The 142948-nt window shown below is 26.3% G+C and overlaps 1 protein-coding gene across 4 annotated transcripts; it reads left to right on the top strand.

Moving 5' to 3' along the window:
- Positions 1–45458: 45458 nt before the first annotated feature.
- Positions 45459–123339, top strand: LOC122858997 (lachesin-like). 4 transcript variants are annotated; one of them, XM_044162306.1, is made up of 11 exons: positions 45459–45560; positions 106215–106304; positions 111452–111561; positions 111692–111899; positions 112432–112587; positions 116501–116629; positions 118205–118342; positions 118679–118849; positions 120166–120231; positions 120345–120413; positions 121332–123339. In XM_044162306.1, exons 1-11 carry the CDS (start codon positions 45500–45502, stop codon positions 121466–121468), a joined length of 1335 nt encoding a protein of 444 aa, XP_044018241.1. In that variant the 5' UTR covers positions 45459–45499; the 3' UTR covers positions 121469–123339. The 4 variants fall into 4 exon arrangements, with proteins under 4 accessions (XP_044018241.1, XP_044018240.1, XP_044018242.1 ...); XM_044162305.1 differs by lacking the exon at positions 45459–45560 and adding an exon at positions 87685–87822 and having other exon boundaries at positions 111458–111561; XM_044162307.1 differs by lacking the exon at positions 45459–45560 and adding an exon at positions 87685–87822 and having other exon boundaries at positions 118700–118849.
- Positions 123340–142948: the final 19609 nt, after the last annotated feature.

The following is a 142948-nucleotide window of genomic DNA, read 5'->3' as shown; positions in this document are numbered from 1 at the left end:
TTGCATTTTTACAAAACAATTTATTTTTTCTCTTTTTTTATATAAATTTTGGTAAGCAGTTTACAAAGTCACCTCTGCAACGCGAGACGCCACATCCGTTGAAGTTGCTAAATTATTATTTATTAAATGTTTAAACAATCTGAAAATGCTGACTACCATGGGAACCCTTAAATCTGATTGGTTCAACTATGGTACCACTTTTCATCCCTACCTAATAATTAAATTTTTATGGGAATAATTTTATTTTTAATATTAAGGAGCGTCACTCTTGCGACAACTTTCGTTCTATTCAAATCATTGAAACTAAATTAAAAATTTAAAATTAAAATTAAAATTAAATCAATTACATCTGATAAAAATTAAATAAAATCAATTGAACTTTTACGTTTTAAATAAATAACATTTTTCGAGTGAATTTAAAATTAATTAATATTTGTGATAAATTATTATTTCCTGTGTTATTTAACCTTCCCTAATCCTATATAAAAATTATTGACTGTGACATTTCTCCGGGGTGTTGTTTTCTGTGCTTCGAGTTTATTTTACCGTTTGGATTATTCGAGACTACAAACATCAACAGGCGACCATCCAGATTGACACGCTCTCAACAATTGTTTCGGATTATTCTTACATCAAGGTACATCTACAATCATACACATTCCCTCCTAACCCGTTACCCTGTAGGGAATAACAAAATAAGAGGATTTTTAATTTTAACGTGAAATACCAAGTTGATTTATTATAATTATTCTATGATTATTTACTTATTAAATTTTGGCTTTAAACATTCTTTCTTTTTTTTGTTATTTCATAGTTAAATTTTAATTTTTCAACTTGGTACGTAACAAAATTGGTGTCAGAAGTGGGATTTTAGTAATGTGTAACGTAGATTTTTAAACTCAGTGCGGATTAAATTTTTTTTTGAGGTATCAAATATTTTGGGGTACACTATACACTTACATAATTTTTTTTTACATAAAGAAAATAAAAATATTCATATATATGTCTATAAATTTTATTAAATTTTTTTTTACTTCGTCGCAGGAGTCACTATTTTTTTTTATCAATATAAATATGTCTCTTTTATATTTTTACTTTTTACATGAACAAACAAACTTGAATTTTATATTAAATTGCGTCAAATTTTATATGCATTAATTTTAAAAAAAAAAATATATTTTATCGAATTGAATTTTTTTCTATCATTTCTTTTGTCCGTCGGAAATAATTCTTAGCGAAAAATGTCATCATATCGGTCGGGGGCGGGATCGCCTTTCTCTCATATTTATGAAGAAATAGACCTACACGCTGAAGCAATCCTGGGGAGAAAAGTAGATGCGGAAAATATAAAAACGTTAATTACTGAATTACAAATATGTGCAAATGATTTTGTTCAAATTATTCCTACCCTTGGGGAGGTCGATTTAGAAAAAAATATTGATGGGATCGAATATTCAAATACTAAAGAAACTATTGAAAAATTAAAACAACATGTAGAATGTGGAGATCAAATGGTGAATATAACTGGTAAATTGAAAGTCGCGTCTGATCGTTTAATTTCTAATAATGATATTTTATATAAGGAAAATTTAAATTTAACAAAGAAATGGTGTGTGGAAAAAAAGAGAGTGATTGAATTAATTCAGGAAAATAAAATTTTAAAAGATAGAAACAGTACTTTGAATGAGGAAAAGAATGAGTGTCGTCAGCAAATAGAGAGATTAGAGAATGACCGTGAAACATTTAATTTTTATATGTCAAGTGAGAGAGAGAATGTTTTGAGTGAGACAATTAATCAGCTGCAACGTGAGAACGAGACCTTGAAAAAAGAATTACAAATTAAAAATGACTGTCTTATTTCATTTACGGAAAATTTTAATCAAAAAAGTGGAGACAATTTTATTCCAGATTTTATTAATAATAATCGTGTAAATTCTAATTTAAAAATTGAACGCCCAAATTCAAAATTAAATGGACCAATACATTCTGTAATAAATCATAACAATCAAACAGTGAAAATATTAGAGCCAGTTGAAACAAATATAGTCGGTAAATGTTCTTTACGGGATGCTCTTGACGTAATTCCTAATTATGACGGAAAAACAAATTCTATTCGCGGATTTATTAATAGTTGTCGATCAGCCTTGAAACTTCTAGATCCACAATGGACACAAGCTTTTATGCTTTCTATCAAAAATAAAATTACAGATCCTAAAATTAGTCTAATTGCTAACACAGAATTTTCGTCTCTTGATGAGCTAGAAATATTGCTCCGTACAGTTACGTACACGGGAAAAAGTTTTGAGTCACTTTGGAATGATTTATCTATTGTATTGATGAATGGTAACGAAAATGTTGATGAATATGGAAGTAGAGTACTAAAATTATATAATGATTTAATTGATTGTAATGAGGGTAACAATGATGGTTTTGGAACAATGAGTAAATCTAATATTGAGGAAAAAACTATACGTCAATTTATTAAAGGGTTATTGCCTGAGGTATGTTTGAGAGTTGAATGTAAAAATATAGACACTACAGATTTTTTGAAAGTGTGGAATATTACTAAAAAAATTTATAATGAATATATTGACAGTTTAAAGCTTAGAAAATTAAAAGAAATTAAAACCGTGCAAACAAATAAAATCGAGAACCCGTCGGAAGTAGTCGTTGAATCAAATAATAATTTTTCGTGTAATTTTTCAAATCAAAGATACCATAATAATTTTTCAAAAAATAATAATAATAATTTTAATAACAATTTTAGTAATTATGAAGTAAACGAACCCATCGTTTCAAGTCAGAATATTAATTTAAATACGCAAAAAAATTCAAATGTAAATCCACCCGAGATCTTTAGTTCGAATCCAGTCGAAAACAATAATAATAATATTAATAATTCATACTATAATTCATATGAAAATTCAACAAATGATTATTTACAAAATTCCTACAATGATAATTATGATTTTTATAATTTTAATAATTCTTATGCGCCAATAAATGATTCAATTGATAATAAAAATTTAAATAAAAATGTTTATAATGATAATGGCTTTATGTCATATGATAGTAGTCAAGATGAAAAAGATTATAATAAAACAAATAATAATTTAGTTTGTGGTTTTTGCCAAAGACCAAATCATGATATGAATCATTGTTTTAAATTACAAAATGCTCAGAGAAAATGTCTTGAACGCCAAGCTCAAAAAAACGGGGATGGGCCGGTGGACCTAGAGGGAGGAAAACAAAAATGGCCAATACCTCAATCAAATCAAATAATACAGTCAAATTAATTTTAAAATCAGACATAAATGAAATATATAATTCTATTACTGAAACTGAAAATAAATTAAATAAATTTGAAAATAATAATAATATAATTAATCCAATTCCATCAACGTCGAAAGATACTGTTGATAGTTATTATGAACCTATCGTGCGAACTGAAAAAGTAAAATTTAATACTAAACTTGATAATAATGGAAATAAAAATGATAATATTAATGAAATAAAAAGGGTAAATTTTATAGATGAAATATCTGTATCGGAAGACTCATCGAATAATAATAATAAAATTGAAATAAATGAAAATAAAGATTTAAATATTGCTACGCGAAATATAAATATTACTATTGCAAAAGAAGTTAACGAAAAAATTAAATTTATTGAAGAAACTAATAATGAACGTAATCAAACAAAGATTTTCCGCGATAATGACGAAATATTTTTGTTTAATAATTTAAGTGATAATAAAAATAATGATGATTTAAATGATGAATATAATAATGAGTCTGATATTGACAAAGATTTTATTGATGATAATTTTAATGACGATTTTGTGTCGAAAAATAATGAAACTAGATGTTTAAGTAATAATGAAATAAATGACGAAGTTACTGTCAAAAATAATAAAAATATATGCGTACACGCGAATAAAATCGAGAAAAATGTTAATAATGATTACGTTGATAAAAAGTTTAAATAATGATAAAAATAATTTTGAAGTTAATGATGAAAAATAAATTGCAAAGATGTTAATAATAATATTGAACGTGTAATAAAGATAATTAAAGTTCATAAACCGTATGGAAAAACCGATGATGTATTAAATGAAATTGATTTAAATAAAATTAATGAAAATAATAAAAAGAATAAAATGAAAAATAATATGAGTCTGAAGAAATTAGATATTAAAGCGAATGAGTCCCAAGATGACCTAATAAAAACATATGATGAAAAATTAAAGTCGGATATGATGAAGTTTAAAAATAAAGTATTTGACAAAGGTAAATTAGAAATTAATATTGTAGAAAAATTTAAGGGGGAACGTAGACCGGATAGGGCGAGATTAAAATCGAATCTAAAATATTATAAACCTGGTAAAAATTTGTTGAAAGAAAAATTGCTAATAATTAATACACGAAAAAAATATAGATAAAAAAAATATAAATAAAATAAAAAGAACAATTAACAAAAAATTTTATAAACAAAAAAATTACTAATAATCGGGAAAAATATTCCTAAAAAAATTGAAAATAAATTATATACATATATATATGGATTGATATTTTTTTTTTACACAAAAACAAATACACAAATAACAAATTGAACATAAACAAAAAAATATTTTGGGAAATACTATAAAAAACAAAAGATAAATCAAATTTTTTTGAATAATAAAATTTTTAATTATGGTTAAGTAAAATAAATTGAAATCGAAAGTTAATTTTATAAATTTAAATTTTATATTGAAATTTTTTATATAAAATAATATTTTAAAAGGGTAACAATCCTGATCCTTATTTTTCCTAAATCTAAAATAAACTAATAAAGTGCAGTTCATGGGGACCGGAAGATTTTATTGTGTTATAAAATGGCAACGCCGCAATATTGCATTAAAGTCAATGGTAGCTGTCAAGAAAATTAAAGAGCAGTGAAGAAGAAAGAACAATATCAAGTCATCAACATGTAAATGAAAATTGAGGGGAGTTCATCAAGCAAGCTGCGACGATGGAAGCCGGAGAGGAGAGACAATGCAAGCAGAGGTAACAGATTACAATTCAAGGACATCGTGGAGTACATCGAAGAAGAGGAATAAAATAAGTTATATTTTATAATTTTATTTTTTTGAATCTTTTACATTTTTTAATTGTTTATTTTAAATAATATAAATTTTTTATTATGGGAAAATTAATTAATTTTTGAACTTAGTTTTTTTTGGGGAAATTAAATAAATTTTTTTTTACTTTTTGAAAAATGATAACAATATTAAAATTAAATCTAATTTTAACATTACATTTTACTACAAAATAACATAAATTTACTGCAAAAAAATATTAAATTTCACTAAAAAGAATAGTAGAATTTTACAAAAAAATTATGAAATTTTATAAAATACAAAATTTTTTAAGAAAAAATTATACAAAAAAAATAATATAAAAATTCGTAAAAACGAAAAAATTATGAAATTTTACTTTGAAATTCTAATTGCAATTTAAATATTTTGAAAAGGGGAATATTCAATAATTAATCAAAAATACAATATTTTAATAAATAATATTAATTAAATATTCAAACAAAAAAGTAAACAAAATATAAAAAAAATAAATAAAAAAATTGATATGAAATTTTACAAAAAAAACTTATAAAAAAAATACAAAAAACAAACAAAAATAAAATAATAATAAAATTTTTAGCTTAGAAATTTGTAAGGGATTTTTTATGCACGCGTCGGTGGTTAATTAATTCCGTGTGGGCAGCTGATTTACCAATAAATAATTCAATTTAAAATCAAAATAAAAATCAAAAAAATAATAATAATAATCAATATAACAAAAAAAAAAATCAAAAAAAAATAACAATAAAATTCATTCTACATCGCTGAAAAACCTTAGATAAGAAAAATATTAATAATCAATAAATTCTCAATAATTAAAAATAAAAACAATATTCTTTTTGAACAAAAAACAAAAAAAAAATAATAAATTTAATATTAAATAATGTTCAAGGTAAGATAAAAGAATGAACGAATCAACAATATCACACGGAAATGAAACTTGAATAAAATAAAAAGTAGGTCACGCTCGACTCGCACGGAGTAATTCTAGCCGTCGATCGTCCGTAAATGAGGTCTCGAATAGAAGTAGAAAATTTTTGGATTAATTAAATTTTTTTTTGGGATTTAATATTTGGAATTTAGTAAACAAAATGTAACAACGATTGATAAATTTTTCTTTTAATTTCGCTGCTGTCGTTTTGCAGACAGACAGACCTTTGGGGAATTGTTTTCTTGGTATATTTATGTAATTAATAATCCAAATAATCAAATTTAATAAATTCAATAGATTGGAACAAGCAATAAAAATTTTTCTTTTTTATTTTTTTTTTTTATTTTTCACACGGAATTAAATTTAAATTTTGCATTTTTTATAAAACAATTTATTTTTCTTTTATATAAATTTGGTGAAGCAGTTTACAAAGTCACCTCTGCAACGCGAGACGCCACATCCGTTGAAGTTTCTAAATTATTATTTATTAAATGTTTAAACAATCTGAAAATGCTGACTACCATGGGAACCCTAAATCCGATTGGTTCAACTATTTTTCAATTTTCATCCCTACCCTAATAATTAAATTTTGTAAAATAATTTTATTTTTAATATTAAGGAGCGTCACTCTTGCGACAACTTTCGTTCTATTCAAATCATTGAAACTAAATTAAAAATTTTAAAATTAAATTAAAATTAAATCAATTACATCTAGATAAAATTAAATAAAATCAATTGTTTTACGTTTTAAATAAATAACATTTTCGAGTGAATTTAAAATTAATTAATATTTGTGATAAATTATTATTTCCTGTGTTATTTAACCTTCCCTAATCCTATAAAAGTACTTGACTGTGACATTTCTCCGGGGTGTTGTTTTCTGTGCTTCGAGTTTATTTTACCGTTTGGATTATTCGAGACTACAAACATCAACAGGCGACCATCCAGATTGACACGCTCTCAACAATTGTTTCGGATTATTCTTACATCAAGGTACATCTACAATCATACACATTCCCTCCTAACCCGTTACCCTGTAGGGAATAACAAAATAAGAGGATTTTTAATTTTAACGTGAAATACCAAGTTGATTTATTATAATTATTCTATGATTATTTACTTATTAAATTTTGGCTTTAAACATTCTTTCTTTTTTTTGTTATTTCATAGTTAAATTTTAATTTTTCAACTTGGTACGTAACAATATGTAAAACGAAAATACATTCATAGAGAATTGTTCGAAAAATAATAATTTTTTTTTTGACCTGACATTGTGTGATTCACAAAGATCTCATTTTTATATACTCGTTACTATTCTATTGACGCAAAAAGTACTCCTGGCTTTTCTCTTGTCGCACACATTTTCGACAGTGAAAAAATATATTGTATATACTGTTATAATAATTTTAGATAACGAAAAAAGTCAAGTGCTTCAGTCACAGTGAGTGAAGCCAGTTGAATACAAAGAAAGTTTTTGAAAAATACACTCGTTAACTTTTACTGGAGTTTTTAATAAATATATATTCAAATTTATAAATATTTATTCTGTTTTTCAATTTATATTCTTTTTAATCATATACTGTAACCACGAGTAAGTCGTTGGTAAAATAGTGGTTGTCTTGTTTCATTTTGTGACCAAATCGATCAATTCTTCCAATCACAGTAGTCGAGTGATTTAATTTTGACAATGGTTATTCATGACGAATGGTAATAAAGAAAGAGTTGAAATGAATGTGGTTAAATCGTTGAGAGAAGGGATGAAAAATAAAAAAATATAATAAAAAATGTATATCCACGTTGAATTCTGATCGATCAATTTTACTCCAGTATGACACTCGAGTTTCTATTCCTCGAGGGATTTGGTACGGTACTTTGATGACTTTGCATGCGGTAGGTCTGCAGAATAGTAAAAAAAAAAATGCAAGGGATTCGGGTGGTTCAGTGAGTTGAGAATGAGAACATCATATCAGCGTCACTGAAAACTGGTTTGAATCAAGATTGAAATTGTTTTTCATCTGAAAGCTTTTTCACAAATATTTTTCTCTTTTTTTTTTTAATAATAATAAAAACTCGAGTTGTATAATATCGGTAACATCTGTATAGTTAGTACAGTTAGATGTATCAATTTTTGTTTTACAAATGATAAGTTTCAGAAGGACAGATTCCATTTATTTATCTGGGGATATCATGCTTAACTTTAGTAAATTATTTTCTTCTCTAACTTTGTTGTTGTTGGTAGTGTTTTCTATCTATTATTTTTTTTTTTCTACAAATTCAATTTGTTTCAGTTCTCATTTGTTTTAACATTCTTTAATATTACATTAAGAATTTGTACTAATAACGTTATGGCTTTTAAAACTTTTACACTAGAAAATTAAAAATTAAAAATTATAAACACATAATAATAAAAACTAAAAGCTCTGTTTTTATTTTATTTTTTAATACAGAAAGATTTTAAATAAATCTAGTAAATATAAAATCAAAATATAAATATGAAAAAGAAATGTTTTTTTTTTTTTTTTTTCAATAAACGATATATAAAGATTTTTATAAAATTGATCTATCGAGTTTGTGATTCTGGTAATGCCACCAGATTGTGGATACGTAGACACCGGTTCATTACTACAGAATTCTGGACCATTGATTCTCTTGGTGACGTTATTCTTCATGTTGTAAAACTTCTGACGAACTATTGTATATATATTCCCATGGCTGTAGTTTGCACAATGCGACGGCCTCACTCATCTTCAGTGTATCCTCACTTTTCGTCTTTATAAAAATGTTGGTAAATTTAATTTTTATCTCGTATATTCCATTGGGGCTTATACATATGTACATTAACCTTTTCATTCGTATGTAAGTGAATTAAGCTTGTAGGATATATATACATCTATACATTGAATTCACCGGAAATGTGGTGGTGGACGAACGGATGTACTTTTAGTGACTACATATTTTTCAATACTTTCTTCAACTTTTTCTTCACTATACGTCTTTTTTTTATATTTTTTCTTCATTTTCATCTTTTATTATTTTATTATATAGTAAAAAGTAAAAACAAAAAAATTCTGCGACCAGTATAAAGAACAGACTTACTTATTGAATATCAAAAGTTTTAAGAAAAAATTCGTACGGTGCCAGAGAAGTTCTCTCGAAAACATAACTTTATGAGTAAGTTCAAAATGGGTGTATTCACATGTTTGTGTGTATGGAATTTCAAATGTTAAGTTTACAGTTGAGGCTGATATCTATATTGCATTAACCAACAGCAATGTTATTTTTATTTTCGCGGATTGGTCAGTAACGCCAAAGAGTAGAAAAAGAAAAACAAAATATGTTTTAAATAAAAAAAAAAACAAAAAGTTAATACGGTCAGAAACGGAGAGAGACATGGACTACTGCGTCCACTCATTCGTTTGCACTCATGTACGGAAGTTGGACCATGCGAAGAGAACAAACTTTGGTATGTCTCCAAGACCGTTAAAAGGAAAAGAGTATATCGGAAAAATATATAACAAAACTCACCCAATCTTCCGGCGTTTTTTTCTTGTTTTTTTTTTTTTTTTTTCTAAGGACAAAAACCTTTGGCCGAGTGGAAAGACCATCAAGCCAAAGGAAGGATATGACCACCGTATGTTTAAGAAAAAATTTAGTTTAGATGTTTCGGAGTAGAGATTCTTGTTGTCCGCTACAAACGAACTTCTTGAGACAACAATGAATCACTAGACGATGACTTTTGTCCGGAAGAAATTGGAGTGGTACAAAAATGATTTCAACATCTCAATTCAAAATCAACACAGATATATAGCCAACAATGAAAACAAAAATACATACCCCGCAGTTGTTTTTATATTTTTATTATTTTGCAATAACAATTTTTCCTATTAAAAAATTTTAAAAAATAAATAATAATAATAATAATGGAAACAAATTTACCACGAATCTAAAAAAAAAAAAAAAAAGATTTTTTTTTTTAAAACTGATTGGAAAGACATAGGGGTATGGCGTAATTGGTGAAACCTAAACGAGTCTGATGGCTTCGATGTCGAACCACTCTGCAACTCATTTGGTTTGTGTATCGATTGGTCTTTTATATGTTGGCATACAGCTACCATTGATAATAACGAGCCATCGTTGACCGAGCTTAATTTTTGTTGGTCATTCGATTTTGTTATATATTAATTGATGACTATGATCGTTATATCATGAATTAAAAAATAATCTATAAAATGACAGTGTATGGTAAAATTCACATTAACTGATCACAACGATATCCATTTGGTTGTATCATAAATCAAATCATCATAAATTAATAATAATTGACGAACATCAGCTGAGCTAGGTTTTAAACAATATATCATTTGTCTGCATCTTTTATTTCTTTTGTTTTTTAATTTTATTGTATAAAAATATTGCGAAGAATATAGAGACACTTGTAAACATGAATTTTCCAATATAAATATACATATAAAAGAGCCAGTTAACACAAACTTGGGCTCTTCTGACACCAAGCAAATTCAATTTCTCTGTTCTTTCTTTTCATGTTGTCTCTCTTGTACCATCTATACTATTCAATGCCGTTTGTCGTCACTATATCGAAGTACAACTAGACCAGTTACGTGCACCATTGCCATTTGAATCAATACCTACTTGTTTACTGGACCGTTGCCAGATTTCAACAAGAATAGTATATAATTCTCTATTCCTAATTAATTTTACCTTTTGTGCTGAAAAACGATATGCTAAAATTAAACCAATTATCAAACACTTGAAGGATAAAATTAAAAAAAATATCAGTACCAAATATATATATATCTATAGATTATAAAATAAATTAGGAATTTTTTTTTGAATTATAAAATGTCAATTTAAAAAAAATTTACTAATTAATTTATGGTTTTTAAAAGTTTGACAATTTGTCTGTCTTTATTCTTGACCAACATCAATAAAATCAATCAGCTACTCGTGATTTTGATAATGCTTTGTTGTGGTTGATTAAACGATAGCTATTGATGTGAGAGTAAACGCATTCATTGACCCGTAAAGTGACGAATTTTATCACTCAATTGGAAATCGTCCGGTGGCGTTGATCTCCGGTACAAAAAGAAGAAGTTAGTATATACAGTTATGTCTGTATAGACCAAGATCTTTCCAACTGACCAAGTGCACAATTGTGAACGTTGATAAAAAATTAATCGTTTCGTATAATCCATATCCTGAGTAAGTATAATGTCGAACAATGATGGGTTTTTTTATTTATTTATTATACTTTTTCTTCAAATATATAAACTATTTTTTTTTTTTTTTTTTATAAATTTATTATTGAAAATTTCTATTTGAAATTTATTGAATGGAAGTAAAATAAAATTAATTATTTGAAAATTATTATTCAAAAAGATAAGCAGCAGACATTTTATTGTTTTATTGTTTTTAAATATTGAAATTAATTTTTTTTGATTATTATCATCTTCTTATGTATAAAACGATTTGCAGTTATGACAATTGAAATCTTAAAATTAAATTTTAATAGCAGAAAGAAAAAAAAATAAATAAAAATTGAAATAATTCGTTGGTTTTATTTTTTATTCTTCGAATGAAAATATTTATGACTTCATTCAAGTGTAGATACTTTGTGCACTTTATATTGATCTACTCGAAATTCCAGCTGAGTTATCATTTTACATACAGAAAAGTTTAAATTATCGAGGTAAATTTAAACAGAACGATTCTTGATTCCTTTTTATGTATGTGTACACTTTAACATATAAAATATATATCAAGATAGGCCAACTTGAATTTACCAATGTACATGTACCAATGTGAATTACGAGCTGTTTTTATGACGCGTATATCGGCAATTTCCGGTTCACTGAAGTTCCTTGAAATAATAGATTTAAACATGATTTTTTTCTATATTTCTAAAACACCATGATAATAATTGTTTTAAATAAAAATAAATAAATAAAAAATTGAAAATTACCTGTCAAGAATTGCGTCGATAAATATTATTTTTCATAATAATTTATGAACAAATTTAAAATATAAATAAATACCTGAAAAAGTATCTGATAATCTTGTGATTAAATCCAAGTAAAATATATACTCAGTAAATAATAAAATTTTACAGCAAATTTTTATCAATATATCTTTTTTTCTTTCTCGAGCTCTAACGTTTATGAGCTTGTGACGTGACTCTGTGTGAACATAATCTGCTGATAGGTAATCGATTTTCATTAATGGCTGGTTACTTGCCTAACTTAAAATGTTCTTGGATAGGTAACTTACTTGATATCCTAATATAAAAAGGACAAACATCATCGGTCTTCCGGACATTTGATTGGTCATTGTTTTTTTCTCACTTATTCTCATACAAATTTCTTTATGTTTGCCTTTTTCTATTATTTTTTTATTTATTTCGTTAGCAACGAAAAAACAACAAAAAAAAGCGAGTAAACAAAATTTTTTTTGATATTTTTTATATTTTTTTTTTTAAAATTGACATATTAAGCTAGCACAACTTTCTCAATAATCATCAGATCCCGATGCAATTGGGCTTGAAATTTTGTGCGAATTGTGTGTTTTTTATGTGTGAAGTAATAAATTTAAAAAAAAATTTTTTTTTTATTTTTTACATTTTTTAAAAAAATTCAAATATTAAGCTAGCACAACTTTCTCAATAATCATCGGATCTCGATGCAATTGGGCTTAAAATTTTGTGCGAATTATGTGTTTTTTATGTGTGGAGAAATAAATTTGAAAGAAAATTTTTTTTTTATTTTTTAAATTTTTTTAAAAAATTCAAATATTAAGCTAGCACAACTTTCTCAATAATCATCGGATCTCAATGCAATTGGGCTTAAAATTTTGTGCGAATTATGTGTTTTTTATGTATGAAGAAATAAATTTGAAAGAAAATTTTTTTTTTATTTTTTAAAAATTCAAATATTAAATAGCACAACTTTCTCAATCATCGGATCTCGATGCAATTGGGCAATTTTTGTTCGAATTGTGTGTTTTTATGTGTGAAGAAATAAATTTGAAAGAAAATTTTTTTTTTATTTTTTACATTTTTTTTGAAAATTCAAATATTAAGCTAGCACAACTTTCTCAATAATCATCGGATCTCGATGCAATTGGGCTTAAAATTTTGTGCGAATTATGTGTTTTTTATGTGTGAAGAAATAAATTTGAAAGAAAATTTTTTTAAATATTTTCTATATTTTTTTTAAAAATTGACATATTAAGCTAGCACAACTTTTTTAATAATCATCGGATCTCGATGCAATTGGGCTTAAAATTTTGTGCGAATTATGTGTTTTTTATGTGTGAAGAAATAAATTCGAAAGAAAATTTTTTAAAATATTTTCCTATTTTTAAAATTGACATATTAAGCTAGCACAACTTTCTCAATAATCATCGGATCCGATGCAATTGGGCTTATTATTGTGCGAATTATGTGTTTTATGTATGAAGAAATAAATTTGAAAATTTTTTTTTATTTTTAAATTTTTAAAATTTAAATATTAAGCTAGCACAACTTTTCAATAATCATCGGATCTCGATGCAATTGGGCTGAAATTTTATTGCGAATTATGTGTTTTTTATGTGTGAAGAAATAAATTTAAAAGAAAATTTTTCAAATATTTTCTATATTTTTTTTAAAAATTGACATATTAAGCTAGCACAACTTTTTTAATAATCATCGGATCTCGATGCAATTGGGCTTAAATTTTTATGCGAATTATATGTTTTTATGTGAAGCACTTTGCAAAACTGCGCCTTTGGTTATAGGCACTGTTCCATTGATTCATGGAGCACATTTTATTGAGCGCTGCTCAATGATATTCAAGAACACCGATATCGGTCCAGTTGCTCTGTTAATTCAAAGGTACTGTTCAACTGTATTCGTTGAGCAGCTAGGCCGTCCTGAATTAAGAAAGAGACGCATACACATTAACATAACCTCTATATCAGTAACTATTAAACAATTAACATATATATGAATGCATTATGTTAAATATTCGATAAATTTAATAACTAAGATATAGAATATTTATAATAATTTATAAATGAATATTTATGATGTAAATATCATGACATGACAGATATAAAAGTACAAATAGAGAAAAAATATAAATAGTTGTGTTTGCGCATATCTCGAAGCCGAAATCTGCTAACAAATATATAGGTACAGGACCAAGAAATCAAAGGAACAACTTTAGCGGAGCAGTGCTCCATGAATCCAATGGAACAGTGCCTATAATCCAAAGGCGCAGTTTTTGCAGTGTGAAGAAATAAATTTGAAAGAAAATTTTTTTTTTTGATGTCAAAAAAATATAACAATGTGATTCTCATTATCAATACCGATCATTAAAAATTAAAAATATTCATCATTTTGGCAGGAGATTATTATACATGATATTACAACAAATAATGAATTTTTTTTTTCTATTTTTATTGTTGCTTCCATCAAATGTTCCCTCAATTTTAAAAACTCAATACGACTGTTATCAATATTTCCAAAAATTAAATATAATTACTATGAATATCACCGTTTTCCATTTTAATTTATACAAAAGTTTTGAATTTTACAGGTTTCAATAAATTTCAATTACTTCAGTGTGTTAATGATACTGTTAGACATAAAAATTTACAAATAAAAAAAATAAAAAAAATGAACATCAATTTTAATGAGGATGCTGACGTATGTGTATAAATGTTCATATTTATACATACAGTCCAGCAAAACAATAATAATAATATTTATAAAGAAAAAAAAATAAAAAAAAAAAAATTGTATGACACAGTTGAGTAAGTATGCTCGTTATGTAAGTTTCATTTGTAGCTCTTTTTATGATAAAGCATAGAAACTATGTCGTCATGTACTACGCGGTGACCATCCTAGATTCACTAATTGGTAGAAGCGAACTCAATTTTCAGTTTAGTCCGCTTTTCCCGAGGTTTCTCTCTATACTCGAATCCCAACATCCCTCTCCATAGCATTTGTGGTTTGGTCCTTTTGCCTTGTTCGACAACCCCTTTTTCTCTGCCTAGATATATAAACATTTTCCTCGATTGTCTCCCTTTTTGCATACATCATTTGAAACTTTATTTTGGTTGACTCTCTCATTTTCTCGTATATAATGATGCTTACCAAAGTTACCAGAGTTTTCATTTATCCTTTGTGTCACATTTGTACATGAGTTGATGCTCAGTTGCTTTATGATTGTCATATAATTGTCACAATTGAATTTATTCATGTTGAGTAATTGCAAAATATATTTTTGTACATTTTTTAAAATGACATTTTCTATGAAAGTTATGTGATAATTACAAAAACAAAAAAAAAAACAAATTAAAAATTGACGTTGTTGTTGTTGATGAGCTATTAGCATTTTGACAACATTATATTGTTCACCAATAATCAGGAAATTGAAGCTTAATGCGTATTCAGTCATGTAGGATGTCCCAATATCCAATAGGTACATGAGCTAATCTAGAATTTAGATAATTGTCACGTTCAGTTCGTTTGTGTTGGATCAGCACCTTAGACAGTGACTCACCAAATCTAATCAGGATACGATTTGATATAAATCAATTTGTATGGTAAACTTGTTGAGCTTACTAAAATTGCCAATTGCCTGACAGATGATTCGATGATCAATCTTAAAATATATATACTCGCATAATTTTAATTATTATCAAAAGAAAAAAAAAAACATTTAATAACTCAATTAAATATTAGCTGATATATGTTGCCATTATTTTATTGTTCATTTTGTTGTTATAAAAAAGTAATAAAACTATTATGTTGTCAGTGTACAAGGATAAATGAAAACAACCATTATCACAAAATATATTGAATCTAATCTGACAGTTGAATTCAATGGTAAGTTTTCATGTGGAATTTACAACACTTAGAGTAAACAGACCACTTTCATGTTCAAGCAAGTGAATCGTACAAACTTAAAGAGAAGACTCTATTCTCTGTGTATATTTATGTATGTCTAAAACTTTTGGCGCTCGTTCATTTGCCTGGCTACTTTTTTATAAACACTTGTATTCTACAAAATGTTTTTCTCAACGTTATATACAACATTGTCACCACATTCTACGCTTGAATATAAAAAGAAAAAAAATTACAGCTAATTCTTTAAATGTCTAATCATTTGAAATTAATATGTCAATTTTTTTTAATTAAATAAATTTATTTTATGTCAATTATTAAAAAAATTGATTAATTTATTAATTTAGAAAATTATTAAACAGATAAACAAGTTGTACTTGACAGCAGGTCAATTTTAACAATAAGCATCTTCATTGCGATTTCAAAAAAAAATTACTTTTCTATGTCAAGAGTCTCGTTAACCACCCTCTGAGCTTCAGTGTAGTTGTCAAGTACTTAAACATGAGAACTGTCTTTTTTTTTTTTTTCTTTTTTTTCAAATTATCTAAATTATAGTTACTTGTTGTTAAAATAAATAATGAATATAAATTCAGAAAATTTAGCTATATACTTTTTTTTCGAATTGAAATAATTATTATTTTTTTCAAGTTGAAAATTTTTCAACAAATAGTTTGTTGTTTTATAAAAAAAAATTACTATTATTAATATAACAAATATATACATATAAAATAAATGTTGATAAAAGTCTTGAATTTAATAGTATTTGAATGACATTTCATTATACCAAAAGGATTACTGTCTAAACTATAGAAAACTAAGAAGTACTGTCAGAGAAAATATTATTCAAAATCTAGAAGACGTGCATATACTTTTCATAGCTTTTGTGCCTTTTCTCCCTTGAGTCCTATGCCAAACCAATTCAGTCACCTTACCCTCTGGCTTTACTCTCTCGTCTTCTAGCTTCGTTGAGTTGTCGTGCTAACTTCATTTAAGTTCTGATCCTTTTACAACGTATTCTACCTCAACTTTCAGCGCAGAGCATTCAAGAAAAACACTTTTAAATCTGAAATGTTATAGCACCATTAAACTCGTTGGGCGTGGTTGAATAATATTTTATTTTTAGTATTTTTTATTATACAATCAATGGACCACAACATTAGCGGTAAATCAAATTTTCTCATTCATTATATTGATTGAACATAAAAAAAAATAAAAATAAAATAAAACAATAATACAATTTTTATTCGCAGTAAATTATTTTCTTGTAAGTTACATTAAATATTTATCAACAATGATGTAAGAGCTTTAATCAATTTTTCATTGAGAGAAGTTGATGCTTCATTTCTCAGTGCTGATTACCAGTTTTCAGAATACAATGAGAATAATAGAAAACGCTATCATCATGGTAACAATGAAATAAAAGATGACGAGAAATGAGGCTTTTGCTTGTTGAAGAAAATGAAATTGGTATAGTCATATCTTTCAATGTTTATACACAAAGACTTTTGTTAATTAATTTTCATCATTTATTTGTGATTTTCATATACTAGATATTTTAGGGTATATTATTTATAAATAAAAAAAGACAAATAAAATTAATAAACTTTATGAGCTTTTTTATATACATTAATAAATATTTGTTGAAATAATCTATTATCAATTTTATATCAATTAATAATGTTAACTTATCATAAGTTTGAAAAATATTTTTAGTTTTTTTTGTTTGTATCCAGTTATATATTTTTTTTCATTACGTTTTTCCCAATGGAACACGACTGATTAACTGTTGTCTCCTGGAGCGTGACATACGTTCGTATTTCACACTCTCACAGTCACAATAAACAAGTTGGATATTTTTTTTATGTCACGCTCGGAAAATCTGAGGGCAAAAGTTTAGCTTTTTTCTTTTTTTTTTTGACCACCGAGAAAATGAAATTCTATATATGCGCCTATAGCCAACATGATGAAATCGTGTGGAGTCGAGTGAGGAGATGGATCCTGAACCACAAAATTAGAGTGTCTGAATAACAAGAGAAAAAAAATAAATAAATAAGATGAGGGAAAAAAACAAGGTCACTCAAGGGTTAACCTTGAATTTTATAGATAAAATATTCTAATGTTATTCTATTGATATTGATTTACAAATGAAATATATATTTCACATTTTTATATTCAACTAGTTTCACGTATTTTTTGTTTAAATATTTTTTATAGATTTTTCTGGATGGTGTTTATGATGTTCACTGTTGAAAAAAAGAGTATAATATTTTTTTTACCTAAAGGTATTTTTTTGGGAGGTATATTTACGCACCTTGAAATATTAAGCATACTCAAAAATTTTCAAAAGCCCACTGTATACATGATGATGTATTTTAATTTTATCTGGTGAAATATTTTTTTTCTCTCTTAAATACTGCATCATAATACAGTTATATATTTTTATTTTTATTTCATTAAAGTAAAATAAAATAAGTAAACAGCTGTGGCTATGTATGGTACTTTTCAAAAGTTATCAACCAAGTCACTCAATCTTGAAAACAAAAAAAAAAAAAAAACCATGAGCTTTTATCTTGATTAAATTGCATCAACATATGCATTGCTCAATATACTGTTAACATTTACTCATATAAACTCAGGATATTAAATTATAACTACATTTACTATAGTTTAGTTTTATTTATTAATGATTATTATTATTATTACTATTTTTTTTTTTATTGTTTTTTAAAACAATCAATCTCTCAACAACAAATTCTAAATTTGTCACTCGATTTTGTATGATGACAGCGTATTCTTTGCAGAGTTTCCACGTAAGAAATTTATTTTTATTATTTTTATTTTTTTTTTCGAGTAAAAGTTCAGGCAATATGGAACCAGTGGAAAAACTTGAACGCGACTTGCTTGGAAAGTTACATACATATATATATATAAAAGTTTTTTGAAAAAGACCGAGTGCATTTAAAGTTTTTAGGCAATCTTGATATTGATATATCGTTGTACTGCGTCAGCACCCAAAATCTTATATTGCTTCCAATAACGATGGTCTTGATAAATAGATGTTTTAAAAATTTAAAAAAAAAAAAAAAACTACTCGAAACAAAGTATAATTTATTTTTTTTCTTTAAATTGATAAAGTTTTTTTTAATTTTATTGTATCTTCAATTCGTCATGTGGTAAATGCAATATTGAAAGAAAAATAACACATGATGATAGTATAAAAACAAATAGATACAAGTCACAAAAATATCTGGCACGCGACATATTGTAAATTTGTTGGCTATACAATGGAAAAAGGTTCTGGATAAAAAAAAAGCTTCAGTACAAGTTGTCGCAACACGAGGATTCGTCGGAAAGAACGTGTCGAGTCACTCGTTTTCACAGTTTGAAAATACTAAAATTCTTTGGTTTTTCTCAAATCTTTATTTACAAATAGCCAATATATTTTTCTATTTTAAAATTCAAAATATTTTTTAAATCACATCACACATATTTTATATTTTATATATAAACAGATATTTATATATTTATTTTTAAATATCAATATTGACATTTATTATTATTGACGCATTCAATAGAGAGTAATATATATTTATAATTTATTATTTGACATATAAAATTACTATTGATTTATAAAGTAAATTTCAATATTGATGACACACAAATATTCAAGAACGGATGTGCATCCTCTTTGGCAGCAATTTCAACTGAGAATAAGACGTTTCCTGTTGGCTCTTTTGATCGTATAAATTAAATAGCTATAAAACTTGGACTCAACTACTTTTCGCTCGGTTAAACAATGACGTTTTCTCTTCTACGTTATATGTACCGTTGCTTTATCTCATACAAATTTATAGTTGAGCTTTGAAAATTACGAAAAATAATCAATTTTAAATTACCAACAAACTTTTCAAAACAATTTTTGGTATTTTCTTTATCTTTAATATAATACTGATGTAGCTTGTTTTAAATTTCATAATCAATTAATATTGTACTGTTTTCATGAAAATTAATCTATAAATTCATATAAAATTGAATTAATATTTTTTTTTAAACTTTATTTATTTATTTAGTTTTTTTTTTTCATTATCGCAAATGAAAAAACATCAAAGTAGACTTTGATTTGATAAAGAAAAAAAGATGATCTTCATGAAAAAAATAGTTATCACACAGCGTAAAATCTTGTAAAAGTTGAAAGTTGGAATAAAGTATTTCGCAGCAAAACTAGACTGTGCTTTTACAGTACATCCCTTTACCGGAAGACTAGTCCGAGCATAAAGCCGTCTGTTTTTCATCCTCTGGTGCTCTATATTTTTATGTACGACAAGTACAAGAAGAAAATAAAGAAAAAAAAATAAATAAAATACATACATATATATATAAAAGATCCAAATATCTGAAAAAGTCTTCACGAATGATGAAACTTGAAAAAAATGAGGATTTACAAAATACAAGGTGATTTTATATGTGAATTTTTTTTTTCTTTTATCATTTTTTTATTATTTTATTTTTTATTTATTTTTTTTGTCATATATTTAATATATAAAAGAAAATTTATGATATTCAGAGAATATTGATAAAATTTGATGATAAAAGAATAAAACAATACAGGATAAAATAAATGGGCGCGTGTATAACATATATAACATACATATATACATGAAAGAGGTGGAAGTACCAGTTGGTTTGAATCCGGTAGGTTTGTGCAGGAAAAACGATTTATGCGAGCTAAGAGGGTGGCAGGCCACTGGCGCCATATAACCATCATTCATTTTGTCAATAGAACGCCTCCCTCTTCCTTTATATTTCAAACCCCTCTATCCTCTCTCCACAACCAAAGCATCAGTCCTTCTCCTCTCTTCATCTCTCTTCTACTGGCATTCGCTTATCCGACAATGGATTTTGTGTTACATATCAAGAATGTAACGACTCAATTCCCCCTGCCACAACCAACTAACTTGGTATTTTTATGCTAGACACGTTGAGCAAAGATCAGCAACACTTTTATTCTTATATATATATTTTTGTCTCTTTTACTGTTATTTTTTATTATTTTTTTACTATTTATATATTATATTACCAAGTTATTATGTTTATCATATGTCCATCATATTATTGAGCAAAACAAATTGCTCAATTTGACAATTGGCTATCAATCATCACATCAGACAACATCGAGAATACAATGAATGATAATAAAGTTTGATTATATCACAAATTGAATTACTATAATTTGTCTCATTTCATTGTCACATATTTATGATAGCTGAGGGGTTTATATACCTATATACCATTCAATATATTGATAAAGTTCAAAATATAATATATATTATTACATTCAAATATATAGTACACAAATTAGATTGTATTTTATTTTCTATACACTGAAGCCATGAAACAATTTGACGGCGTAAATTCAATATGAATGACAAGGCTCGTATAATTACAGCACCAATTACTCAAATGCCATTATCAGGCGAGTGAGCTTGATAATTTATGCTTGTCTATTTAATTGGTAATATAAAAAAAATTTAACTTCTTGTTATTTTAATAATTGTTAATTGTCTTTACGATAATTTATGAAGAATGCAATTATTATCATTTAAATAATCTTTATATATTTTTTCAATGATATTGGTATTTTAGCAATAATTGGTATTATGACATTCATGTGACTCTCGTGAGTTTTATATGAAAAATTATTTTATAATTACAATTTTTTTCTCTGGAAAAAAATATGATCAAAGAGAAAATATATTCAATAGATTGAAATGATTCTCGTGACGTTCTGCAGGTTCTCGTGAACCATGGTTACTTTGAACTGGCCGACTGTTAGTCATGATGATGAGAGCGTATCTTCATGTTGCCCTTTCATCCCCTTGTCACTCACGCGTATTAGTTTGATCCATAAACTTTCACGTATATATATGACACGAAACAGAATATCCTGTGCCACGCAATATTCTGGATGTTTACTTTTTCTCTCTCTCTCTTGCAAATTATTTACAGTTGACTTTAAAATATATATGTATATGATTATTATGCGTATGTATATTGGTAGTCGATATGACGGGTTGAATATTGTGCTGGGTTTTGAACGAGTTACACTATATAGTTCACTGTAAATTGCATATCAATGAATAATTGATGAACAATAGATTCTAGAATATTTTAGGCAAAGTCGCAAATATAGCCAACAATGAAATTTAATGGTAAGCTTTGTTGAGCCGTTAATTATACTGCATAGTAAATTGGTCAGTTTAGGGCTGACTATTCGTTGACTCTTCAGTATTTATTATTCTATTTTTTCATCTTTTCTTATTTTAAAGGTGTTTACTTTACAGAATTATATAATTATTATGAGAATAATTTAAACTTTTGTTTTATGGTAGCTTTGGAAAATTTATGTTAAGCTCAAAATCATAATAACAATGTTTGTTTATTTCTTAATTAAATTATATAATTTTTTTTTTTTTTTATAAACTGTAATTTCTATATTTTATTGTATATTTTTTTTTTTAGCTTTTATCTATTTTTTAATCAGTTGACAACTCGAAGAAAAAAAAAGAGCAAAAAATTAAGGAAAAATATTTTTCCTCTATTATAAATTATAATGGTATATTCGTGATGGTAGCAAAAATTCTAAAGTAATTTAAAACTACGTTGAACAAGCTTGATAAAGTTTATATTAATAAAACAAAATTTTATTTTTCTGTTTTTCATTTAATTTTTTTTTTTTTTCTTTCTTTAATCTTATTATTTTTATTCTCTTATATACTAAAGTAAAATGTAATAATGATACAATAGTATAAAACCTAGTTTATGTTTACTCAATTTTATTCGTAAAAAAAAACACTATTACATAATTAGTTTGTATCTAAAAACTATTTCGAAAAGTATACTGTAACATACTAACATAGAAAAGAAAATAATTTATATGTATAAAATAACAACTAGAAAGAAGGAAAACGATGAGGACAATCAGCCAGTTGGACTATGTAGACAGACAATTTTCACCCATCACTAATTAGCCTTTTGTCAATCACTAAAATTAGTCGACTGATTTGTAACGTTGTCTCGTCGTTTCTCGACACTTCGTCAAATACACTGGCAAACGTTCGTACGTACAGTTTGTTTTGTCCTTTTTGAATGTCCTCTTGTACATCACTAGCCGGAAGTTACGTGTTTCGGGTCGAAGCATACAAAACCTCTCTACCATACACTCACCAATTTTTTTATTCTCTCTATTTTCGTATAGTATTTTTATTTTTATACTTTTTATTCTCATTGCTTTTTGTTTTTTTTTTTTTTATTTTTCATTTTCTTTTCTATATATAGGTATTTCCGTGTTTCTAACAGACTTTTTTTTTTTTTCATTCTGTTTTTAGTTTTTTGTTACCACGCGCAACGTAACGGCATTGTTTCCGACCTCGATGACAACGAAGAAAATTGATTATACTGTTGGTCCTTCCCTCTTGCACAGCATCCCAGTTCTCTCATCCTTAACTAGACTATATATATATACAAGTAAACGAGCAGTTAAAACGTTAAAATATTATTCCGTTGTCGTTGAGTGCACGATATACACATGGAATGTTCCTTGCTAGAGAAATTAAGCGAATTGCCCTTTTGCGACAAACGTTAAGATCGTAAATCCGGCTAATGTTTTTTGTTCACTTATTTTTTAAGAATTTTTACAACAGCTAATTGCTTTACAACTTTGAATATAACACCAAGTTAAGTTGATATCAACACTTGACATTTAAAAATTTATAATTCACATTGACTTTATTATTTTTAATTTTTTTTTTCATCATGAAACATTGTCTTTGATAAAATAATGCTATTAATTAAATTTAAATTAATCTTCATTTATAACTTTTTATTAAATTAAAATATTATATTATTAATTATTTGAATTATTAAAATAAAAATAATTAAATTGTTTTATAATATTTTAATTATAAAATTTTAAATTTATCAAAAGAAAAAAAAAAACGTTATTAACACATTTAATTTAATTCACCAAAAATTTTGTGTATATAAAAAATTTTTTTCTGACTTAAAGTTTCTTGACGATGGTAAAAATGAAAAAATATCATTTGAAAATTTATGATGATGATATAAATTTTAAATACGATGACCAGAACCAAATGTATTTGCAGTAAAATATTTTATATCACTTTATCTATATAAATTCATGTGTACGTCAACGTAAAGTGAATTTTTTTTATTTCCATTTATTCATTTATTCATTTATTTTTTTATATAAAGTATCGTCAAGTTTACAGTATTGTATATTTCATGATGGAATGAATTCAATCAGCTCTACAGATTATTGACAAGAAAATAAAAATCTATATTCTATATTCAATATACATCATACATCAATAACAAACTCTGATGAAAATAAAATTGACATAATAATAATGATAACAACAATTGAAACATAAAATAAAATGGAAAAAAAAAATAACAGAAGGAATAAATATAGTGAAGAGTTGAATTTAAATCAACGATCCGTGTTGAAAACTAAAAACTAAAGAATAACTAAAAAGTTAAATAATCATTGGACCATTCCAGGACTATATTGATGTACATACACAGAGACTGATAGACAGTTTGAAAAAATAAAATATATATAGAAAAAGAAGGATGATGTTGAGATCGAGTATCAGTCGAGCGTGAGGCTGTGGTCGAGCTGCCGAAATGAAATATCGACTTTCAATCTGGCATAGTTTAACGCCTAGTTGATTTCGAACAGAATAGCTTGACCGAGGCGGGTTTTGGTCCATCGAATTTCAGTCGTCACAAGTCAGCCGATGCATATACACATATTGACGCAGTTGATAGATATTGTATGAACGTTGTTGCAATATCATAGTGAACTTTCATATCGTGTTTGAAAAATATAAAAAAATGATATTATAAAATAAAATAATTGAAAAAAAAAAAGCAACATTCACAAAGAGTCAATTTTCTACACATAGAGGAATACTTTTTTTTTTTTCAAAAATTATTCGTTTGTTTTTTTAATTAATTCATTAGTTTAAAAAATGTCGTGTCAATTTTTTTTATTTACATCTATAACCACATGTTAAATAAAAACAATAAAAATTAAAATTAAAAGTTTCTTGTATTTAAAACTAAGGCCAATTAGTTATTCCACGTATTTTACTAAACGTGGTTATGAATTAATGAGGTGACTTACTGGATGAACATATAATCCACTTGACGAAAATTATAGAACTCTGTATTTGTATATGCACATAATCTTAAAATCTTCTTATTTAGTAGAAAAATAAAAACATTATTTTTCAACATAATAACTTGTTTTGATGAATTATTTAATTATTTTTAAGCTTGAATAAACACATAATTTTAACAGTACTCTTTTTTTAAATATTTTATTTTAAAATTATTCATATAAATTTTCTATTGTTTTTTTAATTTGAAAAATCAATAAAGATTTTCTTTTCATTTTTTATATAAAGAGAAAAATGATGAATAATATTGTTCAAATAAAAAAAATTTTATTTTTCAATATATTCTTTTATTTCTCACACACTTGATGGTTGCTGAATGAATAATTTTTTTTTTCATATTGCTCGTTTTCGTAGTAATCAGAATTGCCGGAATTTGCAAGCTTTCAAATTTTAGAAAGAATTGAACGAACAATGAGAACACGCCTCGAATATGCGTTCGATGACTCATATATCAACAATTCACGAACGATAAAATTCTTTTTAATGTCGATCACGTTTCTGGGGTAGTTTATTATTATTTTTTTTTTTTTTTCAAATTCTGTTTTTATAGAATTTATCGTATGAGCAAGCAGTGTTTATATATGATGCAAAAAAAAAAATCAAAATAATAAAGAAAATTATATTATATTGCTTTTTCAAAGTGGATTATGCATTTTATTTTTTAAAACACTTTTCAAAAATAATTTTCATAAATAGCATCTTAAATATCGTAGTTTAAAAAAAAAAAAAATTCCTGTTATAGCTTATTCAATTAACAAGTTGAATATAGTTTTCAGTAATTCCTTGATACTCAACCTCAAGTACCTTCACTTGGAATTTCCTCTCGTATACCATAATTAAACAAAACTAATTAAGATCATGTTTAAATTTCTTAGCCAATACTATTCAAGATAATTGGTACAAACTAAAACTATATGAATTAATTCGTTGAACTGTTTTTGTTTACGTACGAAAACTTTGGTCTTTTTACATTTTAAATAATAATTATGATAATAAAAAATAATACAATGGAATTTTTTCAGCTCATTGAATTTACCAAATATAATTGAATATCAATGTTAAGTATAAAGAAAAATAAATGGAAATATCGTGCTAAATAAATTACATACAATGAATAATTTAAAAGGCTTATGTAGTAACAAAAACAATTAATTATAGTCTTAACTAAAATGTGCTTTATTGTTTTCAATTCAATGGTGATAATTTATTTTGACTGGTTATTTTTTATTTCATTAATCAAAATGCATCATATGCAATAAAATTAAATTCATATATTCAATTGAATTTTCAGTACATAAAGATTTTTTTAATATTGTTATTTTTCATTAAGAAAATACTCAGTTAAATTATTTGCCATTTTTTACTGCATGAAAACAAACAATGTAATATCATAAATAAAACTGTGAAATTTTCACTCTATACAATACAAATATTTTCATGTTTTGACGCAATATATTTATATATATATACAAGATACATATGTATATTTTATAAAATCATAACGACACGTTTTTCTCGCTTCATTGTGAGTCGGTATACACTAACTCTGCGTCAACGGTGCCGAGTTCACAATCCACTGGGATACAAGGAAAATTGAAACTTTCCTAGTGCCTTGTACCGCAGTGGGACCTTATAACGCGCGCGTTGCTCGGATAAAATTTCCATGCTGAACTAGTACCATTGAAATGTAAAAAAATCTTCAAATAAGAAAAAAAATTTTTTGTTTATTATAGAATATCGTGGAAAATAAAATAAAAAAAATTTATATATGATCTCTGGTTTTGAATATAAAAATATTCGATAAATAAAATATAACAATTTTTTAATTATCTTATTTTTCAAATATTTTTTTAGTTCGTATATATCCGAGATGTCTGAACGGGCGATCTGTTTTTTAAATGATGAAAAAACATGTATCTATTGAGTAAAACAATGTTCTTTTCAATTTGTTTTTTGTTTATTTTTATTTATTTATTTTTTTATTAACTATTGATTGTGTATGACGGTTATTAAGTTGTAATTTATTTATTTATTTTTTTAGTGGCTACCATAAATGGAAAGAGCAACACAACGAATTCAAATCAAATGGCTAGCATAACAGAGGTGGAACGAGGTGCAAATAGAATGGGTAATTGGAAAAATTGCAAGCTCAAGTTAACTGAGGTCATGGTGTGTATGTATTTGTGTTGGTGTACGATTCAAGTAACCTCACGTACTGCATCAGCGATTTCTACTCGGCAATGTCTGATTGGTGACTGTATACCAAAGTGACGGAAAGAAGCTTGGACGTTGTCCACTTGGCAGCAAATAAAGATAAAAATTTCAAGACAGAAGCTCCAATTGGCTTTTCCCTATGCTTTGTTTTTTCAATACTTTTTTTTTTTTTTTACAAATAGAATTTTTTTGTGAAAAATTTATGAATTTTTCATAGGTTAATTTTCCATTTATAATTTATTGAATACATATGGCTCAATGGCAATCATTGATATGTGCAAATATCGATAAATTTCAAAAAAAAAAATAAAGAATGAAAACAAAAAGCCCTGCGATCAAATTCAACTCGCATTCAATTGATATACTTCATTTTTCTAGAATTAAACGAGTTAGAATTACATGGAAATTTGATAATAAACACTTTAAATAAAATTAATTTAAAAATTTAATATCATTTGTTATTGGAAAAAAATAATTATAATTATAATCAAGTATAAAAATAAAAGAATCAATTGATTTGTTATTTTTTAAGATTTTTAAATTTACCACTTCAATCTGCTGACATTGTTTTTTTTTCAATATGTAAATAAAATATCAATGATGCTTTTGCTATTTATCGAGAATAAAAAAAAAAAATAATCAAGATTTTATTTTACATTGGCCCTGCTAATATGTCATTTTTTTGGATAGTTGCCCGTTGAATTCACATCCGGCATCTGGCCAGGTCTCCAATATTTTTGTACTCGACTAAATCACCTACATTTATTTACGAATATATTTACATTATTGACCGATTAGTTTTTTATAAATTGTAACTAATGAAATGAGCAATTTAACTGTGAAAATATATTTGATAAACTGTAAATTATTTCGGCATGTGTACAAGGTAAAAAGAAAGATAAAAAAAAAAGTTTAATAGATAAAAAGCGGAAAGAAATTAAACAGAAAAGTGATAGTAATAAAAAAATATATTTTGATGACTAATGTGTATGATAATATATACGATTCATTGGCCTAATATTGATATTAAAATGTGAAAAATTGGACACCCGTCGATAACACCCGGTGTTGATATGCTCGAAGTAAAGCTCCTCAGTGAAGATATCGACCAAACTTTTCTTCTTAGTTAAAGAATAAATATTTTTTTCAATGGCACATCTTCCATCTACTGATTCAAACTATTACTTTACTTTTTCTACTTTATTTTTTTTTTTTTTTTTACTCATATCAAGTTTCCTTCAAACTATTGAATTTTTTATTATTTTTCTTCTTATGCTTCAATGCGACCTTTTATAGAGTAATCTCAAATATCATTTTTATAATAACAAATTCTAATAGTTTAATAATAATAATAAGTTTTTTAAAATATAAATTATTACTTTTGATAATCATAATCATTTAGAGTGTTAATTAAATTTAGGTTGTTGTATTATTATATTTTTATTTATTAAATTTTTCGTTCATTATTTGAATGACACAGGACATCTGTTGTCTACATATATTGCAGACAATATCAAAGACGTTCGTTTACTGTTGTTTTTGAACTAAAAATATAAGATTTTTTTTGCTGTAATATAGCAAAAAAAAAATATATATATCTGCCATTAACTAGTTGAAGAAAAGAGTTGGCGTGAAAATAGTCACTCGCAAAGTTATAAAATTACATAGCAGCAGTCACGAAAACTTTTGCGTACCAATAGCATACAAGTCAATAAGCAAAAAACGTAATTTTATTTCACGGTATTAGTTGTGTTTTTTCAAAAATGTTGCAAGGTATATTTTTTTTTTTTGTCTGTTAATTTATTTTGATGAAAACGAGATATAAAAACGCTAAAAAAAAAAAAACTCTGACTCATTCAAATTGATTGAATTCCATCATATTGATAATTTAAAATGCAAAATTTGACCTGCTTTAAAGTTTTTATGAATTCTTTTTTATTTGTGAAAATTTATTAAACAATTCATAAAATTATAGTTGCATTATTTAAAATTTTTATCATAATTGAAATGTAAAATATCAATGTAGTAATATTTGATATTTTATTAAACAGAATTTAAATATAATTCAACTTCAAAAAATGTTTTACGTGCTCAGTGGAATTTTAAATATTAATACTATAAAATATATTTAAAAAAAGATAGGTATTTTCAAATTTGATCAATTCTATAATTCCAGAAAATTCAAAATCAAACAAAGTGCTTCATTTAATGTGAAAAAAAAAAAAATAAATAATTTTAATTTTGATCAATATATGCGAATAACGTTTGACAATATTAATAAAATAAATTAAAACGTTATTTCAAAAATTACAATCTCCGATATCAATAAACTCGAGTTCAAAAAAATATCCAATTAAAAAGATTATAAAAACAGTGTTTCAATTTTATAAATAATTTTAAAATAAACCATATTGATTATGAAAATTAATTATTACTTCAAAAAATTATTAACATGATAATAATAAAATGTTATAATATTATAATATTTATAATGTATCTTCATTATCCATGTGTCTTGAGAAATAAATTTGAATAATAAATTTGCTTTTATATTGCTCTAAATTAAAATAAATTAAACTTTGGATCAACAAATTATTATAATTACATCTTGATATTTTTGTGTACATACAATTTTGTCTACTGTAATATCTGTATCATCAAGTAACCATAAGTTATATATATTTGAAGCATTTAGAAATGATTATAAATACATAAAATGAATGTTTTAAGGGATAAATTGTGTTGAAAAGTAAGGTCTATTTGGTGGTCAGAGTCGTTGATGAATATACGGTACGGTCGAACAGATGAATATTAATTTACCGTTGACCAAAATAGAGATAGCACTATACCAAAGAGACAGCCTCGTTAAAAGCTTCATAGTTACTATAAGTGCTGGGAAAGTGCCGATGGAGTATAACACATATTTCAAGGATCCAGGTTTGAGTTGAGCAAATATTGACTAACTCCAGGGACCGTAATGTTGTCGATAATCACATGCTTTAAATTGCATGTTACACTGGTTGCATATTATTAAAATATTATAGTTTTGTTGAACCAAGTCAATCACTCCAACTAACTAAAATTAAAAAATAATAAAATAATTTAATTTTAATAAATTTCAAGAAAATTAAATTCATATTTTTAAATATATTTTATAAAAAAGTAAATATATAATAATAAATAACTAATAAACGTATAAGATCTATGTAGTAATTTTATTTTTATTTTTTTCTCTTTTCTTTAGCGTCATTGATTAATGTCACTTATGTGGCTGGTGGTTACACTTCTGTACGTATATATGCATATTGAAAGCACAAAGCCACCATGAAAGCTTGTGCATCTTTTTCTAAGGACATTATATCTTTCTCACTTTCTCTCTCTCGTTTGTTTAACGAGGTAATTAATAAATGCTTCAGCGTCATTAGCGAAAAATTTGAAATAATATTTGATTTCAAGATTTTTCAGGACTTGCTACAGTATATAATTTTTTTTTCATTATAAAAAATTATATTTTTCATTTTAAATAATTTATGTGTAATGAAAACATTGAAAATTAAATATTGTTGGCTTGAATTTTTTTTAAATTTTATTTGCTGATATGGTATTTCAATCTATCTACATACACTGAGAGAAATTCATTTGGGAATTCAGCAAGTTTTTCTTTTTGCTCAATTTTTTATAAAATATAAAAATATACATGTTTTGAAAATTTGAGAAAAAAAACTTATTCAATTCACGAATGATATTTTTATTATTTTTTTTTTTCAGTGTATATGAAACATAAAAAGTATGTATGTATAAAAGTAAATAGAGGTAACTGTAGGCGTGTCAGTTAATCTCACCCAGTTGTTATTTATTTTGCCCAAGTGAGTGTAATTTTTCAGAAGTTGCATGGTCCACACACACTCACATTTTTTTTTTTCTAACTTACTCTCACAACTTTTCACTCATCTCAACACCACTGTATTTTCTAGACAAGTCGTCTTTCTATAACGCAACACCACCTTGTGGCAGCATCGAAAATTTTGCAAGGCTGTTTTTGACGTCAAGAGAAATACGGCGACAAAAATTTTCCACACTCTAGTTTACGAGTCACGCCGCTGACCAAGCCAGAACTATTCAGCAAATAAATATAATAAAATATCAACTTTTCATTTTTCTTCGTCTTATTTTTTTCTTTCTATCTAAATTTAAGAAATAAAAATTATTATTATTTTTCATAAAATAATTTTTTTTTTTGAAATATTATATTAAATCTATATAAAAAAAACAAGTCGTTTTAAAATTAAATTATACATAGTGTGAAGTACCTATAATAAAAATTATGAAACATGTCAGACAAATATAGTTAAAACTATTTTATAAATTTTATTGAGTTGTATGATGATGTCCGTTGAATTATATCTATCTAAATATTTGAATTTTCACTCACAAAAATTGTCATATATACGTCGAATTTATTGACTTACGAATTGATTAAATAGATTCGTTATAACCTATTTGTATTTATGCATACAAATAGTGTATTTCATTGTATCTTTGTTATTTTTTTTTTATTCATTCATTCATTTATTTTATTCAATTTTTTTTTTTTCATCATTTTTGAATTATTACAAGCTTCGTTTGTTTTTACATGTTTGATTTAATTTCGTGTCAGATATCGTGTGTACATGGTATAAACACGCACATCGAATACACAAAATATCGCGTTTACTAAAGTGTCAGTATTGATTGTAATACATGCACCAAATATTCGATTTTTTGACTAATAGTGTTGGTACATCGTTACACGTTGCTATATATGAATATTAACGCAACATGTTTAATAGATTACAGATACATTTTATGAAACTTACTGTGTCAATATTAATAATATACATATAAAATTTTATTTTTCCAAAAAAATATTTATCGACTATCCACGACGTAAATTTAAAAAATTTCAAATATGTCAATTATGAAATATAAATGTTCATAAAAAATATATAATAATCAGCTGAAAAAAAAATTTAATTTGAATGAATCAATATCCAAAAAATTTATGATATAAAAATTGAAATAAAATGTATTCATCACACACAGCCAGTCTAACAGCTTCTGAATTTTTCTGAGTGCAATGACATAAATGCACGAATGAATTTTTCTTTTTGACATACCTAAGTGCATGTTAAGCACATGTCTATCGAGAAAATATTTTAAAATCTTTCAACTTTAAATTTTCTATGATTTTTTATTTACATTTTATTATTTTTATATTTTTTCTGATATATTCTAACGATAAAAATAATGATAAAAACAATTCTTACAATTTAAAATATAAATGGAAATAAAAAATTTAATTCATCATGTTTTTTTTTTTTGTTGTATAGTTTGGAATATCTTTTAATAGTTTCACGTATATTTTACTTAAAAAGACGGTAGAATATAAATCAATCGACGACGACATGGTACTCAAGCATTCGACTCTCGACATTTTCGTGCTTAGTGAGCCTCCAGTCATGAATCTTGAACAAGAGGAAACTACGTTGATCACATCAATCGAAGGTCAACATATGTCACCGTATTTTCTTTGTTAAATTTTAACATACTGTTTACCAGCTTAACAATGTTAATTATTTCACATCAACGACGACGATGCTCATATTATAATTTCAATAATAATTATAATATCATAATTATTATAATTAATAATTTCGGATGATGAATTTGTAAGTTTAAATTTAGATAAGTGAAATACAAAAATTATTATTTCAAGAATAATGTTCAAGGTCAATCTCATATCTCATGACTATAAGAAAAGAAAAGAAAGAAATGTTTGAAATAAAATATAAAGATAATAAAAAAAACAAGGGGATTTTAGTGAGAGCTAATGAAAATAATGGAAGTTGCTTGGAACAAAGTTACGGAGGTCGACGGTACTCTAGAAATTTTTTTCTCACAGTAAACATTCATTAAGAGTTGCAGAAACTCGATTTTACCTTTTTATTTAAAAAGTAATTTCTTTTGACGAACTGTTTTTTGTTAGGTATATATTTTTTTGTATATACGAAAAATAGAAATTTTTATATGTAAATTTTTCTTTAGCAAAGTATTTACTTTTAGTACCATTCATTTAGGTTGCGATTATTCATCTAATTCACTTTGGATAACTTATCATTTTTAATATATATGAAAAACGTGCTTTATCATCTTAATAATTTATATGCAAAGACTTTTTTATCTACATCAGTGAATCTGTCTATCAATACAATGTAGATACTCTAATAAATGGCTCTTTGAAATTTGCTATTATCATCATGAAACACCTGATCATTGCTCGCAAAAATAAAAAAATTATCTAATAGTAAATTATGATTTTATTGATTCAAAAACTACTACATATATTTATGTATTAAATTGAATTTTTTATATCAAAGTTCCAAATGAAAATATTATAAATTTATACCCAACAGTTTTCAATTGAGATTTAAGGTTAATCGTAAATCCAAGGAGTGAATTTCAGATCATAATTTAGCGGCTTGGCAATAGTCACTGCATGGTGTCCGCAAATTCTATTTTTGTGGCTTTGTATTTCGAATAATTCTTCATAGGTATTGAGAGACAAAACAATGACAAAAAATAAATGATATCAAAAATATACATACATAAAAAATTCAATGATAAATATAAAGATAAAAAAATTTAATATATTTTTGTATCGGTTGCTTTTGTTCCAACATTAGCAGGCATTCGATAAGCTTTTCAAATTCTCATTATCACTTTTCTCCTAACCCTCTTATCGTTTTATAATTGGATGTCGACAAAAAAGTGATTTAAAATTAATTACCAGTATTCAACTAAGAAAAATTTCAATGTAATCTTTATATAATTTTAAAAAAAAACCCAAGCATGCTCATTTCGTTCTATTTTTTTTCCCCAAAAGCGATGTGGTTTTTTGTTTAAATATTTGATTTAAAAATCCGGCGAAAAGTGAGCCTCCCATCATCATAAAAAGGAAATCTTCTCCGTGTGTAGGTAAATTTATTATCTTGATTTTTGTATCATCACTGGTGGAAATTTTTCTCCGTCTATTATGCACTTTTTTCCGAAAATGATCCATGGTGCAGAAATGACGGATAAATTTCTCCGATCTTTCTCCGTATTGAATATTACTATTTTAACTACTATTCCGACATGAAAAAATGAAAATAATTTTGAAAATTTTGTTGTTTGAGCAGGTCTCATTTGTATTAGTATTAGTAAAAAAATATTTGCCACTATTCAAACAATGACGAACAGTTGAATTATTCGTAGCTATGAAACTATTCGAAAATTTATTTACTTTTAATTAGTTAATTATAATTTTATCGCAAACTCATCATTTTTTAACTCGAAAAATTATAGTTTTATTTTATTATAATATGTAAAATTTGTAATGAATATATTTTTATAATTATATTTGTGAAATAGTGGATGTTTGAATGAGTAAATTTTTAAGTTCTTTGACATTCTATGTATGCAATTTAATGTTGCGGATGCAACTGCAAACAGCTAGCTCATCGTCAGGTCTCTCTTCCATCTCCTTCAATCCCTCAACCACTATGCACTGTATGCAGCTCAACTATGGCATACACTTGATTCCCGCCACGAATCTTCTTTACCTTCAGGCTATTAAAATTCCCATTCTTATATATACTCTTTCGATCTTTTCTATATACATCTACCCTCACAAATTTATGCAGGTCAACCTATTCTTCAATTTTACATACACGCGACCATTATCATGAAAGTTTAGTAAGATACTCTCCACACACAGTGTTTAAATTCCATCAATTTTGATTTTACATTCTTGGTTGTTTTTATTTTTTTATAAAAAATTTAAAAAAATTACATATTAAATTTGAATTTCAAAAATTTAAATACAGAAAAATTAATAGAAATAAGAGAAATTATTCGAGCCATCGTAGGATAAAGACCATCGGGAGTCTAACCAATGTCCCAATGGACTCTCAAGTTGGCTCAAAGTTCAAGTCTCAACGTCGCCTTCTAAAATCATTTAACCAAGTAAAATCCTTCCAGCTTAATAAGTTTTTGTGAATGAGGTCAAGCAAAAGTGTAAAACAATTTTACAGTTTACGTGAAAACGACATACTAAGATATTTGACCCAAGAAAAAGTCTTAGTGTGATGAAGCAAACGGACTTTAAATTTACTTTAATTAGATTTTTCTTTTCGTATACCTCAATTCGTTTCTTCATCAAGATGGGCGTTAAGAATATTGAGAAAATGAATTTATCGAAAAAAGCTTCTGATGAGCTTCCGTCGACATTCGTTATTGTCAAGCAAAAAAAAAAAATTAAAACGCAAAAAAAAAACTGACGAAATATATAGCAATGAAATTACAGAGATACATTTCGAAATATATGTATATAAAAATAGTATTAAGTTTCGAAAATTTATCTGATAGCAATTTGCAAAGTCATCAGGCAATTTTTTGAAATGTTTAACTCAACTTGTTCAGTTCCTCGTCCTTGGATGATGGATTATAGTAGTTATAAAAAGTTTTTTTCCATATCTATGCACTTGAATAAAAATAAGAAATAAAATAATAATAGTAAAATAAAAAAATGATAATGATAAAACGAAAAAAAAAAAAAAAACAAAACAAAATTGAACAAAAGAATAAAAAAAAGAAATATATAAAAATGAATTCTTATGAAGGTAAGATTGTAGAGTGACAAGTAGAATGAAAAGCACTCTGGGTAAATTCTTCAGTTCGTGAAAAATGAGATGAAGAAGAATGATAGAAATCGTGAAATCTGAGACCATTAATGGTGTCATTAATTTATCGGATAAAATTCAGTTTATATAGTTGGTGTGAGTGACAACATAAAACTATATGAAAAGTCATTCAAACTAAAATAATTGATATATTGAAATTATTTCAATAGACGAATATACATGAAAACATAATTGACATTGTATAAGTGAATGATAATAAGAAGTTTATTTATCACCGTAATCGCCAAATAATTTGACTGATTAATTGCACATATTTTTTTTCATACATTCAGCCAGATAAATGGACATTACTTTTTTTACTTTGATGATCATGAATTTAAACCACAAAATAAAAGCAACAAAAATCAATAATGTTGATGGAATTCAGCTTGTTTTTTTTTTTTTTGCAGGTACCTATGGAACGTATTTATTTTTTAAAAAGAGAAAAATTTAGATACTTTTAACGAACGAGAGAATTACTAGAGAGGGCTAGGGCAAATCAATACATAGTTCAACAAAACACTCATGAAATTTCAATTCAACTAGTCTTCCAATTTTATTTCTACATTATATCATTTATTTATTTTTTTTTTTGCATATCTGCATTTACTTTTTTTGTCATTTATATTTTCTACCCTTCTTCAACACCATAACACTGAACTTGGTCGGCCTATTGTATGGAGGGTCCCTCGAGCAATGTTTAAGCATATAAAATTGGAAAATATTGTAATCAAATACAAGCCATAATTGAATTACAATTTTTTTTTTGACTTCATCAGCCTGTTGATTTATTTTACGTTTTATTTTAGAAAACGTAATTTTATCATCTCGTCACTGGAGAATTTCCAATGGTAGAGAATGTATTTAAATGCAGAAGGTATTTCATGAAGCTTTTCCATGGTTATGCTTGTATACAACTATTCGTATTCAACAATAAATGGATTATAAAAAATTGCATTAAGTTAGCCTTGTCGTTAAGTGCTTGTGCGAAGGCAAGCTTTTGTGACGATTGAATTGTTAGGGTATTGCATATCGTTTATTGCTTGAGTACCATTTAAATCAGCATTTTATATGCATTAAACAAAAAAAATAATAACAATAAGTATATATTTATTGGTACATGTAATATATATGTAAAATTTACAATTATATTTATGCAAATACATATGTGTGTGCACTTGTATAACATCTATATAACTGCATATATTATTTATAATACTTTAACGTAAAAAAATAATTGTTAATCTTGTTGGATGCCACGAATTTGTGTGCTGCAAATATATTCAAGTTTGTTAAGTTCCATTGGAATTATGCAAGCAATTTGCATTTGTGGTGACCACATGAGCGTGTCACTGCGTAAGTGTGCCTGAAAGTTTTGTAGACATAATAAAAGATACAGTGTATTTAATTTAAATAACGAAAAAAAAAAATAAATGGAAATTGAAAATTGTTACTTTTATATTTTTACCGCAAAAGCCATTTGATTGATTTTTAAAATTTAATAAAAAAATCTAGGCCATTATTGAAACAAAAAAAAAAAAAAAAATGTGACAAGAGAAGATTTACGTTGTTTGATATGTTTTTTTTATATATTTTTAAAACTAAAACGAGATAAAAACGAGGCACACGACATGTCCGGACGCATTAAATGCTTTTTTCTTTTTTTTTTATTTTTATATTTCTATTTTTTATGTTTTTTTTTTTTTTATATGATTGTGTATTATCGTGAGAATGATGAGTTTTTACGCAAAATTAAAAATAACGGTACGACATACATTGGACAGTGTGACAGTTTGTTGAAGCTAAGACAATAAATTATTCTAAAAGCCATTTGTAATAGGGTGCTTTGTTAAAAATAGTTTTTTATTTTTCAATGGTAACTATAAATTTTTAAAAACAATTAATTGTTTGCTATGCTCATCACTAGAATTTTTTTTTTTATAAAAAAAAAAAAATTTTATTATTTTAATTATTATTTTTATAGTTACAAAAAAAAAAAAAACGTTATGAATATAAATTGATGTGTATTTTTGCAGGTATATTTTCATTTCATATTTGTACAAAAAAAGTTAATGAATTTGATATTTATCTGAATGATAATTAAATAAAAATATAAAAGAGAAACTATTTTAAAAAATATTTTTACTTCAGTAATTAAGCTAGATAATATCTCTGAGTTAATTTATTAATTTTTGTCAATTATAAAGTTATCATTTGACATTTCAGTGACAGAATGTGTAGGAATTTTATTTAAATTATCAAAAAATTTCTCACGACCATTTCTAGAAAATGGAACATAACTACAGTTACTCATCACGATATTTTTTTAATGATAAATGGTGAAGCTTTTAAAGCTTTCTACGTTACCAAGAAAAGCTTCATACTCAAGTTGATAATATTCCAAAGAGTCCCGTTTTTACCGGCGCAGCTTGTTGCCAGTGACTGGCAAAGTGTCTGACCAAGTTAATGGCTACTCCACTGCTACATGCTCTCTGCAAATCTCTATATATATTTTTTTTTCTATCGAGAGATGGCCGTAGACAAAAAACTACTGTTCTTTTTTGTCTAATAAATGATAATATTCTACAGCTTTTTTTATTTTATTATTTTATTATCATTTATCACCTTTAACTTTTCATCTACACATTAAAGTTCTCTAGCTGTTTCTGATAACATATAAATTTTGCTCACATTTATATATATTTGGTAAAATAATTTCAAGACATGTCGTATATTTAAAAGACATTTTCAATATGCATTGAATAACTATAGACATGAGAAAGTGGACATTTCAATATCGAATTGAAAAGCGTATCATTGGTAACACTTTGAAACGACAGAGTTTAAATGAAAACAAGAATGAAAAAGTGAAATAAAACGACCAATGAAAAATACTATATGAATCCTCCAAAGATATAGAAATAAATTTGATATAATAAAGAAAGAGAGAGAAAAAAAAATAGTGAATATAAATAGTAGCTAGTAAGAAAGGTGAACAATCATGAAAAGACTGACGCAACTGTTAAGGGAGGTGCAATATTCTTGGCTCGCATTTTACGTGTCTCATAAGTTGGCAGAAAAGCTTCCTTCCAGCGACAGCTTGACAGAACATACGCCATCCCCTCTGCTTTATATATTTTCACTTCTCTTTTTGTTATATCTATATACATATTCTTTGTCACTCACTTCTTATACATCCTGCTACAACTATATACGCAATGATCTAGCATCTGTGCAAAGAATAAGGGCACACACGTCCCAGTGACAAGCAACCTTTTATATTGATAAAAAATTTATAGATAATATAAAGGCTTGTATTGATATACTTGAATGAGAATGAAGATAAAAAGAAAAACATTTATAATATAAGAATTTAAAATGTTCAGATGAGGAAAAAAAAATAAATAAATAAATAAAGGTGAAAGAATACGTGTCAAGTCACATGGAAAAGTGGCCACACCATCACTTGTAAAAATAAGTTTTTATGTTTTTGATTTGAGACACGTATAAAGATCCACATTGAAATTGTATATAAGGGTGAAAAAAAAAACAGGACAAAAAGGCTGAAGCAACAACATTCAATCGCTAAACGGTCTTGCTTCACAACAGAAATATTTACAGAAAGTTGATAGTCAAAAAAAAAAATAATAATAACACGTTAAAAAAATAAATAACAAATGAAATTTAAATAAATCAATAGACAGTATTTATTTTTCTATTTTCTCAAAAGTTATTTGTATTGTAATTTTTTAGAGTCTTAAAAATATAAAATAAAATATATAACTGTTTTAAGGTTTCATATAGATTCAAGTGGTTATTATAAATATAGGATTACTATATGAATTATAGTTGGTTTTATATTTGAAAAATATTGATTATAGAAAAAATTATAATTTGTCATCCATAGAGGATGGTGATGAGAGTTGTGGGGATATTTAGAGATGCATTCAATGAGATTAAATAGGGAATATTGGAAGCAGCACATGAATTGAAATATAATCCTCGGTATGGACGACAGTAATAATAAGTCGACCACTCGTAGTAATCGGATAAAAATTCAGCCATTTTCTCTATAATTTTTGCAGAATATTCTTGTAATGCTTAACGAATACTTTTGATATAAATAAATAAATAAATGAATACCAACTGGAAAAAAATAATGATGGCTAGTAACGTTCAAGATACTTGAAAATAGTTTGGAAAAGAATTAAAAATAAAATTTGAATCATTTTCCAAATGTCAACTCATTAAGTCTCCAGTGAATGATAATCACTTATTTATTACACATTATTGGCTAGACCAGATAACTCATTCATAAATTAAAATTCATTAAATTAAAATAAAACTTGAAATTATAATTTTTCTAATTTATAAATATCTATTCTGATTTTCCGGAAATTTTAGATTATTCTTGGATAATAATTTTCATAGAAATGTAAAATTTATCATTACTCCGTACTCAATAATTATATTATCTGTTGGATTTTTTGAATTTTTATTTTTAGACAAAATCGTAGCGAGGGAAGTAAAAAAATATACCTGATGAAAAATTGCATTTTTGTTGACACAATTAAAGCCACTTTGTTTAACCACAAACATCCAATTCTGGCAATTTTCGCTTCAATGACATTTTATAATTTGAACGATATTTTTTTATCACCTCGTAGCCCCTTCAGTCTTTGAGATGATGGGTGGTGAAGCTTTTTCCCGTCGTTGCTTCTTCAGAATGTGTGTATACAGCATACAACATTTTGTCCTTCCAATTTTCTATCTCTCTTGTCCATTTTCTATATACATAGAAAATATATATATGAAAGTGAGGATGCCACGTTATAACCCCTTCGTCATATTCTCACCCTCAGTCGTGGCAACAGCGTCATGAGTCGCACCATATTTCAAATGTCATATTAACGAAAACCATGCGTCTTCCATGAGTAAAATGTCCATGTTACCGACAGGCTTTACTTCCACTATATCACCTGACATGAAGAGGTTACAGAGATGCACCCAACAATTTATTTTTTTTAATTTCATTTGTTTTTACTTTTTTTATTTATTTCTTAGAGAGACGATTCACATTAGACGTTATAAGGAAACATACAAAATTACATATACATTCCAACATGTATGACTATAAACATATCGTTTAATCTCGCAGACTCACCACCAATTACAAATTAATGTGGCATCGCGTTATCCCAGATATTTTCACCTCAGGGAATACTACTCTACTGGTTTATACTTGCAGTCAATTAACCTACTTTCGATGGGGATTTTAGTATGTCCTCAAGTGCCAACTTGGACTCAAAGCTAGATATCCAAAGACATTCACCAATATGATCATGATGACGGGCTTAAACAACTGTTACAGTGAATAACGACATGATGAAGAGTAACACTAAACGACCCCCTTGAGTCATAATATTACCGCTGGTGTTATACCATAATTATTATACTATATACATATTTCCTTTATGCAAAGTAAATTATGGTGATCAGTCTAATTGTCATGTATATTTATATGTTTTTTTTATTTTTTAAAAATATACAAATTTAAACATTCAGATAATTGATATTGACATTTTATTATCCATATAATTATTTATTCATGGATTTTTATCGGTAGATATTGAAATTTTAATAATTAATTTATTATTTAATGTTTTTCAAAATTATATACCCTATTGTTTTGTATACACGGAAGTTTTCACACCCTGTTATTATCAAAAAATAACAATAGAATTTATTTTTTAAATTGATCTTTTTATTTGATATGTATAAAATAATATTATAATAATACATTATGTGACCTTCTTCCTTGTTTATTTTTCTATATATTTTTTATTTTGTATATGTTTATTTATGTTATTAAATTTTTCTTTTGTTTATATATTTTTGTTTATTTATTATTTAATTTTTTAAAAGTATGTAATCATATTTGTATAGACATGAAGGTTAATATTTTTTTTTTTTGATATCGAAAGTTATCGTTATCGATCTGTTTGGCCGTAAATATTGTAACATCTGGCTAGGTATTTTTTAGCCTTCAAGTCACGATGTAACAGAGACTATTCACTTCATTTTTCTTCGATGTTATTTTTTTTTTTTTTTATTATTTCTTTTCTAACGGTATTATAGATACTGAAAGATCATTCAAACTTTATCACTTGTTTTAGATTTTTATCAAAAGTTTTATGTTACAATTTATATCAAGTTGATTTATATCAGTCTGAAGTTGATGTTTTTTTTTATTTACATAATATTATTAACATTATTATTTTCAATAAACGTAAAACTCTTTTTTTGTTTTCACAAAAATACACACAATTTAAATACCTTAAAAAAAAAATGTTTAAATAAAAAATTTTGCCTCATATTTTATTTTAATTTTAACTAAAAAAAAAAAAAGAGTTTTTAAATATTTGAAAAAAAATTTTTTGATCAATTTTTATGATGGTGTATATTGTAGATTTATTTTCTAACCAATCACAATATTGTCATGTCATCATAAAATTGCAATGCCCAACCAGAAATGTCAAAATATTTTTTCCCTTTATATTATTTTTTTAAAAACCAACTACATCCTATTTTCAAATGCGATTTACAGTATTTCATTTATTTATTTATATATTTATTATTATTTTTTTTTTGTTTATAGGTTGTACCTGATCGATTATCTGTCGGACGATAAGCTGTAATTTTACTTGAACTGTTCGATTTTATATGCCCGAGACGTCTTTTCAGTGTACGGTAAAAAAGATCGTACCAGGTGGTTTTACCCCCCTTGAGATATACGCGAGCATCTTGTACGTAATTTTATTGTGCTATTTCATTGATACATTGTTATTGATCTGTGAATTCTATTTTATATTTTGATTTCTTTTATATTAAATTTTTCTACCATGAATTTTAAAAAATATCTGTAATCATATTCCACTGAATCATAGAAAATTATTGTTAAAACACGATTTAAAATATATTTTTAAAGTGTACTAAAAATTTGTTGCATTTCATATTTTCAGATTCGTTGAAAATATAATTTTTTTTTTTTTTTTTATTCATTTATTTTATTTTTTTTTATTTTGTCACTCAAATTTGTATTGCAGGTGTGGCTATGTATCACCGTCAGAGGTACACATGCGTCATTCTGGCACATATATATATTTTTTTTATATATTTTTTAGTTTTATTCTCCACTGACCACGTATTTTTTTTTTATTTTTATTCATTTCTCATATTTTTATTTCACGTTTCAGAGCATCAAAATTTACGCATAAATGTTTGATGAGTTGCACCATGTGTCTATATATAGTTGCCAAAGTTTTGATTAAACTGCATTGAGAATATTTCATCTTTTTGACTCTTGTGATTTTTATTCATTCAACCTTTCATTAAGTCAATTTGATCAGTTTTTTTTTACATCAAAAAAAAATCTATGATAATAATTATGAATAAATAAAACTCATAGGAAACTGTAATATAATTTTTTTCTAGATAATATTCAACTTGTTCAATTGAGTAATTAAGACTCCTTGAAGATATGGATGTGAAGCTTATATACTTATGAGATAAATTTATACTCTTACCAGATTAAAACTCAACCAAGATATATGAGTAGAGCTTTTCCCCTTTACCCCTTCCACAACTGAAGTTTAATATCTCCATATTTTTCAAGAGTTTTGTTAATATATTTTAGTAAATTTAAATTTATTTGATACTGATAATTTAAAAAGGTATATTTTTAATTATTAAATGTAATCGATAATCGACTAAATTGTGATTTGATTGAATTGAAAATATTGAAATGAATTATTTTTTTTAAACTTTTCTATTGATTTTTAATTATCAGTTATAAAAATATGATTGGGTTTTTTTAAAGTAAACCATATGTGTAAAAATATATAATGGAAAAAAAATAAAATATTAAATTAATGAAATATTATAATATATTAAATTTGTTGTATGTTTTTTATTAGTATTGCTGTTTGCAGCTTTTGCATAGTGTAATATGTGTAGAAGCCTGACATATGAAGATAATTTTAGTTCTTCATGATTTTCAAGGAATATGAGTATAAACTTGAAATACACAAGCTGAAATCATCTGCCAACCTTGTTTCTTAAACACAATATTTAACTCACACACACACATATAGATAAATACATTAACTATGAATTATTCCGTGGATATATTTCGTGTATATTAAAAAAATATTCTTATTTTATTTACAATAATATATTCTTTTAGATGAATTGAAAATATAAAACAATTGAAGTAATAATATTAAATTAATTCAAAATTTTCATTCTTCAACAGAAATGATACTTATTATAATTTTGAATTGAAATTATTGAATAAATAATAACTTTAATGATATCATTAAAGTCGAGTGTTAAAATTATTCTTAATTTATTCAACCAATAGAATATCATTCATTTTTTAAGTGTCTGGTTTATAACTTGCTAGACAAAAAAATGAATTATTTAAATCAATTAATTATCCAAAATCCAATGGTTTTCGTTTTGTAAAATATATCGAATATCGCTAGATTCAGCTGTAACAGTGAACTTAAAAATAAAATTGGCTTGAATTAATTTTTTCAGTGTATTGATTAAATTATAAATTGAATTTAATAGTTGAATATTAAAAAAAAAAAAAAAGTAATAATAAAATAATTAAATATGAAATTTCTAAATAATATTGGTGCTGTGTAAAATTAAATTAAAATTAAATTCAAATGATTTAATGACTCAATTGGTGGCGTCATGAAACTTTTTGATTAATATTAAGGATAGTTTGAATTGAGGTAGGTTTATGAGATATATATTGGTAGGGTGTGTAATACTCGATCAATTGAAGAAGAAACAAAAACAAAAAGATGAAAGGGTATATACTAATATTACTCGTCTATGACAGAAACACACCGTCAAGTTTCGAAATAGAACAACTTTTACTAACTTAGCCAAAGTGAGACAGAAAAATCAGTGTAGATAGACACGTGTTTTAAATCTACGCATGCGTTGCATGTTGCTCCTGCAGGACTCTGTTTTAGTTGCCAGTCAGCATCTGGACTCCGGGATGTGAGCAAATAAAAATTTTTTTTTTATATTATATGAAAATTAAGTTAGTTTAATACAAAAAAAAAGGAAAAAAATTGTGAAAATTTGGTGAAAAAATAATTAAAAAAAAAAAAAAAAAGTGTTATATTAAAGTCAGTTTATTGACTTATTTTCTGTTTATTATTATCAATAATTACTAAATAAAGTTTAAAGTTTAAATTGTTTTATTTTAAATATAAAAAATACAGCATGACAATTGTGAAATTTCTTGGTATTGGCTTGATCATCGCCTTTGTATTTTGCGCTGAAGGTATGTTATATACGAAGTCAATTTATATTATATAATTATTTGCATTATGTGTTAATTATTATTCTTAATTACATTGTTACCATATAATTACGAGGTAAAACGTGACACGTAGTCACGTGAATTTTCTACCTATTGTAGATGTAGATTATTCGGTTACAATGAGTTTTATTTATATTTAGACATATACTATAGTATTATTTACCGATGACCAATGCCGATTGGATGAGTGTCTGTAGGGTCACAACGACAACAGCCCCAGTGGTTGTATTTAAAATTTTAGTGCAACGTGACCATACACGTGCTTTCACGATCAAAGATATGATCTGAAAATTTTGATAAGCATTTAAACGACGAAAATCATTAACACCACTAAAACTTATAATTAAAAATAACAACTATGAATATTCAATATAAAATAAATACCTCGTGAAAATTGTTAAATTAAATTATAAAAAAAAAGTTAAAAATAAGTTTTAAATTTGATTAATTATAGCAAGTTGAATGTAAAAATTTAAATTCAAATAAAAATAAATATTATATTTTATTTTTATTTGAAAGTTATTTTAGTTTCGGGCATTTCTAGCAACGCATCTGTTAAAATTATTATCAATGAACACAGCTCGCGGCAGTGAACTGAGCAACGTAAAATCGAACGATCGTTAAAGTTCAATTGGGTAACTAATTAATTTTCACGTAGATACTCTAGCGAGTTCCCTAGAGCTTTTTCCCATCTACTCTGTAGCTAACTATCTGCAGCATCGTTGTTTTTTTTTTCACTGTTGTGTGGCTATTGTTATTATTATATAAAATTTTTTTAGTTAGCAAGTAAATCTATTATCCTGTCAATTAAAATAAAAAAGAAAATCATTTTATTAGAGTATTAAATATTTTTATCAATATGTATTTGAATTTCTACGTAAATGCAGACAATGTCTATTGTAATATTCATAATAAACGATATTTTAAACATGATAAAAAATAAATCAATTTAAAAAACTGACATTTATGTATTTTAAACAAAATTTCATGATAATGATAATTTAATGATGTAAATTTCAAGAGAATTTTATTAAAACTAATTGGGTAGTTTTCGAATTTTTTTTTTTCATAAATTGTTCTTTGAAAATAGATGAGTAAAATAATATTAACAATAATTTTGTATACAACGTCAGCTGGTTGTTACTGTTATGTATATAGATACAGTAAAATTTAAAGCTCCATAGCCAGCCAGCATTGTGACAATTTTTTTAAAAATTCGATTTTTTTTATTTTTATTCGTTCACACTTCTCGTTATAGAGAAATATGTTTTTTCAATGAGCTACAATCCACGAGGATTTTATAGAAAATACAACGTATTAATAATAATAATAATAATTTTAATATGATGATGATGATAATAATAATAATAATAATAATAATAATAATAATAATAATAATAATAATAATAATATATTATACACTTTTGACAGATTCATTAAAAACTTGCTATTTGAATTTCATAAAAAACAATGAATGGTTAGGATCTACGATGATTTTATGAGCTGATATAATCAAAAATGATTATTATTAAAAGTTTCAAGTTAACTTTACACTTAAAATATACTTTTCATACACCAATTTTACTTGGTGTAAGAATATTTATAATTATTTACTCCAGAAATTATCTCAGTTCTCGCATCAAAATAACAGAATACATCTTTACTTGCTGAAATAAAAAAAAATAAAATAAAAACACTTAGCCATGTTAATTCTTCATTGCCATATGAACAAAACAATTATAAATCAAATTATTGTTAAACTAAATAATTCAATTGAATTAAGTTTAAGAAGTTTTGATATTTTTTTTTCTTTATTTTCAAATTGAAATGTGAAAATATACTGTTGTTTCAGTAAAAAGAATAAACAAAGCATTTATATAAAAAATAAAAATATAAATTCATCATGATTTAATTTTTTTTTTACTAGTTTATTCATACAGTACAAAAGAAAAAGGTATTAAAAATTTTTTTTTTAACTTTAAACAAAAATAAAAAATAAAAAATAAACTTTAGTGATCCTCTAAAAACCCAAGATTGTCTCAATGACAATGTAAAGAGCGAGAAAAAGCTCGTACAAGCTTTGTCCATGACCAGTTGAAAAAAGGATCTTATAGTCTTTGAAAGTTGAAAAATAGAATAAAAATAGACAACCTAAAGATTCAGGCTATTTTTTTTATATATGTGTTTGTATTTTAAAATGGCATAAGGTAAAATAAAATAAGTAAATGAAATAAAATAAATACACAATATATAGAAAAAAAAAAAGCAAATGAAAATAAAAATTTTTCTTTTGGAACATCAACATCCAATGTCTTCTGGTCAGTCCTTTCGTTTGATCCGGATGTATATATTCTTCACTCGGTACTCTGTTCTGTGTGCAACCTTATCCGTTAATATTTTTTTATTTATTTATTTTTATTTACGGTCCACTCTATTTTATTCGTATTTTTATTCTTCTTTACCCTCCTGCTTAGACAGAATTGAGCGTATAAATCTATTACATTTTCTATCGAAGAATAGAAGAGTTGTAGAGTTGTAAAATCTATAATAAAAAAAAAAGAGATAAGAATAAAAATATCTTGGTCAAAAAGACTGGTAGAATTAAGACTTGAAGGTTTTTTTTACATGTTGGCTGTTGTTCAACTTGTCTACAATGACAATAAAATGTCATACACGAATGCCATTATAAAAATCTTTTTTACTTTTGTATAATATTTCAGATATGAATTATTGCAATAGGTCAATGTTGTGAAATTAAAAAAAAACAAGCGAAGATCAATGAATATATAAAAAAAAAAAAAGACAATAATAATAACAAACAACATAATTTATTTATTTTTTATTATGGACTTAAAATATATTTTTTTATTTATTTATTTTTGTATTTTATTATTTTAACGTCAATTTATGTCTCTCCTTTGCTTTGTCAAAGTATTCTTTTGGTTTTTCTTGGCTTCATGAAGGCAAAAAAAAAAAATATATAAAATAAATAAGAAGTAAACGAAGAAGAAAAAGAATAGCAAGAATACTCTTCTTAGAGAAAGTACGAATCGAGCAAAAAATGTGTTTGTATTTGGAGCCAGGCCAGATAATCTGTGGCAATAAATTTCTGTGTGTACAGCGCCGTGTGATTGGTTTTATCTCTTGGCGTGTAGACGTAACCCCTTGTGCTGCGGGCATTGCTCGAGCAACACTAGTGATAGAGACTTGGTGAAACAAAAAAAAAAATTGAAAATTAAATAATAAAAATAAATAAAAATAAATGAATTGTCGATATACATGTATAGCTTTCTTTTTTTTTTCAAGAGAGATCAAGGCATTCGACTGGAAAGCTCCACCGATCGAAGTGTTTATATATACCAAACTACCCTCAGAAAATTTACTTCATCTAATTCTTCCAATTGGAAAATCCATTACTATCATGAACACAACGAAAATTTAAAATACACTTTAAATAATTTAAACCACAAATATTTTTTTTATTTAAATTCGTTTTTTTCATTCTCTTTTTTTAATAATTTTTTTTAATATTTTTAAAATACTTCCATCAATTTTTTATATTGCATACTTTGTTCAAGATTTTATAATATTACAAATGTAATGTGGTTTCTAATTTACTTTTTTTTTTTTGCAAACTCAACTTATCACCGTGGTAGTTGCATATAGCTTCACGTACAAAACCGCACACATTGAGCCGTGGCTACGGAAAAGGATTTACTCAAAATGATACCCTTAAGCTCTCAAATATGGCCGGACGTACATGGCTTTAGAGTTGGTCACATATGCCTAGATCATCCATGTGAATTAAGCTGATTTTTATTTTTTTTTTCTACTTTTTTCCGTATGTGAAAATCACTCTGAATGTTTTTATATTTGAAAAAATATTTTTCAATTATTTCATTTTTTTTTTCTTTCTCATGTTCATTAAAATTGTTATCTTTCTATATTACAAATTATATTTATATCTTGGATTTTAGATTTTATTTAAATGAGGAAAAATTAATATCAAACTTATAGATATCATTTCAATTAAAATTTTAATGACGTATCATAAATTTCATACGATTTCAATATAATGATAAAGATTTTTTTTTTTTTATTACATACTTAACATCGAAAGTTCGGTAATAAAATTGGGGCGAGCATTTTTCTGTCATTTGTTGACAAAAATGTATATCCTCAAAGTCTTTTACCACAAAATTTTTAGTGTGTCTCATATCGTCTTTTTAGTCAACGCAATTCCCTCATGTATTTAGCCTTTTACCCTCGACATTTTATACATTTATATATATACACACACATAAAAACACTTCTTTTTTTTCCCCTATACTGCACATACGGCTTTTTCACTGTATAGTATGAGCAGACACTCAAATTCGTTGGCGACCATCCAGTCCAGGATATGGGCCTAGAAAAAGATAGAATTACTAAAAGAGGGGTGTTCCCTAGGATTTAACGTTTTCATTGCGCCCGTTTCTGCCCGTTGGGTATCACAAAAAGATAAAGATATTTGAGCAAAAAGTATGACGCAACAGTTCTAGATCGTCGAGTCTGGCACACACGCCCGGATGGTTTTGTTCGTCGAAGCGGCAGGGAGCAACAAACAGAAAAAATAAAATGAGAGAAATGTAGCTAAGGAAAAAAGACAAACATATTAAAACGATATGAAATTTAAAAAAAAGGAAGAATAAAAAAGAATTTATTGAGTTTTATTTATGTGATCGAGTCTGGTAAAATAAAGAAGGGATAAAATTTTAAGATAGATATATATTTTATAGCTCTAAATGACAATTAATAGCACACGTCATTGTAAGTAACATAATCGATGGTTCGTTAATGTATATATGCTATGTGTGTGTGGTTATCAGAAGACAAACGGCACCCTCGGTAAAATCGACCACCATTTACCCCAAAAGATTCATTTCCTCGAGAAAGACATTCAAAGACCTAGCATAAGGAGAGCCAAATGAGTGGTTTAATCGACACTCTAATTTAAGGTGCGGCAAAATCAACCTATACTACATCAACGAATAAAACGATACAGTCATTATTACCAACGATAAAATACAAATCCAATGAACTTTTATACAAGCCAGTGATCTTAATTAAACCCTTGTTTCACTTCTATCACATCTAAGTTGCTTTGAAAAACACAATAAACGTTTTTTCAAGAATATAAATAAAAGAATAAATTACACAAATTTACGGGCATCTTTTTTATCCATATAATGAGACATCGTATATTATTTTAAATTCAATGGCCAATGTGAATTATTTTTCAATGAAATAATAAAAAATAAAGAACCTGAGCATTATCATTGAATCGTAAATTAATTTATACGATACCAATGCCACTCACATTGGAATTTCAAGTGGATAAATGAGAAAATAAAATACATTAAAATTGTTCTCGGTACTATCGGGTATAGAACCAGTCGCTTCGAATTTTTCAATCATTCATCATACCATGTTAGTCTTCTTGGTAAAAAAAAAAACGTACTTAATATCTTGTTTGTTCAATGTTTATGCCATTCAAGCTCTCAGGAAGCCAGACGCACTAATAACTCTTTCGCAAAAAAGCTCTTCAAATACAAAAACTCTATGTACTTGTAAAACGAATATAAATATAGCTAGAACTTGAGAATTATGAGTTGAGAGGGGGCAAGGAGGTGAAAAATAAATTGATATTATTCAAGATACAATATGTAATGATATAGATAAATAATTTTCATAGTCAAATTTTATTAAAATTCTTTCTAGAAAAAATTTTAGTTTCTTCGAAGTCAAGTTAATATTATTAAAAAAAAAAATTCCCAATAAAAATTCTTGATAAAATTTTACTAGGAATTATTTAAAATATCAGTAGTATAACAACTGAATAGTCAGCCAATTTAAAACCAGATATTTATTTCATTTTAGATTTATAATTTCAATATCTTTAAAGTTTCTTTATGGTTTCAAAATATATTTTCATTTTTTAAATTCATAATCAAATTTAATTTCGATTGACATATTCAAAATATGAATTTTTTAAATTATAAAATTGCTATGCTTGTTACTGATGCTTATCAAAAAGAAAGAACAAATTACAGAAATGTTTTGGTAAATAAAAAAATTTTATGACGTCTTACATATTTTTTTTTTCATATAAAAAAAAATAGTAGCCAATGAAAATAAAAAGTATTGATGTTTATAGGGATGTATGGAAAAGATTCCGTTTAATTTTTTATTATAGGAGTTAATCTCACAATCTGGATAGAGTGGCCATGATAGAGTTCATGAATTACTCATGAGCAATGTCTATGTATACATATATATTTATTTGACTCCCATAGGGACATTTGCGTATAATTCAGCTACTTCATTTGTCCTCATTATTATGCCCGATCGTTACATAGACTATGATTTAGAACAGCCCCTCCTTTTCTCTCCACCAATTCGTCTGTCATTTCTATGTGTGCGTCTGTGTGTGTCGATGTACTGATTCAACGCATAGATGTCAAACGACCTTTGAATATTGCACTAGGATCACGTCTCAATTTCGACATCTCCATTGCAATACGTATCAACTGCACCAAATATTATCAAAGCTCAATATACTCTGTAGATATTAATCATATACATTGCATGATTATTATTTTATATTTTTTTATTATTAAAAAAAATATATTTAAAAAATTTATGTATTCATTCATAGAATTTTTAAATTAGATATTTTTTTTTCCTTTGTGAATTGATAAATGTGTTTTTTATTTTTTTTGTTGTAAATTAATTAAAACTTAATAAATAAAAGCAACTTTATGTTTTATCATTTTATACAAAAATTGAATTTTATAAATTTTATTGTAAATTGTTTTTAGTACTAATAATAATATACTTTTCATTGTATTTCCTTGCAATTTTAACAGTACAATGAATGTTCAACGTTTGTAAAACCGCAAGACCATACAAATATCATGTGCGTAATACCTATTGTTACTCAACCACATTCTAATTTCATTTCCAGTGTTCAACAATGTTTTATATATATAGGTGTGTCATATTTAATGTATGTGTGTAACGTGCCTTTTATAAAATTCTTCAACGTTAATGGAATTTACGAGTAAATGTAGAAGAGTGCAGCCGCTTGTGAAAGCTCTGACATACGGTTCTTCGGTGCTTGGTTCAAATATAACCTTGCTACCAATCCCACCAACTTTTGTTTCTCTCTTTTTTTTTTTTTTTTCTACCACTGCCAGCTGTAATTCACAATTTCTCGGCCTGTCTTGATTGAAAAACCTATTTTTTTTTTTCTATTTTTTTGTTGAGTCTTCTTTTACATTTAGTTATTTTATTTTTTTTATTATTATTTTTTTCTCTTCATTTTCATTTCTTTTGAAGCAGAAAAAATGAGCATAAAAAAATTACTGAAAAAGCTCTTAATCACTCTTAGCAAAATTCTAGAACCATCATGTTTTTAAAGACGAAAGTGTAAAAAAACAAATTCGGCAACCCATGTATTCCAAGAAAATTTTATTAATTTTTTTCCAATATAATTCTATAAAGTTATTACTTTTTTTAAATATATTAAATATATTCATTTAATTAATTTACAACGGATAAATGATATATTTAACATTTGAAATAATAGTGAGAAAAACTACAAGAAATAATTTGATAAAATCTTAAATAAAGACAGAGAAGTGTAGTGATAGTAAAAAGTTGATGAGGGTAAAAACAAGTGATGAAGCGATGCTTTTTACTTTTAAGTATTAACGGTAGAAGATACTGACCGACAACGTGATCGGTCCAATACTAAATTCAAGAGTCTGAATACATTATTCAAAAGCATATGGACGGTAGCACGATGAAAGTGGATGAAGGTAGATCAATTCTATAGGCCAACGATCTGATCGACGTGGTACAGTGAGCCGTGAACACGAGGCATTTCTATTTAGTTGAAGAAGAAAAAAATTACATTTGACTGGTGGTGATCGATTACTCTGTACTATCGAACTGACGGAACTAACTCCATTAGTGATCGCTCTTCACCACAACAGCGCCTCACGAATACTGGCAACAGATGATTCTTCAATACTACCACAAATTTTTTTTTTTATTTTTGCCTATCACTATATCATCCCTCTTGATACCTTTTGTATCAACAAATAATATGACTATAATCTGCACATTTAATAAATCAAAATTATTTATTCCATTTAATTTTTCATCTGTCATGTGAAACTCATCATTAATAATTTTGTAAATACAATCATTAAATACCAACAGCAATATACATTGCTTATTGTTAAATAATTATTTAGTTATCATTAAAATAACAAAAAATAATGTTTTGAATTAATATTTGCTGTGTAAAATAATATCAATTTCATTAAAACATATTTTCATTTAGACCATTTATTTATTTTGACGAAAATGAAAATTATAATAATATTTATTATTCAAATGAAAATTTAATAATTTTAATTAAAATTAAAGTAATTAAAATTTTATAATAATTAAATCAAATACAAAAATATTTATAAATAAATATTGATATGATGTTTAAACGTAAAGTTTTTGAATTGTAAAAAAAAAGAAATATTTTTTTATTTAAATAGTAAAAGCCTCTTTACCTCTGGCCACTTCTTCATTCGCTTGTTGGGCTCAAAGGCAATTTTATAACATGGCTCTAGATATGATTGGATCATTGCCCACAGACTCGATATAAATTCAATATTTTTTTTTTTTCTATTTATTATTTTTATTCTATTTTTTTCAGCATCACCTTATCAATATAACACCATTCTCATCACAATGTGAAGTACCCAATTATCTGTATACACTATTGCCACAATTGAATTTGATAATATTTTTTTTCTATTTATTTATTATTTATATATACATGTATATTTTTTTTTTTCTTCTCATTTTTCTTTTTAATCAACGTATGATTATTCTTATTATAGATTGCTTTATATTTTATGACATTATACGAGCTTGGAGTTTCAGAGTCTGAATAGATATCAACGTTGTGGGTTTATGTATTTACCTCAAGGCATATACATCATCACTATGTGGCACTAACGAAGCCATCGAATACGCCACAGACATTTGACACGAGGGAATAGCAGTGCCAATTTGTCCGATATATTTATATATTTATTTTTTATTATTTTTCATTTTATTTATCATTGCATTAAATTACATGTATATATTTTTAATAAATAAATCAAATTTCATATTATTTTTAATTCAATCATATTTTATTAATGATGTGCAGTTACAATTTTTTTAAATATATAAATAATTATTTATCACTATCTATTCATGAACTTTGATATAATTTACCATGCGAAATCGTTTCGTTGTCTAGAGTCGTACTAAAACACACACAGTTGTATGCTAATGGAGTTTTGAAACTCTACATCTGACTGATTCTAAATAGTTTTCATAGTTTTTTTGTCTCGTCTGTACTAAGTCGTGCAAATTCGTGAACAGGATATTTGCAATAAATGTGTGTTTGTATATATATATACAAAAAAATAGTAAAAAAAAAAAAGCAACCCTTATTTCTTTTTAGTTCCTTTCAGTCTCGTCGTCTTCACGGCGCGCCACTTGGGTAGACAAAAACGCGTATAACCGTCGACAGTTATTGTTTGTCATTTTATGACTGTGCTAATCTTATTTTACCACCAACATTTATCGCCCTCGTAACAATCACAATGCAAGTTCATTTCTCTGCTCTCAACAATATACATCTATTTTTTTTTTTTCATTTTTTAATAAATATTATTTGTTATAAAAAAAAAAGTGTATTAATCTAATAATTTATTAATGACTTGATAATAAATTTTTTATTATGGAAATAATAATAATATAAATTTCATAATAATAATATTAATAATATGCATTTTAAAAGTATTTAATAAATGCTTTTAAAATACTGGCAAACAAGTTTTGAGATTGAAAACTTTGAGAATGATTAATAATGTTTTATTTTCATAAAATTCTCGCTTTTTTTATTTTTTGTTTATTTAATATATCATAAGTTTTATGATATCAGAGTGGGGAAAAAACAACAGCGATGATGTATATATATGTATGAAGATGACATAGGATGGTTTTAACGTTTATACACACAAAAAATTTTTCTTGAATCGATTTTTAGAATAAAATATAAGGAAAATAAATAGGGTTGATTTTTTTTCTTTTTTTATCTAACATGTGGTACTTTCTGTGTTATTTGCCATCTCAAGATGGTAGCTTCACGATGTGTGAATCTTTCATATCAGTTACACTTGAACAGAGGTCGACATTTTCATTCAATCAAATCATCCAGTTATTCGTCAGACGGATTATTAAAATTTTCATTTCAAGTTAAAAATAAATAATAAAATCATAAATGAAAAAAATAATAATAAACTAATTAATACAAATAGCTTTATAAAAATAAAAATATGATAAATAAATAAAACGTAAATTTAAATGATAAATATTTGCATTTTTGTTGATGTTTTCAACTGTGAATAATTTATTAGATGACTAAGTTGAGTCGTTGACATTTTTTTACCATAAAATACGACGTTGTGATTTACTTAAAAATATTTTGTTTTTTTTTTTTTCTTGTAGAATTTTTAAGGCATGTTTTGAATAGTATGATAATAGAAAAAATAAAAATAAGGAAAAGAAGAAAATGAAAAAAATTAAGAAAAATAAAAAAAAATATACTTATAAAATTTAATAATAAAAATAATTGAGTTACTTATCCTATTATCATAGAACAATGCTAAATAGTATAATTAACTTAACTTAATATGCTATCATTTATATATATGCATATAGTTCTGTGGTTCTTGGATGAAGAGTATTACTTTTTCACTTTGCTTTCATAACTGAATCGTTGAATATTAATGACATTCTGTCGCGATATACCACCCTTCTTTCACTTACACCCACATTTTGTTCTTCTTTCTTTCGTCGAGTTTATTCTTATTATTATTTTTTTTTTTCTTCAATTTATTTTTGTACTTTTTATTTGAATGTTTTTTTTTTATTTTTTCATTTTCTTAGAGCTTTATAACGGGACGATCGTCCTGCGGCAAAATGGAAATAGGAAAATTATAAGAGTCACTGTGTAAACTGTTCTTGCAAAAAAAACCATTATTGATATCGTTGGCCAAGTCACGCGCGTAACCAATTGAATTAATATCATTGAACTTTTTACTGTATTATTTTACTCAATTTATTCTTTCTTAGATTTTTTATAGATATGATGTACTAACATATTTATTTATTTTTTTAATATTTTCTTATTCAATTTTCTAAGATTGTTTATTTAATATTTTCATAATATTTTCTATGAAAATAATCGTAATTAAGTTATATATATATTTTTTTTTTTCGAATAGCTACTGTTTTAAAAAAACTATTAAAAAATTCAAACTTTATGTATTTTTCATTTTATATTCTCGTGATTTTTTTATTTTATTTTTTATCTTAGCTCAATTCTACTTTAAAAATAAAGTGAAAATTCAATGCAAAGCCGTCCGTCGATGGATTTAGAGGTCGTCAGGTATGAGAAAAAGGAAGCGGATTGTCGAGCTCTCGTTATCCAAGGCAGCCAACTTTTCCATGCGCACTTCCGTTAGCCGGGATGAGTGAACAAAAAAAGAAAAAAAAAAAAAATGATGAAAAAAAAATAAACCAACAAAAAAAAGTAAGAAGATGGAAGATACTGTAAGCGGACAACGGGTTGAAGACATTTGAAAAACGCCTCAGCCGTCTTTCTATCCCTAAAAAAAAATTATTTTTTTATTACTTGGATAAAGTCCATTCTCTTTTACCGGCTAACCTAGTATACCAATCCATAGTTCTCTCATAGCTCGAGGCAACGTAAACCACATTTAATGTACGCCACATTGTAAATTTATCTAGTGGTAATCAATCGTACTTGAAGAATGAGTGTGGTCTTACCAAAGTCACGTTATTTATCATTTCAAAATGCTTCATTACATTATAACAATGACATCCTGAATATATATTTACCTAATGACATAAAAAAACAACAATAAAAAATTTAAAAGAATAAAATAATACTCAAAAGTTAGAAAGTGTTTGAATTTTTTTAAATTCTTTATAAGAGTCAACTATAAAGAACTCGTGAATAATTCAGCAACTTTACAAAAACAACACTCTCAATAAATACCATGTATTTCTACTACAATGCCAATAAAATTTTATTATTATTTACATTATTTATTTATAGTTTTTAAATGTTTTGTTAATTTTAATTTATATTATATTGGATTTTTTAATTTATTGTTCATCAATTTTACGAATAATTATTTTGCAAATAACGACCTACGATAAAATTAATATTAAAACTTTTTTTTATTCAATCAAAAAAAACGTGTGGGTGTTAAATTAAATAACTGGAATTATAAATAAATAAAAATTATTTAAATGAATAATAAAGATTTATTACATAACAAATTTTTCAAAATGTTTATTATTCATTTTAAGATTTAGTTGTCATTTATTTTTTATCCTGGTTTTATGAGAATAATGATAGTTGAAATTTTTATTTACAATCAATATTTGGTTATTAATATTTTCATTACAAAAAAGAAAATAAATAAAATGAATAGTGTATGGAGAAGATGATATTAACCATGCATCTTCATTGGCACAAACAGCTTTCCTATAAAGCAGATTACGGTGTTTATGGAATTACGATAGTCGTTGGGAGGTCGTTATCAGAATATCTATCCTCTTGTTACCTATACTTTGGAGGCTGTTATTAAGATACATGGTGCTTTGAAGACCCCATACCATACTCTATTTTACTGCTTCGACAACAAACTGCAGTATAGATGACACGTTTATTTAAATTATTTCTCTAGACGAATAAACAAACAGTATTCTGAATAATAATCATTTATTGTTGAATAAAAAAAAATATAAAATGAATTATAGATTGTTCAATCTTTTAATATGACAAGATAATTATTGAATACACAAGACTGACCACAGAAAATTGCTAGATAAATAAGTTTAAAAGGGAAAAAAAAAAATAATAAAAGAGCTACTTGAAGGCCAACTTATCACAAAATAACTGGTGGTTCTTTGGGGGGATTGTCCTCAATGACTCTTACCCAATGGCATAAGTGGCAATTGAAGGAACGTTGACAAAAAAAAAAAAAACTAAAAATAAAAATATAAAAAAAAATATCGAGGGTAAGAATGGAAACGCCATGCGTCAGAAAATAGCTTGGACCTTCATTAAATCTATCTTGAGTTATCTTATCGCTGAGACTCTGCTTGGCCAAGACGACATCTCAACCTATCGAGCCAAGACACTTTTTTTATTTTTATTTATTTTTTTTTTCCTTCAACATTCTTCACTTCTTTTGTCTTTTTTATGTATCATTCCTTCCTGCAGTTTACTCTCCGGTCTTTTTCTTTTTTATTTTTATTTTATCATTCTTATTTTTATTGTTTGTTGGCAAATCTTCTCGAGCCACCTATGCCAGCCACATAGTGAGAACAGTGCCACAAACCCACTTGTCCACACACGGTTGTGAGATAACAAGGGTTCGAAGGACCAAACACTTATTCGAAGGCTTTTTTGGTCATTATAACTGTAACGACATACAATATATACAACAAAACTCGTCACAGTGTACCAAAAGCTCTTACACTCATTCTATACTTATATATTTCTCATTCCCTGTCAATTTTGACCAACTCTTAACTTCTTCAAATTCTTTATCATCAAAACTCTCCAACAATATAACTCACTATTTTTATTTTTATTGTCCTAAAAATAAAATTATATTTTATTTTCTTTCTCTTATTATTGTTACAAAAAAATTCAATCAATATATATAATCAATTTTTAACTAAAGTGAATGAAATTTCGTGAAAATTGTTTGGATTCTTTTCTTTCATTGATATACAGTAATATGAGTAGGTATGTGAAATACTTGAAAATTCTACTCGTGTTTCATAGAATAGTTTCTTCGTGTAATAAAGTATTCTAAAAATGTAAAAAATATGTGAAAAAATATAGTAAAAAAAGTATAAGAATCAAGAAGATTGTAGGAAGATGGTAAAAATAGTGGTCTCTATTGCAAAATACTATACTTACTGTCCCAACTTTGCCATCTAGTTTGCCAGGATAATCTTTCTTTATACATATTACATAGCTATATATAGAAATAACGAGAATCGATAATAATCGCTACTTTCTATATATATACACAGGTAAAGAAGGATACCAAAATGTTAAGAGAAAAGTGAAGAGAGAAAGAGAGATTAAAAAAAAAAGAAGAAGACACAAGTAAAGGCGGGAAAACCAACTGGTATAGTGTAGACCTTCTCCTGTTGGATGTGCTCAAAATGTGAATTGGCTTAAACAGCTATAGTTGAGTCAGCGTTTTCCATTTTCAAGCTTTTCACGTATACTAAAATTTCATATATCGCATTAATACGTGGATTATACGTAGACGGAGTTATAACAAAATGATTCGATGAGTATGCCATCATATCACCCCTCACATCATACTTACTTGTAACCTTACTTTATTTATCTTTCAACTATTTTTTTTCGAAAAATATTCATATGATTCGTTAAGAAATATACGTGACTATTTGTGAGCCATTGAAAATTTAGTGATAACATGCCAAAACTTGTCTCATATGAACATTTGTAAAATTGGCATCCTTTCAATCCTCTCAACTTTGTGCCTGACCACAATCAATTTACTCCACTTGAATATCTTTTTGTACGTGACGTAAAAATATCTGTTGATAAAATCCAAGACAAGTATGTAATCATCATGTTAATGGAGGATTTATTAATTTTAAAAATAATATTTTTATCTGTAGAAATTAAATTAAATATATTTATTAAATCTAAAATTAGTCAACTAAATAAAATTAACAAATGTATAGATGTATATATGGAAAAAAAAAGTTGATCTTAATAAAATTTTATGAGTCATATTGAAGTTTTAAAAAACAAACTTATACTATTTATTACAATGGTGCAGAGGTCGTTATTTTAAATAGAAATACGTCGTTTAAGTGGCCTTGAGATCGCAGTGGGACTTTTTCATTGCAAATTATCCTTGATTTCACTGTCACTTGAGAGTCATGAACTTTCCAATGTTTGAATACATAAAAATTCTTTTTTATTTTTTTTTTTTTATTAAGAAAAAAAAACAGTTACGTTTAATTTTACTATTTATATTAAATCATCATCATTAATTTGTTTTATTATTTTTTCATTCACTCTTTGATCCAACTGTTGAACATTATTGTTTATTTTTTTTTTTTTACTACTTTGAAATTTTATTGATTTACATTTTAACAATTAAAAAAAAAATTGCAAACCTGATATTATTGACAAATTTAATGTTGTATAAAAGTAGGTCATTGATAAAATTGATCTGATAAAAACAATTGTTTCAAGATGAATTAAAAAAATATTAATTGAAAAAAAATTAAAAAGAAGACGCAGTACGTGCAAGGTGTAAAGATATTTATTAAAATTGAAAAAATGAATATATAAAAAAAAAAAATGAGTAAAATAGTTTTATACAGGTAGTTGGGTATGGCATTGTATGCAAATTTGAGAATGCCACGGTGAAGGGTGGTTCAAAGCGGTACGGTGACTAGAATCGCGTGACTGCACTATCGTTGAAGTCTTAAGCCCACCCCCGTCACTCTTGGTATTTCTTCACCTCATGGCCCCCTTGTGTTAAACTCTATTCACAGTCTGTCTTTTGCTTTTCCTTCCCTATATATATATATCTTTTTGACTTGGCTTTTGTTTTTTTATTTTTCGTTTACTTTATGTCAACTTATCCTTGTTCTCTCTAAGGCTGTTGTAAAATCCAAGTTCCTGTATACTATTATGTTCAAACCCTTTGTCGAGTTGCATGTTTATTTTTGAATATTTATGTCATCGGTATGTGACGTGCGGTTCCATCCACTTCTCTGCGTTTATTAGCTAAACTCACGCAATTTTCTGCGCTTCGTATGTGTCATGTTTAAAATAGGATAATAAAAGACAATGCGTTATACAAATAAGACTACAATAATTTAAAAAAATGTATAAATAATATAATAATATTAATAAAGAAGAAAAAACTCCGTCAAATCGATTAAATGTCATATAGATTTTTTTTTTTTGTTTATTTATTTTGCAGAGAGAGGTTAATGACATTCTTCGACTTTCAGGATGACAGCTGACAACATTGCCTGAAATCATGAATTATATATTTATATATATCTATAGATGCTACATAAATTTAACGAAAGTAAAATGAGGGTCGTAAAACTTCAAGGTGTGGTTTATTCACTAACAATTATAAACGTCTTGTGGTATAAGTTCATGCTGTGCTATATTTTATACATAGATCAACATAAGTGAGTTCCAACCAACAGGGGAGTGGCTTGAAAAGATCTTCACTTGTGTGGCATTGGAAAAATTTTTACTCGATATATATATACTTAACATCTATATAGCACTTTTATCGTAACCCTTTTATTTTTTATTTAGTTTTCTTTTTTTTTTTTTTTTTGTTATTTTTGTCTTTCATTCTTTTTTTTCTTTATTTCCTACTTCGATTGCTAAGGAAACATCGATCTCGCTTAATTGAACCGGCAGCCTGAAGGGATATCGATTTCAAGCTCACTCTCGCGTGACCACCACAGTCTCGTCTCTCTTATTTTAGATTTCTTTTATTTTGTCCCTTCTTTTTATCTTTTTTTTTTTTTTATTCTTTTCTTTTTTGCTTGTTTTAATTGAGTATTTTTTTTTCATTTCTTTTTTGTTTTATTTTATTCCAAATTCGTGGAGGAAAAAAAAAGTGAAGATGAATTTTATACCTGTCCCGTTGGGCAATAGTCTCGTATTGTGAAATTAGTGAAACGTGAAACGAACTAAACGTATCAAATGACCGCGAACTGAATATTCTTTCGGTCGATGAACCATCGATGCAAAAATAAAAAAAAATAATAATGTTTTTCTATATGTTTTTAGCATTAATTTCATGCTGAATTTTCTTTTTTATAATTATTTTTATTGGAAAAAAAAACAAACAAACAAACAAACAAACAGACAAACAAAAATAATAAGAGAATAATTTAATTGAATTTTTTAAAATGGCAGAGAAGAAGAAGACTGATAATAATAGAAGAATAAAATGTAATATAAAAAGGCATCTTGGTGAAAAGTTAGATGAGAGAGTGAAGACATAAAGAGTTATTTGAAACGATAGAGAAAGCAATGAAAAATCAAGAAAAAAAAACAAGATTTTTCTTATAAGAACGTAGTCCTTTCCATCAAGTGACAGGGGCTATGGCTTAGACAGGATATATATATATTTGTTTCACTCCGGGAATTCAACAACTACCACGTTTCATGGCTGGAAGCTTCGCGAAGCGTTGCAATTTTTATCTGTCTGTAACACAATAGTGTTTTACTCGCATCTTTTCGTCTCTTGTCCAGCCAAACCCACTCACAATTTTTCTATTTTCCTACACCTATTTTCCTACAACACGAGAAAATGTAATAACTATGTTGCTTCAGAGAACAACTAAATTTCAAAACTCATCTCTCTTTCTTTTATTTATTTACAGTGTTCAAATAGTTTATAGTGCTTCTGGCCGAATGAAACCATTTTCATTTACCATTTTAAAACAAAGGAAAAAAAATAAATAAAACAATAAATAAATATTATAATAATAATAAATAAAAGAAAGACTCAATTTCACTTTTAACAGATGTTGACTTTTACGGTTTTAACATTTCAACATTTCAACATTTTAACATTTCAACTTTCAAAGAAATTGTATATTTAATTAAAGAATCATAAATTCAGATATTAAATTGAAACTCGAACAGAAATTACATTTTTTAAAAAAAATGGTAGTTTTTTTTTAATTTAACTAAAATGTGTATTATAAAATATTTTAGTTTTAAAAACAAATATTAATTGTCTTGCTCATATATATTTTTCATTAACATTGAAAAAAAAAAAAATTAAAAATCTGAAATTATCAATTTTTATTGAGCTTTTTGATTTAAAAAAATAAAAAACAATTATAATATTAATTAAAAAAAATGTTTTATCTAAATATCATTGTTGATTATTAGTTTACTAAAAAATAATCAAATAACTCGCAGTAAATTCAAGTTCATTCATTTGTTTTTGTTGGATGTCGAGCATGATGCAAGGCTCATTAGACGTTCCAATTCCATTACTTTGCCTACAGTGAAATGACCGTAGGTTACAATAGAAAACGATTGCGCACTTTGTAAACTAAGGCATAACCATGTTATATATATATTCAAACCACTTGGCACGTGCCAAAGTAAGTGAACGTATACATTATTACTGCTACTACATTAACTGTATATCTCTCTTCCAACTCGACAAACTTTTGTTTGTGTATATAGCAAAGAAGCACGTTTCAATTTGTCTATCTATATATTGTATAGAGTATAGACTGAGTCCACATATAAAATAAAAATAAATTAAATATGTACGTTTTTATTTACTGTGAAAAAGTGAATAGTTATATTTAATTTAAACACAACTAATTGCTTCAATGTCCATGAACATTTGATATTTAGTCAAGAAAAATATATAATATAAATGGCTGGATATAATACATATTATCTTATAATATATTCATATGTATTACCACACGTAATATTATGATACTATGTTGATCGATAATTTTACTTTTTAGCCTAACTAATGATTAGCAGTCACGTACGCAACAAACACGATTTTAGTGGATGTGGTGTCTTTTTTTTTTTTTTTTTTATAGCAACAGAAGTAATGTTTGTCTTTACAAGCTTCAAATAAACTTGCTTGTTTTTTTTTTACACATAAAATTGTGCATATATGTTCAAAAAATAAAAATATTTATACAGGAAAAATTAGATAATTAATTTAATATTATTTTATGTATTTTTTTTTTAAATTTATCAGAGTTTTTTTTTCTTTTTTTTCAAGCATAATAATTGGGGAATATTAATAATGTTCTCAGACATTTGAAAAATTATTAAAGTCATCTATTTTAAGAATAAATTTTTCAACTTTCCGACTCTATTTTTTATTTGTGAATTATATAGTTTTTTTATTTTACAATTTTGTTTTTACTTTTTATTCAATTTTTAATGTTTGTTTTTTTTTTTTTTCGCCAATGGTTGGGCATTAACGAAAGAGTTACCAAAGTCCCGGAGGGTTTGCGGTCTTTTTCTTAAGCTGGTTAATGTTCTTACTTAGCTGAATGTTCGTTAAGGGAGACGATGAAAAGAAACAGAAGAACAGACTGCTCGTGGATGACGCCGAAGGCCTTCCCTTGACTTGCGAAACACGAACTTTCTTTCTCCCTCTGGTATTTCTTATTTTTATTTTTCAAATATTTTTTCTTTTTTGGTATTTCTTTTCTGTTGTTAATTTATTTTTCACTTTATTATTTATCACTGTCTTCTTTTCTTGTGCAATTACAGTATGACAGCTTATTTATAAATCACAGATAAGATTTCACAAAATAGAGTAAATGGCTTTCTTATTTTTTAATATTTATTTCATGAAAAATTAAACTAAATAAAGCAAAACAAAATATGTTTATTATGATTTTTTTATATACTGTGGCTTTCAGTTGCTCATGGCTAGCTAGACAATGATTTGTAAATTCATGTAGCCTAGGCACTTTGTGTCTGGCATACAATGATAACTATATGGGTTTTGTCGGTGAAGAAAATTTCAATGGTAAAAAGAAAAAATAAATTCCCTTGTTGAGACAGAAAAATCAGGTATAAAAGAACTTCATGCATTATAGATACATCCATTCGGGGCTTTTGATTATAGATAGAACCAAGACACCAACTACTATATACATATACACCCTGCTCTCTTGGCATTCTCAAAAAAGAAAAAAATAAAAATAAAGTGTAAAAGATGTACTGATGAGATGTTTATAAAAAAAACAAAAGATAAAAAAAAATCTACGTAAGAAACAAAAAAAAAAGTTAGCAATGAAGTAACATGTATAGAAGTGTTGGATTTCAAGATAAAAATAAAAAATAAAAGTGTTGATAGCAGGTGTAAAAATTCTGACACAAGGGTAAAAAAAAAAAAAAAAAGTGGCAGATGAAAAAAGAAACAAAGAAAAAATATATGTATTTATATGTATATATAAAAAATCGAAAAAGAGAGTTTGTCGAAGAAGGATGAATGGCTAAGCTGTATAGCTGCGGGGAAACAAAGAAACGAAAAATAAAAAAAAAGCAAATGGTATGAGGGATGGTGGCTAAAAGGTGGTTGAAAGTGATGGCGGATAGGGTTTAGAAACAAAAAAGTAAAAATACCAGAGAAAAGTGATAGAAAATAGTCCGATGGAGGTAAAAGCTCGGGTGTAAGGTAGAAAACGGGTATGTCTTATGTATAGATATATAGGGTGTGTAGGGGTTTCGAATGATTTAGTCCTACTGTAGGGGTTAGATCCGCAATTTCGTTTGGAACATTCATGAGAAATATTCTTCTTACCCGAGTGCTTTTACACTACAGATATACTCTGACATAATTCTAGGTTACTATTTTTTTTTTTCCATAAAACTCAGTATTTTTTTCAGTCGCATATGAATTTTTGATTTTTTTTTTCTGTCATTTGTGAGTGGCTGAAGAAAATAAACAATGTTAAATATAAAAAAGAAATTATATGAAGAGTAAAATACAGAGAGAAAAAAAAGAAAATAAATATTTAATAGAGTCAATTTAAGAAAAAAAGTTGAAAAAAAACTTTCAAGATAAGACTGATGGAATACGTCGATTGATCGTTTTACGTTAGGATCTCAATGGTTATTCGTGACTTTGAAATTGAGAGAAGGACTCTGGATATGTATGTATAACTTCATGCAGAATACATTGAATTGTATACATGTGTATGTTACGACTCGTCTATTGCAAGCACGAGTTAGGCAGATACATTACTTTTGGATTTTCACTGAATAACGACATCGTGAGAATTCATTTCTCTAACCTTACCCCATGAGAATGGCATTGGACGATAAAAAAAATTCATTGAAACGAGTTTGAGAATGTGCTTAGTGTGCCAAACTCGTGCATGCGTTTCTTCATTCAATTATCGGTCCATCCAGGTGAGCCAGAAAAGCCTCTGATACGAAACGACATGATTTCTAAAATTCATCTGATTTCAATTTATCACTTGTTTTTTTTTTTTTCATAAAATAAAACAAAAATGAACATTCGTGTAATTAATCATTCATATATTTAAATTTAAAATAAAAATAGTAATAAAAGTTTCATATAAAATATATAAATTAAATTTTTTTTTTCTTTTTTTTATGTTGTAATATAAAAATATAATAAAAATTTTCCATTACCCATTCTTATAACAGTTAAACAATAAACAACTTAAATTGCAGATTTTTCTGTTTATTACATTTATTACACATTTTTCAATATGAATTTTATTGCAGTAACTTTTTGCTGACGCTTTGGCAACTCGATGGTACAACAGTAATTGTTATGGAAGAGGCTTTTTAAGCAAAGCAATAAAGTTTTTTAAGAGCTATATGTTTGATAAAAAAAAAAATAAATAAAAGTTAAAAAAAAAAAAGTTGGAAAAATTTAGTATATATTTTATTAAATTAAATTTTAAACTATTTTTATTATATTTTTATATTTACGTGTATTTCAATTGAATGGTTTTTTTTAAAAAAAAGAATATATTGATTTATTTTTTCGTTTCAAATTGTCTGATTTGATTATTATTGGTCGAACAGAGAGAAAAAATAATCAACAAGCATGCCAAATTTCATTGTAGATATTAAATTTGCATGTGATCAATGAATATGCACATATGGAAATTTCAATGTGCCATTGTTCAATCTACAATACAGTGAGTGAATTTTTTATATATTCATTTATTCCTTTTTTTTTTTCTTTAATAAGATTTAATATAATATTTTGTATGTACACAAATATAAATTTAAAGTTTCAAGAAATAAAAGATAAACTATATAATATTTTAAATACCTCTGGTGTATATTGTCTCGTATTTTTAATTTAACAGTTTCTATATAAGGTAGAAAGGAGGATTACAGAGAATGAGACATACTGTCTACCAGCTTTGTGACCATTAACTAATTGGACGTTGCTAATTACTGTTAAGTCCCTTTTGTCTTCACTTGAATTTGCATAGCGTCAAATTCACTATTTTAATACAATAAAAACTGATATTCACCCGAAAAAAAAAACAGCAATTATAATAATAAATAATTCTTTTTTGAAACTACAAAATATTTATTTATAAATAAAATAAATTTATATTTAAAAAATACTCAACTTTTTTTTGCGTCTCTTTAAATTATATTTCACCTTTTTTTTTTATTTTTTATTTGTTTTATATCACTGTTATTATTTTTCATATTTTATTTATTTTTTTTCATTTTTTCCTGATTATCAGGGACTGCATGATTGTCCCTGTCTTCATTGTTCACACTTTTTTTAAACCCTCATTCATATCGTCGACGACCGGATGAATCTTTTTCGTTGCCGCGGGCTTTGCTTTATCCTCCCACGACATCCAGGAGGGAATTAAAGCTTACTTGAATCCTACACTTCCTACATAGCAGTCTGTGCTCAACAATTTCCCCGTTTTTACATTTACTTTTTACTTATTTTTTGTTTTTTTTTAATCACGTGTAGAAATGGTATATATGACAAAGTTACCTACCTTAAATTTTTTTCACCCTAACTCAAAGAAAAAAAAAATAAAAATAAATGCCAGAGTGTAAGAATGATAAATTTTAAAAAATTATAAATTTTTATATTATTTTTTTATTTATTTTTTCAACGAAGGACCACATTGGTTGGACTTACATGATTTAAATGTACCACTAGACCGTAGTTGAAAAACCATAAAACTTTTCACTATACCGTTATAATATGAAAATGTTCACTTTGCTAATTACCAGCAGCAAGTCCTTGAGTAAGTCTATGGCTCGTTCATTCATTCGTGACTTTGGTTCGTCGGCTTTTGGGTGCACCATCGTAAACACATTTCGCTATTCTATAAATGAAAGAAGGATAAAAACCAGAAATACAGATAAAAACCGCAGACCATGGATTTTTTATTTTAATTTGTTTCATTTATTTATTTATTTTTTCTTTCACCACAAGTAAAAATACATACATATTTTATTACGTTAAATGAAAAATAATTTAACAAAAAAAAAAAAAAAAAAAACACTTTAACTGCGATGATAAATTTCAATAAAAAATATTAAACATATGAAAATTTTCAATGGTGGAAGAAAAAGAAAAATAAAACATAAAAAAAAAAAAAAAAAACAAGAAAATGAATAATAAAAAATAAAAATACAACTATGCTAGAGCTCCATATGTAACCAGAATAAAAAATAAGTGATTGATAAAAAATTATAATAAAACTTGACAGATTTATATGAGTCTCGAAAAAAACATAAATTCGATACCACCAAAATCATGACTTAAACCTAAACTTGAAATCCTTTTGAGTCAAAACCAAGTTATATTTAATGCATTGGGAATCACGTATAGCTATATATCTATAAATTCCCAGGTGATATCTACAGACAGGGAATTGGGAAAGAGAAAGAGGTAAGCTTTAAACACGAGTGTGAAATATGTCCCATCAAGTGGAAAAACGTCTAGTTGAAGTGCACACACGAAGATCTTCCAATGTTGGGTGGTCAGGTGGTCTCGTACTCGTGGGAGCTAAACTTTTGCTGAAACGTTTTCCTGAATAAATCTTGTTTACTGATGGCCATACTCAAGCAATGGCTAACTATACCTTTACCACCCTTGAGTATCTACTTAGTAATATTACCACAAACCTATTTTATAAAATAAAATTTTCAAGAGAAAAACTTCAACTTTATAAATGCAAATTTGATATGTCATTGAGAGTTCAGTTGGGTAAAAACAAAATAAATGAGAAAGAATTTTTATATAAATAAAATACTTGAGTTGATGTAATGGCTTTTTTAAAAAAACGACAATAATAACATTAAATTAATGCTTGATTATAACAATAGCCAGTTGCTTAAAATTTTCATTACGAGATTTCCGAAAATCAGTGAAATATTTGAATCTGATGAAACAGAAATGGCTGTTGACGATAAGTGAGGTCCCTGAGGATAACAATATTCCTATTTATTCCTCTATCTCTTGTTGTTTATTTATTCTATTTTTTTTTCATGGTTCTACTTCAATCTTGTATTTACAAATGTTATGTGGACCTCAGATTTTCTCAAGGGATTGAAACCATGACACTGTACTCACGTCATCACTGAGCTCTCGGTGAATCAATAAACATAATATATTTCACAAGTCGTTTCTAACTACTGCAGTTAAATAATTCAAATCAGAAAAAAAAATATATATGTCAAGTGGTATATGGATCCAAGAATAACATGTTATTATCCATTCATTATTATTATCATTATTAAAGTAAAATTAATTTGAAAAAAAACTGTAGTTCTTGATATAAGCTTCATATAATTTAATATTTTTTAACAATAAAATAATAATAATAATAAAAATAATAATGACCAAAAGTAAAATGGTTTGTTGAGAAATACTAAGAAGGATATCTTTAAATTTGCAATGTCAGCAATTTTCCACCGAGTGTCTACGAATAACGACTTCGTTATGATCCTCATCAGATGTAAGTGGCACATTTGATTCAAGTCTGAAAACGCCCCTTGTTCCTTGTGTCATCTCCGTAACTATCTTCCTTTTTTTTTTGTCCTCCTTTTGATTTGTTTTGTTTTGTATATGACATATAGAAAAAATGAAGCAACAAAAAAAAAACACGGCATTGCGCAAATCTTGTTGAAATTCAAGTATTATAAACAGAGATATATTTTGAAAAAAGATCTTTAAAACTTTTTTTTTATTTTTGTTAAACACAGGCTAATAGGTTTTTTGATGTCTTCTTTGATTGATTGATAATTTTGCTTGACCAGCTGTCAACTTACTGTCAGTTGAATCATATTACTCACTTGTTTTTTTGTTTCTCATTCTTGTTTTCTTCTCTTTTTTCAATCTCCTCACTTTTTATTTGTGATTGATTCCTACCCCGCAGCTACTCTAGTCAAAGCCCCTTTCCATCTGTACAAATAAACTGCACTTCACAAAAATGGGTAATTACTTTTTCAGTTGACCCTCTTTTTTATATTTTATTTTACTATCAGCTCTTCATCCAGTAAAAATTCTCATCCGTTTCAATTCAACGAATTGGTCACGAATTGCATTGGTTGACACATATATACATTTTTCGTTCCTGGGACATAGATATCTATTCGACAAGTTGAAAACGAGCTACACACATTGTGGAATACAACAGACTTCAATGGAAACGATGCGAATAAAAAAATATAAAAAATATATATTAAAAAAAATGCTGAATGTATGGTAATCCCGAGGTGACTTTGAAAACGCAGAGTAAATTCGATCTGTTGACGAGATATTTCTAGTAGTCCAGGTTCGTTCAGCAACGAGTATTTTTTTTTCATTCCTATGTCATGACCGAACAATAGAAAAGTGGAGATAAAAAAAGGGATGAAAAGAAAAAAAAAAAAACAAATAGATGCAACATATGAAAAGTTCTCTCTCGCGGCATGCATACAGAAAAAGTATGGAATCTTCGTTTTCTATTCTCGCGTTTTGTTATTATTATTATTATTTTTATTATTATTTTTCTTTCTTCTATGTTTTTTTCCAGGAAATTTCATTTACCCTGTCTCACTTTCAGCCCCGGATTCAAGCGTTGTCATATTTATTTTCACATATGCCAGGGAATACTTATGCCACATTTCTATTATTCGTCTCTATATTCCACCTGCAATTCTGTGGTGTTAGTAAACGATGGTCTTTATATGTATTTTTATTTTTCACTACCATCATCCAATTCTACAATCCAGCAGTCTCAAAGTCTTTGTTATTTCAAATGAAAATAATAATTTTCAACTGCTCTGGACAAGAGTATAAAGTCGTCAAATCGCTATTCTTTTTCTCCATTTCAATTTGTAACAGATGATAAAACAATGAAAATATTGAAACAAAAAGTATAATAGTAAAAATAAAATAAAAGAAATTTATATACATTTTTATATAGAGCATTGGAAGACTAAAATGAAATAAAAAATATTGGCATGTATTTTTTAGAGGTTTAAAAAATTCGATAAAATTTCATCAGTTGCAGTAATAGTTTTGTATTACAAATGCATAGCGGGATATTACATATTTCACGTGATGATACTAACGGGATTCAATCGGTTTAGCATGTTGCACCGATTTGCAATTTTACCCAATATATGCTGGATTCATTTTCCGGAGATATACCCGAACGTTTACGGGACGATGACGACGTCCCATCAATTTCCTTCATGCATGATCCTTTAGCTGTGTTTTTTTTTTTTATTGTCTACTGATGCAATAATGCCATTGAAAATAAAAGCCTCAATGAATAATAAAAAATTAAGTCAATTATCAAAAATATTGACTGGATTATTCCGGTGTTTTTATTTTTAGTACCTGATATTTTTTTGAGTGACAGTCTTCAAAGTTTTTAGTACAAATGTTGAATAATCAATTGATCAGTTTCGAAATCCGTAATTGAATATCCTTTTTTTTTTTTTTTTTTTAATGCCAATATTCGATTAATATTTATCATGTGTTTAATTATATGTAGTGTGGTTTGAAAATACTTGAACTGTGACCCTCAGGCCTGTCAGTCATATCATTTTAGAACAGATGAAATAGAATGGAATCATGTACCATTCATTGTGTACAGACTACTTTTATTGAAAATCGTTTTTCATTGAAAAGCATATAGAGAGACATTTCAATGGTCATTTCTCAAACACACAGCATTTCACAATATAGATATGCCAACACCTAGATAACCCATTGTGTTGGCTTATCACGTTAATAATTTTTATTCAGATTGAAAAAAAAAATAATAAATATAATCCTCATAATTAAAATAATTCCTCAGCCATTGGTGAGTGCTTATCATTAATTATTGATACTTAAAAATATAAATAAAAACTTGAATTATATATTGCCAATTTACAAACGTCAAAAATAAAAAGTATAAATAAATTTTATTAATATATTTATTTATTTTTTCAACTTATCCTTGATGAATTATGTTTTATTTATTACAGGTTCTCCTGTTGTAAAACGAATACCTAAAGTTTATGTATATTTATAATATTTAAATAAAATTTAAATATATGGATTTTGAGATTTCTACGTGTGTGATATAGATCTTTAAAATCAGGATAAGACAAAATAGATACGTGTTTTTGGGTGGCATTTGTATACCCTTTTTTTTTTTTTTTTCTTATTAAATCGAATGCCAAGCTGTTCTCATGCATGCCAATTTTTCTTCGAGTGTTTTCAAGGCACAAGATTTATGCTTTTGACTTGAATACCCGTTGACTATTACCTGACCTTTTTTTATGCTGACTCATGCAAATTTATCCACCTGAAAAATAAAAAAATAGTTTTCTTTTTTTTTTTTAAATGAATGAATTTAAATAAACAATATATTTTTTTTTTTAAATAAATTTAATCTAAGATAAAGAAAAAATCATCTATATATTTATGAATTACAATATTGTTTTGAAAATATATTCTTCCAATAGTTGAGTTTTATTGATGAGAAAAATTTTCTACTTAGACAGATGATCATTGAATTTTTTATGAGACAAAAATCTGTAACAAGAACTCTCAATTTGATGGGATACATCAAGTACATGTGAATTTCTGTGACTTTGTTTTTAACGAGTTCAATTTATTTTTTCATTTTTAAAAAAAAATTTTTTCAATGATTTATTTTTCTTTTACTTTATTTCATTGAGCTTTATTATTCATTTTTAATTTTTAGAGTATTTTTAGAACAAAAAAAAAAGTTTTTAATTCAATCAGTTTTATTTTTTTCAACTCATTCAATTAAATAAATAAAAAAAATGTAAAAAAAATATGTTCAACGAATGTAACAATAAAATTATTACTTACTTTTATTTAATTTAATTTTTTTTTTTGCTAAAAATTTGATGCAATTTTTTCACAAATGTACCTCGCACTTTATGACAATGTGAAATAATAATGGCTGAGTTGGATGAAGAAAAATAAAATATAAATAAATCAGAGAGAAAAAAAAAAAATTCATATATGATAATAAAATAAAAAACTGAATATAAAATAGAGAATTTTAATCGGTGTGGTTCTGAACTCTTGATAAATTTAAGTCACGTATAAAATCTATTGAATTGACACGTATTGGGAATCCGAACAAACTAGAAAAAAAGGTTGAGTACATTCTCGTGACAAAGGAAAAAATAATAATTCAATACTTGTTAATACGATTTATAATTATAAAATTATTCACAAAGACGAAAAATAAAATTAACAAATTGTAATTATTAATTAAAAAAGAAATACTAGAATGTATATTTTTTTAAAAATATCAAATTATTCAAAACACTGCATATCTCGTTATGTAAATTTTCAATATACGATATGATAATTCAAAAAAAAAAAAAACAGATATTCAAAGTTATTCCGATGATGAGCTCAATTGAGAATGCAGAAAATAGTCGATTCCGGATTCACCAAGTGATTGGGCTTCTCAATAGCATATCGACCAGCACAAGATGCTGTCATCAGTGATTATAGAATTTGAAAAAAAAAATAAAAAAGCAAAAGATAAAAATTGAAGTAAAGAAATATGGAATAACCAAGACAGTCCAATCTGAATGTCATTCAATTTTTCATTTTTTTTTTCTTTCTTTTCAAGAGCTATATTCTCGATATTTTTTATATTAAAAAAAAAACAAGTAGGAAAAGCTTATCAGTGTTATCACTTTCATAAAAATTTCAACAATCTATGACATAATTTTTTTTACATTCATCGATTTTAAAAAAGTAAAAACAAAAATATCAAGTTTATTATTATATTCATCATCTTTAATGAATGACATGAATCTCCTCAAATTTATCCCATTTTGAAGTTTATAATAATTATGATTTCCATCTGACAAAATCAACTCCAAATATAGAAAATCAAATATATAAATTTTATCATTATCATAATTATTTTGGGATTATTGATGGAAAAAAAAAAACGAATTTTAAATTTCATTTTTTGTCGAGGAGTTTTTACGTTGATGTTTTAATGACCAATTCAATTTGTTTTCGACAAAAAAAAATAATTTTTATAATATTTAAAAAAAAAATATGATATTTATACACGTTATGTTATTATTATTATAATTGTATAAAAAAAAAAAAATTATGTATAACGATGAGAGGTTTTTATAGAGCACGATATTTGCACTTTGAGGCAATATCAATCCACGAAGCAAGCGAAGTGGATCTCAGTGATCCCCGAGGATTTCAAAGTTTCGTTATAATTTCGATCTTTCAAATCGCTGCCCCTTTATCTTTTTCTATATATTCGCCATAATACTTGCCTTCTGGTTGTTATAATGCTGACTCATCCAGACGCTGAGTTTAATGATGGCGTGAACCCAGGAGTTTTATCTGTATTCGTCGAGGCGAAAAGCACGTCACGATTCCATAATTTCATTTTATTCAATTTTTCTATTTTTTTTTTTATTTTTTACATTTATTCTCTACTCTTGAAAAACTTATGAAACAAGAAAAAAAAAAGAAAAATTGGTGAACAAGAAAAAAAGAGAACGGGATTTAAAAAAAAAAAAAATTATAACGATGATCATAAAAATATGATAATAGTGTAATATCTCTTGACTGAGATGAGCATGATGGTGGAGTTATGATATAGTTATCTTATACACGATCGATTCGATTCAGTTTACCACAGGCAAAATCATATCTCACTGGCTTGTAAAATTTTGTTGTATCACGTTATTTATCATTTAAATATAGTCAATAAATCCTATGACCGTGTACAATAACATTTGACTTTAGTCGTTTTTATTTAACAGTCACGTACATAAATAAAATATTTAATGTAAATAATATATATTTTGAAACAAAACAATCAACATATATAAAATTAAAGGTAATCTTGTTACAGACTATAATGTATTCTAATATATTTTATTGATTATTTATTCCCATCCTCAAAATTATAAAACTGTCCAATTAAATTTTCAAAGGATGATGTTTGAGTAAAAAATTCATTTTATAAATATTTAAAATATTTAAGATATCACGACAGTGAAAAAATGCATAGTTGGATTATCAATTTATCTTTTGCAAAATTAATACAAATTTTTAATTTTACTTATGTTCACCTATATTTTTTTATCAATAAAATATTTTTCGTATTGATTTTAAGTATGACTAATTTAAAAAGTTTTTCTTTAATTTTTTATGCATTTTTTAAGTTCAATAGGCTGTCTTTGCGTGGTTTAAATTTATGTACCATTGCTCATTTTTTATAAATGTTTATTTTTATTTTATAAATAAATATATAAAAAATAAATATTAATAGTATTGGTGTGTCTATCAAAGAACCAATAGTACCAGTCTATATATTGACAGTTTTTTTTTTTAGTTCACCCACGAAATCTTTGATCCTTATGTATATAAGTATATAGATATATATGTTAGATTTCATTTACGAGTGTAGTTTCAGGGGATAAAACTCGTGAATGAAATTTCACAAACAGCCTGAAAACCAGTTTGAGTTTGATCCGCTTCTTAGACAAACCAAAAACCGTATCACCGTTTTTCTTGACTGTTTAGTACTTTTCATTGAACGTGATTTTTCTTTGCCTCAAGCTAAGTCGATTTACATATATTCCCAACAGCTGCTCACCCTTGTGAATACTATATACCCTTTTCACCTTTGAGCTTGTTTTTTTCAAGCTCAAAAAATAATACAAAAAATTTACCTCTTTAGCCAATGTTTGCATCGCTTTTCTATCATTTTATTACATTTTTTTTTTATTCCATATATGAATTTTTTTTTCATAAATATTTTTTTTTTTATTTCAAACGATTACACCCTCTCATTTTTCGATTGTATTTGTTTGATCATGACGAGTTCGTATTCATAAAATTTATTTATAAATCGAATAAAAAATTTGTCTAAAAATTAAAAATTCTAAAACAAATATTCAAACATAAAAAGTAATATAATATTTGGTTGCCACCGGAAATATTTAATATTTATATATCCGAATGATTTTGAGTAGTTTAAAATAATTTAAATAATAAAAGTCATATTCAAAGAAATATTCATAAATAATTAAATACAATGAAATATTAAGTTTATAATATTTCATATGAAAATTTGAATTTCTCACATAAATAATGGCTTAAAATGGCTTTTGCGATATAAAGTCGCGGTTTTCAAGCTAGTGGTTGTTCACCCGCATTGCGGGACATAGTCCAGAGACTTGGAAAAGTCCTTGTAATACCACATACTATGCAACAACAAAGTATTATATATATATATCTTAAACTTGTATATGTTCTCTATCTCTATCTCACTGTGAGCCTCGAATAACCACCGAAATCTCGGAATTAGGTTCACCGCTTTTTGTTGTATTCGCACAACCCTCTACACCAACATTATTATTTTTATTATTATTATTTTTAAATCTTTTTTTTCATGTTTACTAATTTATTTATCTCATGTAACCATATTTTTAAATTTAATATATTATTTTTAATTAAAATTTTTTTTTTTAAATAATCATTTATTATATTAAAAAATAATTTTAATTTTTGCAATGATAAAAAGATACTCGTTTATCTCATTTGTATGGAAAAAGGAAAAAAAAAAAAATTGAATTATATTAAAATGAACGATGAAATATTTCAACTCCAGTAAATTTACAAATAAATGCTATGTACCGAAATATGTATAGTGTATATACAGAAATTCTATATAAACTCTCTGTGAGTAAATTCATCTTTTGATCTCGAGTATTTTAGTTTTTTTTTTCTTTACAGACAAAAAAAAAGCAAATTAGTGTATAAATAATAAAAAAATATTTGTATGAAAAATAAAGTAAAGTATATAATTCAATGACCAAGAGATGAAAGTCTGGAGTTTATGGATGTTTACGCAAATATTAAAGATGTTTTATGAGATTTTGTTTGTAAAAATATTTATTCAAGGATTAATTGCCCACTCGAGTTATCTCATTCAACCACGCGCAAACCTGTCTATCACAGTCCTCCAGGTGGTCATGTAGTAATTTGCAAAGCGACATTCACCGTATCAACTGTTACATCTGTCAGCTTAATGGACTGGGATTCAGACAATCGCCGTAGTATCATCTATCTATGATGCTTCTAATCGATAAATCACTTTAACTCAACATCTCAATTTTATTCTTTTTTTTTTTTATCATATTATTTTTAAATTATATTTTTCATCAGTTCGTGATATTCACAGATCATACAAATATTCTTTTCAGCTTTTTTATAGAAGAAATGAAAAAAAAATTATATTTAAAAATGAATAAATAAAAAAAATTTACAAACGTGTGAATGTAAAATGAAGTCACAAGTCAGTGCACGTATTATGGTGAACATTCGTCGGGTTACCGAAAAAAAAAAAAAAAAAAAAAAAGACAATTTGTCGTGGTAGGCAATGTGCAGGAACCCAAATCCGACCACTTTGACCGACGAACGTGCGTACTTGTCCCAAAAGGATATACCTCAAATATATTCTGTGAGATGAAAAACAAAAAATAAATAAGAAAATAAATATATATAAATAAAAAAATAAAATTTTCATGTGTGGTATTATCATTGAAAATAATGATATCTTGAATTTTTTTTTTTTTTTTTTTTGCTATTGTATTTTGCGTTTTACGTTTTTATCAAAAAAAAAAAATAATAATAATAATAATAAAAACGTAAAATAAAGGAAAAAAAATATATAAAAGAAATCATGAAATTGATGGGATCATTATGAATAGTCTTATATTTTTTGGAGTACCATAAAACAGCATGTGTAAAATTAATTGAAGAAAAAAAAATTTTATAGTGACATACATCTAAAAAAAATTTATATATGGAAGGTAACTATTACTTTTTTTTACAGCAATGTCATAAATGATCGCATTGGCGATGATGCGAAAATTGATATATATTCTATTTAATTCATCGAGGGCGTTGTCATCCAATGGCAATTTTTTTATTTTTGTTCGCTTTGTTATCGTCCCTCAACTATTTTTATTTATCGTTTTTCATCGTAAATGTATTGATTGTTTGGGAATTTTGTTTGTATCTATAAACTCTTTTGATTTAGAGGCTTATAAATTTCTAATAATATAATATCATCAATGGCCTTATTTTTTGACATTATTTTATGAGTTTATAAATATTTATTTGTCTCAAAATTCCAAAAATTATGTCACTTGTGCTGACCTATTATAATATTATGTATTTTATTATTAAAATTTTATTAATAGTTTTATTCATTTACAAAAGATGAATTTTAAATTTGGAATTGTTTAAATAGATTTATTTTGCAAAATTCATGAAATTTATTTTAAGCTTTTCAAAGAAAATAACATATAGCTCATGTGAGTCCATAAAATATTAGTCTTCTATTTGGTAATAGAAAAGTTCAACTAATTAATGTCACTTGAAAATGTCAATAAATTATTTTTTAAACTAAAGTCTGTCATTGAATGGATTGTTTTTTTTTTTATACGACGAGACCAACTGCCACCCTCCGTACGACTGTTTCTTTTAAACGACATTTTTATAATACGAATTATAAACTCTTAAGTATGATTGTCATTCTTCTTTTCAACATATTTTTTTATATGAAATCAATTGTACCACTGACATATATTCAATGTCAACTGATGAATTTTTGCAGGATCGTTTAAGAAAAAAAAAAAAACATGAAAATAGATTTTAATTTTTTTTAGTATTAAATAATTTTCTTTGGTATGTTGCTTCTCACAGGGACTGTAAGAAGTAGCTATTTTTAACTTTTTTAAATTTTTTAAATAGAACATAAAACAGCTTTCTAAAAAAAAAATATTTTATTATAAGCTACAGCTATTTCTGATGTTGGTAAACTTTTTATCATTCTTGGCTGAATAAAATATTCTTACTTTCTGCTCAACTCGACTTGTGTCTGTCTATTCTACAATCAACACGATGAAATTAGTTACCATCAGAAATTTAATAAACAAAGCAATTAATCACAAATGAAATATCAAAATAAAACATCAATTTTCAGTATTCTATAATTATAAATTTAGTGAATTATTAATATTAAATTATTCCCTGAATTTTCAATCAAAGTAAATATGTGGTTTGTTGATTTTTTTATTAACATATAAATAAAGTTTTGTCATTGTCAGCTACTAGTAAAACTTTATAAAATCAGAAAATCTTGATTATAAAATATTTTGAAGTCATCTCTCACAGCATTACAAACATTGAAGTTTTTGCATCCATTAATATATTATTACTCATTAATTGAAGTCATAAATTTATTCAAGTTTTGATATTTATATAAACAGTGCTGGAAGAAAGAAAAAAAATTAAAATAAAATAAAAAGTTGAGCTTATTTTTGAAAAGACGGAAAAACGAAAATGACCAAAAATTGGATTTACTATACATATACTGAAATTGAATTTGACAATTCAGGTCGTGGATAAACTGATGGTATAGATATACACAATAACAATATATGATATAAAGTTAACAAATAAATCAAATGAAAAATAAAAATAAAGCTAGAAAAAAGAAAAATTTGCTGAAAATTGGATAGAGTTACTGAGGGAAATAAAATAGCGGTATGTTCGCGTTTTCTAATCGGATGTAGTATGACGGCTTTCAAAGGATAATAGTCTCTGCAGCTGGACGGATTACGGATTGAAAAAGAAAAAAAAAAAAAAATAGACAAATAAAGCTTCGGATAGTCGAGCAGACTGATAAATCGTCCTTGATAATATATTGATCAATAAAGTCGTTGACAACATCTCAATCTAACTGTCCGAAAAAAAGCTTTAAATACCTAACTAATCATAGACAAGATTAAAATATCAATATGAATGTCATTCGAATGTGATCATCATATATATTTTTTCGAAAAAAAAATTATATCCGACATTGTCATTGGAAAGAAAAACAATTCTATAATTAAATGGTAATATCATAAATATACATTGTAAATTGGAATCTGTTTTATTTCTTCAAGAAACTGATCTTTGATGTATATACTTGTATAAACTTGTAACGTAATTTGAGTAAAGTAGCTGAGCATTGTTATCGTTAGCTTGGTAATGTTTTGACGTGAGAAACATCAACTTGTATATATACAGTCTATGATGACAGTGAGACATGGCTTTGTATCCTCATTAAAAGTAAATAGACGAAAGAGAGATAGGTCTTGACTGAGCACTGGATATTAGCTTTGCACCATTGCAAGCTTCTATATCAAACCTAAGGTCCACTAGAATCACAGAGATCATAGTACTCTGGGTCATTCACCTAGAGCTTGTCTTCTCATTCGTTACCGGTCATTTCAAAAACTCCTAGACAAGCAAGATGAAATGACTGATGTATTTGCTTGACCCAGTCGTTCAAATTAGCTAAAACAAGATGAAACTTTATGTTCTGAATAATACCGTTTGTTAACTTTCTGCACTGTCATTTATGTCATCTGAAATTAAAACTTTTGTATATACATATATATTTGTTGATTGTACAAAATAAGAGATTCAGTTTTATTAATATTTTTTTTTTTCATAACAAAAATAATAAAAAGTTATGTTGTCGTATATTTTAGATCCAATAAAATTATCATAAATATTAATGAATACAATCAAATAAAATTTATATTATATTTTTAAAATTAATTTCTACATATTTTTTTATCAACTCGACAACGTGTTCAATTTTAATTCAATGGTTTAATAACTGTAAAGAAAAATAATTCAGTGAGTTTAATGATAGAAGAAACAAAAAAAAAAAAATAAAAAGCAAATACAACTGATCGTTATTACTTGAGGTTGGAAGCAGAAATATAAAAACTAAATTAAGTTGTATACATTTATAAAGACTTTAATTTAGGATATTCTTAACCGAGTAAAGTTGTGTGAATTTACAGTGACGTTAGCAAGATGACGATAAGATTACAACGTAAGAGTGAGGGTAAATAAAGTGGTCTTGAAAAAAAAAAAAAAAAATGTCAATCCAGCCAATCGTTGAAATTCCACGTGCGTCTTTTTTCTTACTAGCAATGTTTCAGATAGGATTTTCACAGTTATATATACGTCTTTCTCATCAACAAAACATTTCTTATCCACATTTACTTTCCAGCATAAATTTTTAGGTTTAATACTATCTTTACTGGTACACACGTATTCGAAATTTTTCCTGTAAATTTATCCAAGACAAAATAAAAAATAAATTTTTAATCAGTAAATAAGATGTCATCAACAAAAACCAAGACTTTAGAAATCTTTGTGATTTTATTATTAATATACTATTTAACTTTTGTCATGGTTAAACGAATATTAAATTTCTGCTTCACAGATTTTAGGATATGCATGTTTGCCGAATTTCTAAATGCCAACACCATAAGCCAATTTGTTTGAGGCAACAGACATCAAAGTGAATCACCAGAATAATAACTTTGTGGTCATTACCAGATATATAATCTGTTGAGTATTTCTGTACACAAACCAATGATGTTTAAGTGATATGCATCAGTATTCAACATCAAATATTATCTCATTAAACTGATAATTAATCATTGCTTTACCCGTATCAAAATCATTGAAATAATGATTCATTCAATGTGGCTACATTGCATAACTCAAAATTAAATTATTTTTTTAAATATCTATATGTATCCAAAAGCCACAAGATATTATATCTAGTGAAGAAAGTAACACATATATTGATCGGTGTGGATTTTCATGAGCAACCTATTTTCACATTTACTAAAAAATTAAATTATAACATTTTATTTTTTTCTTATTCAAGAAAAACCACGAAATCCAGTAAAAATAAAAAGCATGGTAAAAATACCTTAAACGAATTTTGGGTTATCTACGGTAGAATAAAATCGTATAGAAATTCTCTGCTTTTCTCAAAGTGGCCTGGAAGTAAAATTTTCCAATGCAAATTTTTTATTTTTTTTTCTTAGCAAATAAGAAAAATTTTAGTGGTGTTAAGAACTGCAAATAAAAGAGAAAAAAAGCCAGAAAAAAAAGAAGAGTCGAGTGGAGTGATTGCAAAGAATGAGCTTTTTTTATATATATTTAGTTTTTCAAAAAGAACTTTTAAAAAATCCATCAGTTACTCTATACAAATGTTAAAATAAATACTCTTTTTACTTACTGTAACATTGATTGACATGATTAAAAAATATATTCACAGATTTTCTTGTAATTTTATAGTTTTTTTGGCACATAAAAATTTGCTTTATTTATTGAATTTGACAGTGTTGCAATTATTGGGTTAAAAAGTATGAGTTTATATTTTTAATTAACTTATTTTGTTCACGTTCCAACATATTTCACATCACGCCACTTGTCCACCGCAATATTTTCATTGACAAATAGTTTACAACTTTGTTATAAAATTTTTGGAAAACTATTTTCTTGTATTTTTTTTTTTTTTCCATCTTATCAACTTTACTGAATAAAGTTTCTTTCATATCTTCTATATATATTTTTTTTTTCGAATTTTTTTTTACTCAAACTTCGATGTTCAAAAATTTACTGTCGAATAAAATAGTATAAAGTATTTTACTGATGTATAGGTTTATATCAAGTTGGCAGTTTGTATCGAACAGACCTTCAATATATATTTTACAAAGTTACTATTACTAATTTTCAACTACTAGGGATACACGATATCACGTACTCACCGGTAGTTACACACCACGAAAACTTTTTTCATGATCATTGCTATATTCGTCAAGAATGTCTCGTCTTTACTTACGCTTAATTTTATTTTATTCACATATATATAACAATTTCGATTACAAGTTTTTCATTGAATTGCTGGTTTTGTCAGGCAACGTGGCAGAAAACTGACCACTAAAAGAAAAAGTTGATCGATTCTCTTGTATAGCACTGCAGTGTTGATAGAACGAGGAGGAAAGTCGATTTATCGATACACATGTGTATGTGTGAATATGAATGTATATTGTTGCAAAAAAAAAAACGAAAATGGTGATAGAATTTTGCGATGTTGTTTGACTCCAGCATATATAGATAAATATTTTGTGTGTGTGTGTGTGTGTACGAATTTGAAAGGGGATGAAAAAGTTTGGGAGACATTTCATTGCATTGGTAAAGTTGTGAAATAGTCACAAAGTTGAAAGGCTCTTGCATCGTGGTTTATACTAGTTATATGTTTGTATTAATGTTGTATGCTTCTCTATTCAAGGCATAGTGGCAAGTGAGGATGAGCTAGCATGAAACTTTCTTTTCACTTTGAAAAACCCTCTGGGTACTTTGGTCATCATTTCAAACGACGACACGTTACGCTCTGTTACCTTATTGTAATATTATTAAATTATACTTGTGGTTCATGTATGCCTGCATTTTTTTTTTTTAAACAAAAATAAAATACATAAAATATTACAAGTTTTATATTGCACACTTATGTTCACATGAAAATTGGAACATGCCAAGAGACACATATCTCTACAATTCTAACGCGTACATCGAACTTCATGTTGAGTATACTCGAGATATACTTGCCTTGCCAAATGTGCTGCTTGCCAAATTATATTTCCCCTCGTCTAATAAGAAACAGATAATAATGATAATAATAATAAAATAAAAAAACCATTTAAGTAGATTCAATCTGTAGAACGAATCATTGGTTAAAGAAAAAATAAAATAAAATAAATCAAAAGAAAAACGGGAAAAAAAAAATAAAAAAAAGTTGAAAGAGAAGAAAAGTCGGTCACAATTTAAAGGGTAGATTGGCACTGGCCAAAAGCTCATTTCACCACAAATGCGTCTTACGTTTTTCCATCTAAAATGAGGCAGTAGATTCTTAAGGATTATATCAAGTATCATCGATCGACATCAGATTATTATTGCGATAAGATGTATAACTTATTCGTTTCACGTGTGCACATATATTTTCTGACTTGGCTGTTTATATGCTTTCGTAGGCATAAAAATCTATATCTTTATATATATATTGCAATGAAGATTTTGAATGTTTTTTTTCTTCTTCTCAATTCTAAGCATAGATAACAATCTGACATGGAAAAGTAGAAACGAATCAGAGGTATTTCAAAAGCAGTATATACAATGATTGAGATATTTCAAATTTTTTCAATAATTTTTTATTTTCCTATACTATTCATGATGAATGAAATAATATTTACTGTATAAAATTGTTTTGAGTTTCATTTAAAATGCAACGTTGCTGAAAAGTTAAAGTTATTTGTATTTTATATTACGTAGATATATATTTTTTCATAGATATTTAGAAAATATATATTTATTTTTTGAATGAGTAAACAAATTTATGATTCATCAACTCATTTTCATAATGTAAATATTTAAAATGAGTTTACAAAAAAAAAAAAAATAATAATAAATAAATAAAATGTAAATATTAAAATAGGGAGAAATTTCTGGTCTGACACGATATGCAGCTTGACTACTGTGTTGCTTATTGTAACTATGGAAAAAGGGTCTTTTTTATTTTATATTATATTTTATCGAGATGATATGAAAATGTTGTTTATCATTTGTTAATCGATGGTGCTCTGTCATGTTTACACCAAACAACATACTTCATACAAATACTAACGAAAAAAAAATCTGCCCTAGTATAAATTATAAATGTTAATAGATGCATATTTGACCATCCTTCTTTTTCAAGTAATAGAAGAGCTCAAATGAAAACTGATTTGCCTCGTAACGTCGTTTTATTTCATCCCCTGTGTATTTTCCCCACAGGATCACTTTTATAACTGCTATTCCCGTTGGATCCTTGTACTGAGAGAGGCGCCAAAAGAATGAAAAAAAAAAAATTACAAACAATAAAAAAATAAAATAAAATAAACTACACGTCCTCATGTTTTTCTACATATTTTTTTTTTTTATACCAAGTTCAATGTTTATATTCTCCGATTTTCATGCCAGATGGAGTGAGAATATTGAGGTAGCGTTGATTTATAAATTAAACGAACGAGTGATTTCATTGTGAGCACGAATAGGTATATAATCGACAAATGGAAATCGTGATCAAATTCTTTAGTAAAGTGTTGAGATAAAAATTGGCATTGGATTCATTGGTTAGGCGTGAAAGATAAAAGAAAGAAGGGTCGGAAGTGGGAATTAGTTTTTCGGATTCAAAAAAGAAAGAGAAAAAAAAAAAAACAAATAGAGGAAGAAAAAAAAAAAAAGTTATAATCCACAAGGGGTGGAAGGATTCTTTTTTTTTTTTTGTGTTCAACAGAGTTTTTCTTGTTTTTTATATTTTTGTGCTGATAATCCGACAACTTTCCAGCTTTGAAAAAAATTTGAAAACTGTGGAGTATCGGATGCTACATTGAGGAAGCGGGGATTTAAGAGGACTTGTCGTATATTGGAAACTGGTATAGAAGCCTCGAATTTTCTCTGTTGTATTATTCTCGATGATCTGACAGATTCCGATCACGTATGTCCCGTTTTGTCGATCTACCACAAACGAGGACAGTTTCCAAAAAAAGTGTTCATAAACATATATATATCTGTATACATTTCTAAACTTGGGATCCCATGCATCGATCGTTTATAAAAAAAACAAAATACTACATACATATACACCCAGATTTATACATTTTTCTTTTTTTTTTTTTTTTATTTGAAAATATATGCATAGCAATAGATATTAATATCAATGAAAATAAACTGTACCTCATTGGGAATCGAAAATAAAAAAATATCCTCGAAAGTTTTTTACTAGCTATTTGTGGATTATTGTCATTATTATAATTTTTTTTGCTCATATAAACAGAATAACCAAAAATTTCATCAGTAGAAATATTCCAAGAAATTTTGAATCACAATATTTGTAAAAAATTTTTCCCCAAATAATTATTATTTCTAAAGTTTTTTTTTTTTTCTATCTGCAGCAATATTTTTTATACTATATCTGTGTTTATACTCTTGCCAATCGATTATCGAATTTCATACAACGGAACACGACGACAACCTTATTTCTGCATTCCTTTATTTATTTGTTCATTTTTTTTCTCTATTTTATTTTTCCATTTCTATTATTTTGTATGCTCATTCCGGGTTTGTCTTCAAAGCTTTTCAATGTACTTGATGATTTTTTTTTTTATCTTTTATTTTTTTATTATGACTTATCATTTTATATAAGGGTATGTGTATATCACAGCGCCAGCGATATTCGATTGAAATATAAATTTAATAAATCACATGCTTTATTTTCCATTGTCACTCTAAAAATAATATAATTCCATATTATTTTTGTTATTATTATTATCAATCTAAAATAGCCAATAAATAATGAATAATTTTTTTTATAATTTATCTGATTGAATATTGATTATATTAATGAAATTTATAAATAGTTGAATAAAATTTTTATATATGAAATATAAAATGTACATGTGTCTATCTCTATTTGGGACACTTTTGGTTAAAGTTCATTGTCGTATTTGTTGGTCTCACACATATTCCAGCGTGTGTCATTACGTGGGCAAAGTGGTGACCATGATTCTATTGACGGTAGAGGGTTCGTGAGACATATAATATACATAGACAATCTAATAGTCGCTTATAAATATATTCGTGTAAAGAAGGCGCATGCGAAGAAGATAAAAAAAAAAAAATATATTTTGACTATCTTGTGATAGTATAGTATACAATGTGAGTACGTGGTGAGAAACCCTGTAAAGGCAATAGTGAGGGGAAAAATTTCACAGCGAAAAGGGGGTTACCGAATGAGGCATTGAAAGAGGGGTTGAAGAGAAAACGGCGCCTGTTAAATCCACAATACACGACTAGTTGGCTACAACCCTTGCGCGCAAACATCAGTCCGCACCGAGATTCCGGAGCGAAGTGTCGTTGTTGTCGCGTTGTTACAAGTTATAGATGGATGTCGCCGATTTACAATATCATTACTGCACTTCATGTCGTTGCGCTTGTCCCATTCCTCGTGGAAGGTCAGTGTTAATATATTGAAATTATAATTATGTGTTTATTAGTGATTTTATTTGATTTATTATTATAGTGAATAAATTAAATAACGATCGTTTTTTTTTTTTAATTTAAAATTGATCTTTAAAGTTGTTTGGTAATGTAAATTATCAAGTTTGTGATTTAATTTGTTATAATTTTATTTTTTCAAGTCAATTAATTTATTAAAAAGTTCAAAGACAAATTTTCATGACGATTAATAGATGAATTGAGAAATTCAAAATTTAATTATCCTTTTTTTTTATTTTATAAATTTTATTATCTTCATACCTTGACAAGACTTTAATTTTATTTTAATATATTTATATATTTTTTCACATGGTTTGATGAGAATAATTCCATTGATTTTTCGTGGATAAAAAAGGTGGAGGTGACGTAGAAAATAAAATTCTCGAGTTTCATGAACTGATGTCTGTTTGAATGCTTGGTTTATTCAGTTAAAACTCGACAAAACTTATTCCGTGTATTTTTGCATTGGGATTTGTGTGATTATTATTTTATGATATATTCAATAAATTATTTATAAACCTTAAGGATTGGTAGCCAATGAATTTTAAATAAAGTACTTGACCACTCAATATTTAATCGTACGTATATATAGGAAGACCTTTTTTTTATCTCGATATTTTATTGCTCTTGAATAAGCTAATCATCTGTTTTTTATAATTCAACAGTCGGGTATCCATATTTTTTATTTAATACGTGTCATATTTATTTTATATAAAATATTACTTGAAGTATATTAAAAAATATTTTGTCATTTATTTAATGGTTGAAAAAAAAATAAAAAAATGTTTAATTTTCATTAGTGGTTATGTGAAGTTACAATAACGCTAAAAACAAAAAGGTTTATATATATTTTTTTTATCAAACATATTTTTAAATATAATATATTTTTATCTAGAAATAAATATAAAACATACGGCTGTCTAAAATTTTTCAATTCAATCTTTTATTCATAAAACAGTAAAATATATAAATTTTAATATTAAAACAAAATAACATTATAAAATTGATTTACATTTCTTTGTTAATGAATCTTTTGTCTTGAGTTTTTGTGTTAATTTGCAGTATTATATTGATTAGATTTACAACAATGAATGAATGCATTGAACCAATATGATTAACCTCTTTGAATCGCCAATGTGAAAGCATTGTTCAGTCCGACTCAGCAAAATTGCACGTCACCCATCAATATGTATGTCTATTGATATACATATATATTCTACTGACATAGTATACATAATAGATATATGTCGAGTAAAGATAATTAATATACACTGCAATACATGTGTACTGCAGATTTACCATTGAAATCAGACTAAGCTATGTTCAGTGTAATCTATTCTACTTCAAGGTAAATTTACTTCACAACAATTCAACTCAAATAGTAACTCTCAGCATACATATATATTATAACAAAATAACATATAAATAATAATAATATTGAACATATGCTCTTTAAACAATAATATATGAGGAAAATAAATTCACATAGTAATAAAACATATATTATAGTCAGTAGCAATGTTTGTTATGACAAACACATAAATGGGCAATTTTCAATTCTGATATTGCCACTGGCAGTGGCGTCTTTAGTGCATATAGAAATGCCATATTAAAAATAAACTGGAGCCAGTAAGTCGTATACTTTTAATCATAAAACTTGAGTATATACATATATTGAGTATACAGAGATGTATTATATGTACTCTCGATTACGTACAATAGACGTATTTGTATATTCTAGACTGACTAACGATCCGTAATAGTCAGTGTATAAACACAAATGCGTATAATGTTTGTCGACACTATTACGCTCAGTAAATTGATTTACCTATTCACTTGAAATTTAGGTGGGCTAGTCTCTATCGTATTTCACACTAAATATATTTTATAATAATATAAAGTTTCAATTTTCACTATATAATTATAATGTTTTGTGGCAAATATAAATTGTCAAAAAATTTGATTCATTTTATTTTCATAATTATTGATAATTATTGTATGTTAATTTATCTCTAGAGAAAATAATTTACAATAATTATATATTTTATAATTTTAATGAATTATTAGAAAAAGCTGTACATCTGTTAGTTTGCATAGATAGAAAAAAAAGGCCGATGAATATTGTCTGTGTTATTGTCAAACTAGTACGGTCATCTGATTATGCAAATTTTGCTACGAGCAAGGTACCATGTTTTAGTCGGGCCTTGATATATAAACATAGATTCATGCTACTCAAACTACCTTCATTACGCCGAGGTTAACTCAATTTGTACATTTATTCGTATGATTATAAATACAGTCATTCAAATAAAAATGATGGAAACTGAAATGAGGATATATGAACTCTTGTGTATCATAAAAAAAAAAAAAAGAATGAAAAATAAATTAAATGAGAGTTAGTTAGATTGTACAGACAGACCAAAAGTATTGAACTTCCGTCATTCTGAAACTAATTCATTGAGTTGGGATTAAGGGAGAGAAAATAGCACAGTCAAGTTAAAGAATAAAACCGGAAAATAGCAACTTCTGCCAAACGAATTCGGACCCTCATGAGCCAAGGGTACATATCTTGTTCTTCCGTTTACAATTTATTTAACTGTTTTATTTTTTAATTTTTTTTTTCTTTCTTCTTTTTCTTTTATTTATTCTGGCTTTTTCTTGTTATATTATTTTATATGTATATATATATTTAGCATGGATAAAATACTATTTGAAAAAGTCGGTATAAAAGAAAATAAAATGAGAAAAGTCGGTTTCCATGATAACTTAGACACTCCTTTCATTATTTTTAGCTTGACAAAAACAGCGGGTCTCATAAAACTCTATATAGACAGGGAATGAGAAAATTGAGGGTATGAGGAAAAATAAAATGGCAGGGGGGCAAAAAAAAAAAGAAATAAAAAAAAATTAAGAGAAATTGAGAGTTAAGGCCGGAGGAAGAGGTGAACACTAGGACGCCATCGACCATTCTCAAACGATCCGTTACGAAAGATTACGTCGGCCATAAATGTAGCTTGCTTGCTTGCGCGCACTATCGCTCTCAATGTAGATGGCCAGAGTATGTAACTTTAAATATAGAAGGTTACTTAAGATATATCTACGTTTGTAATATATATAGGTACATTTTACAAAAGTATTTGTGTATATGTGTACATACCGAAAGATCGTTTATGGATACTTTTTTTTTTTTTACCACGAAGCCACACTTCAAATAGGGCTCGTAGCCATTTGCCAAGAAAATACACAGACACTCATATACAATATAACACTGCTTCACTGTCCTCGATATTTTATTATTTAAAAAAAAAAAAAAATCAAATTACCAGAATTTAATGGTAAATTCAAATTAATAAATATAATTATAAATTAATTTTCAAACTTGAACTAAAAGCATAATGATTTTAATTTATAAAATAAATAAATTAATATTAAAATTTATCGTTTTAATAATAGGTTAATGTAATGTTTCATTGATTCAGTTGAGATCCATGTATAGATTCACTGTTCAACTAATATCCATGTACTCCAAGGAGAATTATAATTGTCCTGGGATTTCTCGAAAATGTAGATAATTAATCACTTATGTGAATAGTTAGTTCTGATTTTGAACTAACGAAGGCTAACTGAACTTATCTTACTTATTCACTCTGTCATTTAGTTATGTATTTCGCCTCTTTTTTTTTTTTTATTAATATTCTTTTTACATTGTCTATTTCTGGACTATCTCATTATTTGTGAAAACTTATTTCGTATCTATACATCAGCCATCATTATTATCTTATGAATCTACATCATTTTGATGATTTTAACAATGAAATAACATTTCCGTTTGCCGGATGAAGATTTGACACATGACATTGTGTGCGATTGAGTGTAACAAATCGAGAATGAAGGCCGTAAAAAAAACAGATAAGGGAGAGAATTTGCCACTGTTAGACTTAATATAATGCCGTGAGCAATACTATTGAATTTATGCTAATGTTGGCAGGCTTACTGCTGTGGGAATTGCTAAGACTAGCATTTTTATGATACTCGGTATTCAGTAGTGGGTAGATCGAAGTCGTCTTGAAGGGCCAAAAACACGACCGAGATTTTAACAAAGCCGTTAAATATATTATGCCAATTATTATTGAACGACACAAAGTCGAATAAAAAAAAAAAAAAACCCAAAAAATGAATAATAACAAAAAAATTATGATTTATCGCGTGACAGATATGCAAAAAAATTAGCAACTGTCAAGCTTTCAAATTTTTTATAGTAAGAAAAAAAAAATACAAAAACAAATTCATGATTAAATTTAAATTCTAAAAAAAAAGTACATTAGGAAATAGTTTTTTTTTTCTTTCAATCGTCTGAGAAATCTATTAACACAGTATAATATAAAATAATGAAATTTATGCAAATATATATATGTTATTGAATATTCAACAACACAATGATTAATAGTATAAATATTTTTTTTTTCAAAATAATATATTCAATGAGAGATAAATGGCAACAGAATACCATGTGTTGTTTTGATTTGACTGTATCATGAGCTCTACAACTGGTAACGAATTCTCCACTTGTGCTATAACCACACATGGAGACCACTTACCACTAAAACACAGTGACCATACTCGGCATCATATTCACCATGCCAGATTGCACTAATTAATGCTAATTGTACGTACTAATAAATAACAACATGAATAAACATATTTATATGTGGATGAGGAGACTTGAGTGATAGAGAACACGATACATATATGTACATAGATATAAATATATAATTTGTTTTTTTGTTATATTTACATAGATTTACAATTACACGAATATCAAGCATGTGTACGAAGCAAGTTGTGCGTAAATACAAATATAATATAGATATAACTATTGATTTGATTTTTGGTTAAATTTCGTTGTGATGATTCGAGTATGCGTACTACATTGTGACCCGGAAAACTAAAATATTCATCGATATTCAAAATGTATGCAATTAGTACTACCAATTTACAAAAATATCCAACGATTTAACAATTCTCGATTCGCAAATATATTTATATGTATATAATCATAGTATGCTTATACAAAATATTCACAACATATAAATTTATTAGTTAAATTGTAATGGAGATGTTAAACAACAAAAAAAAAAACGACAACGAAAAATTAAGTATATTAAACGAGAGTTATTTGTTTAAATTTATTCATGTTTTAATAAATTATTGAATATTGCAATATGAATGTAGAGAAAATTGAATAATTTTGGAATCAGTAATTTTTTGTTTTTCGATAACAAACCGTTTTTTAAAAAAACATTTGATTTTATCGAATGATAATCCAATAATTCTGATGAATAAATAAATACATAAATTTTAGCTGTGTGATTTTTTTTTTTTTTTTTTTTTTGTATTTCATGACTCATAATAATTAACGTTACTATTGAGAAAAAATAATAATAATGTTAATAAATAGGTCAACAGTTATTTAACTATGACTGGTGAAAAAAATAAAAGGATAAAATACGTTGGTATTTAAAGATTCTTCGTTATTTTAAATTAGATTGTAATAGATGCATGATTCGGCAATCCAGTGATTTAAAAAATTGATTATCTGTTAAAATTTTTGGAAAAAAAATTAAATTACGTATCATTGCCATTGTATTTTTAGTTTCATTAAGTGTTCTAAAATAAAAACAAAAAAAAAATTCAAAAAAGGCTCGTATCAAATACTCAATTTATCATTTTTATTTTTATTGCCGATAAATTGAAGGATTGTTAATTTTTTTTACATACAAAATTTAGTATTTTAATCAACTCGTTAAATTTCTATTATCTTAAAAATAGAGATGAGAAAAACAAAAATAGAAAAATACAAATTTTAAAGTTATAAAAATATTGACAAAAGTAGAAACAAAATAAAAAAAACTGTCAAAAACAGTTTCCATGTAGTTTTTCATTTAAATTCGTGACAAGTAGTAAAAAAAAAAAAAAAAAATTGTATAGTCAAGTAGTAAAACCACGAGGTACGTAATCCGAAAATATCTTCCACAAGTACGATGACGCATCGTGATATTTTTTTTATCTTTATGACTTTACAAGCTGAAAAAAGACGGCAAAATTCAACTAAATCACAAAAAAATGTGCAACAGTGGTGAATCGTGACCTTAGAATGAATATACAACTCTACATTTATATAATTATACATGTATAAACTATACATATATTCAAGTATTTATCACAAAGATAAAGTAGGTATGAGAAGTAAAGCTCACCCAATTAAGAACCGACCACGACGAAATACTCTCTCCAAGATAAGTAGGTACTTGGTAAATTACTTAATAACTTGATTTATATCTCAAAACTATTTTTCGTATATAGTGAAATATCTCCAAAGTAAATGCTACAGGATTTTATCAGTTGTATAAAGAAAAAAAAAAAAAAAAGATTACGAAAAATAAATTAAGAATAATAGAAGAACATGAAAAATAAATAAAATAAAAATAAACAAAAAGCTACATCATATAAATGAAATAAAGCTCAATAAAAATCAAGTAAATTCATTAAAAACTTTGTAAATATACTCATATACAAAACAAAGAAAACACTTGGATTGTATAATATCCACAAAAAGTTTTTGTTGATGTATTGTTAAAATAAAAAAATAAAATAAATGTGTTAATATATAACTACAATCGTAAAACTAGCTTTTGTCGGATATCAGAGGAAAAGTCCAGGGCTTTAATTTAAACTGACAAAGGTGAAGATGGTTACTGAGGTTATTGCAGTAGCGATACATTGACTAGGATTATTGAAAGTCGTTTTTTGAGCTTTTACGACAATCAACTTTAATATAAGATAAAAGCTGAATGATTCCAAAAGAATAACTAGTTTACATTAATCCTGTATAGGTTATAAGACACAAGATTGTCCGAAGGTATTAAAGTATGATTATACAAAAAATGAAGATATATTAAAACGTGAATGGACAGTGTCAGTGATGGCAAATTAAGCAACCATGGTTAGAACAGTGCATATGTATGTGTATGTGGTTAGACGTGGGGAAAGACAAGGAAAGATAATATGACCACGATAAAACTAAGCCAGCAAACACCCGGATAAAAAAGGACCCGTGGTAAATGCTTGGCAGTGTCACCAAATTGCTCGAATATTTTGCACTTTCTCTCTTTTCTCTCTCTATATAGCTTATATACATAACTAACACTGTCTCACTACTCTTTCTCTCTACGATACTTACTTGCTTTTCATCTTTTTTTTTTTGCAATCTCTCTTATGCTACTTTACTCTTTCACTCTTTGTAGTAGAGAAAGCTCAACCGCTTGACCACAAATACCCCCTTCTCTTCATTCAACCTCTCCTTTGCCCCTCAATGATATGGTCTTTCTGTGTGATAAAGTTCCGGATTAAGGATTCTTCTCCATTTAACCTTATATATTTTTTATTTTTATTTTTATCATCTTTATTTTCACTATTTTTCATCTTATTTTAACTTGATTTATTTTTTTTTTCTTTGTATGAGTCTATCAACATATCAAAGTTGGCACTGTCGACACTAGAAAACACACGTCCTTCTTATATTTTCTAAATTGTCATATACATTGCTTTTCTACCTTCATATTTGCATCGATGCAATGATAAATCTTTCAACATTCAATATATTTTCAACTCTACATTTTACTACTCAGTAAAACATGTAATTTACGAGACCAAAAAAATTCACAAAGTCATGTATTTTTTCTTCTTTGTTTGTTTTTTTTTTTTTTCTTCCAACGAAATTTTATAGAATTGAATAAAAAATAAATATATAAAAAATACTGTTTCACTATTTGTTTGTTGGACGATTAGAATAATATCAAATTTAAAATTATTTTTAATGACTTTATAAATTTTACATGTTAAGTTAGTTTTTTCGTGACTCAATATGGTGGCATGGATCTAATCATGATAAATGGGTTTTTTATTTATTTATTTTTTAATACAATAATAATCACGATCAATGAATTTGTAACACCAGGAGGAAATGTATATAGTTATAGAAAAATAAAACAAAATAGTAGTGCACCTAGTGAAATACAGAATTGAGGTAATCTTGAAAATGTGAACATATATATAGACATTACATGAATAGAACAATTTGTCACGATTTCGTGGCTAACACAAGTCGCTTTGTACCAGGTTGCACACGATAATATGAATAGGTGTGTGTTTGTGTGTACAATACACATTGACTGCACATAGTACAAACGTAACTCGTGTATACCTTTTGGAAATCATCGAGGTGTACAGGGTTAAGGGTTAATTACACGCTACCGCGTAACCCGTGGAGACCTTTCACCATGCAGTAGTGGAGATCATAGTCACCAGGGTTAAACTTTGGACACCATTGATTTGTGGCGAGTTGCCTCTTTCGATAGTGAACAAGAACACAGTCAACCACTTTCGCACTTGTGAGATTGTATTGGTAATCGTAAAACTTGCATGGAATGAAGCCGCACGAGCCCTCATCTGTTCTCGCTCGTTTGGTTTACAGCCGAAGGCTAAGAGCAAATTCTATCTATCTATATATATGTGCAACAACGTCAGTGATGCGGTTTCAAATAGTGAAGGTACTCGCTTGCTGATCTTCAAGTTTGTTATGTACTTCATCAGTTTTTTTTTTTCTACTCTGAAACATGTTTTCTATAACCACATATATCTTTTTATTTTTTATTTATTTACTTCCTAACTATTTGAAAAAAAAAAAAAAATAGGATAGGATAGTTATACTAGAGTATACAAATCAAATACAATGAGTTAAAAAATTTATAACTACAATTCATGGTTTATTCTTGATGAAGAAGAACCAAACTTAACTTTGTAAACTGATTGATTTCACTTTGTAACCTAGACACTAAACATATATATTTACAAAAAGATAAATAAATAAATGAAAGGAACAAATAAGAAAATAAAAAAAAAAAAAAAAAGCATAGATACATGAAACTTGAATCTCGGATTCATGCCACGAAATTGTAAGACTCCCAAGTTCACCAAACTAGAAACTGCCCGGAGATATTTTCGAGTAACATGGCATTTGCCAATGTTGTTACGTAGTGTGGGTATCTTGGATGACTCTTGTAAGATCTACCCTGTTTTTTTTTTTTATTATTTTTTTATATTTTTTTCGTTCGTCTTCGATCTATATCTATCTTGAAAAAAAAAAGGATTGAGATTCATTCGTGCAGTGGTCGTGGTACGTGCTACGTCAGACTCGAACTAAGACTACAAGAATTTTTTTTTTTTTTTATTCAATTCAATTCAATTTAATGTTTTTTATTATATTTTTTTTATAAAAAACAATTCAACTAGTTTTAATTCCGTTTGGTGGGGAAGTTTTTTATTTTTTCTATTTTTTTTGACTTGTCAATTCGACGATTGAGCAAACAAAGCCATGTGAATTTCTGCTTCACCTTGGATACGTGAAAAAAAACAAAATTGGTAGTGGCATTCAGAATACAGTATAAATAAAATGACCGAAAGAAAATAAATAAGAATTAAAATATTTGATTCAAAAAACCAAAAAACAAAATAATAATAAAAAAAGGATTAAATTGACTAAATGAAAAAATATCTAGGGAGGTTAAAGTTTTGCAAAAATAAAATACTGCATATGTATACAGTACTAAAATAAAAATGGATGTAGGTATATTGAAAAAAATTTTCAGCGAATGTACTTTGATTAGATATGCAGAGAAGAACAAGTCAACGTGAGACAGTAAAACTTCTCAACAACCTCATGTTTCTCAGGTGGAATTTTCCACGCAATTTTTAACCACGTTTTCGTCTGAGAATTTTTATGAGCATGTTGCTATATGTGTCTCAGGTAAACAGACACATGAGCCATCCTCATTAACGAGTCTTCATTAGATTTTATTCCAGCATTAATTTTATGTTCTTAATTTTTATTTCTCTTTTTTTTTTTTTTTTACTGTAAATTATACCAGCGACCATAAGCTTCCTCCTCGAGGTCATACCGACACATACATACAAATTTCCTCGAAAGCTCGCTTCATTTATTCTATTTGCATTCTCGGAACTCATGTCACATTTGGATGATTAAAAAAATAATATACACTTGTATACCTGTAAAATGAAATGTAATAAATGAAAAAGAAAAGTTAGAAAATGAGTTACAAAGAAAGAAAAAAAATAAAGGTTAATCCTCAGACAGGTATATTACTACACAGAGACAGTGAAATTTAGGATAATTTTCTCATCCAATAATTAACGATATAATTAGCAAAAACCAGGTGGCAAATATATAGATTTTAGGTGAGAGTTAATTCCCAATTCTCAAGTTTCTCTATTCTCTTGAATTTCGCATCAAGATTTTCCTGCTTTTCTCATACCAAAACTATCAACTTGTTTTTGTATCTTATTGTAGCCATCTTTGAAAATCCCTTAAGCTGGCAAAAACCGCACGTTGAGTTGCAAAATTTCATCTAATTATCGACTTTAAATAGACACAACATCGACTGATGACACTTTTATACATTATTTTTAATTAATTCATTTTCTTGAATTTATTTTTTAATTACATTTAATACATATAAAAGTACAAAGTTGTGTACGCGAACATGTATATTTAAAAGTATTAAATTTCATTTAAATAATAAAATATTTAAAAAAAGCTCATGTATGAAAAGAGCAGTATATATAATTTAACAAAGTCAAAGTGCCAGAGATATACAAAAGAAAATATAAGTTGAAGAGAAATACGAAAACTAAAATATAGAAAATAAAAATGCCTGAGGGTTTTACTTTGCGTTCGTACATCATATCCAACACCATAGAATAAGTATAAAACTCAATTTCATTTTCTTGATCGAAGCTACTTGGCTCTTGTGAAACGAATGACGATGAAGAAGAAATGATGGGTAATCGTCCGTGACGTTTTCAATGAAGAAGCATTTAAGAAGTTTAAAAGTCGTTAGTTCAGGTCCAGCCATCACTTCGTTGTTCCCGTCCAAAAAGAGGAATTGTCTTTTGTATTAGTATGAGTGGGTGTGCAACGACCAAGATAGCTGTATAAAAATGTCATATATATGTATATTGAGAGAAAGTTCAGTAAACTTTAGTCAAAGTAGATGAGATGAAAAAATAAGAAAAAAAAACATGAAAAATAAAATATAATAATAATAATAATAATAATATTAAAGGGGTATAGAATGAAATGAGAAAAAAAAGGAAGAAAAAAAAAGAAAATAAACCTATCATTGTATATAAAAAATAAAATACGTAAAAAAAAACGATAAAAAAGATCGGCTTTGAATCCCGTCTTAATGGGGACGTCATTTTGGATAAATTGCATGGGTATCATTGTGATGAGAGGGAGTCAAACTGCTTGAAGGACCAAAAACAAGAACGTGAGTGGAATTTTGTTAAGTACTTAAACTATTTTCAATGACTCGTTATGAGAGGGTTTGCCGTTTTTAGTGGGAGTATATACATATAAGATGTTCTCGATCTTTTGCTCAACAACAATGTTTCTACAGGATTTACTTAAATTATCATGTATCTTTTTTTTTTTTAAGCTCGTTTCAGTAACGAGTAGCTATTACACTGTGGGAAAAAAATACCAAAATATACACATGGAAATAAATTCACGAGGTATACAAAAAAAAAAATAAAATAAAAAACAAGTAAATAAAAAAAATAAAACCCACAATATACGAGTTATGTTAATTCTCAGTTAGATGAAATAAAAAATCATGAAATAAAATAGTAATAAAAAAAAAAAATATACGACCAATGACATTTAAAATTACTATGAAGTTCATTTTTATTTTATTTTTTTATATATTTTCATCCAAAATTAAATATGCACAATGACAACATTTTTATTCATGTCACGCAGTGTTATCTTGCACTGCGGGGATCAAACTATCCAATATCCAGTCAAGGAAATCCGAAATCCACTGAGATGACACTTTTCTTCAATCCTCTGGAGTCTTATATACATTTCCTATCTCAAAGAATAATAATATAAACACCAAATACTAAAATAACTAAAATTTTTCAATACAAAAAAAAAATCTGTATATATTTTATTAATATATAACTTAAAATAATAAATAAAATAAATATATTATAAGCGAAATAAAAACAGGTCAATTGCACAATAACAATATTTTACAAGCAATTGGTTTTCACACCGTGTGTTTTAACTAGTGCCAGCATCTTGGTGACTGCTATTGAATTTCTTTCAACTGCAATTGATTTTCGATACATAAAAGTATTAAAAATAAAAATACAATAAAAAAAATAAAATTTTTTTTATGTTTCAAGATTATAGTGATACTCGATTTATTCTTATAAAATTTTTTTTTATGTTTTTATGTGTATGAATGCATTATATCAGTATGTGTATCCAATTCATAAAAATACATACATGCAATATAAAAGTTTTGAAAGTTTCTTCAGAACGATCAAGCATTGAAACATGTATAATGTTTGTTGGATTCATTGGTTTTTTTACTGAAATTGCTTGGTTGATTCCCTGTACGCTATTTTCAAATCGTTTTTCATATATATGTACAAAATTATATGCGAAAAATATCGTTACAAAAATATAACTGGTCATGGTCCGATGGGAAAGGTACAAAGCTCACAATTGTTCAACGCACCATACTGATCTACGTTGTTCAAGATCACATTCACAATGTCAATATAAATGTAAATGTCATTGGGTATTGGGCTGGTTGGTAAAGGGGTGGTAAAAATAGGAGGATTGGAAAAGGGTGATATTGGTGCATATATCGAAACCCCAAGGGTACAATTCAGCGCTACAAATATTACGAATGGTCGTGTGGGACTCGGCCACAATTGAATTGACTCGTGGATTTGAACATGGAAATATTCTTGAATGCTTTATTTTAAAAACCAGATCCATGTACGATTTTTTTTTTCATTTTTTATTCTTGATCTATGCCCGTAAAATTCATAAAATGTATTGTTACACCTGGTAGAAATAAAATATATTTAAATTTTTTTTATGTGAATATTGTTTAATCGAAATATTGAATTGTTTTGAATAATATAAAAATATTCTTAACATTTTCAGAAAGAAAAATATAATGTAAATGTTGTTTTTATTTTTTATTCATCAGGTTTAGATATATATTTTTTCAAAAATATGATAAAAATTTTGATGTGATAATTTTAATATTCTCAAGAAATATGGAAAAAAAAAATAGGAAAAATTTTAATGGTAATGGAAGATAAAAAGTATTTCAGTATGAATAAAAAAAATATATATATGTAGACAATTTTTATGACGGTTTTCAGCTTGTTGAGTTTCCGACTGATGAAATATTCAGGGTCCATATGAATATATTCTTTAGCCAAATAAGTCAAATTAAAAGAGTTTTAGTTAGAAAAAAAAAAGGGTAAAAACAAATAAATAAAAAAAAAACATCTGTAAATGTGACAGCATGTATTTTTTCAAATGAATTATTCTTGGAAAAAGAATAATATGGTAAAAGTGTGATTGGATGGGATTTCTTGAATAGAAGTAGAAAGGTTGACTGGGTAATTCACAGGTATAGCTCAGAAGAAGGTCGACTAAACTGATTGCATCTATGTACCACTACCATAGAACTCTGGTTTGTCGAAAAATAAAAAGTAAAATAAAATTTCGTAACTTGAAAGTAACCCGGACGTTCGTTTATTTTCTATGAGGATTATTCAAATTCCAAACAAATGCAAGTGTCTAGTTCACTGTATATTCAACGTACCTTTTTCCATGACCTCTTTGTTTTTCTATTTTATCACATTTACTTTTTCTAACCACAAAAGCCCTTTTTTTTTCATATATATATATCCTTTTTTTTTCTCCATAAACCTAATACATATTATACACTTCTGTCGTTTCATCTTTTTTATTATTCTTTCTATTTTTTTACGATTTTTTTCGTTCATTATTTTCATGCGGTTTCTTCGAGCCTCATACTTTTCTTATCCCTTGATACTTGCCCACAAGCATACTTTCAGTTTAAAAAATTTAAAACTCTATAAAAAAAATTCTTTTAAATAAAATTTAAAGAAACGAATAATAGTGAAAGAAAATGAAAAAAAAAAAAAAAAATCAGAAAAAAATAAAATACAACAACTAAAAGAAACTGAAGGTTTAATTTAAAAACTTGAAGCGTATACCAAGCATCGTATATTTGTGTTAAGTTTTCATTTGAGAAAAATTGTTGTCAGAAGTAGATGACGCAAAGCGAATAAAATTTAACCAAATTTAACCCAAAAAAAAAGAGATGAAATAACAATGATCAGATCAAGCTGGTAAAATATGGTAAATATTTTTAAACAAAATAAAAAACAAAGAATAAAAAATAAGGAAGAAAATAAATAAAAAATAAAGTGCACATACGCAAAGACTTTGTCCATTCTCTGAAGCTTCTTAGATATGACTTCACGATTACTCGGATAGCAAGTTTCAAAAGCTCCCTTTCGCACAGTTCATTTTATTTTTCTGTCAAACTTGAAAACTTATACTCCATATATGCCTCATACTCGAGACCAGTTTGGATAGTGTATTATATAACTACTTGCTAGTGTATTTTGTTTGGCCTTAGCAAAAAGTTACTTTTTAAAAAAAGTGGACTCAACAGCTACATAGGTATATATAACTTTTTATTCTCAAGAAAAATAAAATAAAACAAGAAAAAATAAAAAGGATAAACCTTGAGCAAAAAAAAATAAAAAAAATAAAATCCAAGAATGAAGGTAGTACAAGAAAAGCGTGAGAAAGTAGCAAACCACGTTATTTTTCATCATTATGAACAGTGACGTTTGCAGTTATTTATCTCGGCTAATTGTCAATTTCTATTCCACAGGAGCTTTATGCAGACTGTTAACCATCATCCAGTAATTAATTTTATTATTTTTTTTTATACCATAATTTTTTTATTGAATTTTTTTTTTTTTACTTTATCTCAACTTAATGACTTATATACTTTGAAAGAGTTATGGAAATTCTCGTTCAACGTGCTATTTTAATTTTTTCAAGCGTTAAATTGAAAACTTTTTAATTTATCAATTAATCGTTAATTTTATGTAGTTGGTTCTTGAGAGGTATGCAAAAAATATAAAAAAATATTGAAATGATGGAAAAAAAATAAGAGAAAAAGATATTTTCTTTCTTTTATCAATTGATAATGGAAAAATATGAGAAAAGTGAGAATAAAATAGAAATGAGTGAGAACAATAAAAGACAGCGAGCCCCGCGGGTCGTTGAAAATCGGCCGACGCTTTTCTATGCCACTTGGGACTCGTACCAATTTGAAAATGAATATTTCGTCCCGTTATCTGACTCCCTTCGGGCTAAAACCCGTGGCACACGAAGCTAGCAACTCTCATAAAGTTGGTTTTGTGTGTATAAAGACCTGGGAAATTAACTCGGCTGAATGTGAAATTGAATTTATACCCCTTATAAGTTTTCGTTCATTTCCTTGACCCCACGAGACTCCAATCTTCATTTTATTTTACTTCTCATTATATTTATATATTTTTTTAAAATTCTATTTCTTTATCTCAACTTCTAATTCTTTATCTGTCAAAAGCTCGACTCATTTTTGTATACAGTTATATTAATTAACACAAAATTTTATTCATATTTTTATTTCATCTTTATTTTCTTCTACATTTTTTATTTTATATATTATTTACTCTTTTTTTAATAAATTTATATAATTTTTAAATTTATAAAAAAATTATTTGTTCACTGGAATTTTTATTTTAGTTTTTACTTTTTGTGTCTTGTTTTGCACAAAAAAAAAAAATATATATGGGAGTATCGTGAAAGAAATATAGAACACAAGTATCCAGGTTTTACAGGTCACTTTAGAGTTGTAGATTGTCTCCAGCCTTTATATCTAGGTCGTTTCCAATAGTTTTAAAATGTATCTAAAAGTTTTAACAGTACGAGACATACAGAGTAAAATAAAAATGAAAATGTAATTCTCAGTTCGCTCAGTACTTTGTTTGAAAAAAAAAAAAAACTTACTCAAGCGATCAAAATATATTTATTTAAAATCATTTTATGTTAAAAAAATTTTACAACTATATATCTCTGAACTTTTATTGATGTAGCTGTTGAAAAAATAAATAGAACATTGATGTATTAATAAATCATTTGGAAATTTATTATATTTATAGATAATTAAAATTCTTAAATATATATATATTAAAAGCTTTTGAAAATATATTGTAACCGTTGTACCATCAATTTCAAATTTGATTTGAATTACTATACTATTATTACTTGTCATGTAGAGATTTCGAACATATTTTTTCTTTATCGGATAAGCAGGTTTAGCAGTTGCTTTTCCAACAAATGAAAAAGAAAAAAAAAAAATTGTTAACGAAAAAAAAAAAATCCAATAATCTTTTTAAAAGCCAGAGGACAAACGACTCGACAAGCGATGACACATTTTTTTTCCCCTACCCTGTTTTGATTCGACCCTCCTCACAATTTTGTTCGATGCTTTTGATAAATGGTTGTCTACAATCTCTATCTTTCGGTCGTTCCCCAGAGTGACTAAGATGAAAAAAAAAATTCGTCTTTTCTTGTTTTTCACAACCCTCGCTTATACTCAAACAACCTATATATTCGATATGATCACATTGGACGGGCAAAGAAAGATGAATCGACATGAGTCACGCGTATTTTATGATCCGTCAGAAAACGCCAATGCGACAATTGTCATGGAGTATAATCTTTTTTTTTATTTTGCATATATATTTGATTTATTTCTCTTCACATTTTATCATTTTTTTATTTTTTTTTTTTATGTAATTTTACTAATGTAAAGATTCTATTTATGTTTTTGAATAAATGTCACTGATATTTTACATAAACTCCAATGGGAATATATTTGTATTGTAAATAGTGATTGAAATGTGTAGATGAATTTTTCGTATGATGAAATGGAAAATTAAAAAATGTGTTAATGTTTACATGAAAAAATTTTGAAAGGATATATTGAGCGAAAAAAAAATAACGCTGAATAAGATAAGCTAGATAAATTAAAAAAAAAAATTGAGTCATAGGAAGAATGGGGTGATCGTTGGAGCAAGAAATAGAGTGTAACGATCCAAGAAAAGAAGAGAGAATGATTGAGCGTTTCTGACAATGGCATGCACTCAACCTGAGACCACAGAACAGCAGTATTGCTACGCGAAAAAATATATATATAAAAAAAAAAATTATAAAAAAGAGTCAAAGCACTGGAAAACAAATAAAATAAAATTGTCGCACAAAACTTTTTAAAAATGCAGAGTACAGTGTGGTCTCTACTCGAGAGAGAAAATTCGGTCAGCTATTTGTTGGGCTGGTCACGCGTCTTTTTCGTGTCGACGATGCTTCGCGAAAAAAAAGCTCTCACCATACTCGACTATTTCTACAAGCGACCACCCACTCACCTGGTCTCTCACCCTTTATTTTTTCACATTTTCGCTTTTATTCTTTTTCTTTCTCTGTGCAATTCTAGTAGAAACCGCCGGGGGAATCACTCTCCGGTCATTTTTTTTTTTTTTTTTTTTTTTGTAATCGAGTCTCATTCCCAGGCTCCGGAAAATCCAATTGCGCTTTGCACTGGAATAACTCTCACGAGTTTTTTTCAAAATGAATTTAACACATTTACTTTATATATTTTTCTTATATTTATATATGAGTGATTTTTTTCGAAAAGCTTATTTTTAAAACGTAGAGGAAAATATTATTTCTTTTTTGTTCAAAATATTTTTTTTGATTTTATTAATCATAAACATTTAATGAAATATATTTTTTTTTAACGTTATTGTTTCAAATAGAATGGATACTTCATTGTTTATATAACCAGGGGATGAAAAATTTTGTTATTTTATTTTTTGTGGAATTTGGAAAGTTTATTAAACGATATTGTTGAAATATTAAATGGTTTATTGATCGTTGAGTGACATCATTCTCTACCCACTGGAAAAAGGTTCCAATTTTTTTTTTCTCATACAATGACGAATTTATACTTGTCGAGAAAATGACCTTGCTACGTGTGACGAAAACCTACGAGAATTACAAATCGAATTTATATTAATTTCATGGATTGAATGACGTATATCGTTTTGTAATAAAAATAAATTTGTTTCAAATTTTCTTCTATTCATACAAAATTATTGGTAATTTCTATCAGGTTAAAATAAAAAGCATGAATTGATAAAACAATCTTTAAACTTTCTGATAAAGTAAATCTATAAAATTTTAATTTTCATCATTTTAGAGAAAGTGTATTAAATTACCAAACTTCTTTCTGAATTTTTTCAGGGCGGCGAACGAGAAATTTGGACATTCTTGGCAGTGCATCGAATCACCATATGCTGCCACTGGATGCGACGGCGGACGATTACAGAAATTGTGAGTTAGATAATAGAAAAAAAAAAAAATAATTATTATATTTTTTATTTTTCGACCTAGTCAAAGTTTTACTATAACCAGATTTTTATTTAATTTTTTTTTTTTTTTGCTTTTTATATACTTATGTAAGGATATAATAAAAGTCTTTGAGAAACGATCGCGTGAGACACGAATTTTCAAAAGAATTGCAAAAATAAAAAAGAATATAAAAAAACTAGACAGAATTATAAAAAAGACCTCATACATGATTGGCCAGATCCTGCATGTTTTTTATGTAAAAAAAAAGAATACCCCTGGCGACAAATTATCTCTATATCTCTAACGAGATGAAATTTGAGGATTATTTAACTTTAGCATGGCAGATTTGTCGTTGACTACATTACTATAATTACGTGCTGAGTTTCCTGTAACATAATAATTATTTAGGAACCACAATTTATAATGTTGAGTGAGTCGAGTGGTGAAGATCTAACAATATAGAGAATAACCAAAGTTACTGAAGCATTTGTGTTTATTTGGATTGTTGACTCCATACACATACATACATGAATTTATATTTTATATGCTATTTATATAATGTAGACGAGTCAACTATGGATATACTTGAAATCTCGAAAATTTTACCGTTATACTCTACATTACAAAGTTGAAATTGGAATACATGTAATGGAAACTTTTTGAAACCACAAAAAGTTATTACTACATGAAATACATGCCAGTCTATGTATAAATATTTATTTGTTGTGTTAAATTTATAAATATAAGTAGAAAACTATTTGATATATGAAAAAATAAATAGATAAAATAACAGTAATAATCATTTAAATTTTTGAAATTTTTATGTTTTATTTATATTTTTAATTATTTTAAAAATATTTATCATTAACTAGATGTTATAAATTTAAAATTGAAAAGTTGTTTGGAAGTGATGAAGCAGATGCACGAAGGAGTTTCGCGTGCCACGTGCATGAGTTATCCAAAACCAGTGAGATACCAATATACATGTATATACACTGAAAAAGCACAGCAAAGTTATTCGACGTTGCAACCACAAGTCGCGAAGACGAACTGCCCGGGCAACGACATGAATATGAATGAAGCAAAACGTGAGAAATGCGAAATAAAATAATCCAAAAAAAGACAAGTGACATAAAAAGCTTTCTTATTTTATTTTTTATTTTACTTTATTTATCCATTTTTTATTCTTCATTTATAAATCATCTCTTGTATAATTTTTATTTCTTTTCATAATTCTTTTTTTTTTTTTTACGCTGGTTAATTTCTTTCTTTCTTTTTCATAATTTATTTTCCGTTTTTTTTTTCATTCGTTAATGATAATGAAGCTTGAAGTGTTCGTTATATGATGTTACATGAATTTAAAATTTCAAAAAGTGACAAAATACATTTTATTTCAATAACATGATTATAATCATAATGAAAAATGATAATATTAAAAAATTAACAAAAAATAGACACTGTAAAATTGTCGATTAAAATTCAAATTTATTTACGTAATTTAAATATTCTGGTGGTTTAAAAAAAAGAAGAAAAAAAATTACACAAAAAATGTTGACAAAAGAATAAAAAAAAAAAAAGCTTGAGTTAGGTAAACACATATACCTATGTATACAAGTCGTTTTTAAAAAACAAATAAAAGAAACAAGTCGTCTTTGCATACGGCACTTACGAACAAAGGCAAACCGCACCCTCAACTTCAAATGTTTCCTGCTTTACCATCACCCAAGTGTTACCACTTTAAGTAAAAAGCATTTTCACTTTGCCAGTTCAATTTTTCATACTTTTGCATCATTTGCACCGGAATGATCGTGTTTCATGCACTTGTTGTCACACCATACGAGTCAAAAAGCAAACAAACAAAAAAATAAAATAATAAAAAACATATCCAGAATTCTACTCCAAAATTTATGTTTCTTTTATGCTTGCACTACGTATTTGCAATTTTACAAAAAAAAAAAATAAATATAAAAAGTTATTAAGTATGTGTAAAAATGACATACTATATTTTCTTTTTAACGATTTGAAAAATTTTAAATTTTTCCACACAGAAAAATAAAAAGTTATGCAATAAAAGAAAATAGTAAAATTTATTTTTATAATTTCAAACAATTTATTTAGTTTTTTTTTTTTGATGGAAGTCTTTATTAGTAAGTTATACATGCTAAAATAAGAGACAGCTAGATATAGCATGTAAAAGCTCAAAACCAGAATAACAAACGCAAATCGACGTCAGAGTTATATTTCACAGTGACTGCGTACCGTCGTGGAGTGTTACACAGCACGTTTGTCGACGATTACCTTTTGTTCATTTTCTCTTTTACAAAATATTTTACGTCAACGTTATGTCAAGTTTCATATCCAGTTCATGTTTCATACGTCCATCAACAAATATTTATTTTAAACTCTATTAAAATAAAAAATTTATAATTAAAATTGCATTAACAATATAATTAAATAACGTAAAAAAAAAAAAAAAAATTAATAAAAGTCTATTAGTATTTTAGTAATTTTCAGTATGTTCGATATTGATAATAAGATATCCTTACCAATATAAACGTAAATAAAAATTCATCATAGAAGAGGTAATAAATTTAAGCGAAAGGAAAAAAAAAAAATAATAAAAAAAAACAAAGTATACATAATAGACAAGCCGGTAAAATTCTGGTAATAAAAATTAGATTAAAAAAACGAATAAAAAAATAAAAAGAAAATGACAAAGAAACAGAGATGAATTACCTCTTTTACCAACTACTTCCCCCCCTTTGCTGGCGTACACATAAAGCCTCTAATTACGTTCCACCTAAAATCGATCTTTGACGTAGGTAAATAAGGGTAAATTGTGCTCCAAAAGAAAAATGCCACTTTTACCGAAACCATTCATTTGTCAAGTATTCATATTATTATCTTGAATTTTTATATTGTACAATGCGTCACTTGAATTTTTTTCATTATTTATTATTATATTTTTTTTTTTTACATGATAATAATGAAACATAAAATATAAAAAATTCAACGATAAAAATACTATAGTATATAAATAAAAAAATATGCACTTAAAAAAAAATTGCAAAAAATTTTAAATTAAAAAAAGAAAAATATATAAAATAAAATAAACGAAAATATGCCACAATAATGCGACACAAAGAACCGGATATTCGCTATGCTCATGTATAATCTCTTTGTGCAGTATAAAACGACAATTTATTGCCATTAAAGGCGCCTTGCTTCTGTATTTGAACACCCCTTATTTCCCTTAGTCTCATCATCCCCTGTCTACCATCTCTTTTGCTCACTTTATTTTGTTATATAGTGAATAACTTGTCTTTTTCTCTACAATGTTAATCCTTATACAGAGCAATGGACGTGCTTTTTAGTACACCTATGAATCTCAGCGATTTACGAGCATCATATCGAACTAGTGCAAGCCTGCTTTGGATCGAATTCAGCACGATGGTCTTTGTTATTTCCGGATTTTCAACATCCGATCGACAGTATTCACATTCACCAAAACTATCTGACTCACTCTCATTGTCTTTCTCTCTTACACACACACAAACTTATCAATGTGTTTCAATTTTTTTTATTTGCTATCCTTGTCTGTTTGCTGGAAGAATCACAAACTGGAAAACAATACTGGACTGATGACTCTACTGTCGTTATATTGTCACACTTAATCACTCATGCGTCACTAATACAAAATAAACAACCCCCAATATTTGATGAAAATAAACCCTGTAGATAAATATCTGTATAACTTTTTTTGTTTTTTTTTTTTTTTTAGAAATGTAAAACATTTTTATTCTACATGAAATATTTATTATTTGTATTTTTAATTTAAAATTTAATTTTATAGCAGGTTTATAATCTATTGCAATTTATAATATAAATATAGGATGAGCCATGAGATTATTATATTTATAAACATAATAATAAATACTCATTAATATATATATATATATATGAATTTATGTATTAATAAAATTGAATTTCAAATAAATATAATATTTATTCAATCAATTTAGTTGGCAACGGTTTTGTTTGATGTATTTATTTTTTGAATTAAAGATATGAATTTTTAATAATAATAATTTTTTTTTTTTTTTTTTTTATTTCTATATGGACAGAAATTTTGAGTAATAATTGCAGTCTAGGTTAATTGAAAAGTACAAAAGCGGTTTAGTAAAATCTTGCGTAGTTATGTTGACCACAACCAAGTGTTAAAATTTTTACAGATAATAGTAATAATTGCTGTTGTATAGGCTGGATAATATCCAAGATGGATGACGAGTACTATTTTTAATTTTTTTTATGCAACTTTAAGTATACTAGTTAGTTATGCTAATATGAACAGACGGACAAGAAGATTAGTCATTTATGACTGACTAATTACACAAGTAAAATTCGAGTTACAAAATTGTCATGTCATCGTGTTAATATTTACGAGAAAAGTAATTATTTTTGACCTGTTTTTTATAAATGAAATTTGTAAAAGTAAAATAGAATTTTGTAGTCAATAAAAAAAATTATGACACTCGAATAATTATTTTTTTTCAATTTTCAAATACAAAAACATTATGAATATATTCAATAATTATACGCTTTTTGTCGTAAAAATATTTCTTTTTTTCAATCGTTAAAATTTAAAAATAAATATGCAAAATTAAAAATTATATAATTCAAAGTAGAAAAATCATTTAAAAAAAAAAAAAGTCATTATTAAAATAAGCACGCTATGTATTTACTTTGAAGAGCTTTTAGTATATTTATACAAAATCTCTTTAACCCAGGTCATAATGAAATATAATATTAAAAATAATGTTTATTATGGTCTAAACATAAACACATTAATGCATCCACTGGATACACAGAATGCGTACAAATAATACGTTATTTGAAAATTGGTGAACCGCATTGTGATATGAATAAATATTTATAAAACCTGATATGGCTATGACCCTATTAAACAAACGAAGTTATTTTATATGCACTGCAAATATATGTATTCAGATAAATTAAATATACATAATAAACCCAAAAATATAATTTTTAATGTTGAGTTAAAAATTTTTTGTTTCATTAAATTGTGAACGAAGAAAAAAAAAATACTAATAATAAAATTTCTAAATAAGTTGCAGATGATTCTATGCCGACATTTGCTGAAACAATATCGAACGTGACTGTCAGCCTTGGGCGAGATGCTTTGCTCGCTTGTGTCGTTGATAATCTCAAACGTTACCAGGTAATTACGTTTGTCGATAAAATAATAACAAGTTTATTAACTTCTGTATTTTTTTTTTAAACAAACACCTGATAATATTATTTATTGAAAAAATAAAAAAACTGAATTAAATATTTATTTTATTTACTAGGTCGCATGGGTGAGAGTCGATACTCAGACAATATTATCAATTCATGACAATGTAATTACACAAAATCCCAGAATATCATTATCATACAATGATCATAGATCTTGGTATCTTCACATAAAAAGAGTACAAGAAGTCGATAGAGGATGGTACATGTGTCAAGTCAATACAGATCCAATGAGAAGTCTTCAGGGATATCTTCAAGTAGTAGGTAAATAAAATAAGTTAAAAATATATAAAAATATTATTTGTTATTTGACTTTCCTAAAACATTTGTATTAGTACAAAACAATAATTTTTTCACCTAATTTGATTACGTATTATTGAGTATATTAGTAATTTTATTTCTACTTTAAACGATACGAAAAAGTTCAGTCATCTGAAAATCAAATTAATTCGAGAAATTGCTAAACTCACCCTCGCTGCAAATAATGATGGAAATTCTTGATTTATGTCATCAGCATGCTCCATTAAAATTCATATTATCTGCAACAATAATTAAAATAAAATAGGCTTATAAATTAGAATAAATATTTTTATTTTTTATAAGAAAAGTAAAAAAATAAATAAATTAAAATTAAATAATAATTCATCTAGCTCAATAAAAGCAAATAATATGTCTCAAAAAAAAAAAAAAAATTAATTAACCAGGCGCACATAATTCACACTCATTGCACTTGAAGTTAAATGACTTGCAAACTATATAAAATTATATGTATTAAATAAATAAATAATAATTTCAGTACCACCAAGAATAATTGCAAAAGAGACAAGTACAGATATGGTAGTGAGAGAAGCTTCGAACGTGACACTGGTCTGCAAAGCAGCCGGATATCCGGAACCCTACGTCATGTGGCGACGAGAGGACGGTACTAACATAAATTACAATGGTGAAAGTGGTGAGTTGAAAACTTGAATTTTATGAAAATTATTCATTGTATAATATTTTAACTCATTTTAGAATACTTAGCAATATGCTGAATAATTTTCAGTGAATTTGCCAGCAGTTTATAACATTAACGAAACACTGGCCATACAAAATACCAGTAATGTCCGACAATTGAATAATAAATGATACAACACAAAATGTGTCACGAGAAAAAAAAAAAAAAGGGCTGAAAAAAAAATTTTCAACAAAAAAATATATTTGTTATCAAAGCTTTATAACAAGGTAGATATTCCGTGGGGTTTGCTGGACGCTCGAGTGCTCTGACAGTACCATCTGCATATTTAAAAAGCCTCAATCGTGTCTGCCACCGTCACTCATCACCAATCGACTATGCGTTAATTTTTTATCTCACGCTTTTTTTTTTTTAAATTTACTTTGTTTTTTCATTTTTGTTTTAATTGTTGATTGGCCAATCGGAAAATTTATTTGTCAATTTTCAAATGAATATATAATAATTGCTATTATTTATTTATTTATTTTTTTTTCAATTTAAACTTTTATAATTTACCATAGTACATTTAAAATTAATCGATTGGAAAATATCGGTAAGCAAATGCGTAAATTTATCCGACATTATTTTGGCATTAATTTCATTAATGTTGTTTATTAAATTATAGTTTAGTGTCAAGCTCGATGAAAACTTGATTTATAGTGGACAATATAGGAAATTTCATGAGCCTAAAATGCAGAAATTTGTGGTTTTAGTAAAGTAGTTTTGAAGCTTCATAGTGGGTTTATTGAGTCACTTGAATCTGCATTTAATATGATGACTATATATCTATCACAGTTTTAAACTATCATGTTTATCAATTAAAGCTCTTCCTGTTGCATTTTAAAAAATAAAAGTTTCAATGATTGACTATTGCACTTACAATATAATTATTTAGTGGTACTGCCAGTGACTCGTGAATACGTGAAACTAACCCAAACTCATTCTATTATACTTATTCAAAAGCCCGGGTCAATCGATTACATATGCCCACAATCGACCCGCTTAATGATGTTGAATATATATTCCATGGATATGTGTGCCTGGCACAATTTTCCTCATCATAATTTTATCCATGACCCACTTACCGTGAATTAGAAATTTTTTATTTTTCAGACTTATATGCATACGCCTATATATCTATTAAAAGTCCCTCGAAATATATAGCGACATGCATCCATTTATATCAAATAAATCATTGGAAAAAAAAAAATTACATTTTGCTTCATGATATTATAAATTTTTCATTTGGCACAGTAAATATTATACCCAAATTTTTAAATTCTAATTTAAATAAAAGCTTTCTTTAATAAAGAAAATATGTAAGTCTATCAATTTCCATTTTCCAGATTTTAAAATTGAAAAAAAAAAAAAAAATCTATATTTCCCTTTTATAGTCAACTATATATGCCTGAATTTCATTTTATTTTAAGTGAAACTAGCCTTTTATAGTCAGCCATTATTAAAAATTTAAATAAAAATTCATTTTACTAAATTTTTTTATTTGTCATTAAGAAAATATTAATATACTGTACTTACAGCATTAATTTATCATCCAAAGCAATTTTTTTTTTTTCGACTAAACTTTAAGTAATATTCAAAAAAAAAAATAATAAAAGAACAATGCTATTACATTTCAAGTTAAATGTGTCAAGCTCAGAATAAAGCTTTGTATTATTTTTGTATATAAAATCCCTTATGGGTCACATTAACGTGAATGTCTTGAGTGTCATGCTCAATGAAAATTCACACACAATATTACAGGACATTGGATGTTACAGTTATACAATGTACCGACACATTTAGAGGCTAATGGAAAAATATATAAACACATGTCACTGGTATTGCAAAGAAATGCAATTGGCTCTTGCCCGTGTTATCTTTCCAATTTTATACTTTTTTGTTTTGTCTGTCATCACTTTGCTTCGTTAGAGATATACATTTTCTATTTTTATTTTTCATAATTTATTATTTATTATTTTATTTTTCATATGTATTTCATACGTGAAAAATATTATTACCTCGCTATTTTTTATTTATTTTTTTATTTCAAGCTTTATTTTTTTAAATCATTGTATCACTTTGTCATACTGTCGTTACAAAACACACACGTTAATCCAATGGCTCTACAAAACAAACTAAATTCAGTTATAAATAACACGATTGAATCGAACAAATCGAAAGTAACGATACAATTTGTCGTTTTGTGACGAGTTGAGTTGTACAATCTGTCTGAAATACAACGAGCTAAAGTTCATGAAAGTGGAAAAAAAAAATAAAATAAATATATATAAATAAATTCTATGAAACACTTGAGTTGTGTTTGGGTTTTAACTGAAATTGCTTATCAAAAGATTACTTCTAATATTTGTTGACACTGATATATACCAAAAGCTATCAAAAAATATATTTTTAATTTCAAAAATTTCTTTTATTTATTTATTTTATTTTCCCAGCGAATTTACTGTCATTTCAAGTTTTCAACTGTCAATTTAGTCAATAACTCTTGAAATGATATTAAAAAAAAAATTAAATAAATTACAAAATACATATGTTAAAAATGTCAATAACCGTAATTTTTTTAATGAATGATAATTTGATTGCATTAGTTTAAAAATAGAGACTGACAAAAATGTTATTTGATTTTTATAGTTAACGTCATTTGTCATTTTTCGTTACTCTTTGTGACAGTTGAATACCTTGAATCCGATTTCAAACTAAATTAAAGATATAGGAAGGGCAAAGTGCTCTTTGTTGTACGATATCTCATAAACTTTTTTTTTTCTCGCATGTGCACAGAAAAATAAAATGTAAAAAAAAAAAGAAAAGTCTTTTTTTTTTTTATTCTACAAAGTGCTTTCTGAGATTATGTGAATTTTCTCTCTAGATATCTTTCATGAAATGACGTGAAGTCTTCTTTGCATAAATAATAAAATAAGAAAATAAATAAATAAAAAAAAAAAAAATTGTCTTAAAAAGTTATTATACAACTTTTTACATTTTATGTCAACCACAGTTTTTTGAAATAACCCTTTGACATTAGTTTAGAAGAATTTATGCACGTTAAAAAATTATGCGTCCCATGCTTTACGGTCTCCATCTAAATCAGAAATTTTTCTTTCCTTATTTTATATGGCAAAGAAAAAAAAAAAAACAAAGTCTATTATGCACTTGATACTTAAACAAGAAAACATAAATTTTTTTAAAGTAACACAGTTTTATAGAATGCAATATCTACCATCCAACCTAATTCGTATACTCAGAGGCAGATGTAAACTTACATTGCTTTTCTACGTAGAATTTCATTTTTATTATTATTTTTATAACTTTTAAAAAATAAGAGATAGTCGCGTCAACCGATTTTACGACTTTAGTACATACTACCATATTTTTAGCTCAATGAATGTCCTAAAAACTCGTATAATCTTTTTTTACAAAAAATATAAGAAATAAGGCCTATTGGATCGGCACGCGAGTATCAACAAAAAACCAAAATAAAAAAAATAAATATAAACTAAAATAATATTTTATCGAAAGTCGTTATAAAAATATACAAATAAAATTCTTCATGTGCTTTATAGCCTCACATTTAAAACTCAAAATATAACAATTTTAAAAAATAAATAAATTATTTTTGTCATTTTTTAAATTATTATATAATACATAAAAATTTTCTTGAATAAATTTAATACTAAAAATAAAAAACACTATTACAATATTTACTTTTTATTTTTTTTCACGTACTTTTTGTTTTTTTTTTTTTTTATAATAAAAAATTATTTTAAATATATTCAAATTTAAATTGTAATATTGAACGATAAATTTATATTCCATTTTTATATTAATACGTAATATTAAATTTATTTGTTATCAGTAAACGTCGTCAATGGTGAAATACTTCATATTATAAAAATCAGCAGACTACATATGGGAGCTTATTTATGCATAGCAAGCAACGAAGTACCACCATCCGTCAGTGCTCGTGTAGACGTACGTGTGCAATGTAAGTATAATAAAAAAATAATAAAAAAAAATTTATCAAACAAAGCGTTATGAAATTTTTAACGCTTGATATCAAGAATAATCAATCATCATAATCAATTTGATGATTGATGAACAAACAACTACCATTCAATTTATTATAAATATATATTGTTCAATTTGAAATGGTATATTGTAAAAATATAACTATCAGTTTGTTTGAATGTTAGCAGTTGAATTATTGAAAATTGTAGGTTATTAACTCGACTTGAATCATCGAGAGAGTAAACTGATGTTGCTTGATTTATAGTTATCACATATCAAGCATATAACACGAAAGCTCCATTGAAAGCTCTTGTACAATTTCAAGTCACGTTCTACGGCCAATTTTGAATACTATTAGAATCAATAGAGAAGCCAAAGTCACAAGAATAACTTGATGTTACATATTGTAAGGAGGATGAATGTAATTGTAAAGATAATACACAGACAATAGTATATTATCACCTATTCTTGATTCATATTGCATGCAACAGATTTACTATATATATACACAACCGGATAGAATCAATCAAATTGCTTCTGAAATCAGTATTTATAGTATATATGAATTCGTGATTCCTTTATCAATTTAGTCTAGGCTATCATACATGCACACATTGTAAATGATTTATTACTTTAATCCAATTAGCCGTACAATCACGAGGTGTACACGATTGTAACTTTTTTATCTTCATTTAAAATCATGTAAAATTAATTATTAATTTATTGACGAGACTTTTTTTTTTTTTAATTTATAATTACTTTTATTATCTTTCGTTTTTTTTTTTTTTTTATTTTTTACTTTAATCATTAGTTGTAATTTAATATTTAATAAAACTTTTTATTAAAAGTTTTAAAGAAGTATATAACATACATTAAGCCATGAGAATGAGATTTTTTTTTTTTATAATAAAGGATTTTTTATTTTATTTTATTTTTTTACCCATCATCTCAACAGATATTAATGCATATATATAATAATAAACACATACACATAAATGTTAAGGGGTGACCATGCGTGACTTCATAGTGATGAGAACTATAGGTAGTAAAATGTGATTTACGTGACCTCGTAAAGTTGGAAATTACTTTGAAACATTAAAGGCTAGCTTTATTTGAATCAATTTATATTTATTTATTTTTATTATTATTTTATTTATTTTTTTTTTTTTCTTCAAGTAATTTTACAATAATTGTATTTGTAAAATATAAATTGAATTTTACTATTGATCCTTTTTTTTTAATTTATAAATTTCTTTAATTATAATATTATCAATATGAATGAAAAATAAAATAGTAATATATAAACTATGTATAAATATAAAGAATAAAATTATATATACATGGATGAATAAATTTCTATTAGGTAAATGAAAAAGTCTAGTATGAATATCAAAAAATATTTACATGTTTCCTCATCCGGTAAAATTCAATTTCCACTTTATATTTATACAGATAGACAAATAAATATTTTTCAATATAATTAAATTTTTATATATGTATATATGACATATAGTTTTTTTGATCGATTTAATTTTTTTAATATTTATTTTAGTTCCACCAATGCTGTCAATTCCCAATCAGTTGGAGGGAGCTTACATTGGTCAGGACGTGACCCTGGAATGTCACACCGAGGCTTATCCAACTTCGATAAACTACTGGACAACAGAGGCTGGTGACATGATTGTCTCTGGTAATTTTATGTTTCACGTGAATAGAGAAAAATCCTTCAATAACTAATCCCACAGTGAAGAAAAATAAATAAATAAAAAAGAATACGGAAAAATAAATAAATCCCTTGTGCCATTGTTGTCGTAGCTCTGAGCTATGGGAAGATCTGTCATTGGTATTGCTTTTATATTGGAATGGTAGTGTGTGAGCTTTTGTCGTTTGACGTTTTAGTTGACCCAAAGCTCTGGGATACGATAGCTGCAATGACCAATAGAAAATAACAAAAAAAAAAAAAATCAATTGTTTTTGCCAATTTTAAATTATTTATAAAAAAAGAAAAACAGTCTAACTGGCCCAGATTATTACCATTCGATTGCAGGTGACAAGTACGAGGCACTTTATACTGATAGTGGTTACAACAAATATATGATGTTGAAAATACGTAATGTTGGACCCAAGGATTTTGGATCATACAAATGTGTCGCTCAAAATTCATTGGGTGGAACTGATGGTGTCATTAAATTAGACGGTGAGTATACTCAAGCTCTTGGAAGTTTTATGTCATGAGGGTCATGCCTTTTTCTCTTTATTCTTTCTTTTTTTTTTTAACTACTTATCCATTATTTTATTTTATTTTTTTTTCTGCTTTCAATTCTCTGTTGGATTTATTTTTTTTTCATTTACTTTTTATCCTATCTAACCTCTTTGTCAAACCAATCACTCAGTGAATATTGAACAGATCGATGAATCTTGACAAAGCTCAATTGTTAAATTGACAATGCAGTCTACTGATAGATACACATGACGACTAGAAGATATTATTGAATTCAAGACCGCTTCTGTGCATGATCATATAGCTATATAATTCATTGCTTAATAATTCAATGTGTCAATCAGTAAATTAAAGATTTTCAATAAAGCTAAATGATTGTGACAAGTAAGACAGTACATTAAAATTACTAATTCAAACTTGAACAATCAGCACAAATAATTTATGTTTTATATCCTCTGATAATTAACTATTATAAAATAATAATATATATTTCCAACTGCACTCAGATTAAATTCAAGTTTCTGTGTTTTTTCTTTTTTTTTTTTTACTTTAGAACGGAGGTATATTTTTTTTTATTTTTATTTTTTTTGTTCCTTGTGAAAATTTAATGATTATTATTCTCTTTTATTTTTTTTCATTTTATTTTGACCATAGAATGACGAATATAAATTGGCCGGAATTAAAAGTCCGACGAGTAATTTCCCACGTTGATTGCGTTATCGGGTTGCGGAGAGAGAAGTGCGAGTGTAGAACACGAGGGGATGGGGGTAGGCAAGAGGAATATCAGTGAAATTCGTGTAACGTGATTCTCAATGTCATCCATGAATAATTTGATTATATATTTATTTATAATTTTTTATAATAAAAAAGAAAATAATTATTCATTTTTTTAAAAATATAAATTACCAAGTATTTTATAAAGTTTCAAATTTATTTTATAGTTTTAAATTAACTTAGTAAAATATGTATATTTTTATTTATTTTTAATTATCTTCAAAGTGGATTCAGTATGCTTGTTTGTAATGATCAGTTAGAACAAGTTATTACACTTTTTCGCTATCAATTATTGAGTAAATATTTCAAGTTATACAAAAATCAAAATTTAATCAATTATTGCTGAAAAGTTTTATCAAAACAAATTTACAAGTTGTTAATTTTTAGTTATGTTTTTTCAATAAATAAATTTTTTTTTTCTACTTTAATGTAAAATTATAAAATTGATGTTTAATATAAACTTTTTTTTACATTTATTATTTATCAAGTATTGATATATTATTTATTTATATTTACAGAAATTCCAGCTCCGTCAACCACTACAACACAAGCTTCCTATCACGTAACACTGATGAAAAAAAATGGTAATTTATGTGATTTAAATTTTTTAAATTAAAAGAAAAGTTTATATTAAAAAAGAGTAAATAAACTATAAAAATATACTTTAATTTATTTTGTATGTTTTTTATTTTTTCAGGGAGAAATGGCAACAAAAAATATCGACAACGGCCAAACGATTACGAAGTTGAAGAATGGCGAGACGCTGGTAAGTTCAAATTATATAAAACACACCATTGTACTTTACAGAAATGGAAAAGATGAATATATAAATTCTAAAAGAAGTTTAAAACAAAGGCTATATATATATAAGTTAAATTCAAGATGAATATTATTGTGTTGTGACACAAAGCAAGTATTGTCTGTATTTTTTAGTAACAAGAGTAACATTTGTATCTTATATTTCAAAAAGAAAATTATAAAAAAAGTATAAATAATTTATTTGAAATAAAAATATCAGTTTTTTTTAACTAAAATTTTTTACTAAAAAATAAATAAAATAAACAAGTACAAAAACTAATACACATGAAATATAAAAAGTCACGTAACGTCAATTTTGATTATAAAAACAAACTTTTGATATAAAAAAGTAAATAAATATGTAGTCAGTCTTTTCAGTCAATATAAACAAAATTATGTTTGGACACATACAAATGAGTCGTGGGGTCAATTTCATGTTTTGTAATATAGGGTGTGCATTTCCGGATGACAAGTTTGGTGAGCTTTTATTGCTGTTTCTATAGAGTAACATATATATAAAGAGAGAGGGAGAGATTATAGTGACTTGGCTAAAGGGTGCTAAACAAACTGACAGTGACAGAGACAATGAAACAAACGACTCATCGGTATCATCAGTATTGAAGCATGTACATATATACATTAACTATATAGTTTGTGATTGTATATATATGCAATTTAAGATACTACACATGCATAAAATAATAAAAATAAAACAATTTTTTTTATTTGGCTATACAAAAATAAGATAACAAAAACATGGAGTGAAAAAAAAAACAAAATAAAATATATATATCAAATAAAAGGGAGTATGTATTTCAGTGTGCTTTTACACTGATTTCCACAGTGGTTTGTAGAGTGAACCCAAGCGTGTCGTTTCTGTTTGCAGATTACGAGAGAGACTATGATTCAACAAAGAGGCCGGGTGTCGACGAAGATGTCCCAAGCTTAGGGACTAGTCTAAACCCAAAGGCACTACTTGCACTACTACTTGTACCACTTGTTTATTTTGTTGCAAGAAGATGATTCTTGGGCCATGGACGAGTCTTCCAGAGTTCCAGTTAGTATTTAATGGACACGAACGTGAGGTACGTACTGCGTGATGTAAATGTGTGAAAAATTAAAAAAAAAATAAATAAATATTGCGGCCTCAAAATTATCACACATTTTTTTCTCTTATATATTCATGAATGAAAAAAAAAATGAATGTGTCATTAAACGCGCTCCATTTGTGTATAATGATCGTGATTAAAATTATTTTCATACGAAAATTAAAGAAAATGATAAAAAATTAATTATTAATAATTAAGTATTGTGTAATTATGTGCAAGTGAAAATACATAAAGTTGTGAGAATTGATAAATAAGTTGAGTATTTAAATATGATTTATATACAGAGCCATTTATTTATAAAAATTAAAAAACAATATAAATAATAATATATTATTTAAAAAAATAAGAAAATAAATATATATATATAGTAAAACTGTTCATAATTTAAAAAAAATAAAAATAGAAAAAAAAAAAAAGAATGGATTGTATAGATATTTTGCGTAGTTGCTAAGTAAGTATTTAAAAGTGCGTGCCCATGACGTCATTATGGTCAAAATATTTACGTAATGGAATAATAATAAAATTAATAATAATAATGATAATATTAAAATAATAATAATAATAATTAATAATAATAACAAAAATATATGTTATTGAAAATGTCAGGCGCATCATTTTCCGTGATAAATTTTTGAATAGAAAAAAAAATTTATTTTGTGATGTTATTGAATTACCACACTATATAAAAAAATTATTACTTCCATAATTCCACACGTTTCTTTATACATATATACATTTTTTTTTGAAAAAATTTATTTAACATTTATTTATTAATTTTAAATTATTTTCTTTCAATTTTCTATTGACAAAAAAAAAATGTTATTTTTGAAAAAAAAATTGTAGGCACTCGTGGACGCACGTAAATAAATAAAAGTATATGAAAATGTGCAAGTGCATTTTAAGTAACGAAAGTCACTACATAAAAAATCCTTGAGAAAAATAAATAATGGCATATACATATTTTTTTTGTGCTTTTTTTTATAAATGCACAAGTTGAAAGAAATTTTTTATTTTATTTTTTTAAAAAAGAAATTCAGAATTATGTCGAAAATTTTGCAGACAAGATAGGTAAATAAATAAAATCTTGATATGATTTCATTTATTATTTATTTCTTTTAAAGAAATAAAAATATACATTGCAATTAAGTCACGTGAAAAATATATAAAAATTTTTATGTATGATTTAAGAAAAGTCAAGAGAATAAAAACTAAAAAAATAATATCATTGTGATTGGTGTCATCCAGAGTCATGATGCAACTTTTGCATTATTTATATATTTATTTAATTTTTATTTTATTATTTATCAATGTGTCAAGTTCAGTTATAATATGCATTAACAATCAACTTTTCAAATGTAAAATTTAATACATTGACTTTCGTGAAAAATGCATGTATTACGTACTTTTAGGGGAAAACATGGCGCTGCGCTGTAATCGCTTTATGATGGCTTTATTCTGTTTTAAATCTCATCTACTTGGTCCGGAAATTTCTATACAGATTATAAAAACAAAAATATTAATTAAAAAAATTTATAATAATAATAATAATAATATAATATAATGAAATATAAAATGTAAATATTTTAATTAGTCAAATTGAAATAAAGATAATTTTTCATTTTCCATATTTTACATGATTCAACTTCAGTGTTGAAAATCTAGTCAAAATTAAAAAAAGAAAAATAACATTATTGTAGAAAAATTGTAGCTATGTCTTTGTTGTAATTGTTAATAAAAAAAAAATTATGTGAATAATTTAAATTAAAATCTAAAAAAAAAAAAAGATATATATTACAATTAAATTAAGTATAGTCGTTAATAAGACAAGTGGTATGACAGATTTCGGCGAATATATAATGTACATATTTACAATGTAATATCGCTATATTAAAAACTCCATTATTAAAAAAAAAAAAAATAAAGTAAACAGTAAAAGTTTACATCGGAAATTAAAATTACTCACTGTGAATAAACCACCCTTCACATACCAATGCACAAAAAATAATAATTTTTTTTTTTTTCATTTCTTCGTACATATTTATTTTTATTCGTTCCTCAAAACCAAGTATATTTTTAAATGAATAATGAGAAATTTAAAAAAAAAAATCAATTTCATACATTCATTTGGCACAAAGAATAATATTTAATAAAAACTTTATCATTTTTTTTTTATCAAAATAAAGTCAGCTACTATACTTAAATTATTTTTAAAAATAAAATGAATTTTTCATAATTTTCTATAACATTTACAATATTATTGAAGATTTTAATTTTCTCCGGAAATAAATTTCTTAATACTGTTTATATAAAATTACTGAAATAAAAGTCTGTCAATCATAAATGACAAACTTAAAAAAAGATGAAAGTTATTTAGTTAATTGTAAAATAACTACCAAATTTATTGTATCCATGACGTAATAATATAAATAATAAAATTGCTGTAATTATAATATATCAAAAAAATAAATAAATAAAGATAAAATAAGAACAAAATAAAAATAACAAATATATATATATAAAATATAATCATATAAAGAGTGAATTGGCTTGTTATTTTCCTTGGGTCATTTCCAATCTACATTACTTACGACAAATATATCTGACCTCTATTTGACATACTTATTTTTTTTTTTATTTTTCTTCAAAGATTTTCAAACAGTTTTATCACAATTCATATGATATGATCAACGAGGGGTTGTCCAAAGTATTATAAGAATATAACTATATATACATTTGCCGAGATACAAAAACATATATTTGCTGAACAATCGAAATTTCGAAAATCACCAAAATCTATATAGCAATAGTACTATCAGCCGTCGCACTGAGATTTACAAGGCCTATTGGATTAAGTAAATTTGATTTATCATCTCTAAGGTAACCTCTCTGATTTTCTACAATTTCATCAAGTCATCTAGGGTACGGAAATCAAAATTATCCAGCTTAACTGTGGTTTTCTATTCACCCTTGTTTTGTATCAAATACTGTAATGTATACTCTGAGTAAATTCTCATAACTTCAATATTCACTATAGTAAATACAAATACAAATATGTATATAATTGAACCAAAGACAATGCATCAAAACTGTCAATACAAAAATTGCAAATAAATAATTTAACAAAGTAAATAATAAACACTTTAAACAATAATATCTCCTTTATATAAATTGAATATTTATCTTTGCTTATATATATTAGTTTGAATATCATGTTTTTTAAAGTACATATAATATCAAAATAATAATATTATTCACCAAATATTACCTCTTTTACGTTAAACAATTGAAAAACCACAATACATTGAGCTTCAGATATGTGTACTGGTTTAAACTACCTTGATGTTGTTGGTCAAAATTGAGAGGAATGGGCAGTTTAAACCCAAGGTTGAACTATCCAGTGTGGCCGCAGGACAAGGCACCTTTAGTGGTTTGGGAAATACACCGACGGACAAGCGATTGTAATTACGTTCCTCTTGTATGCACTGTACCACATAACAACGAGAAAACGGGAAATGAACTTCTAGAAATACAACACTAATACACCTCAGTTTACATGTTTTAAATCTTATAGAAAATATATATTAGTGTATATTGTAGTTTGTAGTTTTTAAAACACTATCAAAATAAACTAGTACATACATAACTAAATAGTACTTTGGTAACTAATTCTCAAGGATTTTATTATATCCGTTCTTGGTAAGTAAAATTAATCAAATATTATAAAAGGATAAATTAAAATGATGACAATGAATCAATGAATATACATCAAATGATGATACTCAAATAGTATATAATAATGATAATTGATAGAGAATAGCTATAATTAATTTAGACTATTATATCATATTTACAAAAGGGAATATTATAATTAAAATTATTTGATGGTTATTATTATTGGTCAGTTAATTGAACAATAAACTAGCTATTTTCTCAAATTCACTAACAACAAAATTAAATTATCGTAATGAATGTCATTGAATAGAGGCAACGATTTTGATGACACAATTTATATAAATTTACACACAGTAAATATATCAATTTAAATGAAAATTATATACAGACACTGATTTTACGTATATTTAATAGGATTGATCTATCCAACTGTGTGGATGGGTGAATAACAATATGAAAAAAAAATAAAACTAATTAGATAACAAAAATATTTAGAAGGTAAAATATTATCTTTTTTAAGTGATACGAGTCAATATTAGTCAGACATGCATAGGGAATATAAATAGTTTGGAAACTTTGTTCATTATTTTGAATTTGATCCTTGGAAAACTTAAGTGGATTAAATGTGATTATATTTGACAACATAAATGAGGTGTAACAAAGTGAATATGTGTTCTATTCTATATATAACATATTTTTTTTCAGTCTCATAAAAAAAATTTTTAACTTGATTTACATTAAATTTTATAAATTGGATATAAAATTTTTTTTAAAAGAAGATAAAAAAAAAAAAAAAAAAGTCAATAATATTGAGCTTCGATGGACGTCAAATCAAAAGTTAATTTAAAAGTATATTTTCAAAGTCATTCCCAGAAGGGATATACTCAACTGAGTTTGACAAGAAAATTATTAACGACACCGACTGAATAATGTGGTTTAACTTTGTTATTCTTGTTATCTAAAATAGTGTCCAAAATTTGTATCACACAGATTTACTTGTGTTAGTTTTACACTACTAAAACCTAATCATATCCTAGACAAGTCAAAGTTTAGAATATTTTTTCTCATTTTTTTTTTTGAATACTAAAAAATATATATTTATCGATCAAATGTAATTTAATTTTTTTTTTTTTTTTTTTTATATCTATTTTATTTTCTAGGCAATGTAATTTTTATTTTTGTTTTTTTATTCATTTATTTATTTCTAGTATTACCGAGTGCGGATAATAAAATCCTGAAAAAAATTTTACTCTTTTTTTGGCCACAAAAAAAAATAAAAAAAAATCTAAATAATAAAAAAATAACCTATACATAAAAACACGTTTGTGTGTAAAATAATAATAATAATAATAAAAAGAAATCAAATCGAAATAGAAATAAATATAAAAACAGTCAGAGTAGAGTGGTTTTGAAATATGAAGCAGAACAGAGCAGCTGACGGGTGGCGTGTCACATTATTTTTGCAGGCGACGATGCAAGGCCCAGTCAGCAAAATCGGCAATAAACGTTGCAATTCTATTATTGTTCTTTTATTTATAATACTCATATTTTTTATTTTTCATTATTTTAAGTTATTTATTTAACTTTAGAACAATTCATTTAAAGGGCTATTCAATTTTATTTATTTAATTTTTATGGATAATGAATCAACAGTTGGAAGACTAATTTATTATTAAAATTTTATTATTATTTTTTATAAAATTAATAAAGCATAATGATTTATCTCGAGTGGACAACTAAGAAACGTTAGTAAAGACATTAATCGTTCTGTGGAAATTTGAATAGCTTAACACTTGAGTCGATTTAAGCTTTTCTCAACTAAATTATTGAATTCAACAATCAGCAAATTCGTACAATTCAATAAATCTATTTTACCACAAAGTAAGCTGATTTTGCTTGTCTAAATATCTTCAATAATTTACGATCATTAAAATTAATTGGATGTTATAAAAATTTAATATTATAAAATAAACAATCAATGAAAAAAAAATTGTAAAAATGGTATGATAAAAAATATATTTGATCGTCAATTTCTATCTCATTTTTTAAAAGTATTTTTTACTTTTTCTTTTTTTTCATTGTATATGTATATAGATATTCTATATCAATAAAATATTAGTATGATCGTGAGAGAACCACGGGCGTGAACATCCTATGACTTTCCAATAATATAAAGAATCGAAGAATCACGCCAAGTGCCGCTGCCTCACCCTGAAGAAACTGAATATATTGTTCTATCCTTTCGCCGTTTATTTTATTTCATTTTTTTTCTACACTTTATTTTTACTCCCTACAGTCTACTTTTTCAGCCATATGGTGACCAGCGTATTTCATATTAGGAGCCAATTTTTAACTTGTCAGAGACACTTTTCACATTGCTAAACCATAAAAGCCTATAAATTTATAATAAAAAATAAATATTCAAAAAAAAAGAAATATCATAACGATAAAATATTATATATTCACATTGTGTTCATATATATTTTCAATTATTATAAATAAATTTCTTTTATTTTTATATTTATATCGAGTATAGTTTTTTGTCAAAAATCAGAACAATTTAACTATCAAAACGATAAATATAAAGACAAATAAATAAAACAAGATAAATGTAAAAAAGACAAAGAAATCCAAAGTAGACGACAAAAAAAAAAAAAAAATATAAAAAATAAAAAAGTATTTTTGTGGATAGCACATAGACTGATACACATGGCAAAGGGAATCGAGCGCAATATCTTTTAGGGTCGAAAGTGCACACAGTCCAACGGACATATAGACCCTATCGTAGATCGTAAATTCTCTAAGGCCATTTTCATTCTCTCTCTTTCTCTTTCTCTCTATCTATCTTTTTTATTATTCTTTATTTTTCTTCTTTTCTCGAACATCGACTGACTCTTATTCACCCCCTTCGTCTATTTTCTTTTTTTTTTTTGACTTTGTCTTTGACCACCACCACCACCAAATTTTTATCTTTTTGTTCTCTCAAGAATTCACCACTCCGTTTATATAAATATATTTTTGTATCCTTTTGTAACAGATTCCATCAAAAAATACTCTGAATAAAGATGATTTTAACATAGCAACGTCATGCTCTGCCATCGATCCATTTAACCGTACTTTGAAACAAACACATTTTAGTAATTCTATAAAGAAATGTTTTTTTTTTTTTTTTATATCTTTTAATCCAATTTTAGTATAAAGATACTTTTCAGGTGTAATGTATAAATGCTATCTATAAATAATATGTATGAGCCAGTTGATATATACATGGGTAGCTTGCAAAGCTATTCAGGTCGACTCTTAAATAAAAAAAAAAATAAAAATTGAACAAATAAATAAAAGAAAGAGAGTAAGCTACCCTCCTATCTTTTGTTGTACCAATGTTTGGCTTTATAACAGGGATTTACTACTGTCAGAATTTGACGTAAATTACACTCCGTTGGCTTGTACAATAATCAAAATGTAATGCTAGCGTTAATTAGGCCTATCTTCAATCTTGAAATATCACATTAGCACGTAATTTTTTTTTGTTTTTTTTGCTAATAAAAGTAAATCTTCAAAATATATAAATATTTGATAAGGGTAATAATACTCATAACAAGTACTTGTTCATTAAAAAATATCTATGACGTAAATTTATATAGAAACGAGCTTATTCTATTTATGAGTTGATAGCTTTATATTAAAATTTTATTCAATGCTTTGTATTAAAATGACGCAGCTTAAATATATTATTGAACAATATATACATCAATCAATTTTAATGAAATAATTAGGACAATACAAGCCAAACAAAAAAACCATTTTGCATTATTTTACAATCAATTGGATTTTTTTTATTTTATTGTTTTTCTCTTTGAATTTGGTTTCAGCTTGCCTAATTAAAAGATAATTAGTTTCAATCATGATCATTGCATTGTTATCATTTTTTTTTTTATTTATAAATAATTGAAAAATTAAAAATAGAAAATTTTTAAATGTTTTTTTTTTTCATAGAAATAATATTACAATAATTAATAACTTGGTATTGTTTTGTTTATGAACAAAAGCTTTATATGAAAATTTAATTTTAATTTTTTCAATTGGAGAATTTAAATTGTCATTTTCATATGTATTGTATTTAGATATATAAATATTTTGATGTTGATAATACTGCAAGTATAAATATTGTCTCAATATGTAGACCTTGTTAAAGCTAAAACGCAAAAAAGTCGTTAATCTTCACTAGAATTGCGTTTAACTAATGACGAGACTCTCTAATATCTAACTATCATAACAACGAGAAGGCCATTAAGTTCCCATGGGTTGCCTCGAATTAACCATAATGAAATAATGATCTCACGTTCAACGTGAGTATAATACCGGACAAAATATTGTGGTGCTTCAACATTCAAAGTACAAATAAACCACGAAAAAAACATATCGCATCCACTACTGCCATTATTTGTTAACGCTGTTGCCTAACAGACTTTCATTTATAAAAAAAAAAAAAACACAACAAATACAATTCTATTTTTTCTGCAGTACAAATTACTTGATAATAATAAATTATTGAATTTCATCTTTTTCCAAAATGTCACGTAGAACATGAAAAAGTTAGTTTTTTTTTTTCTTTCAGAATTTATATTTTTCTTTTTTTTTTTATGAATGAAAACTCTTGTAGTTCAATAGTAATACGACTTTTTGAATTTTTTTCGTTTTTTTTTAAATAAAAATAAATAAAAAAAATTTATTACTTATTTGAAATGTTTGTCGTACGAGTGTAAATTTCGTGCTCTGCTTGTTTTCACTAAATGTCGAAATTTTTTTTTTCAAAAATTAAAAATTAAATTTCAACTCGACATGTTGTAAAAGGTCAGAAACGTGCTTGATATTTTTTTTTATATAAAATATAGTAGAAAGAGTAAAAAATTTTTGATGTTCATGGAGGGTAGATACTTGCAACACCTGCATAACCAGAAGGGATGTGAAAACTCATAAATTTACTGGTATACTGAGAAAGAAAAGCCAAAAAAAAAAAAGAAAAAGATAGCTTCAAGGTTCTTTGAATCTTTCTAAACTGAGATTTACAACAGTTTACTTTGTTGTGTAGAAATTTTGTATACATCGTGATTTTTAAACTGGCAAACTTGATAACAAAATTAATGTTATAACAAAAAATAAGACTAGTTGAGAATGATAGATGAATATAAATATTATTTTATCCATACAATAAATTATGATATTTATATTTTTTTAAATATTATTATTCTTTATTTTTTTTTTTCATCCCTTGAGATATATTTTTTATGATTCAACTAACAATGTGTGACCTGTTTCTTTATGCTCTACCAAGCGTCGATCGACCAAAACACGCCTCGGTAATTTTCACTGTGTTACCCAAGGGGATTGTGTCAACAATATCCTTTGACTTACTCAACTTATTTTTTTTTTCTTTGGTATACAATCACTTTGATAAATACATGTACAATTTTAGTCATTTAATTATTCATCTATTTATTTTTCTATATATTTTTATATATTGGAAATTTCTACGCACGAAAAATTTAATTTATATTTAACATTATCCATCATGTTATTGTTTCTGACATTAAATTTTCTTTTGTGTCACAAAACTTTCAATAAAATGCACTGTACTAATACGAGAATAAATTATAATTTTATTTTAATTTAAAAAGAAAAAATTGAATTAACGTTTTAATATTATTTTGATTTTTTTTTCTTTCATATATAGAACTGTAGAAAAAAAGTAATGAAAATCTCAGAAGCAAAGGTTGATTAAAAATATCATCTTAAATATCGACCGCAGTATACTATAATTCCCGTGACGTTTTTTTTCCCTGAGGACAAGTGACTTTTCGAGATTTCAACCTCCTTGTTCATTTTCTTCGTTGTCCCTGTGGCTCATCTCTTTTTTTTTTTTTTCTTATTTTTTAATTTTTTTCTTACCTCGATTTATTTCCTGCGAATGCTTCCATCCTATCCTCAGGCTTTATGGACAAAGATCAGATGGATTTCATATTTTGTCTTCTTGTGAAAAAATGAAAAAAAAGAGCCATCATTTTTTCTCTCTTGAAATATCAAATGATAAAGACAAATTCCAAACTTTTGGAATTTATTTACAATATTATTATGATCATTTATTTATTTATTTTATTTATTTTTAAAATTTTATTTTTATTGACGATTTTGTTACGAAAGAGTATTATTTTTCAATGAGTTTCAAATAGCATCAAACGACTGTTGAAATATCGTGATATTAAACAAAGAAATATATATATAAATAAATAATAGGTATGAATTGACGGCTGACGAATGCTTTTTTTTATTTTTCAAACGTCAATAATAATGAATTGAAAAACAACGAAATACTCGTTATAAAGCTAAAACTAAATTTAATATTTAAAATATATTAATGAATTCTTCGAATATACAGACAATACACTGCCATCTTTCAGTAGATTAAGATTTAATTAGGAAGGAATACCAGAGAAATTCAATTCAAGAGATGAAAATATGGAGACGACAGTTAAGCACCTGTATTCACTCGTATAAGTAGATATATGTATAATAATATACAGCATGTTCAGAATAGAAAATAAAAATAAATGACATGACTTCACAAGAGAGCCATTGTCAGTTAGTCGTAAGATTTATTTGACAGTTAAATATATAATGCATTTATACAGAAATTTTTAAAAGGTCAGTGGGTTGTGGGTGTGTTGGCTCATTAAACAGCCAAAGTTATTATAGGCATCATCAACTTGATGTATATATTACTTCAATTAAATAGCGTTTCGTTATTTTAAAGAGTCCAACATTTGTCAAAAAAATTTTGTTTCATCCTATCTACAAATTAATCACAAAAAATTGGCTTATCATTTTTTTGTTTCTTTTTTTTTTTTTTAATTATACAAATAATATGACGATTATAAAAACTGCCATTCAATTTATTTTTATTTAATTTAGTCGTAAAATTTTGTGCTATAGTATACAATATATATTGTATGAATCATTACACACAAAGCAAACTCAATGATAATAATAAATTTGAGTTGAACAGTAATTACCAACCACATACACAATCCCCTCGATGACTACTGACGAATTGTAATTAAAATAAATTCTAATTAAATGTACAATTTATCGATTTATTTTAATCTATCCTATACATTTAACAAAAAGCCAACTTTGTAAAAGGGTTATACATATGTATACGTAATACTAATGTGCGGAGATAATTATAAACTATTATCTGATAAGTTGGAAAATCATGTGAATTGTTAAAAAGTTAGTTAACATCAGATAATGATTTATTCATTTTTGTTTTTTTTGTAAAGAATTATTTAGTAATTTTAAAATTAAATTAAATACATATATTATATACTGATTTAATTATTAATTTTATGTTTTTACATTTAAATTACTTTTTTACAATATTCAATTATTATTTATTATCTTATTTTTTTTTAACGCGTATAATTTAGTAAATTTAATTAAAATTATTTTTTTTTTTCAGTTTCAATTAAGTATTATTGTGTTTTTATTTTTTATCTTTTTTTGAAATATAAAAATTTAAAAATAGTTAACGTATTTGTAGTGAACCTATTCATTAAATGAAACGAATAAACCTATAAATTTACTTGGTCTGTTGGGGCTAGAAATAAAAAAAAAAAAAAATGTGTATGGGTTAGATAGTGCAGTCTCCATGGAATCGTAAGAAAAAATAAAACGAAAATTCTCTGCTGTGAGCGCTTCTTCGAACATGGAAACTAATTTTACGCTTCGTAAGCTCAGCGAGCTTGGCTAGTATCACGAACCTGCTGAACTCGCGATACTATATTATACACCATACACTCTTATACTACTGTGCATATACCGATTTTTAATGTTAATTTAGTGGTGAACAAGAGATAATAAGAATCATCTTCATAAAAAAAACGAGCCGGAACACGAAAAGTAAACAAATTTAAACTCAAAAAATGAAAAATAAAATTATAGATTTTATCAAATGAGCCGAGTCTTATATTTATATTCGGTACATCAACTCTGTATATGCTATAAATTTTTTTTTATAATTCATTCAATAAATATATACCTATATATAACTATGTTTATTTTAATTATCTTTCGTATTAATTTTGAATAAAATAATACATATTATTTTTTGAAAAAATGAAAATTTTATTTTTCATCATCAATCAAGAAAAAAAAACGAATCGATTGCACAATATCCATTGAATACAAAAATATCAATCAAACAATAAAAATAATAATAAAAAAAAATGAAAAAGCTTTTTATAAAAATATATGAATTATTATTATTATTATTTTGAATTTCATTTCAACTTTTTATATTTATTAAAAAAAAAAAGGGATAAAATTAAATTTAGAAAATATACATTTAAAGGTGAACAAACCGATTTTCCTAGTTCAATGGTTACTTTTATTTTCCTCAAAAGTGCTGGCACATAGTAAGGTCAAAACACTGAGGAGTCAGAAGACCACTAGCCAATTTATTTAAGTACCAACCAAGTCATTGTAGCTGGATGTCCTTTATAGTTCTCCTATTGTGATACTCATCATAATATTGAATCGTAGCTGTTCATTGTTCACAATTAATCTGTGTATTTTTATTTTTTTTTCTATTCTTTAAAGAATTCTTTATAATTTTCAAATGTTATTTTATTCTAAAATATTTTAATTTACAACTATTATAATTTTATAAAATAAAAAAATTATTTTTCATATAAAAAATATTATGTTTTAAAACCAAAACAAATTTAATTATCATTTATTTATTTATTTTTAATTAAATTTATTATCATTTTTTATTTCCAAGAAATATCCCGTATATTAAATGTTGAATCTTGTAATTTCATCTGTTGAAAAAAAAAAATAAATAAAAAGTAAAACAAATAAATAAAAATAAAAAAACAAAATTCTATTGTGTAATGTACCAAGGCGAAAATATTCGAAGCAGGGTTCAGTAATTACGGATACTGTTCTGATAAAAGTAAAGAAAGCACGACAACGTGATTCTTCATTTGCCGGAAGAAAAATATAGTATACAATATTGTCGATACTACGTTGTAGATACACACGGAAAATTCATAGTGTGTATACATAGACTGCAATACACACAGATGTATCCTTTGTGCAAAAATACTGTATTGTGGCAAGAAGGATTTTGATACATCCTAATTTTTATTTTATTTTTATACTTGTACTCTTATTTTTTTTTCTAGTGGAAAAGCAAACCAAAGGAAAACCGGGTATGGAGCATTAACGCTGAGAGCACAGTGAAACAACAGAAACCATGAAGCGAAAAGAACAACCGTCTGCCTGGTCTAACAACAAAAGAAGGGTTGATTAATGGAAGAAGTAAAGTTGTCACTGAGAAAAGCTTTTTGTATACCAATACAGACTTTTTTAAAATCAACTGATAAGCTCTATGACTGGCACATAAATATATCGACATCATATTCATCTTGTTTAACAAATATGAATAAATTATTTTTCAAATATCATAAAATATATATTCTCACATCTATCGATAGTAGTGAAATAAAACTTTGTAGAAATAATATTTTTTAAAATCGAATAGTATAAATATAGATACATAGAATATAGAAAAATTTCCATTTCTCGATCGTATACTATCCATATATAAAAGTATAAAGTATGCATCGAATTATCACTCACAAACTAGTCAAAAACGAAATATTTTTTTACAGAAAAAAAATATGATTTTAGATAAAATCAAAGATTAATGATAAAAAATATTTAGAGGATGTATATATCGATAAAAATATAAATAAAAAAAATTTTTTTAAAAGTAAAAATAATTAGTTTTTGAAGGTGACGTCATACAAAGTTAATTAAAAATTTTTAAATTCTAATCTTCATTTTCACATATATGAAAAATAAAAAAAATAAAAACTTGCAAGCTTCGATTACTAGAGTTTCCTTTGAGCAAAAATCTTCTTTTTTTTTTTTTTATATTTACTATTCTTTTTTTCTGCCTCATGATTCAGCATTTTGCCTCCCACGCCAATCAATTTAACGTCAAACTTTTCTACCACAAACGTGTGGCTTCTTTGGTTTTTCTTTTTGTTTTTTTTTCTTGCCATTGATCGCAATGTTTTCCAACTTTTCTCACTATTCTGCCATAATTTTTTCACGTCAATATATATATACATTTGAATGCCTACACAATTCATACATATGTACATATACATATCAAACACGAATACACTTCTCTCCGCTCCAATCACGCTATGACGCGTGGATTTTTTTTTGGTAAATTTATTATCAATGCTGCGCGTAGGAATATCGTTAGGGAATGGAAGAATGTCTGAAGAAAGATATCGGTCGCTCTCTTGGGAAAAAAGATTTTCACTACTTTGATTCGGGTCGTCCTTGTCTCTCGCATATATTCTTTCTATTTTTATTTTTTTATATTATTATTTTTTCATCTATATTTTTTTATTTTTTCGTTAGAAGCCAGCTTGTTGTATCTGACACCAGACAACCCTATATGTTCTTTAAATGGATTTGTAAGATAAATTTTTTCGACTCAACACGTCGGATAATATTATCACTATCACACAACGAAAGTGTTTTCACCAGTCAGTGAAAACTACGGTTCAATATAATAATAAAAAAACAAAATGATTAATTTTTCTAATTTATTTTCTTTTGTTTATTAGTTGTACTTTTTTTTTCAAGTCTTAACAATTTATCTAAAAAAATATATATTAGAAATAATTAATTTACAAATTACGAAGTTATTATTAAGAATAATAATTTTTTACGTAATTTTTTTATCAGATCAGTCATTTAGAAAATTACCATACAAGATTGTAAGCTTATATTTAATTTAATATTTTTTTAAAAAAGTATACATCAGTTTTTTCAATTAATTATTAAGATGTCAAAACTGCAAATTGACCTAGATTGCTTAAGACAAATATTTTGCTTTATTCTCGTTGTAATAGGCTTCACAATAAGGTTCGCTGTATAGCACGATAAATGGTTGACTACCATCAACTCGATCTATTCGCGCTTAATGCTATTAATTATGAGGTTAGATGGTACATCTTACGATTGCCCAGTGGGTTGGCCCTGAGGCCATTGTGCAACCAAGACAAACCGTTCTTGCATACCGCACAGGGAGGAATAGTTTCCACGCAGTGGTTTTCCCTCGATGCGACTAAGAGTCAAGGAACAACTTGAAGAAAACTTTTACCTTTTATTCACTTTCTTTCTTACTCACTTACTCATTCATGCTCAGCATATTCTCATCTTACAAGAAAAAATTTAAAAAAATAAATAAAAAAAATTATAGGGAAGCGGTGAAGTAAACTTTGGTGTTTTTCTACTCGTTGCTATTCATGAACATACGGAAAAATCGCGATGATGTTGGTCACGGCAATAGCTTCTGTGGGCGGGGATTTTTTTTTAGCGTAATGTAAAATAAAACTAAAGAAATAATAAAAAAAAAAAAAACAAGAATCTTGGATCGGAGACAAGACTGCAGGTATAAGTTTCAAAGTATTACTCGCAGGTATCCAAAGTTTTTTAAAACTCAATATAGTTTTAGATATGAAAAAATCATTTGATATACCGTATAAGTCTTATTAACATTTTCATACTGTTTTAATAAAATTTCATGTTTCAAAAAGAAAAAAAAAAAAATAAGGAATAAATTTAATTTTAATAACAAGATCTCATTAAGAAAATTTTCAGGTCAATCGATTTTATATTTCAATCCTCAATTTTACCTTAATTATTTTTTCTTCGAAATCTTGTTATAATACTTTTTTTTTTTTTTTCAATTCAAAAAACGTCGATGACTCTCATCCCAAACAAGTGTCTTGAAAATTAATGAGAAGCAATTTTGCCAATTCTCTTGACTAAAATGACAGAAACGAAATAATTAAAAAAAAATGCCTAGCAAATTATTTTTTATATATCAAAAAATTTAATAAACAAAAAAATAAAAGTGAAAAAGTCTATGAATAGTCAGACAGATGTATCACACATAATCAACTGTATTATTTTGTCCAATTTATTCATCATTTTTCTTTTTTTATTTTTTTAAAATGTACAGGTGAGTCGGGACAAGTGCTGGACTAGAAGCGAGACATTTAAATCAAGTTGATTTAGGCCACCTCGTTGTTGGTACGACCATCTGCTTCGGGCAGATTTTGCATTAAAATTATTCACACGCGTTGAGTCCGAACGTCAACTTTATTTCATTCAATTGCCATTTATACTAAGTACACGCTTCAGGAGTGAAAACAAAAAGAACATGCTGAAGAGTGAAAAGAAAAAAAAAAAACCAACAAATAAAAAATAATAATAAAAAAATAAAAACTAGTATATAATGAAAAACGTATGGGGATCAAAAAGGAAAGGAAACACTGTACTTGGATAATAGCCTCTTGAATTTATGATAAAAGAAAAAAAGGATAAAATAGAAAAGCGAAATATGCACCGCACCACAAACACTCTCGTGTAGTGGTTATCGTAGTGATAGAACAAGTGGTAGTCATGGCTGTAGTGGTGGCAAAATAAATTGTGGTGAAGTGAATGTACGCCTGACTCTACACCGACAAAATATATTAAAATTAGTACAAATTTCATACACAAAATATTATCAATAATGATAAAATTTATATACCTATTCTTGTTAAAAAGAATTGAAAATAATAATTTATAAAATAAATTGTATATACTATTATTATAAATGTTATTTTCAACTTACTATTTTAACTGTTGAATTTAATTCTTCAATTCAAATTCAATTGCAACAAAAAAATAAAATTCAAAAGTCAAGGAAAAAATCGTGTTATGAAGTATAGCTTTATACAACACATATAATGTTAGCGTGTCGACTAATTATTGCTGGTTTATTAGCTGCCTCTTTTGGGTTGGAAGCGCGAACTACCCCGGCATATTACATGACAGCTATATGCTTGGCGTGCCACCAGCCGACACCTCCAATGCATAATTAATTTGAAATTGCGATCTCCCTTTTTATTTTCACCCGCCCTACTGCTAATATTTTTCAAGCCTTTCCATATGCTTTTGCATTACAACCAGAAAAAAAACAGTAAAATAAATTATGAAAGAAAAAAAAAAAACAATTTAGAACAGCAAAAAAACACAGAAATTATCAAGTAGAGAATAAAGAAAGTTTGAATAAAAAAATGAAAGTAAATAAAAGATTTCAAGATGAGATTTGTTGATGTTAAAGCAAGGACGTAATTTTTTTTTTTTATTATTATTATTTCTAACGACACCGCATCACCGTTGTTTTTTTTTTTTTCTTTTTTTTGTCAAGTATTGTACCAACAAACATCAGCAAAATTTTACTCGAGCCTTTTTGAAACCCTTGGGCCATTTGTTCTGGTCGCAGCACATAAGTCAGCCCGCACCTTTAAAAGTTAAATTGCATTGCTGTAAGTAAAACTCGTGTCGCTTATCCAACTGATTCGTCAAGTGATATAGAAAGTCATAAACAGATATAAATATTATTTTTTATTTTTACTTTTCTTTCCTGTATTTGCCAATTTAATATGTCACGTCTGATGAATTAGGATCATTTCTACTTTGTAAACCAACATCTCTAACTGTGATTTTTCATCTTTTTTTTTTTTTGTGTACAATGTATTTTTTTTTATTTCCATTATTTATTTACGTTTCTCATTGTCACAATATTTTCTTTACATTTCAAGAAAAATAAATAAAGTACCGTGCACTTTATTGAATCGTTAATTAAATTTGTCGCGAATAAAAAAGAGAGATAGAACAAGAAGAATTGATTGTAATGGAAAAGACAAAGGTCACTAGCCAATAATCATGTGTATGTATGGATTTAAATGTGTATACGTGTGTGTATATGTGTGCTTGCGATAAAACAAGAGAATTGAGCCGCGTGGGACAAGAGTGCTGTTCAATGTCATGTGCTTTTGGTGGTGTTCACTTGATTTTCTTGCTCCATTTTCTAAAGTATTCATTTGAATTTTTGATCTTTCTCTATTTTATACTATTGTCAATTGACCTTATTTCAACTTACACCTCTTCTAAATTCCATCGTCACATTAACAATCCTTTCCTTCAATTTCGGACGCTTTAACTCGCCAGTTTTATTGTCTTTATCTCTTGACAATCGACCTCTTTTCCCCCATCCACTCGTTCACAGTCTTTCTCTATCTCAATTCCTTTTTGGTTTTCTCTTTTTACTCTCCAACAACTCTCTCACACTCAACCAGTTCAGCCACTTCAATTTGCATTACGCCCGACCGCGCATAGCCGAAGGATCAATTAAATTTCTATTAAGCAGAGTTATCTTTTTTTTTTATTTTTATATTCATTGTTTTTTTTTTTTTTTTCTTCTTTTCTTTTTTTTAAATTTTTTTTCGAATTCCAACCGAACATTGGGCGTTGTCATGTGCGCCATTTATCGAGGGATTTGCGCCTGGTTTCGCCAATCGTGCGAGCGTGTAATTCTTCTCGGCATTTGCGTCGATTTTCTCTCCTCATCCATTGTTCATTGTACAAAATGAATTCATAAATTTCTCCAATCTCAAAATCTACATATACATATAAACATATACACCAAATGTTATGTTTATTTCGTTACATTACCAGATTGGCAGGTTATTTTAAATTTTGTATATAAACTTATCGATTTATCATGTATGGATGATGGGTCACGAGATAGCCAATCATATCTCTCTCTGATATTCAAAACAAAAGATTTGATTTTTTTTTTATATCATCGCTATAGCAGTATGAAACTGTTCAATCAGTTTAAAATATATTTTTATAAATTTATATCTATGTAAATAAGTAATTAAAAAAAAGGTTTTACCTTTTTTTCTTTTGTATTTATAAATTTCCAAAACAACAATTTGTTTTGATTTATTTTTCATAATGAAAATGATGTGTATTATCTTTGTCAATTTATTAAAATAGTAGTAATGCGTAATTTCATGATATAGATTGAATTGCCACTCACTAAAGAGGTTAAAACTAACTCACATAAAACACGCATGTAATGTATAATAGAATGGGTGAGATGAAAATACACCCTCGATTACCAATAAACACGATTATAGGCATACTAGTATGAATACAATTGACAGGTGTGAACGTGAAATTCAAAATTTCTATGTCAATATAAATTTATGTACGTGGATATATGTTCAAGTACCTACAAATGCTCAATGTGGTCTGATCGACATCCGGTCTTTTCCACTTGCTGCTGTGATCCTCAAAACCACTCGGTACTATCAACCACGAATTACAGCAAAAATAAAATGATTGTCAATAACAAGTGTCCGCTGGGATTCTGAATAATTTTACTCCACCAAATGTGAATTACACAATGGTAAATTCTATTTTTTTTTTTTTTCGTCCATTTTACATGAATGTATATAACACAAATTTGAAATATTCGATATAACAAGATGAAATAAAATATAAAAAAATGTACACTTCTATGGATATGTATTTTATTAAAATAAAAAAAAATATAGAAAAATAAAAAAGCCATATCGGATTAGTAGATATTCCCAGTGTACAGTAGATCGTGGAATTACAAAATGTAGTTTTTTACAATTCGGTGAACTAAAATGAAGATTATACTAGATTTGAACAAAAATTTCATTTAAAAATAAACATGTATGAATATTTTTTTTCTAAATTTATCTCGAAAAAATATCAAAGTATTAGTTGATCGAATTTTATTTTAAACTTTTAACTGTCTAATTTCCATTTGTTTTTTTTTTTTTGAGTTTATTTTTATAATATATTATCGCATCACCTATATCTTCAATCGTTATATACATGATATTTACTTAAGAAAGTGACACGTTAATTAAGTTTGAAAATTGCGTCAAACTAAAATGAAACTAGCAAAGTTTATTCAGAGTAAACAAATTGCGTGAGTTATTCGTATGCATAAGTAAATGATGGTAAGTTTGTTCAAAGGTAACATTCTCCAAAATAATATGTTCTTAAAGTCTTTTTAAATAGTATTGATATATATGTAATATGTATATATATAAGTAAATGAGGGTGTTTATTATGTTAGCTGGCATATAATTAGGCAAAAGTTTTTGAAATATTATAGTTAATTTTTTATAATCGCATTTTATATGATACAAAACTGTGATGCGAATACATACATTTATTTAACTAATTGTTATTTAATTTGTCAATATAGCTAAATATTTTAAAACTTGAATTATTCAAAACTCAAACATTGAATAATAGACATATACATTGGCATGTACTAACACTCTCTTTCTGCAGAGTGCAGCATCGTCAACCTGTCGACCAAAAGATAAAACGTTTTTCTTTTTTTTTTCTTCTAAATCTCGCGGGTAAAAAAAAAAGCACTGGCACTTTCCACTTTTCACCATTTATATAAGATTTTTTCCGTAATCGGTAACATCCATTTACAACGAAGCTTCTTCAATTTCTCGTTACTACTATTCTTTCAAACACATTTCTATTCTTTTCCCTCGTTTTGCGTTCGTGACAAACCCAAGGGAACTCAACACACATACGTTTAACTCATCTCCTTCTTTTAGCATTTCTTTACCTTATACTTTTCTTTATTTTTTTTATTTTATTTTTAACTTGAAGCTTTTCTCAAACTTTTGTGCTATTGATTTACGACGACTATTTGCAAGATCACGCTATTCGCGTTAAAACTTTCTGTAACTGTGTTCACTTGGTTCTTTCTCTTTTACCCTTCTCTTAGCAATACCATGTCTCTTCAAGAAACCGTTACTTTTACCAGTTCTTGAAGACAGTCTTTTCACCTCACGTCTTTAGTTGCCTACAGCAGCTACAACGACAGCATGCAGTTTTACCCACCAAAAATAGTAAAATATATATATAGAGTACTGTGTGTACGTGCTTAAAAGTTTAGCTTACGGATTGAAAGGGAAAATAAAAGTCAGAGACTCGTGACGCTTAGATATCGTAAAAGCCATACAAAGATGTACACTTATTTATTTTTTTTTTTTTATATTTTGTTTTACTTAATTTAACTTAATTTTTCTATATAAAAATTGATTTTATTTTATTTTTATTTGTTCAACTTTTTTTGTCCTTATGTATAATTATGTTATTTATTTTTTTTTTATCTATTTATTTATTAATAATAATTGTCAAGATGAAGGTAAATGTTATTCAACTATTGACAGTATATACAGTATATGTATGGATACAAAATAATCCTGGATAAAGTGCCAAGAGAGACCGTGGCAATACCGTCTCAACTTGTTAAGCTATGGTAGCTTGTGACGGCATAGTTCGATTCTGTTGGCTAATCTGTTTTGAAAACTTTTGACGTCGTAGATGAAATCTCAACATAGAAAGTTCATACCTAGACATGCATACACCACGTCTCACATATTCACCTGACGTCCGAAAATGAACTAAAGTTTTAAAAACGAATCAACTTTTCTACAGTCTTTTTTCGAAAAACGTGTTTGTAATGATAAATAAATTTCATTATTTTTTATTTTACAATCCTCAATAATTATTAATTAACTCTTTAGAAATACAATAATAATCTTTATTAAATTTTTTTTAGTATTGATAAAACATAAGATTTTTATTAAAAATTAAAACTTTTGTTATTAACTGTTTTTTTTACTTTAAACTTAATATTTTTTATTTATTATTATATAAA

This window comes from Aphidius gifuensis, linkage group LG6 (genome assembly GCF_014905175.1).
Source record: "Aphidius gifuensis isolate YNYX2018 linkage group LG6, ASM1490517v1, whole genome shotgun sequence".
Classification (NCBI taxonomy): domain Eukaryota; kingdom Metazoa; phylum Arthropoda; class Insecta; order Hymenoptera; family Braconidae; genus Aphidius; species Aphidius gifuensis.
This window is presented reverse-complemented; position numbering and strand designations above follow the sequence as displayed.

Excerpts from the sequence above, each read along its gene's own strand:
- LOC122858997 (XM_044162304.1), top strand. The coding sequence starts at position 87,756 with ATGTCGCCGATTTACAATATCATTACTGCACTTCATGTCGTTGCGCTT. Across the intron at positions 87,823-106,214 it reads TGTCCCATTCCTCGTGGAAG|GGCGGCGAACGAGAAATTTG; the intron begins GTCAGTGTTAAT and ends GAATTTTTTCAG. Across the intron at positions 106,305-111,451 it reads GGCGGACGATTACAGAAATT|TTGCAGATGATTCTATGCCG; the intron begins GTGAGTTAGATA and ends TTTCTAAATAAG.